We start from the raw sequence: 143,283 nt of genomic DNA on the forward strand, positions 1-143,283 counted from the left end.
TGATTTTCTTGAAGAGATCTCTAGTCTCTCCCATTCTATTTTTTTCCTCTATTTCTTTGCATTGATCACTAAGGAAGGCTTTCTTATCTCTCCTTTCTATTCTTTAGAACTCTGCATTCAAATTGGTATATCTTTCCTTTTCTCCTTTGCCTTTAGTTTCTCTTCTTTTCTAAGCTATTTGTAAGGCCTAAATGGTAATTTTGTTTAATTTTTTGAGGAACAACCATAACTGTTTTCCACAGCGGTTGTGTCAGTTTCCCATTTGGGAAAAGAATATGTCAAGGCTGTATATTGTTGCCCTGCTTATTTAACTTATATGCAGAGTACATCATGTGAAATACCAGGCTGGATGAAGCACAAGCTGGAATCAAGATTGCCAGCAGAAATATCAATAACCTCAGATATGCAGATGACACCACCCTTATGGCAGAAGATGAAGAAGAATAAAAGAGCCTCTTAATGAAGGTGAAAGAGGAGAGTGGAAAAGTTGGCATAAAACTCAACATTAAAAAAACTAAGATCATGGCACCCAGTCCCATCACTTCATGGCAAAGAGATAGGACAATGGAAACAGTGGCTGACTATTTTCTTGGGCTCCAAAACCACTGCAGATGGTGACTGCAGCCATGAAATTAAAAGACGTTTGCTCCTTGGAAGAAAACCTATGACAAACCTAGACAGCATGTTACAAAGCAGAGATGTTACTTTACTGACAAAGGTCTGTCTAGTCAAAGCTATGGTTTTTCCAGTAGTCATGTATGGTTGTGAGAGTCGGACTATAAAGAAAGCTGAGCGCCGAAGAACTGATGCTTTTGAGCTATTGTGTTGGAGAAGACTCCTGAGAGTCCCTTGGACTGCACAGAGATCAAACCAGTCAATCCTAAAGGAAATCAGTCCTGAATATTCATTGGAAGGACTAATGCTGAAGCTGAAACTCCAATACTTTGGCCACCTGATGCAAAGAACTGACTCCTCAAAGAAGACCCTGATGCTGGGAAAGATTGAAGGCAGGAAGAGAAGGGGACAAAAAGAAGATGAGATGGTTGGATGGCATCATCAACTCGATGCATATCGGTTTGAGCAAGCTCCAGGAGTTGGTGTTGGACAGGGAAGCCTGGCCTGCTGCAGTCCATGGGGTCGCAAAGAGTCAGACACGACTGAGCAACTGAACTGAACTGTGACATTTTGCATTCTTACCACCAGTGTACAATTCCCATTTTCCCTCCTCTGCACTGATACTTATTTACTGTTTCTTTTTATAGCAGTCATTCTAATGCATGTGAGGAGTTATCTCACTATAATTTCAGTTTATATTTGTTGAATAATTAGTGATGTTGAACAGTTTCATGTGCTTATCAGTGATTTTGCTTATCTTCCTTAGAGAAACACCTGTTCAAGTCCTTTACCCACTCTTTAAACATGTTGTTCTCTTGTTTAGTTTCAGGAGTTCTTTATATATTATATATATTAATCTCTGACTAATATTTTATTTTCAAACATTTTCCCCCATTTTGTGAGTTTCTTTTTACTTTCTTGGTGTCTTTTGATACATAAATATTTTAAATTTTCATGAAATCCATGTCTATATTTATTTTTTGTTGTTGTCTGTGATTTTTTGGTATCATATCCAATAAGCCAATGCCAGATCCAATATCATAAAGTTTATGTCCTTTATTTTCTTCTAAGAGTTACGGAGTTTTATGTCTTAAATTTATAAAGGTCATGGATCCATTTGGAATTGCTATAGTTTGAATTAATGAAAGTGTGAAGTGAAAGTCACTCAGTCCTGTCCGACTGTTTGCCACCCCATGGACTATACAGTCCATGGAATTCTCTAGGCCAGAATACTGGAGTGAGTAGCCTTTTCCTTCTCTAGGGGATCTTCCCAATGCAGGGATCGAACCCAGGTCTCCCACGTTGCAGGCAGCTTCTTTACCAGCTGAGCCACCTGGGAAGCCCTAGGTTGAATTATGTTCCCCCCAAATTCATGTTTAAGTCCTAACCCCCAGTGTATTTGCAGGTATGATCTTTAAGAAGTAATTAAGGATAAATGAGGTCAAATGGGTGGAGTCCTAATTCTACAGGTTTAATGACCTTAGAAGAAGTGGAAGAGAAATCAGAGTGCCCCCTTCACCCTCCCTCCATATACACTGATTAAAGGTCTGGTGAGCACAGAGTAAATTGCAGCCATCTGCAAGGCAGAGGAAGGCCCTCAGCAGAATCTTAATCTTGACCTTCCCAGGCTCCAGAACTGTGATGAAATTAAATTTACAATGTTTAGCTACCCAGACTATAGCATTTTGTTGTAGCAGTCCAAGCTCACACATGAGCTTATTTTTTTATCTGGTGTGAAGGTCTAATATCATTTTTTTTGCATGCAGATATTGTTTTCTTCAGCACCATTTTGTGAAAAGCCTGTCCTTTCCTTCATTGAATAGTCTTCATCCCTTTGTTGAAAGTCATTTGTCCATTTACTTGAGGTTTTACTTCCAAGCTGTATATTCTATTCAGGTAGTCTATATATGTAGGTATTTTGCCAGTACTATACCATTTTGACTACTATGGCTTAATTCTAAGTTTTGAATCATGATGGGCAAGTCCTCCAGCTTTGCTCTTTTTCAAGATGGTTTTGGATATTCAGTGTCCCTTGAGATTCTGTATGTATTTTAGAATTTTTTTTTCATTTCTGCAAAAACCATCATTGGGATTTTGATAAGGATTTCATTGAAATGGTAGGTTTCTTTGGTAATATAAATAATCTTAACAATATTAAGATTTGCAATGTGAACTTAGAATGTCTTTCCATTTGTTTATGCATCCTTTAATTTCTTTTAGCAATGTTTTGTAGTTTTCACTGTATATGTCTTTTACCTTGTTGCTTCCTAAATGTTACTATTTTCTCCTTTTTGATGCTAATATAAATAGAATAGTCTTCTTAATTTCCTTTTGGTTCACTGTTAGTAAATAGAAATGCAACTGACTTTTTGTGGTGATTTTGTATTCTGTGATTCTACTGAAATTGTTTATTCTAACAATTTCTGTATGTGTATGAGATCGTTAGTGTTTTCTACCTGCAAGATCATATCATTTGTGTAGAGAGATCATTTTACTTTTTCCTTTCTAATGTGGATGCCTTTCATTTCCATTTCTGGCCTAACTGCTCTGGTTAGAATTCCAAAGACTATGTTGAATAGAAATGGCGAGAGTGAACCTTCTTGTCTTGTTCCTGACCTTAGAGGAAAAGCTTTCAGTCTTTCACCATTGAGTATGATGTCCACTGTGGGGTTTTCATATATAGATTTTACTATGTTGAGGTGTTATCTCTAGTCATAGTTTGTTGCATGTATTTATCATAAAAAATGTGTTAAATCATGTAAAATGCTTTCTATGCAACAATTGAGATAACCGTTATGGTTTTTCCCCTTTTTACTGTCAATGTAACATATTACAATGATTCATTTTCCTATGTTGGACCATCACTAAATTCTGGGTATAAATCTGACTTGGTCAGAGTGGATAATCCCTTTTCTTTTGAGAAAACCTGTCACGGGGCAAACATTATTTTGCTTTTTCAAATTACAAAAATATAAGCATGTAAAGAATACAATCTATTTCATATAAGAACGGTTCTAGTCATTTAAAATTTATAAGTAATTTGGTATATACAATTTACCTACAAGCCTTAAAACATGCAACACCTACTGAATGGCATACACTATTCAATTCAGCTGTTACTAGTTAAATGAAGTTTTTTAAACTGTTTTTAAACATAGGAAAGGGGGGGGGTGTTTGGGCAGTCTGATGATTGCTAAGAAGTCAGTCAAAAATAAGAATGAGCTAATTTTGAGTAAGATACAATGAGTATATCTGATCAGTAGGAAGATGTGGTCTAAATTTCAATTCCACTCTTCTCTTATTTAATGTTCTTTCATTATTATACAATAAATAAAGTGTGTAGATTGGGGCAAAAGTAAATGAATTACTTGTTTTTAAATTAAATGATAAAACATTAGCTTTGAGTTGCAGTGTAGAAATAAAACAGGCACATCTAGCTTTAAAGCATTAAAAAATAAAGAAATGATGTTTAAAATTTAATTGACAACTAAAACTAACTAGGTTTATTTACCTTTAGATGTTGAGACACAAAATGAATCAACTAATCAACTTGTCCTTTTGAAGTTTATAGTTTTATAATGATCTGCTATTCTCTATTTTGTCTCTAAAAAGGCAAAGAGCTAGTTACCTAACAAATATGTTTTAAAACAGCTCTATTTGCTCAATGTCATGTGGAAGAACAAGGCATAAAATTAAATATTTTTAACATTAAGTGACTAAAATATAACAACAGTGCAAAATATAGAGGAAAATCACTTATTTGGAGGATGGCTAATACACAAGAGACTTCCGATCTAAAATTCACATTAAAGACTTTTAAGTTAATGGTGTCAGAAAGAAAGTAATAGCTTTGTTTACAAATTTTGTAGTAATCCTTATTGCTGACATTTTACCTCCATAATTTCTTGCATAAATTTACATATATTATATATATACACACACATATATAGGTGATAAACATGAAGGGAAGTGGGAAAACCTTTAAAAATCATTCTTGGAACAATGTGATACATGAGAGTATTCGGCAAGTATACACATTACCTTAGTGATTTAAAATATGCTATATTTTTTAATAAGGTAGAAAATAAGTACTAAAAATTTAACATTTGGCCACCTGTCCTTACTTTGGGCTCCAACCCCATATCTCTACACTTCTTATTCCGTACTCTTCCATTAATTTATTAGTCCTACCACCATTCACAGGAAAAAAATATTTTTAAGAAATTTTGCTTTTAAATCACCAAATGTATCAGATATTCAGGTATCAACCAGAATATTATGCATCTCTTTAGTAGATCTAGTCACTCTACAAGAAAATTGGCAAACATAAAAGACATTGCTTAACATGAAAAAGACATCTCTACATGTGATTGCAATGTCAAAGCAGTTATGCATACCTAAGTCAATATATTTTCATTGAACTGGTTTGAATAAGTCATATTAAAACAGCATTACTGGGGGTTAGTGAAAATAGGCAAGTATTTTATTACAAAATTAATGTACTAACAACAATTTTTTAACAATCTACTTCCTCTCAGAATTAAGTTATGCTAATATCTCATAGAAAGCATTATGGAAGGATTTAATTTCTCTGATATACTGGGCTCACATTGAGTATGTTAGTACAAAGATCATATGTTTAAGGATGCTACTAGTATAATATTTATATAAAGCATGCAAAAGCTAGCATTAAAGCTTTTAATGGCACAATCCAAAATGGCAGCACCTAAAAAAAGAGGCTGCTAGAAATTTTTTTTTTTAATAAAAAGTTTTATTGGAGAAAAATAGAACCACCACGTACACAGGGAAAAGAGTACAAAAATTCAACTGATACAGAACTGAAAGTCACAACTACCCAATGTTGTTTGTGACTACGTTTCAATTTCTTAAATGGCTTCCCTCAATTTTTTAAATAGCCTTGACAATTTTTTTCAGCTGACATAGCATCAAGTTTTCAAAAAATTAAGAGCCTCAGCGAAGGGACCAGCTTTTAAGATAACGAAGGTGACACCAAGAATCTCCTAATAGGACCAATTCTACCGAAAAATTCCTGAAGCACATAACTACTGAGTCTGCTAGAACAGTAGCTCAGAGACCATCAGGGATTATTTAGAACACTGACTCAGACGGTCCAATATGCAGAGAGGGCAAACAAAAAAGCCGCATTTCCCTGTCAGTTGAGTTCATGTAAGAAAACCAGGGAGGTGCTAAGAAAATACAGGCAACGGCTGCTCAAAATAATTTAGAAGGCATTCTAAATACCACATATTATTAGACAACAGTGTGTAAAGTGATGCAATTAGAAAACAGGCAACTTAAAAAAAATATGGTCACAGGTCTTTGAGAACTCAAGAAAACAATCAATAGCAAACACTTGAGCTGAAAATCTTCTCAGCTGAGGGTTGAAAGTGAAAGTGAAGTCGCTTAGTCGTATCTGACTCTTTGCGACCCCCTGGACTATATATAGCCCACCAGGCTCCTCTGTCCATGGGATTCTCCAGGCAAGAATACTGGAGTGGGCTGCCATTTCCTTCTCCTAGAAGTTTTTAAAATGAAAGAAATTTAGTTTCAGTACATACTAGTTCATAATGTTTCTACAATTAAAAGAATTAATTCACATAAATTCCTGTAGCTGGAATGGACCAAAAGGACAGTGACTTGCCCCCTTTAACAACTAGTCCAATCTTGAAAATAGAAGCAAATCCTTGCAATCTTTGACACAGATTTTTCAGGAGTGAACAGAGCAGTTGACAGGAGGTTCTGGTTGAAGCAGTGTTTTTGTTACTATCAAATTTCACAGTTCCACTGGTCACAAGAACTGTACTTTGGGCCTAGGTAACTTGCTCATGAACTGAGTGGCAATATAACATACTGACTTGGAACTCAGTAGAAGGCAACATCCCCCAAAATTAATATTGCCATTCCATAGTAAAGTGAAGTTGTCCATTTACAGTCTGATTAGTGCGTAGCTTTCGTCCATTATCCAATAGTAATTATTGACAAATCCCACAGCAGCTCTACATGTCTCATCTACATAAGTTTTAAAAGCAACAGATGTGATCGTCACCAAGTTCAGAGTAGACTGTTCCACCAAAAGCAGCATCACTACATCCTCACATCCAAACTCACTGGCATGCATGACTGGACAGTGGCTCTTCCTGAAAATGGTCATTCATTCCTTGGTGAATTCCCACTATTTCCCTAAGAGCAGTCTTTTTCAATTTCCCCATAGTTTTACTATAGTCTTTCTCTGGCTCTCCTCCTAATTCACTGCAGCTACTTCTCAGTATAATCACTTCACTTCTCTGTTCACCTCTTACTTGGAAAATAATCATCTTAATATGCTTCTGAATACATTTTGTTAGTATTTTGTTGAGGATTTTTACATCACTGAGACAATAGACAGTATTCTGTAATTTTCTTCTACAGTTTTTGCCCAGCTTTGGTATCAGGGCAATGCTGGTTTTATAGAATGAGTTAGGAAGTACTCCCTCCTCTTCAATATTTTTGTAAAAGTTTGACAAAAGTTGGTATTAGTTCTTTTTTAAATGCTTGGAAGAATTTACCAGGGAAGTTATCAAGACCAGGGCTCTTCTTCATTGGAAGGGTTATAATTATTGTTATTGTTACTGATTCAATCTCGTTACTATTCAAATTTTTTCTTTTTTAAAACATATATATTTTATTGAAGTATAGTTGACTTACAATGTTTCAGGTGCACAGTAAAGTGATTCAGTTATATAGACACACATATATTATGCTTGAAATCATTTTACATTACAGGTTATTACAAGATATTGACTGTGGTTCCCTATGCTATACAGTAAACCTTTGTTGCCTGTTGCATATCTATTTTCTAATTAGAAATCTAGCATTCTATTCATACTAAGTCAAACAAGTTAAGTCAAAATGTCATAATATTTTAGTTAGGCAAAAATTCATAAGCTTTCTAAAGTGTACATATCATACATATTTATATATATGTATATAAAAGCTTTTCTACTACACTTGATAAAGGCTTGAGAAAGAACATCAAATATAAAGAAGAAGAGATAGAGAAATTGGAGAATATAAACTAAGTGAAATGGGAGTACTGAATATGAAATAGAAAAAGTGAAACAAACTACCTAAAAGTAAAAGATCATCATATAGTCCAGTTGTTGTTTTTGTTTTTTTTTTTCATTTTTTATTAGTTGGAGGCTAATTACTTTACAATATTGTAGTGGTTTTGCCATACATTGACATGAATCAGCCATGGATGTACATGTGTTCCCCATCCCGATCCCCCCTTCCACCTCCCTCCCCATCTCATCCCTCTGGGTCATCCCAGTGCACCAGCCCTGAGCACTTGTCTCATGCATCCAACCTAGACTGGTGATCTGTTTCACACTTGATAATATACATGTTTCGATGCTGTTCTCTCAGATCCTACCCTCGCCTTCTCCCATAGAGTCCAAAAGTCTGTTCTAATGAGATGGATGAAACTGGAGCCCATTATACAGAGTGAAGTAAGCCAGAAAGATAAACACCAATACAGTATACTAAGGCATATATATATGGAATTTAGAAAGATGGTAACAATAACCTTATATGCAAGACAGAAAAAGAGACACAGATGTATAGTCCAGTTATTTTTAAACATGACTGTTCATTAAGAACATATCTAGAGCTCTGGAGAAAAAAAGCAACACCTGAGTATTTGTACTTTTCAAAAAATTTCAAGATAATTCTGATATGCATCTGGACTTTAAAAAATGATTACAAGTTTTTCTATTAGATCCTAGTTTTGGTGATATGGAGTTCTATTATTTTCCTGTTGACCAATCATGATACAATGATATTAAGTGAGTAACAGCTACATAATCACAATAGTAAAAGATGTTTATCAGTTTTCACAATCAATAGCCAGACCAAAAAAAAAAAGATAATTACAATCAAAGCCATAATGGGAACATGATTAACAACAATATAAAATAATTGCATACACTTTGGGGGGGTGTCAAGCAGAATGATGTGGTAAGTGGAAGTGCATATATGCACATGTTGTCACAACCCCAGCCAGTCTATATCTTTTGGTTGGTGCATTTAATCCATTTACACTTAAGGTAATTATAGATATATATGATCCTATTACCATTTAAGTAATTGTTTTGGATTTATTTTCTGTAGGTCTTTTTCTTCTCTTATTTCCTGCCTAGAGAAATTCCTTTAGCCTTTGTGTAAAACCAGTTTGGTGGTGCTGAATTCTCTTAACTTTCACTTGTCTGGAAAGCTTTTGATTTCTCCATCAAATCTGAAGGAGAGTCTTGCTGGGTATTCTTGCTTGCAGGTTCTTCCCTTTCATAACTTTAAATATATCATGACATTTCCTTCTAGCTCATAGAGTTTCTGTTGAGAAAACTGCTGATAACCTGATGGGAGTTCCCTTGTAGGTTATTGTTTTTTTCCTTGTTGCTTTTAATATTTTGTCTCTGTCTTTAATTTTTGTCAGTTTGAATAGTCTGTGTCTTGGTGCCTTCCTCCTTGGGTTTATCCTTCCTGGGACTCTCTGTGCTTCCTGGACTTTGTTGACTATTTCCTTTCCCATGTTCAGGAAGTTTTCAGCTATTATCTCTTCAAATATTTTCTCAGGTCCTTTCTCTCTTTCTTCTCCTTCTGGGACACCTATAATGTGAATATTGGTGCATTTAATGTTTTTCCAGAGGTCTCTTAGGCTGTCTTCATTTCTTTTCATTCTTTTTTCTATATTCTGTTCTGTGGCAGTGGTTTCCACCATTTTGTCCTCCAGGTCATTTATCTGTTCTTCTGCCTCAGTTTTTCTGCTATTGATTCCTTCTAGTGTATTATTCAACTTTGTTTGCTTGTTCTTTAGTTCTTCTAGGTCTTTGGTAAACATTTAGTGCATCTTCTCAATCTTTGCCTCCATTCTTTTCCTGAGCTCCTGGATCATCTTCACTGTGATTATTCTGAATTCTTTTTCTGGAAGGTTACCTATCTTCACTTCATTTAGTTGTTTTTCTGGGATTTTATCTTGTCCCTTCATCTGGGACATAACTTTCTGCTTTTTCCAGCATGATTAACTTCCTGTAATACTGTTTTTATTTTAGCTGTTGTGAGATTGTGCTTCTTCTTGCTTCTTCTGTCTTCCCTCTGATGGCTGAGGCTAAGAGGCTTGAGTTAGCTTCTTGAGGGAGGGACTGGTGATGGTAAAAATTGGGTCTTGCTCTGGTGGGCAGGGCCTTGTTCAGTACAGCTTTAATGCTGCTGATGGGTGGGGTTGCCCTCCCACCTCCCACCCCCATAGTTGTTTGGCCTGAGGTGACCCAGCCATGGGGTCTAGGTACTCTTGTTTTTCTGTTCAGTTGCCCAGTCGTATTCAACTCTTTGTGATGGCATGGACTGCAGCACGCCATGCCTCTCTGTCCTCACCATCTCCCAAAGTTTGCCAAAATTCATGTCCATTGCATGGGCTCTATAGTAGGGTTAATGGAGAACTCCAAGAGGGTTTACACCAAGGGGAATCTTCCTGTGCCCCCATCCCTGTGGTGAGCCTCTGCTGATCCATGCCTCCACAGGAGACCCTCCAACACTAGCAAGTAGTTTTCACTCAGTCTCCTGTGGGGTCACTGCTCCTCTCCTCTGGGTCTTGGTGCAAGAAAAAATTTGTTTATGTCCTCCAAGACTGGATCTCCCTTTCCACCAGTCTTCTGGAAGGTCTATAATCAAAACCCGCTGGTCAGGTTCCCTGGGTTTCCCAGTCCCTTTGTCAGATTCCCGGGCTGGGAAGCCTGATGTGGAGCTCAGAATCTTCACAAGAGTGTGAGAACTTCTTTGGTATTATTCTCCAGTCTGTGAGCCACCCACCCACAGGGCATGGGATTCAATATTATTGTGATTGCCCCCCTCCTACCATCTTGCTGTGGCTTTTTCTTTGTCTTTGGATGGGGGTGGTTGGTATCTTTTTTGGTGGGTTCCAGCATCCTCCTGTCAATGGTTGTTCAACAGATAGCAAAACACAGCACAGGTAAGATCTATTCAGATTTTCTACTTATTTGTAGATTTTATGTCTCTTCAAATTTGTCTGTTTTACCTAGAGCTATCCAATTTGGGGACATACAATCAATCGCAGTACTCGATTTTTTATTTCTGTTGAACCAACAGTAATATCCCCACTTTCATTTCTGATTTTAATAATTTGAGTCTTCTCTATTTTTTTCTTGTTATTGTTGTTCAGTCAGTATGTCGCATTTGACCCTTTGCGGCCCTTTGAACTGCAGGACACCAGGCTTCCCTGTCCTTCTCTAGCTCCCTGAGTTTGCTCAAAAGCATGTCTATTGAGTCAGTGATGCCATCCAAACATCTCACCCTTTGTTGCCCTCTTCTCCTGTTGCCTTCAATCTTTCCCAGAATCAGGGTCTTTTCCAATGAGTTGACTTTTTACATCAGGTGGCCAAAGTATTAGAGCTTCAGTTTCAGCACCAGTCCTACCAAAGAATATTCAGGGTTGATCTCCTTTAGGATTGACTGCTGATCTCCTTGCAGTCTAAGGGACTCTCAAGTCTTCTCCAACACCACAGTTCAAAAGCATCAATTTTCTTCAGCGCTCAGCCTTCTCTGTGGTCCAACTCTCACGTCTGTACACAACTACTGGAAAAACCATAGCTTTGACTATACAGACCTTTGTTGGCAAAGTGATGTCTCTGCTTTGTAATATGCTGTCTAGGTTGGTCATAACTTTTCTTCCAAGGAGTAACTGTCTTTTAATTTTGTGGCTGTAGTCACCATCCGTGGTTATTTTGGAGCAAAAAAAAAGATAAAATAAAATCTGCAACTCTTTCCATTTTTCCTACATCTATTTCCCATGAACTAATGGGACTGGATACCATAATTTAATTTTTTAAGTATTAAGATATAAACTAGCTGTTTCACTCTCCTCTTTCACCCTTATCAAGAGGCTCTTTATTTCTTCTTCACTTTCTGCCATTAGAGTGGTATCATCTGCATATCTCAGGTTGTTGATAATCCTCCAGGCAATCTTGATTCCAGCTTGTGATTCATCCAGCCCTGCATTGATTCCACATATAGTTTCTTAGAGACAGGTAAGGCGGTCTCGTATTCCCATAACTCTTTAAGAATTTTCCACAGGTTGTTGTGATCCACACAGTTAAAGACTTTAGTGCACAGAGTCAAAGGCTTTTGTGCAGTCCATGAAGCAGGAGATGTTTCTCTGGATTTCTCTTGCCTTTTCTATGATCCAACGGATGCTGGCAATTTGATCTCTTGTTCCTCTGCCTTTCCTAAATCCAGCTTGTACATCTGGAAATTCTCAGTTCACATACTGCTGAAGCCTAGCTTGAAGGATTTTGAGCATTACCTTGTTAGTATGTGAAATGAGCAAAATTGTATGGTAGCTTGAATATTCTTTGGTATTGCCACTCTTTGGGATTGGAATGAAAACCGACCTTTTCCACTCTTGTGGCCACTGCTCAGTTTTCCGAATTTGCTAGCATGCTGAGTGCAGCACTTACACAGCATCATCCTTGAGGATTTGAAATAGCCCTGCTGGAATTCCATCACCTCCACTAGCTTTGTCTGTAGTAATGCTAAGTCTCACTTGACTTCATACTCCAGGATGTTTGGCTCTAGGTGAGTGACCACACCATCATGGTTGTTGGGTCATGGAGACCTTTTTTATGGTATAGTTCTTCTGTGTATTCTTGCCACCTCTTCTTAGTCTCTTCTGCTTCTGTTAGGTCCTGGCCTTTTCTATCTTTTATTGTGCCAATCTTTCCCTGAAATGTTCCCTTGGTAACTCCGATTTTCTTGAAGTGATCTCTAGTCTTTCTTATTCTATTGTTTTCCTCTATTTCTTTGCATTGTTCACTTACAAAGTCTTTCTTATCTCTCCTTGGTATTATTTGGATCTCTGCATTCAGTTGGGTATATCTTTCTCTTTCTCCTTTGCCTTTTGCTTCTTTTCTTTTCTCAGTTATTTGTAAGGCCTCCTCAGATATCCATTTTGCCTTCTTGCATTTCTTTTTCTTTGGGTGGTTTTGATCACTGACTCCTATACAGTGTTGCAAACCTCCATCTATACTTCTTCAGGTACTCTATCTACCAGATCTAATTCCTTGAATCTATTCATCCACTCTATAATCATAAGGGATTTGATTTAGGTCATACCTTAATGGTCTAATGGTTTTCCCTATTTTCTTCAATTTAAGGCTGAATTTTTCAATTAGGAGTTCATGATGTGAGCCACAGTCACCTCCAGGTCTTGTTTTTGCTTACTGTACAGAGCTTCTCCATCTTTGTCTGCAAAGAATATAATCAATCTGATTTCGGTATTGACTATCTGGTGATGTCCATGTGCAGAGTCATCTCTTGTGTTGTTGGAAGAGAGTGTTTGCTATGACCAGTGTGTTCTCTTGGCAGAACTCTGTTAGCTTTTGCCCTATTTCATTTTATACTGCAAGGTCAAACTTGCCTGTTACTCCAGGTATCTCTTGACTTCCTACTTTCATTCCAATCTCCTGTGATGAAAAGGACATCTTTTTTTTTTTTTTTTTTTTTTTTTTTTTTTGGTGTTAGGTTCTATAAAGACCTACAAGACCTTCTAAAACTTTCAACTTAATCTTCTTGTGGCATTAGTGGCTGGGGAATAGACTTGGGTTACTGTGGTGTTGAATGATTTGCCTTGGAAATGAACCAAGATCATTCTGTCATTTTTGAGATTGCACCCAAGTACTGCATTTCAGATTCTTTTGTGGACCATTGGGCTACTCCATTTATTCTAAGAGATTCTTGCTCACAGTAATAGATATAATGGTCATATGAATTAAATTCAGCCATTCCCATCCATTTTAGTTCAATGATTCCTAAAATGTCAGTGTTCATTCTTGCTATCTCTTGCTCAACCACGTCAAATTTACCTTGATTCATGGACCTAGCATTCCACGTCCCTATGCAGTATTGTTCTTTACAGCATTGGCCTTTACTTTCAGCACCACACATATCCACCACTGAGCATAGTTTCCATTTTGGCACAGCCTCTTCATTCTTTCCAGAGTTATTTCTCTGCTCTTCTCCAGTATCATATTGGGCACCCACCAATCTGTGGGTCTCATCTTCTGGTGTCATGTCTTCTTGCATTTTCATACTGTTCATCAGGTTCTCAAGGCAAGAATACTGAAGTTATTTCTCATTCCTTTCTCAGCTGGTAAAGAATTCACCTGTGATACAAGAGATCTCGGTTTGATTTTTGGGTTGGGAAGATCCCCTGGAGGAGAGATAGGCTACCTACTCCAGTATTCTTGGTCTTCGCTGGTGGCTCAGACAGTAAAGAATCTGCTGCAGTGCAGGAGACTTGGGTTCCATCCCTGGGTTGGGAAGATCTCCTGAAGAAGAAAATGGCAACCCACTCCAGTATTCTTGCCTGGAAAGTTCCATGAACAGAAGAGCCTGGCAGTCTAGTCCATGGGGTCGCAAAGAGTTGGACATGACTGAGCAACTTTCACTTTCTTTCTCCAGTGGACCACCTTTTGTCAGAACTCTCCACCAAGCCCCGTTCATCTTGGGTGGCCCTGCATGGAATGGCTTATAGCTTCACTGAGTTACACAAGGCTGTAATTCGTGTGCTCATTTTGGCTAGCTTTCTGCGATTATTGTTTTTGTTCTGGAGGCTATGGGATTGTAGTTCTTCTGTCTGCCTTCTGATGGGAGGGACTGGCTGTGGGGAAAACATACTCTTTATGATAATCCAGTGCCTGATGATCTGAGGTGGAGCTGAGGCAGTGAAGCTAGTGCTGAGGAGTGGCTGCAAATACAGATTATTATTACCAGAGAGGTTTGACTGCACAGTCCATAATAAATCAATAGCTTGCAGATACATCAAAACCTGTCAGTGAGTGGCAAGTGAAAATTATGCTACATCTGGTGGCAGGCTTTACAATGGCAAGTGAATTGATATACTTCAATTGTATAGCTGCATCTGTGTCAGGCTTTAAGTCAGAACCCAACACTTATTTTAGTCTGCACATGGCCTGCCCATTATTTTGTTTACCACTTCTGCCCATGCCTCTTTTCTATGCTGCATGTGTGTCTCAGCCACAGTTTGGTGAGCCCACAAGCTAACACTAACCAAAATGAGTAAAAAACAAATGTCACTGGGGAGCTTCTTTGAAAAGGGAGGGAGATCCAATAAGAAGAAAACAGAAGATTCTAAGACTGCCAACAAAAAGAAAACTACATTTAAAAGAAAATAAGAGAGTCCTACTTAAATTACAGGTTTATTGCAACAGGTGATTCACATTCTCTAAGCCCACTTTGTATAATATGTGGCAACCAGCTGTCCAATGAAGCCATTAAACCTGCTTTGCCACATAGAGACCAAGCACCCTGTATCAAAAGACATGCCTTTGGAATTTTTCAAAAGAAAGTAATGTGAATGTAAAAAACAGAAGCAATCATTGAAGGCCACCACTTAGTCAAATGTGTCTACAGTGAGAGCATCATTCTTAGTGGCTAACTGCATTTCTAAAGCTAAGAAGCCCTTTACTATTGGGGAAGAGTTGATTCTACTTGCTCCTAAGGATATTTTTTGTGAGCTTTTAGGAGAGGCTGAAGTTCAAAAGCTATCACCATGACTAGATGAATTAATGAAATAGCAGAGGATATTGAGGTACAATTGTTAGCAAGGATTAATGAGTCACCATGGTAAGTAATCCAGGTTGGTAAGTCTACTAATATTGACAATGAGGCAAAATGCTTTGTGTGTGTGAGAGAGAGAGAGAGAGAAAGAGAGAGAGAGAGAGAGATATTTCAGAAGGATGTGCAAGAGGATATGTTATATGCACTTCTGTTGTCAGCTAGCACCACAGCTTCAGAACTATTCAAGTCTTTGAGTGATTACATGTCAGGAAAGCTGAACTGGTCGTTTTGTGTCGGTATATGCATGGATGGAGCAGCTGCCATTACTGGACAGCTTTCTGGTTTCACTACTCAGTTCAAAGAGGTCACTTCTGAATGTGAGCCTATGCATTGTGTCATTCACAGAGAAATGCTCGCTAGCCAAAAATGCCACCCAAACATTTTGCAGAATATGATTAAAATTAGTAACAACATCAAAATACATGCCCTTAACTCACATCTGTTCACAGCTCTGTGAGGAGGTGGACACAGAGCACACATATCTTCTCTTATAAACAGAAGTGAGATGGCTTTCTAAAGGTAGACCACCAGCCAGAGTTTTTAAGTTATGAGAGCCACACCAGATTTTTTTTTTTTTTAGAAAAACAGTCACCACTGGAAGCACATTTCAGTGGAACAGAATAGGTCACAAACATGCTTACTTGTGTGACATATTCATCTTGCTCGACAAACTCAATCTGTCACTTCACGGGAGAAGGACAATTGTGTTCTAGCCAGCAGATAAAGCATCTGCATTCAAAGCCAGTTTTAAATTATGGGGGGTACTGAGTGAACAATGAAATTTTTAACAAGATTCAACATTAGCAGAGATTTTGAGATAGACTGAGTCAGGGCCTTCTTTCTCCCAGCTCATGCATGATCATCAATCTCAATTTTCAAAAGAATTTGAGAATTAGTTCCCAATTACAAAAGATCCCCAAACTGGGAAGGAGTGAATCAGTGACCCATTTGTGAATAAGCCAGGTAAATCGACCTTGTACATGCTAGAAGAGGCAATTGCTTGAGACTGCAAATGATGGTAGCCTTAAAAGTATGTTTGAGACAATGTCAAATCTCCATTCTGGACTGAAGTCAAGGTGGAATATGCTGAGATTGCCACAAAAGCACTGAAAAGGCTGCTTCCATTTCCAACATCCTATCTTTGTGAAGGAAGGTTTTCTGCAGTGACAGCAATCAGAACAAGATTACAGAGTAGAATGGACATAAGTAACACACGTCGGGTGTCACTGTCTTCTATCACCCCCAGATGGGACCATATAGTTGCAGGAAAACAAGCCCAGGGCTCCCACTGATTAAGATTACTGTCTAATATCCTTTCTATTTGTAGCATTCCCTTGAACACTTCTTCCAGAGACAGTGTAGTGGTCACAGACTCCCTTGGCTTTTGTTGATCTGGGAATGACAGTTTTGCTGTATATATGAATCTTGGTTGACAGTTTTTTTTTTTTTTTAAAGCACCTTGAATACATCTTCCCACTATCTTCTGACTTCCAAAGTTCCTAATGAGAAACCAGCAAATGATCTCTTTGTGAGTCACTTGTGTGTAATGATTTCCTTCTCACTTGCTACTTTCAGGATTTCTTCTTTTTAACTATAATGTGTCTTGGTGTAAGTCTCTGATTTCATTTTAGAGTTTACTGAGCTTCTTGATGTTTACATGCATTCATTTCTTTAAATTCTAGAAGCTTCTAATATTATCTCTTCAATCTCTCTCTCTGCCTCTTTCTCATTTCTACTTAGGGGACTCCCACAATGCGTATTTTGGTCTTTTTGATGGTGTTCAATTGGTCTCTTATGCTCTGTGTGCTTTTCCTCAATCATTTCTCTTTCTGTTTCTCAGGCTAGATAAATTCTGTAGTATTTTGTCTTTACTCTTTCTGTTCCTCAGCTATGATCATTTACAGAGTCCTATATTCAAGTTTACTGATTTATTCTTCTGCCTGCCAAGTCTTCTTTGAATGCTGCTTATGAATTTTTCATTTTAGTTATTATCCTCTCCCATCCCAGAATTTTATTTTGGTTTCTTTCTAGGTTTTCTCTTTATTGATGTTTTTCTTTTGTTTACTCACAGTTTTCTTGAGTTTCTCCCCATATTCCTTTACTTCTTTTAGCATCCTTAGAACCGTTGTTTAAACGCCTTTGTCTAATACATCTGCCATAACTTTTTAAAATTTTACTTTATAATGGAGTAGAGTCGATTTACAATGTTGTGTTCATTTCAAATTTACAGCAAAATGATTCAGTTATACCTATACATGTACCTATTCTTTTTCAAATTCTTTTCCCGTTTAGGTTATTCCAGAGTGCTGAGCAGAGTTCCCTGTGTTATGTAGCAGGCCCTTGTTTGTCGTCATTTTTGTTTCTTTTAAATTGGGGTATAGTTGGTGTAAAACGTCATCCTCATTTCTGCTGCACAACAAAGTAAATCAGCTGTATGTATACGCACTCGCCCTCCTCCTTGGACCTCCGTCCCACTCCCCGTCCCATCCCTACAGGTCACCACCGAGCACCAAGCTGAGCTCCTTGTGCTATACAGCAGGCTCCTACTGCGTGTTTTACACACGGCAGTGCCCGCAGATCAATCTCAACCTCCCAGTTTATCTCACCCCACTCCTCTCCCTCATGTGCATAATCTGCTCGCTGTCTGTATCTCTATTCTTGCCCTGCAAATAGGTTAATCTGCACCATTTTTCTAGATTCCATATGCATGCAATATATGATGTTTGCTTCTCTCTTTCTGACTTATTTCACTCTGTATTACAGACTCTAGGTTCATCCACATCTCTACAAATGATCCGATTTTGTTCTTTTCTGTGTCTGAGTACTATTTCATTGTACGAGAGTCCCCCCGCCTCTCCGCCCCATTCACCTGTCAATGGACATTTAGGTTTCTTCAACATCCTGGATATTGCAAACAGTGCTACAAAGAACACTGGGGTGAAAATATCCTTTTGAACCATGTTTTTCTCTGGATATATGCTGAGGAGTGGGATTACTGGATCATATGGTAGCTCTGTTTTTAGTTTCTTAAGGAACCTCCATGCTGTTCTCCATGATGACTGCACCAATTTATATTCCCACCAACTCTGTAGGAGAGTTTGCTTTTTTCCTTACTCTCTGTGGCTTTGCTTGTAGACTTTTGAACAATGGCCATTCAAATTTGTGTGAAGTGATATCTCACTGAAGTTTTGATTTGCATTTCTCTAATAACTAGTATTTTGAGCATTTTTTCCTGTGCCTCATGGCCATCTGTATATCTTCTTTGGATAAATGTCTATTTAGATATCCTGCCACCTTTCAAATTAGGGTTTGTTTTTTTTTATATTGAGCTGCATAAGCTGTTTGTGTATTTTGGGTGTTAATTCGTTGTCAGTTACAGCACTTGCAAATATATTCTCCCATTCTGTGCGGTGTCTTTTTGGTTTGACTATGGTTTCCTTTGCTGTGCAAAAGCTTTTGAGATGGGTTAGGTCCCATTTGTTAATTTTTAAAATTTCCCTTACTCTAGGAGTTGGGTTGAAAAAGATATTGCTATAATTTCTGTCAGAGTGTTCTGTCAATATTTTCTTTAAGTGTTTTAGAGTATATCTGTTCTTATATTTCGTCCTTTTATCCATTTTGAGTTTCTGTGTATGGGGTTAAAGAATGTTCTAATTTCATTCTTTTCTACACAGCTGTCCAATTTTCTAAGCACCATTTATTGAAGAGACTGTCTTTTTCTCTTGAGTCTTGCCTCCTTTGTCATAGTTAGTTGACAACAGGTTTGTGGGTTTATTTCTGGGCTTTCTATCCTGTCCCTTTCATCTCGGTTTCTGTTTTTGTGCCAGTACAATACTGTTTTGATGACTGTAGCTTTGTAGTATAGTAAGAAGTCAGGGCCCCTGATTCTTCCAGCTCTGTCTTCCTTACTCAAGATTGCGTTGGCTATTCAGTGTCTTTTGGGTATCCAAAAATTTTAAAAATGTTTCTCTTCTAGTTCAGTGAAAAATGCCATTGACAATTTTATATGAATTCCATTGGATTTATAGATTATCTTGTGTAATATAGTCATTTTGAAAATATCCCAAAGCAAGAATAAGATACATCTTTAGTTTGTGTCATCTTCAATTTCTTTCATCAGCATCTTATGGTTTTTGGAGTACAGGTCTTTTCCCTCCTTAAGTAGTTCTATTTCTAGGTATTTTGTTATTTTTGATATGGTAAATGGAATTGTTTCCTTAATTTCTCTTTCTGATCTTTTGTTGTTGGTCTGTAGAAATGCAACAGAGTTCTGTATTAATTTTAAATCCTACCACCTTACTGAATTCACTGATGAGCTCTAATAGTTTTCTGGTAGCATCTTTAGAATTTTGTATGTATAGTACCATGTTATCTGCAAACAGTGACAGTTTTATTCTTCTTTTCTAATTTGGAGTCCCTTTATTTCTTTTTCTTCTCTGATTGCCATGGCTAAGCTTCCAAAACTATGTTGAATAAGAGTGGTTAAAATGAACATCCTTGTCATTCCTGATCTTAGAGAAAATGCTTTAAGCTTTTCACCATTGCATATGATGTTAGCTATAGGTTTGTCATATAGGCCCTTTATTATGTTGAGTATATTCCCTCTATGCCTACTGTCTGGAGAATTTTTATTATAAATATATATTGAATTTTGTCAAAAGTTTTTTCTCCATCTATTGATATGATCATATGATTTTTATTCTTCAACTTGCTAATGTGGTGACCACACTGACTGATTTGGGAATACTGAAAAATCTTGCACCTCTAGAGTAAATCCCACTTGATCAAGGTGTATGATCCTTTGAATGTATTGTTGACTCTCTTAGAATTTTGTTGAGGATTTTTGTCTGTATGGTCATCCACAATACTGTCCTGTATTTCTCTTTTTTGTGTATCTTGGTCTGGATTTGGTATCAGGGTGATGGTGGCCTCATAGAATGAGTTTGGCTATGTTACTTTCTCTGAGATGTTTTGGAATAGTTTTAGAACTCTTCTCTAAGTGTATGATATAACATACCTGTGAAGTCAGCTCTTCCTAGACTGTTTTTGGAAGTTTTTAAATCAGTTTCAATTTCAGCTTGTGATTGGTCTGTTCGTATTTTCTATTTCTTCCTGCTTCCGTCTATGGAGATTGAACATCCCTAAGACTTTATCCATTTCTTCCATGTTGTTCATTTTATTTGTATATAGGAGTTTGTGCCAGTCTCTTGTGATCCTATGAATTTCCTATTAATTTCTGTGCTGTCCATTGTAATGCCCCCTTTTCCTTTCTAATTTATTGATTTGAGCCCTCTCCCTCTTTTTCTTGATGAGTCTGGCTGAAGGTTTATCAATTTTGTTTATTTTTTCAAAGAACTAGCTTTTAGTTTCATTGATCTTTTCTGTCATTTTCTCTATCTCTACTTCATTTTCTTTTACACCCTTTGACACTGCAATTCTATTATTGGGTGTAAAACTCAACTCAATTCTCACACATTTTGTAAAAGGACATGTACAAAAAATGGTTTTCATGGCTTTATCTATGATGGTGCTGTGGGGAATTGAGACCTAAGACAATCTTTGAATCTACCATTCAGGGGCCAGAGAGGTAAAGCATGGTGGATAGCCTCCATGGGGCATTGCACAGCAGCTGAGAACAAAACTTTAGATATATACATAGCATAGCAAATAATTATTAGAAACAAAAAGCTTGAAAATGTTTAATAACAGAATTCTATATAACACTACTTAATATATATTTTTTGAAAACAGAAAAACTATTTTCATTAAACATAACTGTCTATAGAATAGAGTTAGAATGGGTCATGTTATGATGATGACGAGAATAAATCACTGTAAAGACCAATAAGAAGAAGTTATCATAAACTAAATAGTACAATTGACTCAGCGTCCTTAGCTGCAGTTTCCTCAAAAAGAAAAACAAAGAAACCTACTCTGTTTTATCCTTCCTATGTCACAAGAAAAATTGTAATTCTTCCACATGATTGTTTTAACAGTTTTTGCTCTTCTCTTCTGGTTACACAACTATGATTGCTTCCACTCCCATTGTTACTGCCATGACATAGTTTCTACTCTTTAATCTTCTGGAAATCTTTCCTCTGCTCACAAGATTTTTAAATATCTCACTTATGCTTTGGCATCCAAAACTGTATATTCGAAATGTGGTTTGATCAGTGGTAATCTTGTCTTGACATTTTACATCTATTAAAGCAATAGTTCTTCGTATTTTTCATGTTGTTTACTTAACCCTTCTATGTTTTTATTATGACATTTTATATTTTATATATTCTAGCTGTTTCAATGCAAGCTCCTTCAGCATTTGCTGCAAAGCTGGTCTGAAGGTGCAGAATTCTCCTAGCTTTCATTTTTGTGTTAAGGTTTTGCTTTCTCTGTCAAATCTGAATGATGACCTTGCTGGGTAGAGTATTCTTGGTTGCAGTTTCTTCCCTTTCATCAGTTTAAATGTATTGTGCCATTCCCTTCTGGCCTGCAATGTTTCTGCTGAGAAATCAGCTGATAACTTTATGGGTTTCCCTTATGTATTGTTTGTTGTTTTTCCCTTGTTGCTTTTAATATTTTTCTTTTTTAATTTTTTAAAATTAAATGAAACTTTTAAAATTAAAACAAAAAGTTTTTCATTTTTAATTTTTGTCAGTTTGATTACTATATGTCTCAGTGTGCTCCTCCTTCGGGTTATCCTGGCTGGGACTCTGTAATTCCTGGCCTGGGTGACTGTTTACTTTCCCACATTAGGGAATATTTCAGCTATTATCTCTTCAAATATTTTCTCAGGCCCTTTCTCTCTCTTCTTTTTCTGGGACCCCTATCATGTGATTGTTTGTGCATTTAATGTTTTCCCAGAGGTGTCTTAGACTGTTCTCTTTTTTTTTTTAATTCTGTTCTATAACAGTGATTTTCACCAAGTTGCCTTCCAAGTCACTTATCCACTCTTCTGTCTCAATTATTCTACTATTGTTTCCTTCTAGTGTAGTTTTCACTTATTTTGTTGTTCACCTTTGTTTGTTTGGTCTTTAGTTCTTCTAGGTCTTTGTTAAATATTTCTTGTGTCTTCTCAGTCTGTGCCTCCAATCTTTTTCTGAGATCTTGGATATCTTTAATATCATTACTCTGAATTCTTTTTTGGCTAGATCCACCTCAGTTATTCTTCTGGATAGATTGCCTATCTCCACTGCTCTTAGTCTGTTCTTAGTTGTTCTGTTCGTGGTTTATCAGTTTCCTTTATCAGGACATATTCCTCTGCTGTGTCATTTTGTCTAACTTTCTGTGATTGCAGTTTCACATTGCAGCTGCAGGGTTGTAGTTCTTCTTTCTTCTGTTGTCTGCCACCCATAGCTGGGGCTTCCTGGTGGGAGAGACTGGTACTTGCCCACTGGTGGGTGGCATTCAGTCTTATCCCTCTGGCAGGCAGGATCATGTCTGGGTGTGTGTTCATTATTGGGCAGCTATTTATCCTGGAAGACTTTAAGCAGCCTCTCTGCTGATGGGTGGGGTTATGTCCCCACTCTGTTGGTTCTTTGACCTTAGGCACCTCAGTTCTGGAGGCTTCAGGCTGTTGGGTGGGGCCAGGTCTTAGGGAAAAAGTGGCAGCCTCCTAGAGGGCCCATGCCAATCAGCACTTGACAGAGTCACTTCTACCAGTCTCCCTTTCCCCACAGTACATCACAGAGGCCCCCTGCCTCTGCAGGGGACCCTACAACACTTGCAGCTAAGTCTGGCCCAGTCTCTTATCAGGTCACTGCTATATTCCCTAGGTCCTGGTGCACACAACACCCTCCAAGAGTGGAGTTTCTCTTTCCCCCAGTTCTGTGGAAGTCCTATGGCCAAATCCAAATGGTCTTCAAAGCTAATCTCTCTGAGGGCTATTCCTCTCGTTCCCAGACTCCAAGGCTGAGAAGCCCAATGTAGAGCTCAGAAGTTTCACTCCTGTGGGAAAACTTCTGTGGTATAACTATTTTCCAGTTTGTGGGTTGCCCACCAGTGTGTTTGGGATTTGATTTTATTGTGATTGTGCCCCTCTTATCATCTCCTTATGGCTTCTTCTTTGCCTTTGGATGTGGGTTATCTTTTTTGGTAGGTTCCAGCATTTTTTGTCCATAGTTTTTCAACAGTTATTTGTGATTTGGGTGTTTCCATTAAAAGGGTGATCTCAAGACCTTCTCCTACCTATGCCATCTTGCCTCTCTTCTGCCATAAACTCTATTCAGGGTCAAATTTCATTGATATACACTATTTCCTTTGAATGGGTCACACTTTCCTGTTTCTTTGTATGTCTTGTGATGTTTTTGTTGAACACTGGGCATTTGAATGTAATAATGTTGTAGCTCTGGAAATCAGATTCTTCCCCCTTCCCCAAGAGTTTGCTGTTGTTGTTTTTGACTGCTGTTGACTGTCTCTGTCCTGAGAATCAGCCTAAGGTGCAAAGTCAAGGGCTTATGTATTTTCTCAGAATTTTCTTAGGCATTTACAATCACCTTCTAATTTTACCCATATATGCAGGGTTTTTTAAATAGTCTGGTCTTGAATTCCTGTCTCTCAAAAGAGAAAAATCTGAAAATGAAGCTGTGAGGAAGAGTTCTGGCTCTTTAAGTATCTTGGAAGACACTTGAGCCAGGAGGGGTAGGAGCTTGCAATAATGGGAAGAGGTGCAACCACAATGGCTCTCCTCTAGCTCTATTTATCTGCACCTCTCTGATCAGAAGTAGCAATCACCAATCATATCAGAGATCCCTGATACCTGAAAGAAAGGGTACTTGTTGCCCACCCTGACTCTCACAAGCTGGGTGCAAGCCGCTTCAGGAACACAGTTGCAGCTGCCTTCCATGTAACTATGTTGGGAATTGGTAGCTGCCACTGTGCCAAATGTTGATTATTGACATAAAATTTACCATCCAAGTGTTCCCATAAAAGTTACTTGTGTTCAACAGACTCCAGAGCACCACAATAGTTTCATAAGATAATTTAGCTGATCCAGTTGTTGTCGAGTCGGGTAGACAGATTTGTGGTGCTTCTGCCTTCACCATCTATCCTGAAGCCTCTTTTTTTTTTTTTCTTCAATCTATCTAGGTAAAAATTTATTTCACATGTTCTTTAAAAAATCCTTTGTTTTCTTTCATTTTCTCTATAATCTTTCTAATTTATATTTCATTCATCTCTGTTCTAATCTTTAATATTTATTCCTTGTGCTAGGTTTTGGTTTAATTTTTCCCTCCCTTCTGAAGGACAGCTTTTGACAGATATAGGATTGTTGATTGACACTTTTTAGAGTTTTTCTTCAGCACACACTTTGAATATACCAACCCTGGTATATACTGAATATATACCAGGTTGACTATATACCAGGGTTGACTATATCAACCCTGACCTCTGGTTTCCTAAGTATCAAGGGAGTAATCTGCTTATAACCTATTGAAGATCATTTTTATGTGACAAGTCACTTCTCTCTTGCTGTTTTCAAGATTTTCTTTTACTTTCAACAGTTTTTGTGTCTCCACATGACTTTCTTTGAATTATTCTGATTAGGCATTCATTAAGGTTCTTGAGTGTTTATGTTCAGGTGTTTCTTCAAATTTGGGAAGTTTTTAGGCATTATTTCTTTCCCTTTTGCTCCTGTTTCTCTCTTCTTCTGGAACTCCAATAATGCATGTTTGATCCTCTGGAAGACGTTCCACAGATTGGAACTTGAGCTTTTTTCACCTTCCTTCACTCTTTATTTTTTGTTCCCCAGACTTGACAATTTCAATTGTTTTATCTTCTAATTCACTGATTCTTCTCCTACTCAAATCTGTGTTGATTGCCATCTAATGAGTTTTCTATCCAAGCTATTGTACTTTTCAGTTTCAGAATTTCTTTTTGGTATGTTCTTATATTTTCTCTTTATTCATATTTCCATTTTCTTCATACATCACTATGGACCTCCTCCATGTCTTCCTTTAGTTATCTGAACATCTTTTTTTTTTTTTTTTAATCTGAACATCTTAAAGACACTTTTTTCCAATTTTTTGTCTATTGTGTCTGCTATCTGCCCTTTCTCACCAGTTTCTGTTGACTTTCTCCCTTGGAATAGAGATTTTTTTCCCCCTGTTTCTTTTCACATCTTATATTTTTTTCTAAAAATTTTTATAATTGAGTCCAGCAATGGAATAAGTCTGGAAATCAGATTGTTCGAGTTCTCAAGGGAATTCCTTTTGCTTTTGTTTATTTTATTGATATTTTTATTGTTCTATGATCTCTTTCCCAGGGATCTGCCTGGGGTATAAACTTAAGGTCTTATCAGATCTTTCTGAGCCTGTGTTATTTCCTTAGGCATGTATGGTAACATGCATATGTAGTTGCTTTTAAATGTCTTAGTCCTTTAATGTCTGACTCCCAAAATGAAGAAAAGAGATAAATAAAAATGGAGAGAAAATCGCCAGCCCTTTAAATCTCCTGGAAGTTGTGTAAGCTATAGAGCAAGGGGCTTGCAACAATGGGAGTGGTGGTGCAGCAATGACTGCCCACCTCTTTGTCTGTACTTCCATTATCAGAAGCAGCAATCAGCAATCAGAAAGCAGATCCCTGATATTCAGAGCACAGAGTCCTTACTGCCCACCCTGGGTCAGCAAGCTGCATATAAACTGCTCCTGGTAGAAATGAACTGTCTGTCTCAGAGATATAAGTGGAGGATGGGTAGCCATTGCTGAAATTGACCAAAATGAACTGCAATTTCCCATTCAAACCTTCTCCTTGAAGCTGCAAGTCTGAATAGACTCCAGAGTTACAACATAGCTACATCAAGCAGATTCTGCCAGTATAACTGTCTAGGAAAGACAGGTTCCTGACACTTCATATTCTGTCATCTCCCCAGAATCCCATAGCTCTTTTATATATTGCTGAGTTCCACTTATTAATGTTTCTTTGAGGATTTTTACACCTGTTTTCATGAGAGCTATTAATCTGTTTTCCTTTCTTGAGTGGTGGTCTTTGTAACATGAGTTGTGGAATTTCTCCTTTTCTATTTTCTGGTTGATAATGAGTAGAATTGCTTTTTCTTTAGATGTTTGGTATAATTCTCCACTGAAACATCTGATTCTTTCCTGGAAGTTTTTATTTTTATTTTTAAAATGTTTGAATAATTTATTATTTGTCCATGCCATGCAACATGTTTAAGATCTTGGTACCCTGACCAGGGATTGTACCCATGCCCCTGCATTGGAAGCTCAGAGTATTAACACTAGACCACCAGGAAAGTCCCTTCTTGGGCATTTTTAAATTAAAAATTCAATATATTTATAGAACTACACAATTATATATTTCATATTAGGTGATTTTTTAAGAACTAGCCTATTTGCTTTTGTCAAATTTGTAAAATTGTTATATTTCCTTATTATTCTTTTAACATCTACAAGATCTATAGTAACATACCATTTCATTTCTGATATCTGATAATTTGTGTTGTTTGGCAATATTATTGGTCTTTTCAAAGAACCATCTTTTGTTTACTTTATTGCTTTTCTATTTTCAATTTCATTATTTTCCTACTTCTGCACCTCTGGGTTTACCCTGCTCTTCTTTTTATATGATCCTAAGGTGAGAGCTTACATAATTTTCTTCAGACTTTCCTTAAAATTTTTTTTAAATTTATTTTTGGCTGCATTGGGTCTCTGTTGCAGCCACAGGCTTTCTCCAATTGAGGCATGCAGGTTTAGTCGCCCTGTAGCATATGGGATCTTTGTTCCTGACCAGTAATCAAACCTTCGCACCCTGCATTGGAAGGCAAATTCTTAACCACTGGAGCATAAGAGAAGTCCCAACTTTCCCTTTTTTCTAATGTAAGAATTTGGTGCTATAAATTTTTCACTCAACACTACTTTAGTTGTGGTCCACTCAACTGGGTGTGTTTTACTTTCATTTTCATTTAGTTCAATGTGTTGTTTTTAGTTTCTCTTGAGATTTCTTCTTTGATGCAAAGATTATTCAACAATTTGTTGTTTAGTTTCCAACTATTCAGAGATTTTCCTATTATCTTTCTGGTATTGTCTTTTAGTTTGGTTCCTTTGTGGCGAGAACACACACAGTATGATTTCAAGTATTTTAAATATCTTGAAGTCTGTTTTATGGTCCTATGATGGTAAGTGATCTGTCTTTGTAAACTATCCACAGAAGAAATGGAAAATGTGTGTGTGCACACATGCGTGCTGCATCCTGTTGATTATGGTGCTGTTCAGTTATTATATATCCTTGCAGATTTCCATGTAGCTAAATTATCAAAAGAGAGGCACTAAGGTCTCCAACTATAATCATGGACTTGTCTATTTCTCTTCTCAGCTCTATCCATTTTGCTTTAAGTGTTTTGCAGCTGTTGTTTGGTACATACAAATTTATGATTGTCCTGTCTTCTTGACAGCCTGGCCTTTTTATTCTTATGAGATGCCCCTCTCTGACCCTAGCAATTTTCTCTGCTCTAGAGTCTACTTTATCTGACATTAATATATCTGCTAATGCATTTTTCTGATTAATGTTTGTATTGCATATCTTTCGCCATCTTTTTCCTTTCAACCTATCCATATGAGAGGGTAAAAGGCAGGAAGCCCAGGTGTCTCCAAATGGAGGACACAGGCTGCAAGTGTCAGACATTTCTTATCTCTCTCTTAAGCAGCAGGAGGAAACAAAGTGCTAGATTTTATTCCCCTTCTCTATACAAACTTAAAAAGAGGTTTCTTTTAAAATTCTGTGTTGCCATAAAGACACCTGGTTCCACCTGAACTTAACTTTTCTCAAACCTTGAGCTAACCAATGCATTTTTCTTGTGGAAATGTTTGTCTTAAGCTATTTTAATGAACTATGTATTTACCCTAGACTCTGTCTTCAAGTTGATTCTGCTGAAGACTCAGAATAGTCATAAGATATTACAACAGGTGTATGGGCCAAATCAGTCTTTAGATAATCTGCTGCAACTGACTCAGACAGTCTATTACAGCAGGGAATATGGGGAAAAGAAAGATAGGCAGAAAAAGACAAACAGGCAGAAGCCCTTGTAATGGCTGTTAGAACCATTCTTAAACAGCCTGAGAAAAATGCCCAGAGGGACTCAGGTGAAAAGGGATGGGCTTGCTATTACTGTGGAAAGGAGGGGCACCTCAAGCGGGATTGCCCTCAGGCAGCTAAGCCACCCCCGGCTCCATTTCCTCTCTGGAAGGGACCACACTGGAGGAGAGACTGCCCCCAGAGGCATAGGTTTCAGGGGTCAGACTCTCAAGACAATCAGGACTGAAGGTGCCCAGGGGTCCCCACACAAGCTCCCATACTAATTACCCCTGAGTAATACCCCAGGTATTAATAACTGGGGGGGGGGGGGATCCATCTATTTCTTTTTAGACACTGGGGCAACTTACTCTGTGCTTACTGAAGTCCCTGGCCCACCCCAATCTGCTTCTGTAATGGGACTGTCTGGACAAGCCAAAGGTTATTATTTCAGTCGTCCTCTAAGCTGCAACTGGAACTTTATGCTATTGTCACACGAATTTCTGATCATGGCAGTCTCCCTCACCCCTTTTGGGGAGGGGTATACTGAGCAAGGTCTGTGCCTCTGTTTTCATGAATATGGAGCCCTCCCTTTCTAATTGAACACAATGTAAATCCTAGAGTGTGGGCTGGTGGAAAATCTGTGAGTCAAGCACAAAATGCTATTCCTATAGTGGTCAAGCTCAAAGGCCCACATTTATTTCCACATAAAAAGCACTATCTACTGATACCTGAGGTTAAGGAAGGGTTAAAACCCATCATTGAGAATTTAAAGGAGCAGGGGCTATTCACATATTGCTGAAATCATCACCTACCTATGACTTTTAAGACAACTGAGAGGACTTTTAGGAATCACAGGCTACTGCTGCATTTGGATTCTGGGTTAGGGGAACTTGCCCAGCCTTTATATAAATTTCTAACTGAAACTCAACAAGCCCAAACTGATGAACTGGTTTGGTCTCCAGATACTGAAAAGGCTTTTACAGCTCTTCAGACTGCTATCTTGCAAGCTTCCACTTGGAGCTTGCCCACAGGGTCAGAATTTAATTTGTCACTGAAAGAAAAGGTATGGCCTTGGGAGTTTTGACACAACCCCAGGGGCTTCACCAGCAACCTATAGCGTGTCTGAGCAGAGAATCAGATGTAGTGTCGCATGGGTGGCCGCACTAAGAGTAATTAGAGCAACTGATTTATTAACCTGAATCCCTCAAAATAATTAATGGGTGAAATCTTACCGTACTGACTTCTCATGAGGCGAGTGGACTATTAAACTGTAAGGTTAATACTTGGATGACAGACAGTAAGCTTCTTAAATATCAGTTCTTGTTGTTCCAAGGACCAAAAACTAAGCTTAAAGTTAGCGGAAATTTAAATACTGCCACTTTCCTTCCTGAAAAGGAAAATGAAACACGTGATCACAATTGTTCCCAATTTCTAACTTTAAACTATGCAGCTCGGAAAGATCGGATGGATACCCCACTGGACAATCCAGATATGGAAATATTTACAGATGGCAGTTCTTTTGCTCGGGATGGGAAGTGTTAAGCAGGTTACACCATGGTGGTGGCTGAACAGGTTTTAGAGGCAAAATCTCTCCCCCAGGGAATGAGTGCTCAGTTAGAGGAGCTTGTGGCTCTGACCTGAGCTCTAGAGTTAAGTAAGGGATAGCGAGTGAATATCTACCCTGACTCTAAGTATGCTTATTTGACTTTACATGCTCATGCTGCAATATGGAAAGACAGTTTAAAATGGCAACAGGAGAACCTAGTAAGCATTTCAGAGAGATTGACAGACTTTTAACTGCTATATATTGTCCTAAAGAATTAGCTGTTATGCACTGCAAAGGGCACAGCAGGGACGAGAGTAAAGCAGCTGAAGGTAATCAGCTGGCTGACTGTCAAGCCAGAAAAGTGGCACTTTGCGAAACCCCTTCACTGAAGACACCTTTGATCTGGACAGGTCCTGTGGAACAGGATAAACCACAATATACTGAGGAAGAATTAGAAAGATATGAAAAAAGAGGAGAAAGATTACTGATAAAGGATTTTTACAGTCAAAGGATGGGCAATTAATAATTCTTGAAAATGCTCAATGGAAAATTCTTAAGGGTTTACAGCAGAGTTTTCATTTAGGTGTAGAGAGTACTTAACAGAAGGCTTTTCATTTGTTTGAAGGTTAAAATGTAATGAAAACTTTAAAGAACATTATCAAAAGATGTGAGGTTTGTCAGAAAAATAACCCAAAGACTGAAAAGCTAACCAAATCCTGGGTTACAATGAACTGGAAAATATCCTGGAAAGGACTGGGAAATTGATTTTACTCATATGCCAAAAGCAAATGGATATTCTTGCTTACAAGTTTGGGTGGATACCTTTACTGGATGGATGAGGCTTTTCCCTGTCGTAGTGACAGGCTACAGAGGTTAAAGAATTTTAATCCATGAAATTATCCCCAGGTTTGGGCTGCCATGGAGCCTTCAGAGTGACAATGGCTCCACCTTTAACCTGCTGTAACTCAGGGGGTGTCTAAAGCTCTAGGAATAGAGTATCACTTACACTGTTCCAGGATACCCCAATCCTCAGGAAAGGTTGAAAAGGCTAACAACATTATTAAGTGACATCTGCGCAAATTAACTCAAGAGACGCAGGACAACTGGATAAAAGTTCTACCCATAGCTTTAATGAGGGCTCAAATTGCCCCCAAAAAGGAGGGGCTGTCCCCCTTTGAATGAATTTATGGAAGGCTTTTCTTACGCACAATCATTGTTATAGAACCTGAAGCCTTGGAATTAACTAATTATGTAACTCAGCTCTCAGCTTTTCAACGAGCATTAGCGGAAATCCTGGAGGTGACTCCTGACCCTGCCTCTGAGTCAAGCAAGCCTCTATTTGAACCAGGAATCGAGGTCTTGATAAAAACATTAGGATCTTGGAGCCAATCCCTTGAGTCCCTCTGGGAAGGCCCTTACCAGGTTATTCTTTCTTCTCCCATAGTTGTCAAAGTGCCAGGAATTGATTCCCAGGTGCATCACACTTGATTTAAGAGGTGGCGCCCTGACCAGAACTAAGTGATGTCATTTTATGTCTTTACTTTGTAGGTTCTGACTTTGTGTTTTTCAGATGAGCCTGATAATCTATGCGAGCTTGCTTCTGCTGACTCCAAAAATCCCGAGTCTGCCATTTGATCCCCAAGACAATGACTTCCTGTCCTGGGCTCCCCCCTATGCTGCATTCCACAATTGGTCTAACTGCTGGGTCTGTGGAGCACTCCCCTCTTCATCAGTGGAAGGTTTCCTGTAGTGGGCATCTCCATTTCAAGGAAAAGACTTTCTCCAAGTCTGTGAATACCTTTGACAACAACAATCATATGTGATGCCTCTTCTTAATGTGATGACATCTAACGATCCTAAAAAAAGTGCAACATTTTGTACTTTAGCGATGGACATGTGACTTTTAATTTTGATTGTACATTGTGTTGGTTTAATGACTATTCTGCTACACATAAGAAGGTAAATGGGTCTATATCTGGTGGCTTTTTACCTGACGTTTACCAAATATGGGATGAAGTTATATGGCTAACTCCTGAAAAGGGACATCTAATATCTAGTGCCCCCATATGCTTGGAACAAATACAGCCATCTCCAGAAGTTAGCCAACAACTTAATTATAATGACTGGAAACAATTGAGATTTTTGCCTCAGTAAATATGCAACGTAATCATTTCCGTGTTTTCCAATCCCAGTTCAGGCCCTCCCTTTGCCTGGCCAGGCACTAGTTGGGACTGGATACCTCAGTCATGCTGGCTTGCTCCAAACGGGACCTACTGGATATGTTGCTCTTACCTGTGGGCACGGCTTCTTCCTGGCTGGATAGGGAGATGCACCCTAGGTCTAGCTTTTACTCAGGGCTTCATATTTTCAGAGCTTCCAGAGAAGCCTGCTAATTTACCACACCTGAGAACTTGCAGGGCAAGGTGTATATTTCACTGGTATGATTATTTGGCTGCAGTATTTGTTCCCTCTCTGGGAACTACAGATGTTATGCTTCAAGTGGATGCTCCAACTTTACTCACCAGGCTTTACAAGATTCTCAAAAAGCTATTTCAGCTCTTAATGCTGAACAAATACAAATACAAATTAGAAACATGGTTTTACAAAATAGATTGGCCTTATTCTGACAGCTGCACAAGGAGGAACTTGTGCCATTATTCATACCCAGTGCTGTACATATATACCTGATATGAGCACTAATGTTACTCACTTTATTAAACATATGAACAAAATGATTCAGGCTATGGATACTCCTGAATCCTCAACTGCCTCACTTTGGGAGATTCTAACTAGTTCCCCATGGTGGAAAACTATCCTAATTGTAATGATTTCAATTGCTCTGTTTTTCCTGTTTTCTCCCTCCATCTGCAACTGTGTAGCTGGATTTGTTTCTAGTTGCATGACAGCTTTTAAGTTACAAATGGTGCTCAAACTCCTGAGACTGTGGCAGCTCCCTTCAACTGTTACTTGGGTCCCTGGATCAGAGACCTTCAATATGAGGGTAAGGAGAGCATCTTGCCTCACCAATTTAGGGAAGACACCTCTTATTAGCTTGGAATCAGTTACAGAATGAGAATGACACCCCTTTCCCTAGGCAACATAATTCTCCTAAAAGAAAAGGGGGGAATGAGAGGGTAAGGAAGGCAGGCCAAGTGTCTCCAAATGGGAAGAAATAGGCTCAGACATTTTTTTATCTCTTTCTTAAGTAGCAGGAGGAAACAAACAACAAGTGTTTGGTTTTTTTCTCCCTTCTCTATATGAATGTTTAAAAAGGTTTCTTTTAAAATTCTGTGTTGCCATAAAGACACCTGGTTCCACCTGAACTTAACTGTTCTCAAACCTTTAGCTAACCAATGCTATTTTCTTATGGAAACGTTTGTCTTAAGCTATGTTAATGAACTATGTATTCACCCTGTGAGGCTGTCATGGCTAACGCCATGGCAGGCAGCCTAGATTAGGAGTAGGCCTGGTTTCCCAGGGTAACATAATAATCAGGCCTCCTAGAGCCAGCCAATCAACATATGCCTAGCCAGAGAAAAGGGAACCTATCAGGGGAAAGCTGAAAGCCCCACGTTGGGCCAACAAAAATTACCTTGCAACTGTGTAACCTATCAGCTTGCGCCAACTACCCACTGTGTAACCAATCCGATTGCGCCAACTACCTGCTGCTTATTTTGACCTAATAAATACCCGAGAGAACTGGGGCTCGGGGCCTTTCGTCCTCACACACCTGGTGAGGGCGGGAGGCCCTGGCTCGAGTCAGTAATAAATTCCCCTATTGCGAGTTGCATTGTTTCGAGGAGTCTTCTTTCCCGACCGGGGACTCGGACTACGGGCAGAACATTTGGGGGCTCGTCCGGGATCCCTTGACCGGGGAAGAACGCTCTTTGGAACAAAGGGGAAAAAAAGATAGGGAATAGCACCGGTGCTCAGGCAGGTTTAGAAAAAGACCAGAGTAAATCCGAGGCCCTGCTGTGAAGCGGGAAGGTGTCTGGCGCAGAAAAAGACCAGAGTTAAGCCGAGGCCCTGCTGTGAAGCGGGAAGGTGTCTGGCGCAGAAAAAGACCAGAGTAAATCCGGGGCCCTGCTGTGAAGCAGGAAGGTGTCTGGCGTTAGGGAAAGCTTTCCATGAGGGAACGGACTGGCCGTTCCGGCTGGTGTGAGGCCACGGCCAGCGAGTGTGCTGGGAGGCAGCCAGCTCTGCGGGAAGGAGACCTCCTCTCCTAAGCCCGAATCTGGGGAACAGTGGACGCCATACGGTAAGGTGACCCTTGTTCCAGAGGATCTGTGTCGTCAGCCGATGTATGTGTGTTTTTCTGTGTAACTGCCAGCATTGTCTCCTGTCTCATTGTTCTCTGGTGTGTCGTTGTCTACTTCTTCCTATAAAGCCTTGGAGCCTCATTTCTGTTTCTGGGAGTTTCAGTGAACAGGCAGACAGTTGTCGGGGCAACTGACGAGTCCCGGCCAGGGCTACTCCCTGGCGGATTCTGAAGGCCTCCCAACAAGTCAGCCCCAGTAACGGGAGCCCGAGAGGGTGAAACTCCTTTCTTTTTTTCTCGTATTCTAAACCGAGAATCTGGCCAAATAAAAACCCGTCTGTGTGGGCACAGGACAGGCACTTAAGAGCCGATAGGGCGCCTGCCACTGGAAGACTCCTGTGAAAGGATAAGGGGGTCACGGAACGGGCTAGAAACCCTTAGGGTGCCCGCCCCCAGCAAGAAAACTTCCGTGCAACGACTAAGGCACTCAAATAGTTCCACGAAGCATACCACAAGCCCAACCTCCTGGCCGCCACCACTCCCGATAGGATTTATTGGTGGTAATTCTTGGTGACTTTCTTCTGACTCTCGCTATGGGGCAAGAAAATCTACCTCATTCTCTCTCATGACTGATCATTTCTCGGATGTCAGGGCTAGAGCATATGAACTGTCGCTACTGGTTACAAAGAGTAAATTAATAACCTTTTGCTCTGCAGAGTGGCCTGCCTTCCAGGTTGGATGGCCTTCAGAAGAAACTTTTCAACCTTCTATTATTCGGGCAGTGAAAAAGAAAAAGTTATGGCTCCTGATCCCTGGGGCCACCCGAGCCAAGTCCCATATGTTATGGTCTGGCAAGATCTAGTAAAAGATCTGCCCGAATGGTTAAAACCTTTTGTTCACAAACTCCCTGATTCTCCTAATGCACAGGCCCTAGTTATGAAAACTCCCACTGCCCCAGAGGAAGCCAAGAAGAATAAGGGCCCAAAACTGGTCTTGCAGGAATCCTCGGACTGGAACCTGATTGACTTGGAGACAGAAATTAGGCCCCCACCATATGCCCCTCCTCCGTTGCAGGTTCCCCCGGGGGGAAGAGCCCCCCCCCCCCAATGAATCAGAAGGGACAAGGGAATCCCGACCCCGGAGAAAGAATAGAGGAAATAGGGGTGAGCAGGATCATGGGGAACCTTCATCTACTGTACAGGCACTCCCCGTCCGGGTGGGACCAGCTAACCCGGACGGAGAGCGAACCTAGCAATACTGGCCCTTTTCCCATTTTGTTCACTCATAACCCCACCTGGGATGATTGCCAGCAGCTGTTGCAGGTGCTCTTCAACACGGAAGAACGGGAGCGAATCCTGGCAGAGGCGCGGAAACGGGTCCCGGGGGTCGACGGGAGACCAACCACCCAGCCTCATCTCGTGGACGAGAGGTTTCCTCTGTTGCGGCCTAACTGGGATTTTGAGCGAGTGGAAGGTAGGGAGTGTCTCCGAGTGTACCACCAGACTCTAACGGCTGGCCTGCGGGCCGCAGCTAGGAAGCCGACAAATTTGGCAAAGGTAAATTTAGTAAGGCAAGAGCCCACTGAGAGCCCGTCAGCCTTCCTAGAGAGGCTAATGGAAGCCTTTAGGCAATATACACCCATGGACCCCCAGGCTGAGGAATCATGCGCTGCAGTTCTACTAGTGTTTGTGAATCAGGCAGCCCCAGATATTAAGAGGAAATTACAAAAGATAGAGGGGTTAGGAGAGCAGACAATACAAGACTTACTGAAAGCAGCTGAAAAGATAGTTAATAATAGGGAGACCCCAGAAGAAAGGGAGGAACGACTTCGTCGGGAGGAAAGGGAACTAGCTGAGAAGATCAGGAAAGAAGATAGGGAACATAGGGCAAAAGAAAACTGGAAGAACCAGAGAGAGCTAACCAAGATTCTTTTTGCGGGGATGAAGGCCGGAACAGAATTGAGGGAGCCTCGAGACCCCCAGACGGGAGAAACAGAGAGACCAAAAAGGCAGGCCCTAAAGAAAGATCAGTGCGCTTACTGCAAAGAATGGGGGCGCTGGAAAAATGAGTGCCCTAAGAGGGACCCGAAGAAAAGAACAACCCAGAGAGAGAATTTCCCCTGGAACTCGAGTTCTATATGCGGGGGAAGACAGTGACTAGGGGAGTCAAGACTTGACACCCCTCCCCGAGTCCTGGGTAACCATACATGTAGAGGGGAAACCCGTTGGCTTCATGGTGGACACTGGCGCCCAACACTTTGTTTTAAATAAAAAACTGGGACCAATGTCTAAGAAAACCAGCTTGGTGCAGGGAGCCACGGGGACAAAAAAAATATTGTTGGACCACAGAACGGAAAGTAAATTTGGGGACCCATCAGGTGTCCCATTTGTTTTTGGTGATACCAGAATGCCCAGCCCCTCTACTTGGACGGGACTTGTTGACTAAAGTTAATGCTCAGATCCATTTTGACCCTGGGGGAATGTCAGTCACGGATGGACTTGGACAGCCGATACATGTCTTGTCTCTAGCTTTAAGAGATGAATACAGACTTTTTGTGCCTAAGCCCTCAGAGGTTATAGCACTGGATGTACAACTGTGGGTCCACAAATATCCGTTGGCATGGGCAGAAACAGCAGGAATGGGACTGGCTAAACAGAGACATCCGGTCGTCATCGAATTAAAAGCCGAAGCGACTCCTGTGAGGGTGAAGCAATATCCTATGAGCCAGGAGGCTCGGCGGGGGATCACTCCCCACATTCGACGGCTCATGGATGCCGGAATTCTCAAGCGGTGCCAATCCCCTTGGAACACCCCCTTACTACTGGTGAAGAAGCCAGGGAGTACGGATTACAGACTTGTCCAGGACCTACGAGAAGTCAACAAGCAGGTGAGTGACATACACCCTACTGTCCCCAACCCGTATACCCTCCTGAGCAGTCTGCTGCCTGAGTACACTTGGTACACTGTGTTGGACTTGAAAGATGCTTTTTTTCAGCCTACCCCTGGTGGCCCAGAGCCAGGAAATATTTGCTTTTGAGGGGACTGAGGGGGAAGGCCAACCGGTAGTACAACTAACTTGGACCCGCCTCCCACAAGGGTTCAAAAACTCCCCTACCTTGTTTAACGAGGCTTTGAGTAAAGACCTCTATGAATATCGGACTCGCCACCCAGAGGTCATCCTGCTGCAATATGTGGATGACCTTATGTTGGCTGGAACCACAGAAGAGGCATGCAGCCGTGCCACTGGTGACCTCTTACAGACTCTAGGCACCTTGGGATATCATGCTAGCACAAAGAAGGTGCAAATATCCCAGCAAGAGGTCACCTATTTGGGGTATAAGATCAGGCAGGGGCAAAGGTGGCTAACTCAGGCCATGAAGGAAACAATATTGCAGGTACCAGAGCCCAAGACCCCTCGCCAGGTGAGAGAGTTTTTAGAGACTGTTGGATATTGTAGACTATGGATCATGGGGTTTGCTGAGAAGGCCCGGCCCTTATATGAGGGAAGTAAAGAGACCCCAAACTGGACTTGGACTGAGCCAATGAAACAGGCTTTCCAGACACTCAGACGGGCCCTACTAAAAGCGGCCAGCCGGGACTATGCCGCCCCCATATTAGCCATGGGACTTCCACCTCCTGGTATGGGGACTCTGCCACCAGTCCCCGACTATTCCCTCCCTGACCTCATTTGGATCAACGAGGATACCACCCTCCAGAAGAATAACAAAGATGGATGGTACTGAGATCAAAACAACAACCTGATATTGCCTGCCATCCTGGGTCGTCACCTATGTGAACACCTGCACACAACTACACACTTGGGAGAGAAAAAGGCCTTGACTCTTCTCCAGACAGCCTGCCTCAGGTTCCCTTGACAAAATGCAACTGTACGAGAAATAATCCAGGCTTGCAAAGCATGCCAGCTGATGAGGACAGGGAAGAGGCAGCACACTGGAACGAGGTACCGAGGGGAAGAGCCAGGGCAACACTGGGAGATAGATTTCACTGAGGTAAGACCAGGCAAGTATGGGTATTGCTATCTGTTGGTTCTGGTAGATACCTTCTCGGGGTGGGTAAAAGCCTTCCCCACTAAGGGAGAGACAGCAACAGTGGTTGCTAAAAAGATCTTAGAGGAGATAGTGCCTAGGTATGGGCTGCCAGTGACTATGGGCTCAGATAACAGACCTGCCTTTGTGAGCCAGATTGTACAAGGGCTGGCCCAAGCCCTGGGGACAAAATGGAAGTTACATTGTGAATATAATCCCCAGAGCTCAGGACAGGTTGAGAGAATGAATCGGACCCTAAAAGAAACTCTGACAAAGTTGGCAATAGAGACTGGCTGGGACTGGGTGACCCTCCTTCCCTTCGCGCTCTTTCGAGCGCGTAACACCCCTTATAAGCTGAATCTTACCCCTTTTGAGATTCTGTATGGAAGACCCCCTCCTGTGTGTCCTATATTTGAGGGAAAATGCCTACCACCCCCTACCTTGGGACAATTCCAGCAATCACTGATGGCATTAAGCAAGGTGCATAGCCATGTTTGGAAATTAATTTGAGAGATACACGAGGGAACAAGCAAGGGGACCATCCCCTCACATAATATTGGCCCGGGTGATTGGGTTTGGGTAAAACGACACCAATCTAAAGCATTAGAACCTAGATGGAAAGGCCCTTATGTTGTTCTCCTTACCACTCCTACTGCTGTTAAGGTCGACGGGATCGGGCCCTAGGTTCACTGCAATCACGTGCAGCAAGCCACCCCAGAAGAACAGGAGAAGATGCAAGCAGAATGGGAGGCAAGACCTCACCCGTCAAATCTTTTGAAACTGAAACTCGTACGACGGGAGCCCTCTTAACTCTCCTGCTGATAACAGTTTTCATTGGCCCAGGAGGAACCAGCCACAACCCCCATCAGCCAGCTAACCTGACTTGGGTGATCTACAATCCTGAGACTGGAGAAGTGCATAATTCGAGGTCCAGCGTGGCCCCAAAGGGACATGGTGGCCAGTACTGACCTTTGATTTGTGCGTGCTGGTGGCTGACGGTAATGGGTTTCGTCCCCACCAACTGACCAAGTTCTTTGCCCACGGCTCTTTCGGTCTGTTCACCCGTAACTGTGAGAGAAAAGGCCCACAGTACTACGAACAGGTGCCTGTCTATGTCTGCCCGGGGGGGAAGAGGGATCAGAACCAAAATGAAAAATGTGGGGAAATTGACTCTTTTTATTGCACCGCTTGGGGTTGCAAAACCAAGGGAACAGTCCATTTCGCACCTCCAAGAATCCTTGAGCTCCTTGGCTGAAGTAATGTTACAGAATAGGAGAGGTTTAGATTTGCTGTTTCTGCAACAAGGAAGAGTATGTGCAGCACTGAGAAAAGAATGCTGTTTCTATATCGACCATTCAGGGGTGGTACAAAAATCTCTCTAAAAAGTAAGAGAGGGACTAGCCCAGCAGAAGAGAGAACGAAAAGCCCAACAAGGCTAGTTTAAATCTTGGTTTCAGCACTCCCCCTGGTTGACCACTTTGATTTCCACCCTCCTGGGTCCACTCATAGTATTAATATTGTTACTGACCTTTGGTCCATGCATTTTAAACCGTCTGGTCTCATTTATTAGGGAGCGCCTAAATACCATCCAAATTATGGTATTGAGACAACAATATCAGTCAATTTCACAGAGTAAAGAGGAAGATTCCTCTACTTGAACAACAGACAGGGGGGAAATGTGAGGCTGTCATGGCTAACGCCATGGCAGGCAGCCTAGATTAGGAGTAGGCCTGGTTTCCCAGGGTAACATAATAATCAGGCCTCCTAGAGCCAGCCAATCAACATATGCCTAGCCAGAGAAAAGGGAACCTATCAGGGGAAAGCTGAAAGCCTCACGTTGGGCCAACAAAAATTACCTTGCAACTGTGTAACCTATCAGCTTGCGCCAACTACCCACTGTGTAACCAATCCGATTGCGCCAACTACCTGCTGCTTATTTTGACCTAATAAATACCCGAGAGAACTGGGGCTCGGGGCCTTTCTTTCTCACACACCTGGTGAGGGCGGGAGGCCCTGGCTCGAGTCAGTAATAAATTCCCCTATTGCGAGTTGCATTGTTTCGAGGAGTCTTCTTTCCTGACCGGGGACTCGGACTACGGACAGAACACACCCTACACTCTGTCTTCACGTTGTTCCCCTAAGACTCAGAACCCACTTGACAAACCAGCATGCAAGTGTTCTCTTAAGCTATGTTAATGAGACTGTATTTGCTTGGAAACTTGCCTTTCTTCAAGATTCTTACCCATCATTGTATGGCCCGGGACAACTCTCCTTGTGCCAATGTTATCTCAAAACGCATGTTGTGGGTGAGGGGCCTGGTGCCAATCTCTGAGTTTCGAGACATTTCATTTCTCTAATTAGCAGACTGCTAGTAGCTATATAACATCTGGCTAAAGAATAGCAGCGGGGCACTCTTTCTGCCCCCTTCTGTCAGAAGTTTTCTCTATCTCTTTCATACTTTAATAAAACTTTATTACACAAAAAATCTGAGTGACCAAGCCTGGTCATTGGCCCCAGATTGAATTCCTCTCCTCCAGAGGCCAAGAATCCTGGCGTCTTTCATGGCTCAACAACAACCTTTAACATACTATTCATTTTGAACTCAGTTTCTGCTGGGGAGCATAGAGTAGGGTATTGTTTTTACCTACTCTGTCCCTCTTTTAGTTGGTATATTCAAGCATTTACATTTCATGTAATTATTGCTGGGCTAGAGAAGCAAAAAGCAAAGGAGAAAAGGAAAGATAGTCCTACTTGAATGCAGAGTTCCAAAGAATAGCAAGGAGAGATAAGAAAGCCTTCCTCAGCAATCAAGGCAAAGAAATAGAGAAAAACAATAGAATGGGAAAGACTAGAGATCTCTTCAAGAAAATTAGAGATACCAAGGGAACATTTCATGCAAAGATGGGCTCAATAAAGGGTAGAAATGGTATGGACCAACAGAAGCAGAAGATATTAAGAAGAGGTGGCAAGAATACACAGAAGAACTGTACAAAAAAGATCTTCATGACCCAGATAATCACAGTGGTGTGATCACTGACCTACAGCCAGACATCCTGGAATGTGAAGTCAGGTGGGCTTTAGAAAGCATCACTATGAACAAAGCTAGTGGAGGTGATGGAATTCCAGTTGAGCTATTTCAAATCCTGAAAGATGATGTTGTGAAAGTGCTTCACTCAACATGCCAGTAAATTTGGAAAACTCAGCAGTGACCACAGGACTGGAAAAGGTCAGTTTTCATTCCAATTCCAAAGAAAGGCAATCCCAAAGAATGCTCGAACACAACTGCACTCATCTCACACACTAGTGAAGTAATGCTCAAAATTCTCCAAGCCAGGCTTCAGCAATACGTGAACCGAGAACTTCCAGATGTTCAAGCTGGTTTTAGAAAAGGCAGAGGAACCAGAGATCAAACTGCCAACATCCGCTGGATCATCGAAAAAGAAAGAGAGTTCCAGAAAAACATCTATTTCTGCTTTATTGACTATGCCAAAGTCTTTGACTGTGTGGATCACAATAAACCTGTGGAAAATTCTGAAGGAGATGGGAATACCAGACCACCTGACCTGCCTCTTGAGAAACCTATGTGCAGGTCAGGAAGCAACAGTTAGAACTGGACATGGACCAAGGGACTGGTTCCAAATAGGAAAAGGAGTATGTCAAGGCTGTATATTGTCACCCTGTTTATTTAACTTATATGCAGGGTACATCATGAGAAATGCTGGGCTGGAAGCAGCACAAGCTGGAATCAAGATTGCTGGGAGAAATATCAATAACCTCAGATATGCAGATAACACCACCCTTATGGCAGAAAGTGAAGAGGAACTGAAAAGCCTCTTGATGAAAGTGAAAGAGGAGAGTGAAAAAGTTGGCTTAAAGCTCAACACTCAGAAAACTAAGATCATGGCATCTGGCCCCATCACTTCATGGGAAATAGATGGGGAAACAGTGGGAGCAGTGTCAGACTTTATTTTTTTGGACTCCAAAACCACTGCAGATGGTGACTGCAGCCATGAAATTAAAAGACGCTTACTCCTTGGAAGGAAAGTTAGGACCAACCTAGACAGCATATTAAAAAGCAGAGACATTACTTTGCCAACAAAGGTCCATCTAGTCAAGGCTATGGTTTTTTCAGTGGTCATGTATGGATGTGAGAGTTGGACTGTGAAGAAAGCTGAGCGCCAAAGGATTGATGCTTTTGCACTGTGGTGTTGGAGAAGACTCTTGAGAGTCCCTTGGACTGCAAGGAGATCCAACCAGTCCATCCTAAAGGAGATCCGTCCTGGGTGTTCATTGGAAGGACTGATGCTGAAGCTGAAACTCCAATACTTTGGCCACCTCATGCGAAGAGTTGACTCATTGGAAAAGACCCTGATGCTGGGAGGGATTGGGGGCAGGAGGAGAAGGGGATGACAGAGGATGAGATGGCTGGATGGCATCACCAACTCGATGGATATGAGTTTGAGTAAGCTCCAGGAGTTGGTGATGGACAGGGAGGCCTGGTGTGCTGTGATTCATGGGGTCGCAGAGTCGGACACGCCTGAGCGACTGAACTGAACTGAATTGAGAACTTCAGTGGGATTTGTTTTTTCTATTGTATTCCTTTGGGTTACTTGTACCATTTTTAGAATTCCATTTTATCAATAGTGGTTTTGTATCTCTTTCTGTAGCTATTTAGTTCTTGTATTATATTATGTATACGTAAGCTTTCATAGTCCTCTGGTGTCAAGATTTCACCAGTTCCAGTGAAGTGCAAAAAACTTTACTCCTTTAAGATCCTGTATTATTAGTTGTTCAGTTGCTAAGTCATGTCCGAATATTTGCAACCCCTAAACTGCAGCAAAGCAGGCTTCCCTGTCCTTCACTATCTCCTGGCGTTTGCTCAAACTCATGTCCATTGAATCAGTGATGCTATCTAACCATCTCATCCCCTTCTGTCCCTTTCTCCTCTTGTCCTCAATCTTTCCCAGCATCAGGATCTTTTCCAATGAGTTGGTTCTACCCATAAGGTGGCCAAATTATTGGAGCTTCAGCTTCAGCCTCAGTCCTTCCAGTGAATGTTCAGCACTGATTCTCTTTAGGATGGACTGGTTGGATCTTCTTGCTGTCCAAGGGAATCTCAGGAGTCTTCTCCAGCACAGTTCAAAAGCATCAGTTCTTCAGCACTCAGCCTTCTTTATGGCCCAATTCTCACAACCATATGTTACTGGAAAAACTATAGCTTTGACCATACAGACTTCTGTCAGCAGAAGTCTTTTTAATACACTTTTAAATACACTTTTTCACAGCTTTTTCTTCCAAGGAGCAAGGGTCTTTTAATTTCATGGCTGCAGTCACCGTCCACAGTGACTTTGGAGCCCAAGAAAATAAAATCTGTCACTGCTTCCATTTTCACCCCTTCTATTTGCCATGAAGTGATGGGGTCAGATGCCATAATATTTTTGAATGTTGAGTTTTAAGACAGCTCTTTCACTCTCTTCTTTCACCTTCAAGAGACTCTTTAGTTTCTCACTTTCTGCCATTAGGGTGGTGTCACCTGCATATCTGAGATTGCTGGTATTTTTACCAGCAATCTTGACTCCAGCTTGTGAATCATCCAGCCCAGCATTTTGCATGATGTACTCTGCATATAAGTTAAATAAGCAGGGTGACAATATACAGCCTTGATGTATTCCTTTCCCAATTTGGAACCAGGCCATTTTTCCATGTCTGATTCTAACTGTTGCTGCTTGTTCTGCAAACAGATTTCCCAGGAGACAGGTAAGGTGGTCTGGTATCTGGATCTTTCTAAGAATTTTCCACAGTTTATTGTGATCCATATAGTCAAAAGACCATATAGTCAAAAGTTCATTAGTGTAGTCAATGAAGCAGATGTTTTTTTGGAATTCCCTTGCTTTTTCTATGATCCAACGGATGCTGGCAATTTGATCTCTGGTTCCTATGCCTTTTCTTAATACAGCTTGTACATTTGTAAGTTCTTGGTTCATATACTATTGAAGCCTAACTTGAAAAATTTTGAGCATTATCTTGCTAGAATGTGAAATGAGTGCAATTGTATGGTAGTTACTATCAGACAATGTTATAATTTTGCCTCAGTGAAATACAATTTAGAAAACTTAAGAAAAAATTCCACTGTATTAACTAATATATTCAGTCTTTGTATTGTTCAATCTCCTTTCCTAATGTTTCAAGTTTCCTCTTTTCATCATTTCCTTTCCAATTCAAGAAGCTCCTTCAGGTCTTTTACTTTTTTTTAAATAAGGCAGATCTACTAGAGACAAATCCTTCTAGTTTTCCTTTGTCTGAGAATGTCTTGATATCCAACCCCTTTATTCCTGAAGAGTATTTTCACTGCATATCAAATTGTGAATTACAGTTCTTTGTTTTCAGCACTTGGAAATGTGATGCCCCTTCTTTCTGGCCTCTTTGGTTTCTGATAAGAAACTTGCTATGATTCAAATTGCTTTTCAGTTATAGGTAAAGTATTATTTTTTTCTTTTCACTTTCAAGATTTTTCACCATTAGTTTTCAGAAATTTAATTATGATGTATCTTGGCAAGATATTTTTGGGGGTGTATCCTATTTGGGGTTAGCTCAGCTTCTTGAATTTGTAGGTTTATGTCTTTCACCAAATTTGTTTTGTTTTGACCATTATTTATTCAAATAACTTTTCAACCCCACACTCTTTCTTCTCGCCCTCTAGGACACAGATGAAATAAATATTAGATCATCTGTTATACTACCACAGATCCGTGGGGCTCTATTTACTTTTTTTCCAACCTATTATTCTCTGCTGGTTAATTTCTATTGCTTTATCTTTACTTTCACTGATCCTTTCAGTATTGTTTCCACTCTGCTGTTGAGTCCATCTAGTGAGCTTACTATTTCCTTTATTGTATTGTTCAGTTTTAAAATTTCCATTTGATTTTTTATATTTTGTACTTCTTTGCTGAGACTTTACAGCTTTGTTTCAAGCATTTTCATAAACTTTCATTAAAGTATTTTTATCATGCCTGCTTTAATCCTTTGTCAGATAATTCCCATCTCTGTATCAAGACAACTGTCTTGTCTTACTCAAGTTAAGATAGTCCTGATTTTTGGTATCAGTGGTTTTCATTTGTACCCTGGACATTTTTGTGTTTTGGTTTTTTTTTGGGGGGGGGGGACATTTTTGATTACTACATTATGTGACTGGGATCCTACTTAAATCTGTTTTACAGGTGCCTCTGACATCAGCACAGAAAGGCAGACCTCACCCCATTTCTGCCAAGTCGGGGTGAAAGTCCACCACCCTGGCTGGGAGAGTATGATAATTAATTTTATGTTTCAACTTGAATAGGCTACAGAATGCCTAGAGAGCTTAAGACTATTTTTGGATGTCTGTGTTTCCAGAAGCAATTACTAGCACTTGAATTGGTGGGCTGAATAAAGCTAACAGTCCTCCCCAAAGTGGGTGGATATCATCCAATCTATCAAGAGCCTGAACAGAACAAAAGTTCAAGCCTGAATGCTTGAGTTTAAGATACCAATCTTCTCCTGCCCTTAGTGTTTCTGGTCAATCTCTTCTTTACACCTCCCTCTAGTTTCTCAGGAGAACCCTAATACCAAGTGCCAGTTTGGGGGTGGGGGAGAATGCCTTGCAATTGTTCCCTACATTACTTTCAAAAACACTAAAGAGGAAAGGTCTCCTTACCACTGGGTGATCATGACAATCCCAGCTCCTCTTAGCCTTTTCTGAAATCATATCAGCAAGACTATCATGGACGTCTAGGGTCCCCACTTAACCTATGCTGAGGGGGATAAGGGCCCACTTTCTTCCACCATGTTTGGCTGCAGTCAAGCAGTTATTGTCTGTAAGTTTTCTGTCTTGCTAAGTTGCTTCTTTCTTGGTCCTTATTTATTTTCCCCCAAAGTCCTTATGTTGAAGCCCCCAGTGTGGCTATACTGGGAGATGGGGTTTCTAAATAATAATTAAAGTTAATGAAGTCATAATATTGGGCTTTGATTCAACAGGACTAATATCCTTATATAAAGCACACCAGAGAACTAGCACTTTCCCCACCCAGACCCCTCCCTAAGTACACACACCAAAAAATGACCATGTAAATATATAGTGAGAAGGAGGCCATCTACATACCAGGAAGGGAGCCATCACTGGAAACCACAAATCAGCTAGACCCTTGATCTTGTACTTCTAACCTCCAGAACTGTAAGAAAACAAATTCCTGCTGTTTAAGTCACCCAGTCTGTGGTACTTATGACAGTCCTAGCAAACTAATACAGATTGCCTTGGCTCAAAGTTTCCCATGGGGTTGCAATCAAACTGTCAGCCAGGATCATCCCAAGGATCAACTCCACGCTCACTAACATGGTATTGGCAGGATTCAGTTTCTTGTGGGATGCTGGACCAAGGACCTGTATTTCACTGGCTATTGCTAGGAGGCCTCTCTCAGTTCCATGGCACAGGGGTCTCTCCACAGGGCAGCTAACAATATGGTAGCTGGTTTCCATCACAGCAAGGAACTGAAGGAGCAAGGGAATAAGAGAATGCGAGAGCAAGTGTCTGCTCAAGATGGAAGCCAGGCTTTTACTTAAACCCTAATCTCAGCAGTGACATCCCATCACCTTTTCTTTTCGTTAGAAATGTCACTAAATCTAGCCCACACCCAAGGAGAGATTTTAAAAGGGCCTGAATACTAGGAGGTAGGTATTATCGGAGGCCATCTTAGAGGCTCCCTACAAGGTCTCAATGGCCAAATTTGGGACAAATTGAGCAGCATAATAAATGATGACACTAATGGATTAAAATTGATAGAATAAAAATCCATGAATCCATACTGCTATATAAAACAATTGAATAAATAAACACAAATCTTCAACACATGGTGAGATTATGTCCTCATAAACCCATCATAAGTTGAATATACATTTAATACACCTAATTTACTGGACACCACAGTTCAGCCAAGCCTATCTTAAATGTGCTCAGAACACAGTAATCTAAAGTTGGAAAAAGTCATCTAACACAAAACCTATAATAAACTACTGAATATCTCATGTATTTTATTGAATACTATAAAAATCCAGGATGGATGTATGGAATGGTTGCAAGTGTATTGGTTGTTTACCTTTCCGACTGAGTGGCTGACAGCTTCATTGTCACTCCCCAGCATCACAAGAGTATCATACTACTTATCGCCAGCTCAGGAAATGATCAAAGTTCAAAATTCCATGTACAGTTTGTCCTCAACTTTTGCTTTTGCAAAGCACAAAATTATAAATTGAATCACTGTAAGTCAGGGACTGTCTGTAAATAAATAGAGGGGAAAGGACACAGCTATTCCTTACAGTAGAATTACATTTAACAACGGTAGAAAGAAAATTACCATTAGGTATATACCACATTAATAAATGCCATGAGCAAGAATAGAATCTAAAATTACAGGATGAAATTCTGATTTTTAAAAATAAGGTAAATGCAAAGTCTTAAATTTTCTCCCCACAGGCTACTTATTAATTTATAAAGAAAAATTTTAAGTTTATAGTACAGAAATCTGATAAATAACCAGGCTTAACCAGTAATGACATCAATTTCATATACCTGTAATATGCTGCACCAAGAAAGATACAACATCACTTCTGTAATATGTCTTGCCAAAAATGCATAACCTAAATTTCATCAACCAGAAAACCCAAACTGAGGGACATCTTACAAAATAGTTTTCCAATACTCTTCAAGTGTCAAGGACATCAAAGACAAACTAAAGAATTGTCTAAGATTGCAGGTGGCTAAGATGACAGGAAAAACAAACACATGGGATCCTAAATCGGATCTTGACCAGAAAAAGGACAGTTTGGGTAGTGAAATTTAAATGAAGTCTGTAAATTAGAAAATAGTATTGTATAGGTGTTAATTTTCTCAATTAATTAGTTATGTAATATGCAAACATTAAAAGCTGGATGAAAGGTATACAAGAACCCTGTGTATTTGTTATTATATTTCAGTATTGCCTGCCTGCTAAGATGCTTCAGTTGTGTCCGACTTTTTGCGACCCTAAGGACCACAGACTGACAGGCTCCTGCCCATGGGATTCTCCAGGCAAGGATACTGGAGTGGGATGCCATTTCCTTCTCCAGGGGAATCTTCCTGACCTAGGGATTGAATTCATGTGTCTTACATCTCCTGAAATGGGAGGCAGGTTCTTTACTACTAGTGCCACCTGGAAAGCCCATGTGTAATTTAACCACTAGCAATAACTCCTCTAGTCCTCTTCAGCACTAGGCAACTACCAATATATTTTGTCTCAAAACAGTTGCCTATTCTGAACACTTTATATAAATGGAATCATATGGAAATATAAGATTTTTGTAACCAGCTTCTTTCATTTAGCATGTTTTCAAGGTTCATCCCGTTATATGCTGAATTGTGTCCCCCCAAAAGGTGCTGATGTTCTAATAAGGCCAGTACCTATGAAAAGTGCCTTTATTTGAAATTTGGATCTTTGCAGATGTCAAGTAAAGATGAGGTCATTAGGTGTGGTGAGTCCTAATCCAATGATTGAGTCCTTATAAAAAGGGGAAATTTGGACACAGAGGTAAGACACACACAAGAGGAAAAGATGTTGAACTTTTTTATGTGCTTTATTGACCATTTCTCTTCTTCGAAGAAATTTCTACTTGAATCGTTTCCCTAGTTTTTAATCAGTTTATATTTTTTATTGAGTTGCAAGAGTGTATATATACTGAATGCATGCACGCACACTTGTATCCAACTCTTTGCGATCCCATTGACTGTACCCTGCCAGGTTCCTCTGTTCATGGGATTCCCCAGACAAGAATGCTGGTGTAAGTCGCCATTTCCCCCTCTAGGGGATCTTCCCGATCCAGGGATTGAACCTGCATCTCCTGCATTGCAGGTGATTCTTTACTGCTTGAGCCATCTGGGCAAGAATTCTGGATACTGAATCTTTATCAAATACATGATTTGCAAGTATTTTCTCCCATTCTGTGGGTTGTCTTCTTGCTTTCTTGATGGTGCTATTTAAAGCACAAGAGTTTTACAGTGTTATATCTGGTTTCCAATACTTCTGTACATCTAAAATTACTTCAACATTAAAAAAAAACTAAAAATCTATGTAAGAAGTTTGGAAGACTGTGCTCTAGACTACCAAAAGGAAGGAGAAGTGGAATTTTTCCTTTGCTGTTAAATACAATTCTGTTTCTTTTCCTCTTTTTTTTCCCCAGATTATACAAGTGATGCAAATTCTCTGGAAATTAACATTAGTAAACTCACCATCCAGAGATAATTATCACTGTCACTGAGGGTTATATTCTCACACAAATATATAAATATTCATAAAAATTGAGGAGCACTTGTTCTTTGCAGGCAGAACTATTGTGATGCCATGTGACACCAAGGAGAGGTAGTGGTGGCTTGAATTGACTCTGTAGGTGAGTGATGACTGTACTTTAGGAGAAAAAGAAAGTTTTATAGAGGGCAACCAGAAGTAAAGGAATGTCAAGGGAGTAGTGAGTAAACTCTTGATACTAAGCCAGACTGATGACGTTGGATTTTGAAGGGCTTTACACTGCAATGGATGTGATCCATGCAGGCCGCGGGGCATCCTTAAGGACTTCCGGACAAAGACGGCTGCAGACAATGTAAATGTCTGTGATACACTTCATATTCTGAGTACTCACAGACCTGTGACCTGGTTGGTCACAGCCTCAGTTACACCTTTGATCTTCTAGTTGTACCCCCTTTCACTCTCAAAATGCCTAAGTTTGGGGGATAAATATCATCATCTACATACACACACATAAAATATTCTATTTTAATTCACTAAAAAAAAATGTACATTGGCTGTGAGGCAGGAGGTAGATAGACCCAGGCAATTGGAGATTCATTCCCTATAGACTGAAAAACTCCAAGATGAGAACAATTAGGGGGTGGAAGTTGGGCCTTTACAGTGTAATCCATCTTGGCTAAGAGATGCATGTGCACACATGGGTGGATCCTGAGATATACCAAATATGGGCTGTGAAACAGGAGAATCAAAATGATTGGCCAAAGGAAACCCGGAAGAAATGCCCCATAAAAGTAATTTTAACTACCTTGAGGGTGTGACTCTGCCACTCACTCTCAGTCTGCCTGTCTGTCTATCCACAGTCCTGTATTCTTTTCCCTCCTAGTAAACCCTTTATTTGCGTCACTACTTTCCTTCTTTGGGGCAATTCTTCTCTGCAAAGCCAAAGACCCAGGGCCTTTGTCACTGATCACATGTCTAGTGGTTAGGATTTGGTGCTGTCACTGCCAGGACCCTGCCTCAGTCCAGGGAACACACGCCCCGCTCTAAGCCCTATTGCTGGCACCCTAGATGAGCTGCAACCATTAAACTGACTTTACGACACACGTTAACTGTTCCTAATCCCAAAACTCTGACCAAGATGCCTGTCAGGTTTTAAGAAGGAAAAAGACAGTTTAAGTTTAGATATGCACACTTTTGAGGCCGTGGTTCTCAACCTTGGCTATCCATCAAAATAGACTGAAACATTACTGAAAACGCACAACTCCAAGCCCACTGCGTATAAAGCTCTATTACATGTATTTCTATGGAAAAAACTGTAACATATTTGACAAATAACAAAGGAAAGGGTATGAATACTTACAGACTTAAGTTAAAAGCAGAACAACCAAGAACCACTATCTACAGGAATATGTGACAGCCTGGAACACAGGCGGAAGCTAAAAGGGCACGACCCGGGCACGTCCTGTGTTAAACCAACCAGCGCCCCTCTCCGCAGGCCTCCCCAGGCCCTCGCCGACCCGGAGATAGGGTGGCGGGGCGACATAAAGCAGAGGAAAGGTAACAACCGACATGGCAGCGTCTGCAGGCCAGGCCCGCTCTGCTCGCCCGCGCCGGTACCGGCCACAGGCGGAACGCCTACCCACAGTGCCCCGCGGCGCGCACGCGCGCAAGCAGCCGTTCCCAGCTTGCAGCGCTGCGCGGCGGCCGAGCCGGCAGCGGGCCGCCTCTGGCAGCCCCGGGCCAGGCGCCCCCGTCCCCAGCAGCCGGGGTAAGATGGCGCTGAAGAGGATCCAGAAGGTAAGAAGTCCTTCCGCCTGAGGGCTCCTTGCGAGGCCGAAGCGTCGACTCCCAGGCGGAGGCGCCACGGCCGCCAAATGAACGGCGGCTGAGACCGAGCAGAGAACGGTAACACCTGCCAGGGAGGGAGGCGGAACCGCCGCCCGCGCGGCCTTAAAAGGGTACCGCGCAGCGCGCGGGGGCGGGGCGGCGTCACGTGGGGTTAGCGTCGCGCGGGACGGGGCGGGGCACCGGGCGGGGCCACGGAGGGTTAGCGTTCCACACTCCTTCCCCGCCTCCCAGCGCCGTATCTGTGGCAAGGGGCGGGCTCCCTGCACCTTGGATGCTGTGTTCCGGGCGCCTTGGGCGGAGAGGTAGCGCCTGGCCTCAGAGGAAGGAGGGCATGCCCCTGTGGGGTGTCTGGAGGGCTGGTTAGAGGAGTCGAGGCTGGAGCTGGATTCTAAGGGATGAGTACGAACTCTGCAAGTGCAGAAGAGGAACAAGGGCGTTCGCGGTCTTGGAGAGATGCTGTGGCTGGGCTTGGGTTGGGGAGAGCATGACTGGGCTTTAAGTGCCGCTGGAACAGGGGAAGGGAGTGGGTGGGCAGGACTAGGGTGGGGGTATTAGGGGCAGTGCTAGGAGAACTTTTTTATCCTGTAGGTAATTGGGAGTCATTGTGGGCATTTAATATATTAAATAGAATTTGGAGACTGCATAATAGGAGGAAGAAAAAGTATTTTCAGTTATGCTATATTATTATTTGTTTACATCGTAGTATATCTACTGTCAATCTTTGCCCTATTCTTAAATTATACTTTGCATCCTGCTTCTTCACACAGCATTAAACGTAGGCATTTTTCATGTTAAATAGTATTCATAACTGTTGTTTTTAACATCAGAGTTCCAAAAGTATATGACCATTAATTTATTTACTCGTTACCTGTAGTGAATAAACATATGGAAATGGATGTCAGAAGGCGAGGAACTTAATCATTCCCAGCCTCTGTGTCCACATGTTTTTATAGGTTTTTTTTTTTTTAGACTTAGATGATACATGTTTAGTACATGCATGGAATATATCAAGCGCTCAGTATGAATTAACGGCCACTGATATTCTAAATTTTATAGGAAGTAAATAATACTGTGATAAGCATCATTGTGTGGTGAGTTTGGTCCATCATTGGTAAAGAATTCGCCTGCCAATGCAGGAGACTTTGGTTCGATCCCTGGGTTAGGAAGATCCCCTGGAGAAGGAAATGGCAACCCACTCCAGTATTCTTGCCTGGAAAATCCCATGAACAGAGAAGCCTGGCGGGATATAGTCCATGGGGTCCTGAGAGTCGGGTGTGACTTAGTGACTAAAAGCAACATGGTGAGCTTAGGTTTGATTGTCTGAGGTGGGATTGCAGGATCTCTTTAAGAGTATGATGTTGTTGTTCAGTTGCTAAGTACTGTCTGACTTTGCATCCCAAGGACTGCAGCACACCAGGCTCCTCTGTCCTCCACTATCTCCCAGAGTTTGCTCGAATTCATGTCCATTGAGTCAGTGATGCTGTCTAATTATCTCATTCTCTGCTGCCTTCTTCTCCTGCCGTCAATCTTTCCCAACAGTGGGGTCTTTTCCAGTGAGTTGGCTCTTCACATCAAGTGGCTAAAGTATTGGAGCTTCAGCTTCAGCATAAGTACTATCAATGAATATTCAGGGTTGATTTCCTTTAGAATTGACTTGTTTGGTTTGATCTCCTTGCAGTCCAAGGGACTCTCAAGAGTCTTCTCTAGCACCACGATTCAAAAGCATCAAGGGTACGCTAAGGGTGAGGCTCATTTTTAATAAACAGCTCTCCTAAAAGTAATGTGTTTAGCAAATTATTCTCTGAAAGAGGTCATCTGTTATCCTAGGACTTTGAGACAGGTGAATGATATGCTCAGATCTGTGTCGCAGGAAGAGGCGCTCCTGTAACCTGGAGTGGGCCAGAGAGGGACTGAGGGCGCCGAGAACGTCCAGCGAAGCTGCGTCCAAGTGACCGACCGTGGAGCAGGTGCCGAGGCGGAAACTGTGCTTGGATGACGTGCAAAGGGTAGAATTGACAGAACTTGAAAACGAGTATGTGGTGAAAGTGAGGGAGGGGGACACACAACCTGGATAACTGATTGGATGGCAGTGTTATTGCCTGTCTTGGAAATCAAACATCTTGAGGGCAGGGAGTAGGGTGAGGGAGATAAGGGTGTAGGTTTGAACTTATATGTCTGAACATGTAGACTGATAAGATTTGTAAAAAGGAGAACTAGGAGAAAGTGAAGAGAAACTAAAGAGCCTTTTGATGAAGGTGAAAGAGGAGAGAGAAAAAGTTGGCTTAAAACTCAACTTTCAGAAAACAAAGATCATGGCATGCGGTCCCGTAACTTCATGGCAAATAGATGCGGAAACAATGGAAACAGTGACAGACTTTATTTTCTTGGGCTCCAAAATCACTGCAGATGATGACTGCAGCTGTGAAATTAAAAGACACTTGCTCCTTGGAAGAAAAGCTATGACAAACCTAGATAGCATATTAAAAAGCAGAGACAGTACTTTGCCAACAAAGGTCCATGTAGTCAGAGCTATGGTTTTTCCAGTAGTCATGTATGGATGTGAGAGTTGAACCATAAAGAAGGCTGAGCACTGAAGAATTGATGCTTTTGAACTGTGGTGTTGGAGAAGACTCTTGAGAGTCCCTTGGACTGCAAAGAGATCCAACCAGTCCATCCCAAAGGAGATCAGTCCTGAATATTCACTGGAAGGACTGATGCTGACGCTGAAGCTCCAATACTTTGGACACCTAATGTGAAAAACTGACTCCTCAGAAAAGACCTTGATGCTGGGAAAGATTGGAGGCAGGAGGAAAAGGGGACCACAGAGGATGAGATGGCTGGATGGCATCACCGACTTGATGGACATGAGTTTGAGCAAGCTCCAGGAGTTGGTGAAGGACCATTGCTGGCATGCTGCAGTCCATGGCGTGGCAGAGTCAGACACAACTGAGCGACTGAACTGAAAGATTTTTTGAAAAGTTAAATCAATTATGCAATCAATAAAAAGTATAGTTTCTGAAGAGACTACAGGGTAACAGGAGTAAAAGTCATGAAACTACAATAAGGAAAAAAGAGGGGGAAAAGGCAGAATATAAAATTTGATGTACCATGTGACTATAATCTACAGGAACACACATTCACAGAGAGGAGAGTGGAATGAAATCTTATCAAAATGTTAACCAGAATTATATCATGGGGCTACAGATGACTTTTTATAAAACTGGATTTGGGAGTATTTTTCAGATTTTTTCTAAAGGATATATATTGCTTTAAAAAGCAAAAAGTAAGTATTAATATAAACAGAAATGTAATTCTATCCCTGTCCCTTTTGGAGGCATTTAGAAATGTCACACATACTCAGATTTTAAAAATGTGAATTCTTGTTTAATTGAAGGAAATACTTTTAACAATAAAGCGAGACTTCACGTACAAATACTCAACTCTGGAAAAAAACTTTGTTAAAGGTATGAAGTTGGTTGGCAAGGGCTGTGGATTGAGAGCTAAGGAGATAGTTAGTGCAAGGCCAGTTCCTAATCAGGCCTCATGCTGCTGGCAGCCACTCCCCTTCCTCTGTCCAGAAGAGCTCTTGTTCAGATCCAGTCCTTAGGAAAGGCAGACTCACCCTCAGCTCCACTTACCAACCACTCCCCTTACTAACCGCTGGTTCAATAAGCATGTGAAATGATTCGCAACAAGGGCAAGGAAAAAATGATTTGCTGTGCTTTCTGAGAACTTCTGAAAGCCAATGCCTCTCTGCCTCCCAGGGTATGTCCAGTGGGCTATGGGACCCAGAGCTGCTCAGTCCAGAGAATTTTACAAAAATAGAGCAGGAGCTCCAAAATCACTTCTGAAGTCCTATGGACCTCCAATTCTGAGAGAGTGTGGCTGGGTCTCTGTTACTAGCAGTCAGGGCTTCCTCTGTGGAGCTGACACACTTTTAAGTTGTGTTATTTCCTCCAGGTTTTGAAACATAATTTGCAGGGTCCTTGCACAATGTGAAAATGCAGGGTTTCTTGTTCAAAATTACTGAAAATTTCAAGACAGAGACTGCAGAGCATTAAGCCAAGGCTAGGGCCCTTCACAGCAAAAGTCCCTGAGAGAGAGTATGAGTCACATATTGGTGAAGCCAGCTCTGGTTACTTCCTTTATTGGTTCCCACCAAGGAAAGTTCTTTGCCTTGTAACCTCAATTACCTTATATCAGTGGTATCCAAGTCATCCCCAAGGTCCATTCTTGTTGAGGACCTTTCTCCTCAGTTCTGTTCAGTTGCTCAGTCATGTCCAACTCTATGCCACCCTGTGGACTGCAGCATGCCAGGCTTCCCTGTCCATCACTAACTCCTGGAGCTTGCTCAAACTCATGTCTATCAAGTCAGTGATGCCATCCAGCCATCTCATCCTCTGTGGTCCCCTTTTCCTCCTGCCTCCAGTCTTTCCCAGGGTCTTTTCTGAGGAGTCAGTTTTTCACATCAGGTGTCCAAAGTACTGGAGCTTCAGCGTCAGCATCAGTCCTTCCAGTGAATATTCAAGACTGATCTCCTTTAGGATGAACTGCTTTGATCTCCTTGCAGTCCAAGGGACTCTCAAGAGTCTTCTCTAACACCACAGTTCAAAAGCATCAATTCTTCAGTGCTCAGCCTTCTTTATGGTTCAACTCTCACATCCATACATGACTACTGGAAAAACCATAGCTCTGACTATATGGACCTTTGTTGGCAAAGTAATGTCTGCTTTTTAATATGCTGTCTAGGTTTGTCATAGCTTTTCTTCCAAGGAGCAAGAGTCTTTTAATTTCTTGGCTGCAGTCACCATCTGCAGTGATTTTGGAGCCCAAGAAAGTAAAGTCTGTCACTGTTTCCATTGTTTCCGCATCTATTTGCCATGAAGTTATGGGACCGGATGCCATGATGTTTGTTTTTTGAATGTTGAGCTTTAAGCCAACTTTTTCACTCTCCTCTTTCCCCTTAATCAAGAAACTCTTTAGTCTTCTTCACTTTCTGCCATAAAGGTTGTGTTATCTGCATATCTGAGGTTATTGATATTTCTCCCGGCAATTTTTTTTTCCTCCTGGCAATCATGATTCCAGCTTATGCTTTATCCAGCCCAGTATTTTGCATGATGTACTCTTCATGTAAGTTAAATAAGCAGGGTGACAATATGCAGCCTTGTTGTCCTCCTTTCCCAATTTGGAACCAGTCCGTTGTTCCATGTTTGGTTCTAACTGTTGCTTCTTAACCTGCATACAGATTTCTCAGGAGGCAGGTAAGGTGATCTGGTATTCCCATCTTTTTAAGAATTTCCAGTTTGTTGTGATCTATACAGTCAAAGGCTTTGGCATAGTCAATAAAGCGGAAATAGATGTTTTGCTGGAACTCTTTTGCTTTTTCAATGATTGAACGGATGTTGGCAATTTGATCTCTGGTTCCTCTGTCTTTTTAAAATGCAGCTTAAACATCTAGAAGTTCTTAGTTCATGTACTGTTGAAGCCTGGCTTGGAGAACTTTGAGCATTAATTTGCTGGCATTTGACATGAGTGCAATTGTGTGGTAGTTTGAACATTCTTTGGCATTGCCTTTCTTAGGGATTGGAATGAAAACGGACCTTTTCCAGTCCTGTGGCCACTGCTGAGTTTTCCAAATTTGCTGGCTTATTGAGTGTAGCACTTTCACAGCATCATCTTTTAGGATTTGAAATCGCTCAGCTGGAATTACATCACCTCCACTAGCTTTGTTCATAGTGATGCTTCCTAAGGTCCACTTGACTTCGAATTCCAGGATGTCTGGCTCTTGGTGAGTGATCACACCATTGTGGTTATCTGGCTCTAACATCTTTTGTGTATAGTTCTCTATGTATTTCTGCCACCTCTTCTCAATCTCTTCTGCTTCTGTTAGGTCCATACCATTTCTGTCCTTTATTGAGCCCATCTTTGCATGAAATGTTCCCTTGATATCTCTGATTTTCTTGAAGAGATCTCTAGTCTTTCCCATTCTATTGTTTTCCTCTATTTCTTTGCAGTGATCACTGAGGAAGGCTTTCTTATCTCTCCTTTCTATTCTTTGGAACTCTTCATTTAGATAAATATATCTTTCCTTTTCCTTTCACTACTCTTTTCTCAGCTATTTGTAAGGCCTCCTCAGACAACCATTTTGCCTTTTTTCATTTTTCTTGGGGATGATTTTGACCACTGCCTCCTGTACAGTGTCACAAACCTCCGCCCGTAGTTCTTCAGGCACTCCCATCAGATCCAATCCCTTGCATCTGTCGCTTGCACTGTATAATCATAAGGGATTTGATTTAGGTCAGACTTCAATGGTCTGGTGGTTTTCCCTACTTTCTTCAATTTAAGTATGAATTTTGCAATAAGGAGTTCATGATCTGAGCCACAGTCAGCTCCCAGTCTTGTTTCTGGTGACTATATAGAGCTTCTCCATCTTCAGCTGCGAAGAATATAATCAGTCTGATTTTGGTATTGACCATCTGGTGATGTCCATGTGTAGAGTTGTCTCGTGTTGTTGGATGAGGGTGTTTGCTATGATTGGTGCGTTCTCTTCGCAGAACTCTGTTAGGCTTTGCCCTGTTTCATTTTGTACTCCAAGGCCAAACTTGCCTGTTACTCTTGACTTCTTGCTTTTGCATTCCAGTCCTCTATGATGGAAAGGACATCTTTTTTTTTTTTTTTTTTTTTTTTCAGCTGTTAGCTCTAGAAAGCCTTGTAGGTCTTTATAGAACTGTTCAGCTTCATCTTCTTCGGCATTAGTGATTGGGGCATAGATTTGGAGTGGTTTGCCTTGGAAACAAACAGAGATCATTCTGTCATTTTTGAGATTGCACCCAGGTACTGCATTTTGGACTCTTGTTGACTATGAGGGCTACTCCGTTTCTTCTAAGGGATTCTTGTCCACAGTGGTAGATGTAATGGTCTGACTATAAATGTTAATTTTTCTTTAGAGATAACTTGCAAAGTCAGGAAAGTATAGATAATACCGTATTTTCATCTACTCTAAGATGAACACTTTTTTACATTTTCACATCTCTGAAATTGGGATGCTGCTTAAAATCACTGGCAGTAACTTGATTGTCACTGTGTGAAAGCCGTGTCACAGCAGTGTATATTGAGGTTAAGTGCATTGTCGATGTGTTGAGTTTAATTGCTTTAAAAATGTCTCCAAAAAGATATTTTGATTTAATGCTGAAGAGTAAAGCTTTTGTGAACACAGGCACAGAAACGGAACAGTGGGGAGTAAATTTTATATTAATGGAATAAATGTTGCTGGAAAATGGACTGCAGTTCTTTATTTCCATGCCATGCTAACCAAATGCTTCATAGACCACAGAAAGGAAGATACCATGTACCTGTAGTCAGTGAGGCTGGCTCACCTATATTTGCTGAGGTTTGTGCAAAATGTTGTATACTGTGGACCTTTCTGGAAGAAAACTCCAGAAACATTCATGGGGGACTGTTTAAAAATTGCCACATCACCATTGCCTGGCAGGCACAGGGGATGACTGTGAGGATACTCATGACCCAGGGTTAGTATAGACCCTAAACGAGGAGAGCCCATTTATTTATTTCACTTGTCTTCCACTCCTTTTTTGGTATGCATGAGAATGATTTAAAGATAAAACATATGCCCAAGTAGTAAGCTTTTTGTTGTTGTTTTTTAGTCACTAAGTTATGTCTGCCTCTTTGCAACTCCATGAACTGTAGCATGCCAGGCTTCCCTGTCCTTCACCATCTCCTGGAGTTGCTCAAACTCATGAGCATGGAGTCAGTGATTCTGTTCAACCATCTCTCATCCTCTGTTGCCTTTTTCTCCTGCTCTCAGTCTTTCCCAGCATCAAGATTTTTTCCAGTGAGTCAGCTCTTCTCAGCAGGTAGCCAAAGTATTGGAGATTCAGCGTTAGTCCTTCCAATGCATGTTCAGGGTTGATTTCCTTTAGGATTGACTGGTTTGATCTCCTTGCGTTTCAAGGGACTCTCAAGAATCTTCTCCAGCACCACAGTTCAAAAGCATGAATTCTTCCATGCTCAGCTCTCACATCCACACATGACTACTGGAAAAACCATAGCTTTGACTTAAAGCTTAGTTTCAAATTAAAATTAAAAGTTTTAAGTGTAAGGAATCTCATAGGATATCACTTGTATGTGGAGGTTTTTTTTTTTAATTATACAAAAATGAACTGATTTACAAATTAGAAATCAGAAATTAGAAATTAGAAAACAAACTTCTGAAAAAAAAAGAAAGCAAACTTATGGTTACCAAAGGGGAAGAGGGGGTGATAAATTAGGAGTTTGGGTTTAACAGATACAGAGTATAAAATACACAGGGACCTACTGTATAATCCGGGGAACTATATTCAATATCTTGCAATAACCTATAATGGAAAGGCATCTGAAAAAGAAAAAAAATGATATAACTGAATCACTTTGCCATACACCTGAAACGAACACAGCATTGTAAACCAACTGTACTTAAAAAAAATTAGAGATGGCAAGAATACAACCCACAGAATGGATGGAAGTATTTCTCAAATATTAATATCTGAAAAGGGATATATATCCAGAATATGTAAAAACTCTTACAATGCAAGACTCAAAGACTATCCAATTTAAGATGGAAAGAAAAGAATGCATTTGGTCTGAGTTTAACTGCCAGTGTGTTTTCTTTCTTAGTTGTCTATAAGACTGTGTCTGGCATTGAGTGAGATCTTGAATTGAGTACAGCACAGTTAAAGAAAAGAGTGTGTACTATGTTTGCTTCACAAACAGAAAAAACTACTGTTTTCCTCTGGTAATCCACTCTAACCTTTTTCCTTTTCAAGACTCACTTATCATCAGTGTTATTTATAACAATAAGGATTATACAGTGTTAACCTGCTTTGTCCTTTACAATTTATGAAATATTTCTGCATTTGTTGTCTAGGTAATAAATTCCCATGGTTCAGAATTCAAAAAATGCAAGAGAGTCTACAGGGAAAACTCTCCCATCCACTCCTGCCCCCAGCCACCCAGTTCCTCTCCCAGGGTGTGGTTAGTCTTACTAGTTTCTTCTGTACTCTTCCAGTAATAGGTATCTCTGTACATTCCTCATTCTTCTTATTGTAATGCTAATAATTGAAGCCTCTATACACTGTCATCCTTGATTTTTTACTGGGTACATTTGTGTACGTTATAAACATTACAAAATTATAGCCAAATATTAGTGCTGGCTAGGTGGCAGGCAGATGTAATTACATCTCAACAGATAATTTATATGGAGGCCCAGAGAGGTCAAAGTTGTTTTCCTAGTGACAGAGCTGGAACTCAGACCTGGGTCTTCTGGCCTCTATTGGGAAAGCACAGGAATGCAATATATTGGTAGACTAGTTTCTTTCAAATCACGCTGTTCTTCCTTGAAATGCCAGTTAACATTGGAAACTCCTTGGTGCTAGTTGGAGTCTCTGTCAGTTGAGACCCACTTCTGGGCCTTCAGAAATCATCAATTCTTAGTAGCCATTCACCACGCCCTTTACGAGGTATTTGCCTTCTATGGACAGGGAACAGCCCATGTGGATGCCTGGAGGTATGGAGAAACCTGGTGAGTTGGGGGGAATTGGCCAGTTCTGCTAGCTTTCCTGCCCCCAGTTGCTCATGTGATCTCTCCAGGATTTCCTTTAGCCTCATCACAGAGCTCATTCATTCATACAGCATTGCAGAGTCTAAACAGTCTCCTACAGAGTGGTTGTAGAGGTGTGGAAGCCCAAAGCAGAGGTAGACAGGCGAGGAGCTGTTCTGTGGAGCTTCCTACAGGCATGCTGCATTTCTGAGCATGTCCTCTGGTCCCATCACCTGACATTAGTTGTTCCCCAAGCTCATTTCTGTTGTGACAACTAGTAACGCTGGGTACTTAGTGCTTATCAAGAGTAACCTATTTAGATATATTAGATCCTAGCCAAGATGGAGAAGGCAATGGCACCCCACTCCAGTACTCTTGCCTGGAAAATCCCATGGATGGAAGAGCCTGGTAGGCTGCAGTCCATGGGGTCACTAAGAGTCAGACACGACTGAGTGACTTCACTTTCAGTTTTCATTTTCATGCATTGGAGAAGGAAATGGCAACCCACTCCAGTGTTCTTGCCTGGAGAATCCCAGGGACGGGGGAGTCTGGTGGGCTGCCATCTATGGGATCGCACAGAGTCGGACACGACTGAAGAGACTTAGCAGCAGCAGCAGCTAAGAACTGACCAGTGGTATACTAGTAGATGTTTAGAAACCAACCCTCTGGGATAAAACTTGGCCCTGACTTGCGGTACTTGCTGGCTTCTGTAATATAAATATTCCCACTGTGGCCAATTGTGTTTGTGTGTAGGTGGGATAAGTACGGAATGGCCAGAGAGGCAGGCATTATTAGAATGATCAGCATGCCCAGAGATTACAAGGTGGGGTCTCGAGGTTCTTTGTGGATGAGCTCAGTTTCAAGCGTTGTTCAGGTAAGGAAGAATGTGATCAGCCAGGCTTAAACTTCATACATACTGCCCTAGACCCTGGGATTTGCCATCCTCTGAGAAGTTTCCCTGCAACCTGGTGGACCATTCCTTATGCCTCATTCCTTCTCTTTGGAACCCCTCTGGAGACCACAAGAAGTTTACCCAGGTCTGCAACCTAGGGAGAGTGAGGAGTATTAGGAAACATCCTAGTACATGTAAACTAGTTTTTAAGTCACTGCCCAAACTCTTAGACCTTGAGGCTCATGCTGGGCTAGGATAACTTTTGGGGATTGTGCCCACAAGTTGTATTCCATTTAGGGAATCTAGTTATGATGTAATTCCTGTTTTCCCCCATTGGTATATAGTATAGCTGTGTACTCACTGGCTCAGATGTCCTTCATCTCCCACTTGGAGCCTTAGGACTCCCATACAACCATGGTGGGTAGGGCAGTAGTGGGGCAGAGAGATTGAAATCCAGGAGCCCTGTCCTTAATTGGGCACTTCCTCTGGGCTAAGTGCTTGCATTGGGGAGCTCAGAGCTAAAGCCTAGCCCCTGCCCTTCTCCACCTGAGTGGTGTTGGGGCCCTGCCCCCTTTCAGCTCTGTGACCTTGGGTAAGTAACTTAACCTCTTTACCTCTAAATTTTCTAGCTTATTAATTGGAAATGGTAATACATTTTTCACATGTATCTTCACAGCCATGAGCAGACCCTTGTTTTCAAGGGTATTGCAGATCATTTGTTTTCATTAGCCAGGATCACCCCCTCTTGGAGTCTGGAAGCCCCCTCCCACTAGGAGAATGCGCTTCTGGCCAAAATGTGTGGGGTGTGGAGCAGTATCCTCAGTTCACACCCCGGCTCTGAGCTCACTATCTTGTGTTCCAGGAATTAACTGACTTGCAGAGGGACCCCCCTGCCCAGTGCTCTGCAGGACCTGTGGGAGATGATTGTAAGTACCCTTCAGGGCTCCAGATCCCATGAGCCTTGCAATTAAGACCCCCAAATTTATCTGCCCCTCAGTTCTTTTGTTTTTTGTTTTAAGAAAACCTATCGTTACTGTTGCTTTCTCTTCCTTTACTTGTGAGTAGCTTTTTCATAAGATGCATTGACTTCATAGCCCGGCTGGTCAAGATGTTGCTGGAAGTCACCGTCTCCCTCCACTGGGGCACAAGAAAGCCATCTGGAAAGCCAAATAAAACTTGGGGCGTTGCTGGAAAAATGGTCATGAAGCTAATCATGGAGGACCTGTTGCTGTTGCACTTGGGGGTGGAACTGGAGGGTTGGTGAAGGGTGGGGAATGGGGCTAGCTCCTTGCCTCTGCGAAGGGAAGGGACAGTTCTTTTCTCCCACTTCTGCTCCCAGGGGGAGACGGAAGGAGCTGCAGTGGGCAGCCCTCTGTCGCCTTCTGTAGCCGACTGGCCGTGGGCCATGCTGTGCAGCACTTGGATAGCCCAAATCTACTCCGCTATCCCACTTCACCTCTACTTTCTGAGCATCTCAGGCTCTGGGATGCTCATCCTTTACTGTGAGGCTCTAATAGCTGCATATGAAGGAAAAGTAGGTGGGTGAGGGAGAGACTGTGTAAAAAGAGGGGTGGTGCCCTCCAAGGACACCAAAGAATTAAAAACAGGTACTCAAAGAGAACTCATATATCAGTGTTCATTGCACCGCTGTTTATAACCCCCCAGAGGTACCCACATGCCCATTAACAAATAAGTGATTAAGCAAAGTGGTATATATGTGTATGTGTATACATATATATATACAATAGCATATTAGTTAGCAATAAAAATGGATAAAGTTCTGACACATGCAATAACATGGGTGAATCTTGAAAATATGCCATATAAAATAAGCCAGAAATGAAAGGACAGATATTATATGATTCCATTTATATGAACTGTCTAGCTAGAGAAGGCAGATAATAGAGACAGAGAGTAGAGTAGAGAGGTTTATAGAAGCTGAGAGGAGGCAGAAATGGGAAAATATTCCATGGTACAGAATTTCCGTTTGGAGTGATGGAAAAGTTTCAGAAATGGATAATGTTGGTAGTTGCACTGCATCGTGAACATGCTTAATGCCACTGACTTGACACTTAAAAATGACTTAAATGACATATTTTTGCTACATTTTCATGTCAAACTCTTTGCAACCCCATGGAATTCTCTAGACAAGAATACTGGAGTGGGTAGCCATTCCCTTCTCCAGGGGATCTTTCCGACCCAGGGGTCAAACCTGGGTCTGTCATATTGCAGGCAGATTCTTTACTGTCTGAGCCACCAGGGAAGCCATACGCTACATTTTTTAAAACTTTTATTGTGTTAAAATGCAAGAAAGAAAAATTTCACAGAGATGGGAAAAAAAAAGAAAAAGAGGGAAGTAGTCATATGTGAGGAAGAAGTCATATGTGTGTGTTCCTGCATGTTCTATGGGCTGATGCTTAGAGGAAGTGAAAGTGGGCAGACAGCTGCTGAAAATGGAGGATTCCAAAAGCTTTATGTGAGAGTTTAAAGAATTCTTTAGAGCAGAACAGAAATGATTCCCATTGCACATGCAGAATTAGTGAACAAGTGTGGCTTCCCTGGTTTGTTACTTGATCTGTGTTGTCCTTCCAAGCATCACAGGTCTCAGTAGCATATTTTCCCCCTCTTACCTGTTGCTTGAAACAATGTGTACTGGGGTTACTGATAAGATTGAACTGGTAATGATTCAGCCTCTGCTTTCTAAAGGTACCCCTAGGTGTTCTGCACCACACAGTCTCACCCTTCCCTGAAGCCCTGTGCTGGGAAGCAGCCGTCTTTATCTGAGAGTCTAGCTGCCCTCCATGCTCAGTACCTGAGTTCTGATGAGGTTTGCACAGTCTTGGAAACTAGCTAACCTTTTGGGGCCATTTCATGCCTGCCTTGTGAGTTAACAGCCCCTTTCCGGCATCCCTCTGCAATTTCCTTTCTCTTCCTCTCTCTTTTGGAGCCTTCTGTTCTGACTGTGCCTTTGGGTTCTGCTCAGCCCCTCAGCAGACCTCAGGGGTTAAAGTGAATGGGACCAAAGGGTCACCTCTTTGCCAGAAGGAGCCACTCATATTATCTACTCCTCCCCTTCTCTGTATATTAATTATCAAAAAACATTTATTTAATAAGGAATTCCATTCTCTACTGTGATTAGGAAAATGTATACCTACCAGCTAATGATTAGCATGAGTTGGAATAAAAGCAGTCAAAAGAAAAAGAAGTGATGCTTTATTAGCTTAGGCAGCCTCATTGTAGATAAAAGTGTTCCCATCAGTAGCATTTCTTGAAACATTTGAAAAAGGGCAAGGGCTTCTGTGACTATCTTTGGATACCTGTAGGGGCTTGGGAAACCTCTTCTCTTGTCCCTTCAATTCCTTCCCCTCCTCATGCTTTGGAAATTTCCTGTCTGCTGGCAAGGGCAGAGTCTGTGAGGTATTTGAATAAATGGCAGGAAACCCAATACAGGACCAGGTCTGAAAATTGGGGCTGATTTCACATCCGTGATGGACCCATGAGACAGAATTCCCTAGAGAATAACAGATCCCTCAAATGCTCTCAGCAGCCCCCCAAGGTGGGTATATAGGCACTTTCCACAAAGACTGGAGTACAGTGTCCTGGGAGCTTTGGAACTGAGTCATCTGCCTGCTTGAGGCCAGTCTTGCTGAGTGCACAGGAGCTTTGCTAGGGGTGTGAACAGCAGTAAAAGCAGTGTGACTCCAGAGAGGGCCGCAGGTGTGATGTGCAGCTGGAGAAAGCTCTGACCCTCTAAGGAGGGACCTGGCCTGACCACCAGGTTGGTGGGAACCTGGGAGGGAAGAACACGAGGGCTGCTCTTGGAGGTGTGAGAGGACACAGGCGGGAAGTAGCCACATTGAAGCCCCAGGGCCACAGGCATTGACTGACTCTTGAAAGAGACCCTTTGGAGAAGGCTTCAGAGTAAATAGTGAAGAACTGAGGATTTAAAGTGATGTGAAAAGTGGCTAAAGTGTACGTAAGGCTTAATTCTGTGCAGAGAGAAGATTGAATTATAGTTTACTGGCACCTGGATAGTGAAGAATTTAATTTTGTCCTTAAAAGATCTGGCCTTTGTCCCTAGCCTCAGGAATGCGATGTCTAAACTACCCTGCCTGATAGGACTGTCTGTTTTAGCTGAAGGCCTTGACCCAAACCAGCAATGTGAGTTGGGTGGGGCAGGCCACACGAGACAGACCAGCCAGCTGGTTTAAGGTGGAGGTTTTGGGTCATTGCCAGAGGAACTGGAGACGTAGATCAGCATGTGAATAGTCCATTAATCCATCCCGCTAACATGATGGAGTTCCAGTAGAAACTGTACGCTGAGCCGGGGTGAGCGTCCCTGTGGCAGTATTCCATGTGTTCTCACACATCGGTGCCGGGGCTCCAGGGAAGAGGACAGTGGAAGGTCTATGCTTGGACTCTGCCTGGAACTTTCCCCATGAGCTCTTCCCTCAGCTGACATTGACCTCAGCCTTTCACTGTGATAAATCAGAGCTGTGAGCACAACAGTCTTTGGTGAGTCTGGAGTCCAGTTAAATTACAGAAACGCCTACAGCGGTGGTTGGTGTCAGAAGTGAGGGCAGGCCTGTGTGATCAGCGCCCTCTGAACAGAGCAGCTCCTGTTTGGTGGAGAGACGTGTTTGCTGGAGAGGCTCACGTTCCTGTCTCTTTTTTGTCTTGCAGTGTTCCACTGGCAAGCCACCATCATGGGCCCGGTAGGTAGCAGCTGCTGAACGCAGCCCTTGCTTTGCCTGCTGGGCCTCTTGCACATGTACTCATCTGCTTTTGGTGTCTCATCCTCCAGAATGACAGTCCTTACCAAGGAGGCGTTTTCTTCCTGACCATCCACTTCCCTACCGATTATCCTTTCAAGCCCCCAAAGGTGAGGACAGGGGACAGGGACAGTGTGTGATGAAGTCACTGGTACAGAAAGCTGCACCTGGGGCTTTTCCCAGGGGCCCCTATCCACCACCGGGAGTACAGCTTGCCCGGAATTAAACTCTGGACTTTCAGGACTCACTCCTCATGTGAGCAAGGGCTGGTGTGGTGAGGGCTTCCTACTGAAGCCATGTTTTCAGGGGTGTTCCTTGTGGGGTGGCTGACTTAGGATGTGTCTCAGGCTCCAGCTCCCTTCTGTGCAGTCCCTTTCAGTCTCAGACAGGACTTCTCAGCCCCTGCCCCAGGGACACTGGGGTTTAGTGGTAATAAAGCCTGAGATGGGAGGTGGGGAGAGGACTGCTTCTAGTATCCAGTGGAGGCCAGGAATGCTGCTCAGCACCCTGAACTGCACAGGATGGCCCTGAGTGTCCACGGGTGGAGAGAAGCTGGCCTCGGACCCTGGCAAGTCACCTCTTTCCTGCACCTGGAGGAGCCCTGCCTTCATGTGGGAGAAGTTTAGTGTGAGAGCTAGGCCCTGCTGAGGAGAAGCACAGAGCAGCAAAGTGGGATGGGACTGTGAGGGCAGGTGGTGGTGGGCTCACCCAAAGCATGGGAAGCGTCACAGGGAACTGGAGGGCAAGCCTTGGTTTGGGGGTGGGATGAGCCCGAGGGGACCCACGGTGTGCATGTTCCAAGGTGGAGCCAGCAGCACGGGCAGATGTGGTCACACAGCAGTGCTTGTATGTTATTCATATCATTTTTAACATATTTTTATCTTTCTGATGGAAAAATTGATAAAAGTGGGTTATTTTAGAATTAGAGCATATGGAGAACTAACTAATATACAGATGGAAATCAGTCTATTTATAAACCTATCCCCAGAGATCACAGCTAATAGCCTTGTGTACATTCCTCCAGGGTTTTTCTTCATATACCAATATATATTTTAATTCTTATTTTTAAAATAAAATTGTCAGTCCTGGTTGTGAATGAGGAAGCCGAGGCTTTGAATGGGCCCTCCATTTCCTGAAAATGGTGTGGCTTATAGTGGAGGGTGGGACTTGAGCCCAGATGTGTCAGCCTATTTTTTGGTAACTTGTTGTTTTAAATTACTTTTAGATTTAGAAAAATGTTGCAAGAATAGTACAGACTTTCCACATATGCCTTGTCTAGCTTTCCCTGAAGTCAACATCTTACTTTACTGAAGTCCAAGTATCAAATCCAGGAAGTCAGTGTTGGCCACATGCTCAGAGCTAAACTGATGGCCTTGCTTTTTTACCCGTTTTCTTCGTGTTCTAGGACCCTGCACTGTATTTATTGTCTTGTCTCCTCCATCTCCACAGTCTGTAACAGAGCCTCCATTTCCTCTGGTCTTTCATGACCCTGATGCTCTTGAGAAGTATTGATCATTGTCAGAGACCACCCCCCTGCCCCCCATTTGGGGTTTGTGTGCTGTTTTCTCAGGATTGACCTAAGGTTTTGCATTTTAGCAAGACTTACACAGAAGTCTTGAATCTGTGCCAGGGCCCCCTGTCTCAGGGTTTGTGGTGTGTTTTACTGCCCTGAGGTTGACCTTGATGGCTCAGTTAAAGTCAGACCCTTCACCCCTGTGTGCACATTCTATCTAAGCTATGAGAAGAAGCCCCTCTGGGCTCCCCAGCCCACAACTCTCCCTGGTCATTGCCACCAGAGGCCATTGGTGCCTCTGTATTTTAAATCAGAGTTAAATGTGGTTAAGATTCTGGAGACTTTGCCAGCTTTTAGCGAAGAAGACTGGGTTGTGCTGGGCACAGGGGGACAGATAGTAAAATACCTCTCTTAAGTATAACTGTTATTTCAGGGGTTTGGTTGAAAACGCACGTTTCATGGTCTTGAATCTACCCCCACTCTCCCCTTTCCCTATTGAGACTTGCTGCAGTGTCTTGTAAAGTAGCATCTTATTCCCTTCATTAGTGTATAACTTGCTGCTGATCTTTTTTAAAATAAACAGATAGGATATAATCCTGTATGTCTCTTGGGCATTTTCAGGATTCCTGATTGCCCAAGGACAAAGCAAAAGCAGTGCCTATTATTAGAGACTGAAGTCAGCCCTGTGGGTTGGGTTTACTGTAACAAGGAGAGTTGTGTGCCAAAATGTTGTGTCTTCTACAATAGAAGAAAGTGTTTCTGTCTTTTTAAAAATCTCCTTTCCATAGAAGAACAAGATAAAATAAGATTGCTGTTTTGGCAAGAATTTTTTGGGTCTCTGGGGGGAATCTGGCAAGGTTGCATGATCTTCTCTACAGGAGATAATAAAGAATAAGGCAAATATTTATTGCCTGAGACGCTTTGGAAGTTTGATGCTTCCTGGAAAAAAGTGAAAACTGAAAGTGTTAGTCGCTCAGTCATGTCCAACTGTGTACAGTCCATGGACTGTAGCCTGCCAGACTCCTTTGTCCCTGGGATTCTCCAGGCAAGAATCCTGCAGTGGGTATAGTGGATCTTCCCGACCTAGGGATGGTCAGGAAGTCTCCTGCATTCCAGGCAGATTCTTTACCATTTGAGCCACCAGGGAAGCCCCTCCTGGAAAAAGTCGTTTGGTAACAGATGAGGAGCCTCACATACACAGCCTTCCCCTCCTCATATTCTGAGTTGTTTTAAAATGAAACCAACAAAAATAATCCTGTTTTATTATAAACTATTTCAGGCATGTAAAGTATTGTAGATAATCATATAATGGATACCCACATATTCATCATCTGGCTTAAGAACTCCATTATTCAAGAAGACTTCTGAGTCCTGGCCATTGCTCTTCTTGTTAGCCCTCAGAACACACTCCTCTGGGGGAGATGGTGTCAGTCCCCACGTCTAGTTCAAGAGCCCAGCAGGGAATGGGTTAGGGGGCTTCTCCTCCAGGTGCACCCTCCTAGATCCCATTCTGGTTTGAAATAATGCCCAGCTCACCCAGGATTGTGCAGGGCCAGGTATGTCCCAGTAGTGGTCGTTTCCACCTTACTTGGTTCATTTTCCAGACAGATACGATCTAGAATGTCCCTGTGGCCTGTCTGACGTGAGGTCTCTCATCTCTGCAGGTTGTTTTCACAACCAAAATTTACCATCCCAACATCAACAGCAACGGCAGCATCTGCCTTGACATCCTGCGGTCCCAGTGGTCTCCGGCCCTGACTGTGTCAAAAGGTAAAAGGTAGATGTGTGCACCAGCTTCTCATGCTGTGAATGCCTGTCTCGTGCCCATCTCTGTCACAGCAGCGTTTCTACCCCCGCACTCCTGAGGGCAGATTCAGGCTCCGGGGAAGCAGCCTCGGCCCTAGCCCGTGGTCACAGCCCAGACGGGAGGAGTCCGAGGTGGTGCTTTCCCCACCCCCACTGTGTCCACCTGGATCTGTTGCTGCAGGGTGCTCCAGCCAGACTGTTGCATGGGTGCAAAAGAAAACATTGATCCTATTTATACTTTTGATCTAAAAGTAAGAAAGGCAAATATTACATTGCCTCCTCCATTCTCTCATTTATTCATTTATGCAACATGGATTGTGAACCAGCCCTGAGTGAAGAAGACACAGCGCCTGTGCTTTGCATGAGGGTGAAGAAACCAGGCTAAACTGGGCTTAAGGAATGCAGATATTCCTTCCCAACTAGGATAGACTGAACATGGTTGTATGAACCCTGAGACTTGAACACAGAGGGTGTGAGTTACCTGTCAGTGGAATGAGTGAGGTGGTAAAAAAAAGCAACCTGAGAGAATCAGGGTACCAGAGGCCAACAAACACAGTGGAGTGTGAGGCAATGCAAGTGGCAGAGCTTTAGGCAGCAGGGGGAGGAGGGGCCAAGGCACCAGGACAGCTGACCGGAGCAGGCTCTTTGAGACTCTGCATGGTAAATCTAGAGGGAAAGCTGCCCGCTCCCATATGGTGGTGCAGATGCCGTGGAGGCAGAGCTGACTCCAGTCCTCAGGCCTCCAGGAGACAACTCCACACTGGGGGCCTGCTCCTCTCTGAGCTGAATCTTCACCCCCACTGCCTAGCATGCCTTTGGGTGTGGGGGTCAGGACACTCTCTAAGAAAGAAGGGAGAAGAAATCAGAATGGTCAGGAGTAGGCACTTGAATGTGGAAGGAAGGAAGGAACTAGCCCTCTCATGACACGTCCTCTGAGCTCAGAACAGCAGGAGAGTTGAACAGCTTTAAAAAGACAAATCATCCCTCAATCACAGTGTACCTGGTTTACCATAGTTTAACTGTGGTCGGGACTTGGATGGATTCACTGAGGCAAGGATGATACTTGTTTGTACAGAGGGTTCCAGAACAAATGTAGGGTTGACAGTGCTTTTAGCCTGGACCCTGACAACCCCAGCAGCACCTCTTCCCCAGCCTCCAGCCACAGCCCCGGTGGGAGTGTCCTCACAAGTGCAGAGCAGAACTGAGAGTGCAGGGCAGTGCGCGTTTGCTTGGCAGTCACACAGACCTGGTTCCGAGTCTTGTTTTTACCCATTTGGTGGGTGTGCCAAGTCTGTAACCTTGGACAGGTCACCAGAATCTTCTGCGTTCTGGTTTCTTTAAGAGTGAACAGGGCCCCTGGGACCAAACAACAAAGGTACATGGCACGGAGCCAAAGAACTTTTGAGATCAGGAAAGGAAGGCCAGAAGTGCCCTAGAGCAGATATAACTGGGACACCACAGGGTAAAATTGCTGTTCAGCTGATAGATGGACAAAGTAAATACATTCATGACTCTTGGGACATCAGAATAATTTTGATGGGATGTTGAAGACAAAATAATTGCTCTGTCAACAGAGAGTTCAAGTTGAGGGGCTCACTGGACCTGGGGTGACCTGGGAGCCTTGTGACTGCAGTTGACTCATGGTTTCTTTTCCTTCCAGTTCTCTTATCCATCTGTTCTCTGCTCTGCGACCCCAACCCTGATGACCCTCTGGTGCCAGAGATAGCCCATACCTACAAGGCTGATAGAGAGAAGTACGTGTCCTCCTTGGATTGCCTTTGGGCCCCAGCTGCTCCGGGCAGCTCCCAGCAATACCCTGAGTTGGTGCTTCCAGGCCAACGAGGTTTTCCCATGGACAGCATCCTGCCCATTCTGAGCTGGGCTGAGACTCCTGCCTCTCTCACTAACATATCCTTTGACTCTGAGGAGGGAAAAAGAGATAAAAGCCCTCCCAGATAGCACATCAGCTGCTGCTACTGAATCCTAAAATATTATTGCCAAACCTGCCCTTGAGGCCAATAATGTCAGTGGTCAGCCAGGAATGGACGCAGAAGAATCTGACAGCAAGAAAATTCTGGGTTAAAGTACAAGGATTTCATCACAAGAAAATGGGGTATCTGCTCAGATATGCCCAGGGTGAGGCCGAGGCTGACTGAAGTGGGAAACACTGCCGTGCCCCGTTTGCTAGTTGAGGCTGAGAAGTAGGCGGTGTGCTCCTGGTTTGCTGACAGACCCTCGCTGCCGACTGCGTTTAAGTACTGATCGCCAGACTCATGACTGTAGCATTCTGACTCATGTGGCCAGACACAACCATGTGCCCTGTATCCTGAGCAGATGTCTGTGGCTGCTGAGGCAGGCACATTGTGTGAAGACCTCTGAGCGTTGACAGCACTGTGAGAAAGCGCTGGGCATGGCAGGGCCCCAGGCGTCAGCAGTGGCGGCAGGCCCAGGGTGCGGAGGGTGGCATTGCTGGCTTTTAAAAGAACTCTCCAGTGGGTCTTCTAGTTCATTACTTCTCTTCTGTCTAAAGAGATTAGAATGGAATGTGGTCTTTCCAGCATATATTTCTTGAAACCTTTACAGAGCTCATTATTTCCCTCATTTCAGTTCTCCTGTATGACAAAGTGATTCTTAATTGATGAGATCTTAATTTGTATTTATTTCAACACTTATGATATATTTTAGATACACCAGAAGTGATTTTCTTCATTGCCCCCTCTGATGACATAGCTCTCTTACAGTGTCATGGCACCAGGTTTCATTACAGTAATGTGGATAAATGCACATATTCTCAACGGGCACCAGACCTGCTCTGTGGCTGCTACCAGTGGCGCTGACTCACTCGGGTGGCCAGATTCATGGAGCCCATGTGCTGGATACCAGGGACTCCCAAGCTGACCTCTGTGTATCTCTTCCTGATCTGAATGCATCCATGTTGAAAGACAGGAGAGACAGAGGGAGGAAGTCTACATTAAATCTTCCACAACAGATAGTTGTGAAGAACTACTAGGACTCACCAAGCTCGGGATTTATGGCCGTGAATGGCATGTTCCTGGTCTAGGCGGTCTCTTTCATTCATTCATCCGTCTTAGGTATTTGATGAGAAGCAACAGCATTTTCCCTATATCAGTTATTTTCTCTTCTGCACATTGAAAGGAAGTGACCATTATGAATGAGGGTGTCACTTCCTCCGCTTTTTTCTTCCAGGTACAACAGACTAGCAAGAGAGTGGACACAGAAATATGCTATGTAAGTGCCTCAGAGGTTTTACAGGAGACATTGTCCAAGAGAAGCTGAGCTGAGCTGTTGGCTGAGCCACTCACAGAGCGTCATCTCTTCTGCAAACAAATGCTGATTACCCACTTTCTCCAACCACAGCATGTTGGTACCACTCTCAGCCATCGTGGTTTTGACAACGTCCTGTCTCTGATGCCAGATCAGTAGTCACTGTTGGGATCCACAGCCTTCCTGGCTACGGTGGAATCGGTCCCTCCACCCCAACTCACTGCTCACCTCTTGGGGGGACCTGGGTGCCTCCCCTGCCTGGCCTCACTCAGGCGGCATCGCTTGCCATGGCGCCACACAGGGGCCTCAGTCTGGCCCCTTACCACGTGCTCTTTGCCTTTTAGAACTCGGTGCCCAGGAAGGAGCGGGCAGGCTCTCCTCACGTCGTGTCTGCCACAAGCCACATCCTGAGGACTCTCAGCTCATCCCAGGAGTTCTGGGAGTTGGAAACAGCGTCACTGGGAAGTGGAGGCCTTGCCCCACAGCTCCCGCCAGTCTTCCTCAGCAGTGCCACGGGCTGGCACTCTCGCCCCGCACCAAGGAGCTGTAAATAGAAAGTCAGGGTATAAAGCACATAACACGCCATGAGAGGTGACTGTCCTTTTAGAAGCAAGAACAAAATTATGAAGCCTGAAAAGATTTGGGTTATGCTTTTCTATCTGATGCGATTTCACCACCCCTACCTCCTCCCAGCCCAAGCCTACATGAAGTCAGAGTGTGAGCCATTCCCTGAACAGAACACAGGGAGAGAGGGGGACTGTGAAATGTAAATAAAAATGTAAAGCACTCATAACCCTGAATGATAACTGACATTTAAGTCTCTTTTTTTTTCCAGGCAGAACAGAAGATACGGAAACTTTTAACAGGTAGCCCATCAGGTAACTGGCCTCCTCTCTTAAGTTTCTGCTGTAATCATTTCAAGAGCTGCCTTTAGAGTTCAGAGGTTTGAGATTAGGTTAGTGAGGAGAAGGGTAGTAAAGGGATTATTCTAATTGAACCTCCGAAGAGAGGAGGAAAATTGAGGGACTTCACATCTCTAAAGTCCAATTTGGCCTAGTCTTTTCTAAGTGGTTTTCAAAGCTAGTCCACTCCCAGAGCAGCCATATGAGAATAATGTTTGGGTGAGTAGGACCAGGAAGTGGACAAACACTAAAATTCTCCAACCAGATGGCCAGGTCTGTGGCGTTTGGAAGGAGGCCTATAGACCTTGCACCTGGGGATCACGTGAGCCTGACCTGCTCCGGAAACTCTTACATTGTAGCACAACTTCACTGTTCTTGCTTTCCAGCAGGAGTGCTGGGATTAGTCACCACCACTTCCTTAGCAAAGCAGGCAGCAGTCTGAGCCTGGTCTGTATTTACTTTACGGGGGTCCCCATTTGGGATCCTCAGTTACAAGGCTGCTTTCTGTGTCCCATGGGCCCCATTCCCTGCTTTGTACCATGGTGAGGATTGCCCTGTTAATTTTTTCTCTCTTTGCTACCCCTTTGGTCTTTACTTAAACAAAATGATAAACTTCAGATGTCCGCTGGGAACACTGCCATCACACAACTCTGCCATTTCAGACAGTGGTCATAATACTCCTTGAACCAAATGTAACAAAGCCTAGGAAGGTGGGACAGATTCAAATTTCAGAGACAAGTCAGAGGTTCAGAGAAGGAATATCCAGGCCCAAGTTGGTGTTGAGTTGGAGGGTGCCATTTTCAGCCTTTCAAGCATAATAGCTTATGACTCCCCAGAAGCTCATGAATTTTCTCTGTCTAGTTAAAATTTTCCCAAGCCTGCTATCTCTGTTGGAGATAATGCAGTAGAAAAAGTAAAATTATCCTTTGGGATCCTGATTATGAATTACCATTCACCGTTTGCTTGATTTGCACTGTGTACTTGGACAGGCCTGTACTTGTGCCAGGCCAAGTGATGGACAGGCCACCACAGTGATGTTCCTGTCCCTGGCAAGTTCCCTGGACTCTCTACCCCTGGGAAACTTGCTTTTCAAGCCTTCCAGGGCTCAGATCAGTCTGAAGGACAGGCATGTTAAGTTGAAACCCTTATTTTAAAATGCACTGTGTGCAGGCAGCTCCCAGGTATCACACAGGTATAGATATCATGTTTCCAAGGCGAGTCTCAGGTCACTAACTTAATAGCACATCTAAAAAGCTAACTGTGCAGTGATACTTTGTTTTCTCCATGGACCAGAGATACCAGGGAATTGCATGATCTTAAGCAATTAATCCAACATGAACAAATGACTTAACTGTGGCCAAAAGTGTCTCAGTTTGCTGGATGGAGCTGTGATCTTGATCCTTTGGCAGACTACAGGAAGACCCAAGAGTTCCAAGGATGTGGCAAAGGGTCAAAATCTCCCAACAAGGGATTAAAACACCAGAGCACCCATGTCCAATGGGCCTGGCAACTCACAGCTGACCCATGTGTCAGCACCATGGGATCCCACACCAGCTGACCACAGAGGCTCAAGGACAGGCAGGTTTCTGTCTCAGATTCAGGACAAAGTCTCCTAAAGTGATAAAGAGGTGCTTGTGAAACTGGTCAGCAGAGCTCCTGGCCTGAAGGCCTGTTCTGGTAGAGGCAGAGAAAGCCTTGGGAGCAGCACGGGCCACTTGCCCCTCTTGCCCTCACCTGCCCCCCATTCAGTGCCTCTGTTCCTCCAGCTCGTCTCTCTGTGACACATGCTTCCTCCCTGGCAGCACTGGGTGGGGGTTGAATGAGGATTAGATCTAGCCATGAAAGCTGTCTGAGAAACAGGATGGCTTACCAGTGTTACCAACCTGAGTCCTTGGACTCTTTAATCAATAGAAATTGATAAGAGATCAGACAAGGAATTTAGGCAAGGCTTTACTGGAACTCACGCTGCAGCAGTGGGGAGTAAGAGCAAGTGAACCAGTGCCCTTGCTTGACCCCTGCAGGTGGCAGGGCAAGCTGGTCCCTTAAATGAGGTGAGGGTGGGGCGGACCAGTGGGTCAGGTTGGAAGGGTGGCTTGGGTGGTCTGCCAGCCCACGTGGTGCTGTGTGCAAGGATCATGTGCAGAACCCTGCTTTTGCTCCCCGTACCCCAGAAGTGACAGTTGGGTTTTGGTCTTTTTGCATTAGTCAGAATTGACCCCAACTGTGCATTCATCAAGTTATTTTCAGTCCCGTACAGTTTCTTTGTGTTCTGTTGCTCATGTTTATTCAGCTGCGAGCACTCCAGTAAAGGGACCCAGGCCCCAGCCTATCTCACCAGCACGCTCACAACAGCAGCCTGGGGCCATGCAGGCAGGCACACTGGCTCCCTCAGGCCTGGTGGTCATCCCAGCCAGTCTGCTGGCCTCATCATGACCACCGTTGGGGTTTCTCTTCTGTTGGCAGAGGGATTTTATTAAAACTAAAAAGCTACAGAAAATCTGCAAACCCGCTCTCAAACCAAATAGTGGTTTCTTGACTTTCCTAAAAAATGTCATGTCCCCATCTTACGCCGTCTCTACCCCACTTCTCCCAGGCGCCTAATCCTTACTTTCAGATAGGCCCACTTGAGCTGTTCCAGCTCCCTGCAACAGAGCTTACCTCTGGGTGCACGGGCTTGGCCGGGCTCCACTTTAGGGGGCAATGACAGAATTGCCCTCTCAGAGCCTGCCTCTCACCCGTGCTGCCCACCCCACCACAACCACAGTAGCTCAAGGGGCCAGTCATGGGAATGTCCATCACTGCTGGCTGTCATCACTTTCTCATGACTTTAGGTAGCTTTATCAAGGCAATGACTGAGCACTTGCCAAGTACAAGGTGTGAAGGGGAGGGGAAAGGAAGAGAATTATGCAAAAAAAGGAACTACACAGGCCTCAGGAAGGAGCTAAACCTAGGGTAGGGCCTGGTGGATGGACAGGGAGGAGGGTTCTACAGGCAGAGGACTGTGTTCCCCAGCAAGCACAGCACATTCTGGGGGCTCACCCAGCACCTGGCCCTTCCAGAATTGGGGCCCTGTTACCTTCCGGGTGTCACAGGGCTCACCTTTCTGGAGAATCATTACAGGCAGAGGCATGCAGGATGAATGGCAATTTTCATATTAAGTGGATGGCATAGTTCATATAAGCTGGTGTGTAAAACCATTTCGCACCCTAGACTCCCAGGTAAACAAGCAGCGTCACTGGGCCGGGGACTTCTTAGGGGCCAGGACAGAGGCACAGAACTGCATCTATCCCTTGATCCACATGAAGAAAGGAATGGAATGACATTAGGCCTGGGCCCAGCCTCATGTCAAAGCTTGTTCCCAGGAGCAGTAATGACCTGGCCAGGACACTAGAAGGCCAGGCGTGCTTAATGGGCAAAATGATCTACCAGCTCCAGAAACAAGGATGCAGATGGAGGTATGGGCGGTAAAGTTGGGGGTGGCAGAGGCAAGGGGTGAAAGGCTAACTACCCTTCTGAGGGAACTTGGCTGTTTCTTCCTTCTGTGTCAAATATCCAGCAGTAGGAATAATCTGGTGGTCCAGTGGTTAGCAGTATGTGCTTCCACTGTAAGGGTCACAGGTTCAATCCCTAGTCAGGGAACTATGATCCCACATGCCATGTGACCCGAAGCAAGCTCAGGACACCATCCTGAAACAGGAGGAACTAACAATAAGCTGTCAACATCTTTGGGTTTAAAATGTTGGCAGAGTTGTAGTTAAACTGCAAAATCCCCATCACCTGTACCTTCTGTTCCCTTTGAACCTTCTAGAATTTCTGCCGACTCCTTGCTGTGGGCTCATCTGTCTACAACAGGGAGCTTGGCTGATGCACGCATGTCTCCAGGTCTTTGAGGCTGAGGCTTCAGCAAGGCTTGAGAAGCTAGAGGCCCTCACAGCAAGAGCTATGTGAGCAGCAAGTATGCCCTCTCTGTAAAGGGTTAGGATGGCAGGAAAGAGCACTGCTTCTCCTGAAGGAGGCGGCTTTGCCCTTTCTGTGAGACACCACATACTGACTTGTCGCAGCCCCTCATAGCCAAGCCTTAAATGACAAGCAGACCACGTTGGCCATTCCCTACCCGCGGGCCTGAGTCACAGATCAAGCTCAAGACTGCAGCCTTCCCACCTTTCCACCCTTGACTGCTTACCCTCTGTATAAATCATAACAGGGATTCAACTAGGAAGGTTTGGGGGTTTTTGTTTTGTTTTTAATCTCTCAAGATGTGAAGTATTTGTTTACTGGGTTCCACTTACTATGCAGCATAAATAAGTTTTCTTTTTAGGGCAGGAAAACCAATGATTTCATTTCTCCCATTCTGTCATAATGTGGTCATGTGTGGCTGGAGCATAGAGATGTAATCCTGGTGGTTTTTAAGAAAATTATTTTCTTGCTAACTGACACTTCTGTGGATGAAGACTTTGAATAAAAACCTATTATTTTCTACCGATTATTGTGGTGTCAATGATTATGTACCCTCAAAATTCCTGTGTTGAAATCTTAACCCTCAAGGTAATGATATTGGGAGGTGGGGCCTTTGGGAGGTGATTAGGTCACAGCAGTGGAGCCCTCATGAATGGCATTAGTGTGCTTATAAAAGAGGTGCCCCAGAGAGCTTCTTGGTCCCTTTTGCCATGTGAGAACACATAATGGCCATCTGTGAACTGTCAGCAGGAGAGTCTGGAGACCCTTCCTCCTATGGGCCTCAGATCTTGGTAAGGATGCAAAGAAGAATCTAAGGTCTTGCCTGTTGCAAGAAAGTTTATTAACAATCAGGAAAGAAGAGATCACAAAGAGTTGGACAAGACTGAGTATACTGCAGATGGTGACCGCAGCCGTGAGATTAAAAGACGCTTACTCCTTTGATAAAAGCTTTGACAACTTAGCATATTAAAAAGCAGAAACATTACTTTGCCAACAAAGGTCCATATAGTCAAAGCTATGGTTTTTCCAGTAGTCATGTATGGATGTGAGAGTCGGACCATCAAGAAAGCTGAGGGCCGAAGAACTGATGCTTTTGCACTGTGGTGTTGGAGAAGACTCTTAAGAGTCCCTTGTGCTGCAAGGAGATCAAACCAGTCCATCCTAAAGGAAATCAGTCCTGAGTATTCATTGGAAGGACTGATGCTGAAGCTGACACTTCAATATTTTGGCCACCTGATGTGAAGAACTGACTCCTTAGAAAAGGATCCTGATGCTGGGAAAAATTGAAGGCAGGAGGAGAAGGGGATGATAGAGGATGAGATGGTTGGATGGCATCACCAACTCAATGGACATGAGTTTGAGCAAGTTCCGGGAGCTGATGGACAGGGAAGCCTGGTGTGCTGCAGTCTATAGGGTTGCAAAGAGTTGGACACGACTGAGCGACTGAACTGAGTATACACAAAAAAAGTACAGAAAGAACACTTGGAAGCATGCAAGGGAGGCAAATGGCCCTGGATGGCTGAAGTACAGGTTTTAAGGCAGGGTCATTTGCATAATTGGGGGGTATCATTGATTGATAGCTGCAGGTTATATTAACAAGATGCTCTACTGTGCATGTTCTTCCTATAATTTAGTCTGTTATAATTAGATGTATATATTCATGGAATGGGCTTCCCTGGTCGCTCAACTGGTAAAGAATCTGCCTGCAATGTGGGAGACCTGGGTTCCATCCCTGGGTTGGGAAGATCCCCTGGAGGAAGGTCATAGCAACCCATTCCAGTATTCTTGCCTGGAGAATCCCTATGGACAGAGGAGCCTGGCAGGCTACAGTCCCTGGGGTCACAAAGAGTCAGACATGACCGAGCAACTAAGCACAGTACATTCATGGAATATTTATGAGCAGTTAATGAGTCCAGTGGCTGACAAAGATTACCTTAGTACAGGATACTGTGAGGTGAGTACATGTGCTGACATGGGGAAAGTCCCACCAGTCAGCAGGTGGGGGCTTTTTCAGCCCCATGACTATTTTTGCAGTGCTAGTGGGTGTATTAGGGGCAGGGCTGGTAAATTGCTTGGTGGGATTAGGCGGCTATTGGACAGTTAGCTGAATGGTCCACCTCTCTGTTGCTCTCAGATAACTTCCTGCCTATCAGAACCAGGAAATGGGCTCTCACTAGACACCAAATCTACCAGTGCCCTGATCTAGGACTTCCAGGCTCTAGAAACTATGTTGTTCATAAGCCACCCAGTATGTGGTATTTTGTTGTATCAGCTTGAATGGATGTAAACACTGGGGGACACTGCTGTTGTTGATTCCTTCTAGACAGTGGACTCCAGAGGGAGTTTGCCAGCATGTTCCCTCTACATTTGGGCTCACATGCCTTCAGGACACAGTCAACTGCCCTCAGAGTTCGAAGGACACTGACTGACTGGAGCTCTGCTTTCATGCCTTGGATCTGTTACCTAAACCCACTAGGAGAGCTTCAAGAAGCAAAGCAGATCTGAGTTTGTCTACATGCAAGAAAAGTATAGAGGCTTGTGTGAAAGATGGGGCCAATTTGCTAAGAAAAGAGAAGAGTTCTAGGAATGACCTTTGGAGATATCTCACATTCTCAAACCAAGGGACAATCAACCGACAAGAGAGAGATGGCCAAAAGGAAACAGAAACTCCAGAAAAGCTGGAGTAGGAGGGAGAGGAACATGGAGAGGATCTACACACAGCAAGTAGAGGAACATTTAAAAAATATCCTATTTCCCTGCAATGAATCTACCTGCAATGAGGGAGACCTGGGTTCGGTCCTGGGTTGGGAAGATCTCCTGGAGGAGGGCATGGCAACTCACTCCAGTATTTTTGCCTGGAGAATCCCCATGGACAGCGGTGCCTGGCGGGGTACAGTCCATGGGGTCACCGAGTTGGACACCACTGAGCGCCTAAGCACAGCACACAAGGATTCCATCACACCTAAGAATAAAACCTGAAGTGCTTCCCCTAACTCACAGGGTCCTACAGGATCCAACCTGCACCCATGCCTCCTTCCTTCTCTTTCTCTCTGTGCTCTCACCTCAGAGCTCTTATTCCCTCTGCTAGGAACACTTCCACCAAGATCTTCCATAGCCACATCTGCCACCCTCCAGCCCTCATATCTAGTCTGCTCCAGTGTTACCTCTGAGAGGCCTTCCCTGATCTGTCAAGTTGAAATAGGCTACCAAACACTAAAGCAGAAAACAGAATCCTAATGCCCCCACATTCCCACACCAGGGACCTCTCTTCACAGTCATAGTCTTATTTCAGTGGAGCCTGGGCCCCCCTACTTTCCCCTCCTCAGTATGGATAAACCTGGTCACCACACTGAGCTGATCTATTTCCAGAACAAAGAGACCTACCCGCCTCTTTGGTTTGAACAACCTGATTCAAGCAAGGTGGGGCCTCCCCAAGTTGACTAAAGTGTTGAAAAGTGCTCCCTAGTAGGCCCTAGGGATTCGGGAAACTGGTAACTAGGATGTGTTTAAATAGCAGTATTACCAGAGAAAGAAGAGAAAACAAAGAGACGTGGGGCCAAAGAGAATAAGGAAGAAAAACAATAAGACTGTGGGTTGAACTCCTCTGAACTATGGAGACTCTAAAAGGACTGTGGTGGAAGCACAATATTGCACTATAAAGAGCAATATTGCATAGAAACATGGAATGTCAGGTCCATGAATCAAGACAAATTTGAAGTGGTCAAACAGGAGATGGCAAGACTGAATGTTGACCTTTCAGGAATCAGCAAACTAAAATGGACTGGAATGGGTGAATTTAACTCAGATGACCATTATGTCTACTACTGTGGGCAAGAATCCCTCAGAAGAAATGGACTAGCCACCATAGTCAACAAAAGAGTCCAAAATGCAGTACTTGGATGCAATCTCAAAAATGACAGAATGATCTCTGTTTGTTTCCAAAGCAAACCATTAAACATCATGGTAATCCAAGTCTATGCTCCGACAAGTAATGCTGAGGAAGCTGAAGTTCAATGGTTCTATGAAGACCTATAAGACCTTCTAGAACTAACACCCAAAAAAGATGTCCTTTTCATTATAGGGGACTGGAATGCAAAAGTAGGAAGTCAAGAAACACCTGGAGTAACAGGCAAATTTGGCCTTGGAGTACAGAATGAAGCAGGACCAAGGATAATGAGTTTTGCCAAGAGAACGCACTGATCTAGGCAAACACCCTCATTCAACAACACAAGAGAAGACTCTACACATGGACATCACCAGATGGTCAACACAGAAATCAGACTATTATATTCTTTGCAGCTGAAGATGGAGAAGCTCTATACAGTCAGCAAAAACAAGACTGGGAGCTGACTGTGGCTCAGATCATGATCTCTTTATTGCCAAACTCAGACTTAAATTGAAGAAGGTAGGGAAAACAACTAGACCATTCAGGTCTGACCTAAATCAAATTCCTTATGATTATACAGTGGAAGTGACAAACAAATTCAAGGCATTAGATCTGTAGACAGAGTGCCTGATGAACTATGGATGGAGGTTCATGACATTGTACAGGAGATGAGATGAAGACCATCCCCAAGAAAAAGAAATGCAAAAAAGCAAAATGGTTGTCTGAGGAGGCCTTACAAATAGCTGTGAAAAGAAGAGAAGTGAAAAGCAAAATAGAAAATGAAAGGTATACCTTTGAATGCAGAGTTCCAAAAGAGACATAAGAAAGCCTTCCTCAGTGATCAGTGCAAAGAAATAGAGGAAAGCAATAGAATTGGAAAGACTTAGAGATCTCTTCAAGAAAATTAGAGATACCAAGGGAACATTTCAGGCAAAGATGGGCTCAATAAAGGACAGAAATGGTATGGACCTAACAAAAGCAGGAGATATTAAGAGGTGGCAAGAATACACAGAAGAACTATACAAAATAGATCTTCATGACTCAGATAACCATGATGGTGTGATCACTCACCTAGAGCCAGACATCCTGGAATGTGAAGTCAAGTGGGTCTTAAGAAGCATCACTCTGAACAAAGCTAGCAGGGGTGATGGAATTCCAGTTGAGCTATTTCAAATCCTAAAAGATGATGCTGTGAAAGTGCTGCACTCAATATGCCAGCAAATTTGGAAAACTCAGCAGTGGCCACAGGACTGGAAAAGGTCAGTCTTCATTCCAATTCCAAAGAAAGGCAATGCCAAAGAATGCTCAAACTACCACACAATTGCACTCATCTCATACACTGGTAATGTTCAAAATTCTCCAAGCCAGGCTTCAGCAATACATGAACTGTGAACTTCCAGATGTTCAAGCTGGTTTTAAAAAAGGCAGAGGAACCAGAGATCAAATTGCCAACATCCTCTGGATCATCAAAAAAGCAAGAGAGTTCCAGAAAAACATCTATTTCTTCTTTATTGACTATGCCAAAGCCTTTGACTGTGTGGATCACAGCAAACTATGGAAAATTCTTCAAGAGATGGGAATACCAGACCACCTGATCTGCCTCTTGTGAAATCTGTATGCAGGTCAAGAAGCAACAGTTAGAACTGGACATAGAACAACAGACTGGTTCCAAATAGAAAAAGGAGTACATCAAGGCTGTAAATTGTCACTGTGCTTATTTAACTTATATGCAGAGTACATCATGAGAAACACTGGGCTAGATGAAACACAAGCTGGAATCAAGACTGCCGACGGAAATATCAATAACCTCAGATATGCAGACGACACCACGCTTATGGCAGAAAGCAAAGAAGAACTAAAGAGTCTCTTGATGAAAGTGAAAGAGAAGAGTGAAAAAGTTGGCTTAAAGCTGGATATTCAGAAAACTAAGATCATGTCACCTGGTCCCATTACTTCATGGCAAATAGATGGGGAAACTGTGGAAACAATGGCAGACTTTATTTTGGAGGGCTCCAAAATCACTGCAGATGGTGACTGCAGCCATGAAATTAAAAGACGCTTACTCCTTGGAAGAAAAGTTATGACCAACCTAGACAGCATATTAAAAAGGAGAGACATTACTTTGCCAGCAAAGGTCCATCTAGTCAAGGCTATGATTTTTCCAGTAGTCATGTATGGATGTGAGAGTTGGGCTATAAAGAAAGCTGAGTGCCAAAGGACTGATGCTTTTGCACTGTTGGAAAAGACTCTTGAGAGTCCCTTGGACTGCAAGGAGATCAAACCAGTCCATCCTAAAGGAAATTAGTCCTGAGTATTCATTGGAAGGACTAATGCTGAAGCTGAAACTCCAGTACTTTGGCCCCCTCATGCGAAGAGTTGACTCATTGGAAAAGACCCTGATGCTGGGAGGGATTGGGGGCAGGAGGAGAAGGGGGTGACAGAGGATGAGATGGCTGGATGGCATCTCCGACCCAACAGACATGAGTTTGAGTAAACTTCAGGAGTTGGTGATGGACACGGAGGCCTAGTGTGCCGCATTCCACGGGGTCACAAAGAGTCATGACAAAGACACGACTGAGCGACTGAACTGAACTGAACTGTGGTGGATCAGGAAGTCACCTGAAGGCTGCCTCTGAGGAAAAAATGACAGCATAGATGTTACTGAGGGGAAAAAAAAAGACTAGAGATTGGGAGATCTGGGAGTCCTCTATTTACAAGAGTTTGGTTTTCCGATGCAAACACATTTGTGAAGTCAGAGTGGAGAAATGAGACCTGTACACTGTAGAAGAAAAGATCCAGGGTGAACTGGGGGAGGGAGGAGGGCTGCAGATGGAGTTGCTGAAGGGAGGGAGTATTTGGCTAGGACCCAGGTTTTCCCCGGGGTGGGACCAGGTAACTGCTCTGCCCATCAGAGAGATGTCAGAGTTTTTGCCTGTAAGACAAGCAGTGATGTGAACAGAAATGAAAATAGATGTAACAAATGAACAGTACTTGTGCCCAAATAAGGCTTACAAGTCCTTAAATGTGCAGCCCAGACCCCAACACCTTAAGATTTTGGTAAGTGATTTAGCAGCAAAATCTGACCTGAACTGTCATGAGGCTGTTAGTCTTTCTATAAGCCACTTAACTGATTTCTCAGTCATTGTTGTAGAAAAATGAACATATTTGACTACCAGATTCTGCTCAGGATCCTGTGGTAGGGTTTACATAGTATAAAGGATATACTTGATATTTTCTGAAAACTGAAAGACTGAATTTCAAACATGGAATTCTAATGGGTTATGGGACTGTGGATATGAATTTCAGGGAAATGAGAGTTTTCTAAGGTGAGAAGGAAGCTGTGGACTGCTATAGGCCAGGCATGGGTCTCTGTTTCTCTCCAGATAGGTCAGTCACAGTCAGGTGCAGATTGAAGCATGGGGAGCTCCTTCCATCAGTCAGCTAGGGCCTGGAAAGAATCAGAACCACAATAGCAGGACCCTAGGAGGCCTCCCTGGGACAGACACCCCACCACCACCAACACCAGGTCCTCTGCCTGCCTCTTGTCTGTAGAAAAACTTTAGCCTCATAGGCCTTCCCTGAGTTTCAAAGAATAAATTTAAGCAGAGAAGTGAGACAACGCAGAAATAAAGGAAAAGTCAAACAAGGTGAAATAATAAGTTTCATCACTAAATAAAGTCAAGGACCATTAGTTCCTTTTAAGGGCTATAGATAATACTCTGAGGTACATCCTTGAGCAATTTTTTTTTTTTTTTTTACAGATAATGAAACCCCTACCAGGTGGAAGTTGACTGCATGCTGCTCATTGGCAGGTAGACCTCAGACTGGTCAGAACCAGAAGGTTGATGCTGCTGATTGCTGATTACCTCACCTCCAACCAATCAGAAGAATGTCCACAAGCTGATCTTGAACCCCACACCGCCCCCCCCTCACTCACCCTATCTTTAAGAACCTTCTGAAAGCCAGTGGGTGGTTTGGGCATTAGTTGCCTGGACTCCTTGCTTGGCACATACAGTAGCTGCTGCACTTTTTCCCCCACAACCTCATGTTGGTAGACTGGCTTTACTGCACTGGGACCAATGGACAAGTGGACCCAAGTTTGGTTGGGTAACAGGACCAGCACTGGGCAGGTTCTCATCTTCCCTTCGCTACCCCATCCTTGACCTCTCTAGAAAATGCAGGTGAGGTCTGAGAAATACAACTGCACTTTGAGGTAGGTTTGTAGACTTCCCTGGTGACTCAGATGGTAAAGCGTCTGCCTGCAATGCAGGAGACCTGGGTTCGATGCCTGGGTCAGGAAGATCTCCTGGAGAAGGAAAAGGCAACCCACTCCAGTATTCTTGCCTGGAAAATCCCATCGACAGAGGAGCCTGGTAGGCTACAGCCCATGGGGTCGCAAAGAGTCGAACACGACTGAGCGACTTCACTTTCTTTCTTTGTGGCAGTGTGGCCATCACTTAGTGTTCCTTTTTATTCTTCTGCTGATTAATTATCACGCATGCTTCATTCTTAGATAAAACTATTCGGAATTCACACAGATGATAAGGGACCCCCGTGCCCGTCACGGGATCCTCAAACAAGTGCTTTTAACCGTGATAAGAGTAAGAAAGTGCTCCACGAAAGTAACTAATGAGTGACTGGGTGGCATCCTTCGGCCAGACTCAGAGAGCGTGCCTTGGCTCGGCAGCACAGAGCACGGGGACACGCAGAAGGCCACATTTTCCCTCCATCGCCACGTACAGCTGTCTACATACCTCGACCCCCCAAGGGCTTCCAGCCTGCCCGCAACCCAACAAACGCCCAGCCCGCACTCGGCCGCTCACCCTGGGTCCCGCCTGCCCCATTTCCGCTTCCGGCCGTCGGGGCGGAGCTTCCGGCCGCCGGGCGGGGCCTTGGGCTGCCTTGCGCGGCAGGTCTGGGAAGCGGCTGCGGCGGCGGCGGCGGTAGTGTCGCGGAGAGCGAGGTGTGGGCTATGGCTGTGAACCTAAGCCGCAATGGGCCGGCGCTGCTGGAGGCCTACGAGAGAGTGGTCAACGAGAAGTCCTCAACCGACTGGTGGGCGACGGGGCGGGCCGGGAGCGGGCCGGGAGCGGGCCGGGGCCGGGGAGCCAGGGCGCGCGGAACGCTGAGCGCCGCGCACCTGCGCCACACCCCGCGAGGTTAGGTCCCCACCTCCGTCACCCCGTGCCCCTCTGTGCAGCTTAAACCCGGGTGGGGGCCCGGTAAGTCCCCAGCCCTTCCACTCCGCTAGCAACCGGTCTCGGCCCCCGGGCCTCGTTGGATCCTGGGCCTTGGCTGTGCTTGATGGCTTCGCCAGGTTCTCGTTTCCTGCTCGGGGACTTCCGTGGACAATGGGGCACTTTGAGAAAGCCCTCTCAGCCCTCCTTGAGAAAGCGGAAGCTACATCTGCCTTCATTCCGAATGCTTTGTTCAGCAGTGGGACTCCGAGGGTGGTCTAACAGCCAGACTGGAAATGGGAGCCTTGCTTTGGGAGCGTCAGACAGAGAGGTCGAGGGATTTAGGTCCTTGGTTCTCCAGGGATTTTTAAGAACCTCCCTTTCATCACGAAGAATACTACTTCGTATGCGTGAACTATGGGGAGATGAATGAAAGGAGGATGCTGGTTATCTGTTTGGAAAAGGTCCCACCTTCCCTCCACCTCCGGTGACATCCTTTGCTGGAGTGTCGGTAATAGGGCCTTTATAGTACAGAAGGCCTGAATCTGAAACCTCTGACAGAGCCCAGGGTAGCCCACACATAGACCCTTGTTCTGTCCTGCAACAAGGGTCGTTGTAGGCATAGTCATTCTGTTACTTTCCATATGTCTTAAATTACATTCACAGATCAGTTTTGAGCGTTTATAGTTCTAAGAAATATGCTGAGTATAATGAAGTAAGGTGACCAACTTTGAGGAGCCTTATTCCTTTGCCTGGGAAAGGGCTCTGCCGGCGAGGCTGAACAACTATGGCTTTCTCCGCTTGTCAAGTGCTACTGTTTTCTCATCTCTGCTTTCCCTGGTGCCCAGCCCAATGGCTTTTGTCCAGTGTACTACTGGGATATCGAGAACACTAGTGCCTATCCTTTCCTTCACTCCAAGGCATTTTAGGGAAGAGCTTCAGAATACCAGCTTCCTAGGTCTGCAGAATTTCTGGGGCCATGTCAATGTGGGCAGGTCTGCATGTACAGACCTGCTGAAAAAATATCTGACCATGTCACTTCCCTGCTTAAACTCCGCAGTGGCTTCCTGTTGCATAAATAAAGCCTGGACTCTTCGCCATGGCTGACAAGCCCTGCATGACCTGGCTCTTAACTGCTCCACCTGTTTACCATCCCTCTAGCCTTCTTTCGAAAAGGCAATGGCACCCCACTCCGGTACTCTTGCCTGGAAAATCCTACGGGCGGAGGAGCCTGGTAGCAGCCCATGGGGTCTCTAAGAGTCGGACATGGCTGAGTGACTTCACTTTCACTTTTCACTTTCATGCACTGGAGAAGGAAATGGCAGCCCACACCAGTGTTCTTGCCTGTAGAATCCCAGGGACAGGGGAGCCTGGTGGGCTGCCGTCTATGGGGTAGCACAGAGTCGGACATGACTGAAGCGACTTAGCAGCAGCAGCCTTCTTTTTCTTCTTTAAACTTGCAAGCTGGTGTTCCTCACAACCCTTGTTCTTTATGCTTCCTCTGCCTGGAGTGCCTTTCCACATCATCCTAGGGGGCTCCCCAAACGATTTCTCAAGCTCTGGTATTGCCTTTTTGGAGAGGCCTTTCTAGATTCTTGTTCGTTTGGTTGCAGTCAAATATTCCCATCTCCCTGGTTGGCTTCCTCAGACACACACTATGCATCCTCGTTGATTCTGTCACCTTTTCTCTTCACCAGAAAGGATGGAGTGGGCCTCATCTCTGTCCCAGTTGTAGGGGTACTGAGAGGAGTACAGAAAAAGTGGCAGAGAAGCAAGAATTGGTCTCCAGTTTGGTGGGTCATGAAGTGTCACATTCAGAGTGGGTGCATTGGAACAGGCTCCAAAGCGAGGTGGGATAGGGAGCAGCCATAACATCAGCTCTCTGTACTGGGACTTTCTCCTGGGGAAACCAGGTTCTTCCCCTGGGTTGTGGCATATTTGCTCACTTCCTGTACCCACTTCACTATCTGACTATACATTAGTGTGATGTGTTTGCGTGTGTGTGTGTTTTGTCTCCGTTAGAAAGTAAGTTCTGTGGTCAGGTCCTATTAAGGTTTATTCATAGCTGCATTCCATCACTCGCAAGTAACAGGTTTTCAGACTGTTTTTGAAAGTGACTGAGTTATAAGGTACTTAGTGCCCGCATGCTCCTTGTGCCATGGGCCTGCACAAACCAACAGCCATCACATCATTTTTTTTTTTTAATTTAATGTTGATTTGCAAGAAGGGTTGTTTGATTGAATGTTGGATGAACTTCTGAACTGGGAACATTCAAGAAGGTGGCTTAGGCTGGAGCCTAGGATAAAGTGGAATGAAGTCAGAGGGGTGGATGGTAGACACAAGGCGTGCTAGCATGCCTTCTTAGCTGCTGGATCTCTTCTTGGAAAAGTGAAGCCTGAGCAGCAGTCTCTGTTTCGTGGTGCTTGTCCAGTGTGCCTGTCTTCTGCAGCCACGGTTTGTGGCCTTCAAGAGGAATGGGTTTCTTTCCTCCAGGAGGAAGGCTGGTCAGGACCCTGACCCCCAGATTCTGGATGTCTCCCAGATCTTTGGACCTGGGTATAACTTCTTCTCACTTTCTTAGGTTTAGGCAGCTCTGCCCAGTGCTGTTTTCTAGGCCCGTGGAAAGCTGAGTGGAACTTGATTTGGTTCCTGTCAGACTTTTGACTCTGCAGTTTCTGTCTGGCACACCTCAGCAGCCTGTGCTCTGGAGCATGGGGAGATGACACGCCAGACTGGGTTTTGACTGGGTTAAGCCTTTGACTTACTGTCCCATGGATTACCAACTTCACCTTGGCGTCTGCCAGCACTCTCTGGAACTCAGCTTCTGCAGAGTTCATGCTGATGGCTCGGCTTTATGTGGCCTGCGTGGATGCTATCTCTTCTAGAATGTTCTCTCTGAGTAATGTTTGTCCTGGTCAAAGGACCTTCCATGGCCCTTTCCTAGATTTAATACAATTTACCATACTTCTCAACACTTACAGGGCACAGATTTATAAGCCCAAATCTTTGCCAGTGTTCTTATGAATAGTCTTATAGAAGGAAGGATTGACCCAGGGTCACCTGTGAAGACCCGAGGCTCTGCTAGGTTATAGAACTTGCTCATAGGAGCCTGTCCTGTGAGGAAACTGACTTCATGTTGCGTCATGGCCTCTATGGTTTCTGATGCCATATGCAACCTATAAAAGTCTGCGTTTGCTGGAAGAGTCTCAAGCCGAGGCAGACCTGCTCCACCAACCTTTCAGACTTTCCAGAAGACTGCAGACATGCACACGGGCATTGATTATTAAAAATGCATGTATTTCTCTTTCCTTGGTGTGCTCTGGTTTCAGGAATATGCAAGTATCTTTTGCTTGTTCATATGGACATACGTGGGCTTCCCTCATAGCTCAGTAGGTAAAGAATCTGTCTGCAATGCAGGAGACCCAATTTTGATTCCTGGGTCGAGACGATCCCTGGAGAAGGAAATGGCAGCCCACTCCAGTATTCTTGCCTGCAGAATCCCATGGACAGAGGAACCTGGCAGGCTACAGTCCATGGGGTCACGACAGTCAGAAACAACTTAATGAGTAAACCACCACCACCATTGACATACATGGTAGCAAGGTAAATGTTTCACACATAAATGTGTAGAACGTTGCTGTAAAATTTCACAGCCTAGTTTTCTGCAAAGTAGACGCATGCTTCCCATCTCCATAGATTTGGTCCTCACGACAAGCCGCTCTGGTAGGTTGGGCCAGTTCCAGATGAGAAGGCTGAGCTCTGGGAGCCCCAGCAGCCTAGTGAGATCCTGCCTCATAGTGGGGCTTGTGTCAGCCCACTTGTTGCTGTCAGGCTGAGCTCTTGGGGTGCAGTGTGAAGCTTTGGTGGGTTCAGTGAGGGCACAAGGTTACCAGGGCACTGGTTATGAGCCTATTTGTGTTTTGTTTCAGGGCCCTCTTTACTTATGAAGGAAACAGCAATGACATCCGCGTGGCTGGCACTGGGGGTGAGTATGGTCAAATGAGGAGGTAGATGGGCTACAGGAGCATCAGGAGATGGGGGGCAGCAGGGAGAGTTGGGACATCAGTGCTCTATCTCTGCTGGATTGACACCGTCACAGCAGGGGGAAGGACACTCAGGGTGCAGAGGTATTCCCTGCACGTGGCATGACCAGTGACACCTTCCCTGGCTGTCAGTGAGCCTGCCCCACATCAGTGTCAATGTTGAGGAATTCCCTGCTCCCCTGATCTGAGTGACTGCAGCCAGCCAGGCAGGACAGAGGCTTTCCCCCAGCAGTGTGGGGCCCACAGCTCCTTCTGGCTTGCTTTGGGTTTCAGATGTTTCTAAGTGAAAATACCTGCTCCTTGGCTGTCTCTGCCTGGAGGTGCAAGGCAGCAGTGTTCTCTGTGTCATAGGTGGGAAGAGCTGAGATGGGGAATAGGCCTGCCCTCTCTAGCTTGCAGACAGCCCAAAGCCTGGCCTGTGCTCTGTCCTTAGCCCCCGGCTGTAGCTGAGACAGGATGACAGTCCCACAGAGCTGAGTGTTGGTGGAGGAAGAGAAGGTACAGACACATCCTTCCTTCTGCCCTCTTTCTGGTGGATTGAATATCTGCTGGGCACACCCCCACCTGGGAGAGGTCATATCAATGTATATGGTCAGCTGGGACAGGGTGACCTGGAAAAGTGCTGCCCAAATACAGGGTGATAGGAAGGCTCTTGGGAAGAACAGGCTCTTGGCCAGTGCTGGGCAGCGGGGTATAAACTGTAGATCCCCCACCTGATACCCTTGACTCCTCAATTCTCAAGGCCAGCTCACCTGACCTGAGTGACATAGCCTCATTATTCAGTGCATGCTCACTGGCATGTCCTCTGCTTGCTGCATGAACGGTTCTAGTAACTTGTTGGTAGAAAACCTCTTCCATGAGCGGTTCTTCTTGGTGGTCGTCTTTCTAGAAGGACTGCCACTGACGGTGGAATCAGGTGCGCTGTGATGTCATAGGGAACTGAGAGTTGCAGAGTTCAGTTTTCATGCCACCATTCGCAGTGATATTCACAGGCTCTGCTGTCCCCAGGTTTTGTGGAGCCCAATAGGTAAAATACCTGATCCAGCACTTTCTCACAACCTGGGAATGTCTGGGGTACCTGAGAGGAATCCAGAACTCTAGTGCATGCTGGGGCTTACAGCCTAAGTGTCAGGGGAGAGTGGCATAGGGTCGACCACTCCTATTTCCCCATCACTCCCTTGTCCCTACTCAGGGAGTCTAAGAGCTGAGGTCCTATATGACTGTGGGCAGTTAACATCTGCTCAGGAGCCTCTGGGTGGCCCTGGAGTCTGAGCAGACATGTAAGGACAGGGTGACTCACAGCAGGCCCTGCTATCCCAGGGCGGTTAGTGGAGTTCAGGCCTTGGTAAAACTATTGCAGAGCTCCTCCATTGGAGGTCTGGTGCCTGCCTGGTTTGCAGCAGAAATGACATTTTTTATTTCCAGAATTACCTGTGAGTTTGCAGGAGGAGTGATTTTTAGACTAGTGTGGCTTAAAAATCACTTGAGGTGCTTTTCACAAGTGCAGACCCTGGGGTCCGTCCAGTTCTCATAAGTCAGCTTGGTGGGGGTAGGCCTAGGAATCTGATTCTATTTCAGATAGGACTGAGAACCCTGGCTTAGAAGCAGCTGGGGTTTCCTTTCCTGGTGGACTAGGTGCCAGGGCGGGCGTGGGGTGCCTGGGCCACCTCTGACTCTCCTTGTGACTGCTGCAGAGGGGGGCCTGGAGGAGATGGTGGAGGAGCTCAACAGTGGGAAGGTGATGTACGCCTTCTGCAGGGTCAAGGACCCCAACTCCGGCCTGCCCAAGTTTGTCCTCATCAACTGGGTATGTGGAACTTGAGGGCTTCTGAGTTCTCATCTAGATGTGATCCAGAAAAACTTCCTTTTCTTATTTCCTTCTTTGCCTTTTGTGACTGGAGCAGGGGAGAACTTGAATCTGGTGACTGGACAGAATAGTGGGTTCATTCAGTGTGGCCCAAAGGGCACCTGGGGCCTTACTTGTGCAGACTTCACTGTCCTGGCCCAGAAGTACTCCTGTAAAATGGATTACAGGCAACCACAGGACACTCTTCTCCTTGTCCTTGTCCCTCTCAATGTAGTCATCCTCAGGGAGCAGAGGGCCTGGATGAGGGCTAGGAGGGCTCTGGGAGTATAGGACAGTGACTCTAATGAAATGGCTCCCCTGGGTGGGGACTGTGGAATTCTAAGGAAACTTACCACAGTGGAAGCGGGTGACGTCCTTCTCCAAGACTCCGCCTGACTCGGAGGTTTGGGGTCTCACCATGTCCTCTGCTTTAGGGATTGCGGTTTTCTCTTTCCTGGAACACAGGGAAACTGCCGAGTCCCTGGGGTGGGCGGTGACTTTGCAGGGAGACCTGGGTGACACCGAGGAATGTGCTGTGTTGCAGACCGGTGAGGGTGTGAATGACGTGCGGAAGGGAGCATGCGCCAACCACGTCAGCACCATGGCCGGCTTCTTGAAGGTGAGGGCTGCTCTGTACGGGGCCTCCCAGCATTCACCAGATCTCCAGGTTCCAGGGTGTGAGGTGGCAGGAATCACATCCAGAGTTGGAAGTGTGCCTTGCATCTGAGGCTGCTCTGCTCTTGCCCAGGATGTAGCCAGAGCCCCTGCAAGCTGGCATCAGTGGGGGGGCGGGGGGGGCGGGGAAGAGGACCACAAAGAGGCCATGCTGGAGCTGGTCTTGAGGCAGGGCTAAGCCTTGGGTTCCACTTGTTTTATGAGGACAAATTTTCAGCTGTACTTTAAGGATCTGGAGGAGAAGGATAGTTGCTTATGTCCACAACCTCAATGTGCATGTTCCCTTTAATGCTTTTTTTTTTTCCAGTCCATTTCTGCATATATTTATTTTAGTCATCATAGAATGGAACTTTGTTTAATTTCAAAAGCATTGTGATCAAAAATTATTTGTTGTTCACTTGTCAGCTTACTCTTTGCATTTCTTTGGTTACTGGCAAGGAGATCCAAGACTTTGTTTTCTGGTTCTGCCAACATTTCTTCATATGCACCTCAGTTTCTCCATCTAGGAGGTAAAAGAGAGGGTCCCAAGCTTATTGGTGTTTAGTGCCAACAAGGTCATAGTTCTCATTTTCCATGGAGAAATAGTAGCTTGGTTTTTGCAGAAAATGTGCTTGTTTCCAGGTGCCTTTTAAGGTTCGTTTTCATTCACTGGAAAGAAGCTCTTTAATGCCAGGGCTGTCTTGTAGCAGCGCTGAACAGGCCACACTGTGGAGGGCACGGGCCTTCCACGAAAGCTGGGACAAGAACAGTAGGCTTCCCTCAGTTGGTTTTCCTGAGGCCCTGGTGAGAGCAGGCCTCCTGACCCCGAGCCCTGTGCAGCCTGTCCTCTCCTGGGGCCACAGTGCTTTTTTCTCATCAAGTCCTGCTCCTGCTGCAGGGGGCCCATGTGACCATCAATGCCAGGGCCGAGGAGGACGTGGAGCCCGAGTGCATCATGCAGAAGGTGGCCAGGGCCTCAGGTGCTAACTACGCCTTCCACAAGGAGAGTAGCCGCTTCCAGGACACGGGCCCCCAGGCCCCAGTGGTGAGTGCTGTGTGGGCCTGAGGGCAACCCCTAACTTCAGACTGATTGGACCCACGTTCAGTGCTTTATTCCCAGAGGGACTGGGCCGCCACCTGCCTGGCTTCTGGTCCCGGAGCCTGATTGAGGTGCCTATGGTGACCCTGCGCCTGACAGGAGCAGGAGTTGCCTTCTTGAGGCAGGCGCCAGTGTGCATGAGGAGTGGCCTTCACCCTGTGCGGTGGTGCTGGAGCCTCTCACACTGCATCTGTGTGGTCAGGGGTGCTCTGCAGAGAGATTCCATCCACTCTGCAGGCCACGGCACCAGAGTATCCTGTGTGGCCCTGGACAGTGGTTGCTTTGGAGCAGCTCCTGGTGGTGTACAGGGCAAGCCTCTCTTAGGTTGTGGCCACACACCTTTGGGCTTGTGGCCTGGTGCTTGCTGCGGAGCTGAGTCTCCCAACACACAGCTGAGGTTCTCGGGTATTCTGTGGGTGCTGCACTGCAGTTAGCTGTCTGAGGGAACCCCTGTCCAGAGTCTTCCTCAGCACGGCCCAGCTCCCAGGATTCTCAGGCAGGCCCAGGGGCCTTTCCTGCCTTGGCTTCCGTGCACAAGGGCCTGGTTGCAACCAGAGACGATTCCAGTTTTCTCTGGGGTTGAGCATCCCCACTTGGAGTTTCCAGGGCCTTTCAGGCTGTTTTTGTTTCAGGCCTCCTTAAGAGTCGCTGTTCCAAGCGCCTCTCCTGCCAGGTGCCATCACAGCAGTTCTTAGCCATTCTGTGCTCCTGTCAGTGACCCTGTAGTGAATTCTCTGTTCCTCTCAGGGCTCAGTGTACCAGAAGACCAATGCTGTGTCTGAGATCAAAAGGATTGGCAAAGACAGCTTCTGGGCCAAAGCAGAGGTAAGTGCTGCCCAGGGCATGATGACGAGAGCTACATTTATGGAGCATTGTCTGTGCACCAAACATGAGCTGCTGCATCTCAGTTTTTCTTACAATAAGTTCACTGATACTTGTTCAGTAAGGGATTTGAATAAATAAGCCTTTTGGCACCCATTTGCAGGTGGTTGAGCTAAGGGTTAGAGGTGTTAAGTAACATAGCTAGTGAGCGTTGCTTTAGAGCCCACGCTTGACCACAGCCTGTGCAGCCTGCCTGAATAGGTCACGGGTGAGAGGGGAGGTCCATGTTGCCGGCAGTGCAGAGGCTGAGTGGGGCAGGCGGGTGCGACTCTCCCTGCAGAAGGAGGAGGAGAACCGCAGGCTAGAGGAGAAGCGGCGAGCGGAGGAGGAGCGGCAGCAGCTGGAACAGGAGCGCCGGGAGCGGGAGCTGCGTGAGGCTGCCCTCCGGGAGCAGCGCTATCAGGAGCAGGGAGGCGAGGCTGGCCTCCAGAGGTGAGGTGGGGGCTGGCACCTACTGGGAGGGGCTGTCTCTCCTTCTCCCTAGGAGTGTCCCCCAGAAGCAGGTAAGGAGTATGCTGAGGCCAGGCTGCAGCTCTTCCTTCTGTCCCTCCCAGCAGGAAGTATGAACAGCATGAGGTGGTTTCAAGGAACAGAGAGGAGCAGGTGAGTCTTGGATGCTCCCACCTTGAGAGGCCAAAGTAATACGTGGAGGCTCATCCAGGACAGGTGTGCAAGCTGCCTGCTGGGAGCGGTGATGGCCACATGGATTCCTCCAGATGCACGCATCTTGCGTCACAGGCCCAAGAGAGGGGCTTCCTCTAAGGGGCCTGCAGGGGGCTGGGCAGATCTGAACATGGGACATGTGGTGTCTCAGAGCTGGCAGTGGAGAGGAGGCTGAGGGCAGAAGCTTAGCCCGATGTGGGTCTCCTGTGGTCCTGGAAAAGACCTGTGAGCCCCTCAGCTTTGGGGTGTTGCTTCCCGACCCCCCTGCACAGCTGCAGGGAGCCAGGCAGGCCGATGGGCTCCTGGGCCTCATTCACTATTGGGTCCATGTGCACTCCTCTATGAGCTTGTTTGTCCACAGCCAGCACACCCACGGGAGATTTTCAAGCAGAAGGAGAGGGCCATGTCTACCACATCCATCTCCAGCCCCCAGCCAGGTGAGACTTCCCTTGGTCCAGCTGTGAGGCAGGGGATGGCTGAAGGGGTCTGGGGGTCCCAGTACAGGCCACCCTGAATTAGTGACAGATGTATCAGAACGTGAAAGGGATGAGTAAGGAGAGCCTGTGCTCGTGTGGGTAGCTTCTGGGATGCGAGCCTGGGACCCAGGTGCCACCTTCTGCTCTTGACCTCCTCCTCCAGAGACCTGGTGGGACAGGAGGGACCATGTGTGGCTCTGGAAAGAATACTCTCCAGTCCTGGCCCTGTACCCCTGGCACACCTCCCGTGCTGGGCTGTTATCCAGGCCCCAGGGGCCTGGATCTGTCATCTCTCTGGCCTTCAAAGGCTGTATCAGACTGCACTGCTGGCCAGCTCTGGAGCACTGCACAAGGCCCACGATACACACATGTGATTGTGCATGCTCGGTAGTATTCCTGTAGCTGTTCCACGTCCCCATTCACTCCCTGTGTGATGCTCACTGTCCCAGAACAGGTCCCCCTTCTGAGCAATACAGAGCACAGAAAAGACGGCAGGTACTTGCTTCTTCCTCCTTTCCAACTGTGTGATGTCTTACATGTTTACCATTGGTTTGTAGGCAAGCTGAGGAGCCCCTTCCTGCAGAAGCAACTCACTCAACCAGATACCCCCCTCAGCAGAGAGTCAGCTCATGCCACCCCTAGGCCCAGGGCAGGTAAGGCTGTTGGCTGCCCCGTGGAGGGTTGAGGGTGGGAGGGAGACGTGGGTGGTCCTGTCCCCTCCCCTGGGTCAGAGTGAGTTGTGTCCCCCATGCAGATCTCCGCGAGGAGCCGGTGCCCAGCGTCCCTCCGTGTTCGGTGCAGGTGGAAGAGGAGGCTGTGTACGAGGAACCTCCAGAGCAGGAGACTGTCTATGAGGAGCCTCCAGGGGTGGGTTCTCTGCAGCAGGGCAGATCTGTGAAGGGGCCGCATACCCAGACATGCACGCCTTGGCTCTCCCATCATGGGACACCTAACTTCTGTGACTCACTGCCTGACTCGTCTCGCTTAGTCCTGGAGGAGGCCCTGTCCCTCATGCCCTCCCCACAAGCCTGTGGTGAGCCCTGGTCACAAGCAGGGTTGAGTCTGGGGTAATCAAGACCTGAGACTTCGCTTCTTCTTTCCCGTCTGTGTTCAGGTGCAGCAGCAAGATGCCAGCTCTGAGCCCGTTGACCACTACCCCGGGCTGAGTGGGAAAGGGCTCTGTGCCCGGGCCCTGTATGACTACCAGGCAGGTAATGTGCTGTCCCACCACCTCAGACCACAGGGCCCAAGACCAGGAGGCGGGATTTGGGGGTCCCCTCAGGAAATAGCCTCAGGAGGTGTCAGAAATGGAAACAGGCTGAGAAGGAAGAATGGATGGGGGTGCTGCACAACTTAGGCCTCCCCACGTGCTCTGAGCAGCTGCTTGCTGTCCACTGGTGTGAATCCCGGTTGCCCACCTTGTTCTGGAACTAGAAATATGACCAGAGGGATGGGTCAGACTTGGATGCTGGTACCCCTCCCGCTGACCCTGGGTGGAGGCTTCAGGGAGCAGGCTGACATGTGGAAGTGCTATATTCTAGTCTTTCACTGGGACAGTGGTCCCAGAGCCAGACTGTGTAGAAAGGTGTGTCCTGGGGGACTGGCCACAGGAGCAGCATCAGGACAGGCTGGTGGCCAGGGTCCCCGAGCCCTCAGCACAGCATCTGGGCTCACCTTCTTTGCAGCCGACGAGACCGAGATCTCCTTTGACCCTGAGAACCTCATCACCGGCATTGAGGTGATTGACGAAGGCTGGTGGCGTGGCTATGGGCCAGATGGCCACTTTGGCATGTTTCCCGCCAACTATGTGGAGCTCATTGAGTAAGGACCCTCGACTGCTGGCTGAAACCAAGGGCTGTCCTTCCCTTCCCCACCCAGATGTGATTTCCTTCTTGCTGGAAGAGGTTGGGTGAGGGTTGTGTACGGCACTTTCAAGGAATGGTATCTGCTGATGAGGACAAGCCCTCTGGCTCCCTCTGGCTTGGGTGGCTTGGCCTCTGTTACCCCAGATGCAGCAATAACCTGGTGATCTCCAAACGTGCTACCAGAGCTTCCCAAACTCCTCCCAACCAGCCTGGCCCTAGACCCCCAGCAGAAGACTGCGCCGAGGCCTGCCCAGAGCCAGCCCTCAGTAACCTCTGCCCCAGGAGTGTGGCACTGCCAGGGGCGGGGGATCTGAGCAGGGGCACCTCGAGGCCTCCTGCATTCGCCTTTCTTTCCATTTCCTCTTGGCTCCATGGGATGGTGTCTATAAGTAGAATGTCCATGATCCTTGGGAACAGTGAACTTAGTTTATGACCAAAGTTGGAGTGGGTCATGACTTTGACGACAGTATTTCTGGATCCTAGTCTGTCCTGCCCATTTCTCTGTCCCTCTGCCTGGGCTATGGGCAGTGGAGACAGGGACGACCAAGCCCCCATCTGAATATGTGAAGGAGGAGGTGAAAACATCAACAGACACTGCATTTCCTTCCATGTGGCTCACTCTTGTCTCCTGGCCCCAGTGTGCCTGAGAGGTTCAGGAGAAGTAACCATGGTGGCCTGTTCTGCTGTCTTTCCTTATTTCTGCCCCAGCCCACCCGTGTCTGCTTTTGGAATAACAACTGCCCCACACAGGCGCTAGCTCTGATCCATCCTATTGTAGCCCACACCTGTATACCTTCTGACCTCTGACCAACCATTAGCCACCTAGAAGAGGCATAAAGATCTACATGTGACTGAAGTCAGCCTTCTGCATCTCAGTTCTCTGGGAGGGGCCGAGGACCACTCTGACCCCTGCCGCAGGGAACTTCCCCTCACCCAGGACAGCCCGTGTGCCTGTGTGCATGCAGCGAGGCACCCGCACCACCGTGTCTGGGGAATTACAGCTTCTCTTCTAGTGCCGGGCAGAAGCAGCGTGGGGCAAAGGATGTGCTGAGGAGGCTGCCAGCCCCAGGCAGTGGGGCTGGTGGCCAATCGCAGTGCCCCCCTCCCCCCACTGCCTGGCTGCAGATGGCACTTCCTGTCGACTTAGGCTGAGCTGCAGGCAGGTCCCACCATGTCCAGATATCTCAGGACAAACTCCAAGGCTCACCCAGCCATGGGAGCTCCATGAATCACGTATTGCCAGCTTTAAGGCCTCCTGTGCGCTTGTCTGTCCCTGGACAAGGGGACACTCGCAGGGCAGGGCCCAGGGTAGCATCTTGCCCTTCCCACCCTGGGGCTGCAGAGATGGTAGAGGACACCAGTGTGAAGGAAGTGGTGTCCTGGCTGCAGTCCTGGCTCAGCACAGCGTGGGCGGCATTGCTTGGACACCCCTTAGGTGACCTTGGGCACTCTTAATTTAGAGCACGGCTACCAAGTGGCTCCAGCTTTGGGGGTTACATGGTGAGTTGTCAGGAGCCACTTGCTAGCCAGGGATAGGGAGTCTCTTGGCCACCACCGATGGGGATGGGGTAGGCAGGCAGCACGGGCCTGGGGCTGTGCTTGTGGCATCCCAGGCTGCAGACCTGTGGAACTAGCCCTGAGGGAGTGCTGGGGTAGCGGGTGAGCTGCCAACCCACCTGCCGGATGTCGGGCTGCGCTGAACTCGAGGCTGTGGAAGGAGGTGCCTTTATTGCCAGAGCCCGCCCTTCACTTGGCCTTTCCCTGGGCGGCCACAGCTTCCATGGCCTTCCGCACGGTCTCCTCGTCCCCCAGGAAACGCATGGGCTTGGTGGGCTTCAGCGCCTGGTCCAGCTCGTACACGATGGGGATCCCCGTGGGCAGGTTCAGCTCCATGATGGCCTGGTCCGACATCCCTAGACCAGGGGAATAGGGTCCTTAGCCCCTCCCAGCCTGTCGACCAGCCAGCCACCTGCTCGTGCATTTAGCAGGTTTCGTGACCTTTATGGGCCATAGTACTGTGAGCCAGGCAGCAGTCTTCCCACCCCTGATAGCACAGCCACAGGACTGTGCCCGGAGAAGGTCAAGGCAGCTCTGAGACAGCAGCCTACAGAAATAGCTGTGGCGAACCAGGGACCTCACTCCACCCCAAGCTGTCTTGATCTGGGGCGATGCCATCAGCCCCCTTGGCCCAGCGTGAACTCTGGATGTTTGGGATCAGGGGAGACATTAACCATTTGGTTTCTAGAGAGTTATAGTTTCTGGACATTCTAAGCAAAGGAGCATCGGTGCCTTGAGAAGGGGGAGGGGGCAGGGAGGGACAGCAAGAAGGGCTGCTCATGGCCACGGTGGATGGGAGGCCCTGCCAGGTGCAAAGGAGAGGTTTCCGAGGAAACCCAAGCCTGCTGGCCTCCAGTCCATGGCCTGGAATAGCAGCTCGACCTTTGGCATTCCTGTCACCCCACTCTGTTGATGGAAGGAGAGCTTAAGAGAACATGCTCTGGTCAGTGCGAGACCCCAATCAGCTTTCATTTCTCCTAGTGCATTCATTTCTCCTAGTGCATTCTCAGTGCATTCATTTCTCCTAGACCAGGCTGCAGGAAGTCCCCAGGAGGGAGGGCAGGTGGTCTTTCCGTCTGCCAGGCTCAACGCCAAATGTGAGGCATCTGTGTGGACTCAGCATCAGAAAGGCAGCTGGGGCTTCCATGAAGGAGCCTGTCATACTGCGAGGTATTGCTGTTTTAATGAAAGCCAAGTTATGAACCTACGGTCTCTAGTGTTCTCCACACCCTGTTCCCTGCTTTTGACTAATCTTTGCTTGGAGTGGGTGTGGGCAGGACCTTGCCCTCGGTCACCAGTGACATGACTTGACCAAGTTCACTCAGCAAGCTGGGATTTAGAACGAGATGGGCTCTTTTCAGGAGTGGGTGTCCTTTGGCGGGGTGCCAGCCCCAGGGCCTTCCCCCTTCTCACCTGGGGCTTGAGTTTGGGAACCTGGGCCAGCAGTGGACCCCTGTATGGGGCCTGGGCCCTGAGTCAGTGGTGGCAGACATTTTCACCCAGAATCTTCAGAAGGAGACTCATGTCACATGGTGTCCCACTACACAGAGACTTAAAAAAAATTTAATATATTTTTTTTTAACAGAGGTTTCTCAACCCTCCTGGTTGTGAACTGGAGTTCACAATTAAAAAACCCTACCCTGATGCTGATGTCTGCAAAGCTGCCTCAATGAAGTGACTGTCCCTTCTATGAAAAGAGCAGTTGGGGGCTGATTGGTTCATGGGAACGTTTCATCCCACCCGCCTCTGCCCATTCCGTATGTGAGGATGGGCCTCACCTTCCAGGTGCTTGACGATTCCCCGTAGGCTGTTCCCGTGGGCTGCAATGAGCACTCTCTTGCCAGCCTTGATCTGAGGGGCGATCTCATCATTCCAGAAGGGCAGGGCCCGTGCAATGGTGTCCTTGAGGCTCTCACACGTGGGCAGCTCCCCAGCTTTCAGGCCTGCATACCGACGCTCCTGGGGGCATCCAGGCTGCTGTTCACTCCCCAGGCGGGGCACCCCCGCCTCGACCCGGCTTCCATCCCTGAAGGCCTGGGCCCCAGGCCTTCCCTTTGCCCTCCCATGTCCCCGCACCTCACCTTGCTGATGGAGTGGTAGTAGGGGTGCTTCTCATCCATGGGGGGTGGTGGGATGTCAAAGGAGCGCCTCCAGATCTTCACCTGCTCCTCCCCGTGCTTAGCGGCCGTCTCTGCCTTGTTGAGGCCAGTGAGACCCCCGTAGTGCCGCTCGTTGAGGCGCCAGGTACGCACCACGGGCAGCCACATCTGGTCCGTCCCGTCCAGGATGGTCCAGAGGGTGCGTATGGCCCGCTTCAGCACTGACGTGTAGCAGATGTCAAATTCCATCTTGGCGTCCTTGATGGCCTGGGCCCCCCTCTTGGCCTCCTCAGCCCCCTTCTCGCTCAGCTCTGCGTCGAACCAACCACAGAAGCGGTTCTCCTGGTTCCAGGTGCTCTCACCGTGCCGAACCATCACAAGGCGGTGGGTGGACATGGTGGTAGAGGTGGGGACTGGCGGGCTGTGGACAGGGGCGGGTGACTCCCGGGTGCCCCAGCTTTATAACGGTCTGTCCCCAGCCCCCGCCCCAGCCAACTGCCAATCAGCATTCCAGGCCTGACAGGCGGCGGCAGGTGCCCAGTAGCAGAGTTGGTGTAAGGCAGGCCAAGAGCTCGACTTAAAATAGCCTCACCAGACCCCACTGCCCAGAGCCCAGGCTGGGTGGGGCTGCTGAGCAGGGCTGGCTGTGAAGAACAGAAGCCAGGGCCTCTGACAAGTCTGAAATTTGAGGGCTAGCAGAAACAGAAGGACTCTTTGGGGAAAGACCCCCAGATGTTGGGGCTCCCAGCCCTGTCAATCTGCTTGCTCTCTGCTCCCAGGGAACTTGTCACTCTTAGGCAGAGGCACAGTAAAATCCTAACTGCTTTCTTTGAATCACTCGACACAACTGGGGCACAAGGCTGCATTTCAGTAAGGATACTGGTATGCTGTCAGAGGAACCAGAGTGAGTATGCACACGTGTTTGCCCACCCACGTGTGCGTGCCTGTGAGCACGTGTGTGTGTGCATGCACACACTACATAGACATATGTGTGCCCTGTACTCACATGTATGCTGCCTGTGTGCTCACACATGTGCGTACATGTGAGCTGCCAGAAGGCTCCCCCCGTGGCTCTGCTCTGCTCACCTGAATGGGGTCTGTATGTTGGCAGGGGACCTTCCGCAGGACTCCTGACCTCCCTCCTCGGGTCCCTCTTGCCCTGGCAGACTCTGCCTTGCCTGCTCACGGGATGGGTCCTGCGGAAGCCTCTGGCTGACAGCCAGGCTGGGAGGGACTGTGATATCTCCACTAATCCCCTCAAAGGACAGGGGAGAAGGAAAGGGTGCTGTGGGCAGAGTGAGGGAGTGGGTGAGGGCCGCAGCCCTGCAGGGAGAGGTCTGGCCCTGTGGGAAGTGGCAGCAGTGTGGGGCAAGGGCTGCGGTGGGTCTCCAGGACAAATGAGGGCTGCAGGCCTGGCTGCTCGGGCCAGAGAGGCGCAGAGGGTTTTCTGTTCTCACATCCTTTTGTCAAGTTCTTTCCCACATCTGCCACACTCTCCCACCCTACCTGCCTTCATGCAAGTCAGGCTTATTCTTCTTAGTTGAAAGTACCTTTAAAAAGAAAAAGAAATCCAGGACTCATAAGGGGTCCCAGAATCAGAGGTACCGTGTGTTAGGTCTGTGCCCAGCTTATCAGAAGCATGCAGAGGTCAGCCAAGGTTGGGACTTGGCAGTAGAGTTGGTTACAGGCCCAGGACTTCTGCATTCAGTTTTGGGGGGTCGAGGGCCGCGGGGGTCTTGGCAGTGAAGAAATCAAGCAGAGGGGCAGGGTTAAGATGCCACGTTGCAGCTGCACCAGCAAAGAACCAAGCTTTATAGGACAGCAAACAAGTGTGTGGTAAAGAGGCATGGAGGGCCTGGGTCATGTGTCCTAATGAGTGAGCATCACTGGAGAGTTTGAAGCATGATTGTAAACTCAGTTGCGGCTGTGGAGGCAGGACTGGGAGCCAAAGGCCCTGGTAGAGGTGGTGGCTTTGGGTTAGGTGTGAACGAGGCTGCTTAGCCTAGGCTGGGTGCAGATGGCCTGGTGAGGAGATGCTAGACTGGGGAGCCACTGGGCTTACTGCAAATCAAAGGAAGAGATAGGACATGCCTTTCTGTCTGTCTGAGGGATGTTGAAAAAACATGGGACCTCAAAGGAAGTTTTAAGATCGAGAAGACACACAGCTTCTCAGTTGTGGCTCACTTCAACCTGCCTCATTCATTCAAAAAGTGTTTGCTAGGCATGTCTGGTGTGCCAGGGCTGTTCAAGCACTGGGATGGGTCTCCATCCCAATGATGGGACATGGACAATAACATGTGATGTGTGTAGCATGGTGGACAGTTAAGAGGTCCATGGAGAAGCAAGCAAGGGGGCAGCAGGACTGCTCTTTAATGGGACTGTGCTGGGAGGATGGAGTGAGCACCCTTCACTGGTCTCCCCATGACCACAGCTGTAAATCCTGGACAGGCAGAATGCAGATCTCAGAAAACAGAAAAGTTTCAGGCAGATAAAGCAGGTCAGATTCAAAGTTGCATGTTTCTTCTTCTAGAATTTCCCAACTTGAAACCTAGACATATGCCCAATGTGGACAGAAAGGGCTCCAGAAACTATCTCTGGTCCAAGGAGTAGAAATAAAGTTCCTACAAGTCCCTTCCTTTTCTCCGCTTCTTAGCACCACAGCTCCTGGGCAGTAACGTGGAGGTGGCACTGTCAGCCAGGCAGGTAGCTAAAACCGTGAGAGAAGAGCTACCCTCTAGCCAGAGGAGGTGAGGCTACAAGAGTGCATGGCAACTACCCACTGCTTTCTCTGTCTGCCCTCCTGCAGCTGAGGACTGGATGCGGCTGCAGGAGATGTGCAGCAAGCTGGGGGATGGAGGGGGAATAAGACCCCGAATTTCTGGCCAGTGGCCTTGAAAAGCAGGGACCAGGTAACTGTCAAGTATCAGGGTAAGCATGGAGAAGACAGAGATTAGGTGAGGGATTCAGTCCAGTTACAAGTGAATTCCTGGGCTCCCTGCACTTGTGGTCTTTGACCTAGGCTGACCCACTGGTGACCTGATTATCTGCCAAAATGATAAGATCAACATTCTTAGAATTTAAACAGACTCTCAATATCCAGAATACCTAGGACAATTTTGCATGTGGCATTTCAGTTTTCCCCAAACCATTTATTGCATGTCCTTTCCCTATTGTATATTCTTGGTTCTTTTGTTGTGAATGTGACCACTCATGGGTGGGGATTTATTTCTGAGTTCTCTATTCTGTCCTTTGGCCTATGTGTGTGTTTTATGCCAATATCATACTTTTTTGATCACTGTAGCTTTGTAATATAGTTACAAAGAACTGTGTATCTCCAGCTTTGTTCTTCTTTTTCAAAATTCCTTTAACTATTCATGGTCTTTTGAGGTTCCATACAAAGTTTTAGCTTTTTGTTTTGTTTTGTTTTCTCTTTTGAGAAAAATGCCATTGGAATTTTGATAGGGACTACACTGAATCTATAAATTGCTTTTTGTAGCATGGACATTTTAACAATATTAATTCTTCCAGTCTATGAGCACAGAATAGTTTTATACTTGTTTGTATTATCTTCAAATTTTTCATCCGTGTCTCAGGTTTCAGTGTATAGATCTTCCACCACCTTGGCTAAATTTATTTCTAGTTATTTTATTTATTTATTTTTTTTGATGCAATTGTAAGTAGGATTGTTCTTAATTTCTTTTTCTGCTATTTTTTAGTGTATAGAAATGTAACTGATATTTGTATAGTTTGTATTTCAAAACTTCATTGAGTTGATTAGTTCTGACAGTTCTAGATTTCATCTAGATTGTTGAATTTGTTGGTATATAATTGTTCATAGTGGTTTCTTATGGCCCTTTATGTGTTCAGTTGTAATGTATCTCTTCCTCTTTCATTTATAATTTTGTTTGACTCCTCTCATTGATGAGTAGCTAAAGCTTTGTCTGCTTCGTTTGTTTTTTCGAAGAACCAGCTCTTTGTTTCACTGATATTTACTGTTATCTGTTCATTCATTTCTGCTCTGATTTTTGTTACTTCTGTCCTTCTACTAACTTTGGACTTTTCTAGTTCCTTGAGGTATAAGGTTAAATTGCTTATTTAAGCTCTTTCTTTTTCTTAATGTAGGTGTATATTGCTATGAACTTCCCTCTTTGAACTGCTTTTGCTTCATTCCATATGCTTTGGTATGTTGTATTTCCATTTTCATTTGTTTCAAGATATATTTTGGTTTCTCTTTTGACTTCTTTTTTGATTCATTGATTATTCAGGAATATATTATGTCATCTCCAATATTTGTGAATTTTCCAGGTTTCTTCTTGCAGTTGATTTCTAGTTTTAAACCATTGTGTTCAGAAAAGATGCTTGGGATGGTTTTGGTATTCTTAAATTTATTAAGAACTTGCTCTGTGGATATGATCTGTCTTGGAGCATATTCCATGTGTGCTTGAGAGGAGTGTGTATTCTGTTGATAGATGAAATGTTCTGTATATGTCTGTTAAGTCCATTTGGTATAATACATAGTTTTAAGTCTAATTTTTCCTTATTTTCTGTCTATATGATCTATCCATTGTTGAAAGTGGGATACTAAAGTCCCCCATTATTACTGTGTATATCTGTCTATTTTCCCTTCATGTCTGTTAATACAGACATAAATATATAATATTTAATAAAGATATGTAAATTATACAAATATATAATAATATACATATATAATAAATATATATTTGCTTTCCCTAATGCAGGTGCAAAATATTTTTGGGGGGTATTCACCTTTTTTAATTTTAATTGGAGGCTAATTATTTTACAGTATTGTGGTGGTTTTTGCCATACATTCACATGAATCAGCCATGGGTGTACATGTGTTCCCCATTCTGAACCCCCCTCCCACCTCCCTCCCAATCCCATCCCTCTGGGTCATCCCAGTGCACCAGCCCTGAGAACCCTGCCTCATGCGATCAACCTGGACTGGTGATCTATTTCACATATGGTAATATACATGTTTCAGTGTTGTTCAAAAATCATCCCATCCTTGCCTTCTCCCACGGTGTCCAACTGTCTGTTCTTTACATCTTTGTCTCTTTTGCTGTCTCACATATAGGGTCATTGTTACCATCTTTCTAAATTCCATATATATGTGTTAATATACTGTATTGGTGTTTTTCTTTCTGACTTACTTCTCTGTATAATAGGCCCCAGTTTCATCCACCTCATTAGAACTGATTCAAATGCATTCTTTTTAATAGCTGAGTAAATATTTAAAATTACCCTTGTTGTATTGACCCTTTTATCTTTATACAATAACCTCTACATCTCTTTGTATATGTGTGTTTATATATATATAGAGAGAGCAAAGTAAATCAGCTATATATATATATATGTATATCCACTCTTCTTTAGATTCTTTTCCCAGATAGGCCATTAGAGAGTGTTGTGTAGAGTTCCCTGTGAAAGACATTAGGTCCTTATTTGTTATCTATTTTAGTTTTGTTATTGAAGTATAGATGACTTACAATGTTGTGCCAATTTCTGCTGTGAATCAAAATAACTCAGTTATACACATATATACATTATTTTAAAATATTCTTTATCATTGTGGCTTACCACAGGATATTGACCATAGCTCCCTGTACATTAAGACCTTTTTGTTTATCCAGTGCAAATGTAATAGTCTGCATCTACCAACTCCAAACTCCTGGCCCCTCTGTCTCCCTCCCCCCTACCTTGCCAACCATAATCTGTTCTCTATTTCTATGAGTCTGTTTTGCAGATAGGTTCATTCCACACATGGAAAATGAAGTCTTTCAGTTGTGTCTGACTATTTGCAACTCCCTGGACTGTAGCCTGCCAGGCTCCTCTGTCCACGGGATTTTCTAGGCAAGAGTACTGGAGTGAGTTGCCATTGCCTTCTCCAGGGGATCTTCCCGACCCAGGGATTGAACCCAGGTTTTCTGCATGGCAGGCAGGCACTTTACCATCTGAGCCACCAGGGAAGTCATTCCACATATAAGTGATATCATATGTTATTTGTCTTTCTTTTTCTGACTTATGATAATAATCTAGCTGCATCTGTATTAATGCAAATGGCATTATTCATTAATTTTTATAGCTGAGTATCAGTCCATCATATGTATGTATGCATCTTCTTTATCTGTCCCTCTGTTGATGGACATTTTGGTTCTTTCTATGTTTTGGCTACTGTGAACAGTGCTGCTATGAATATAGGGGTGTATATATCTTTTTAAATTACAGTTTAAAAATTTTTTTTCTTTTTTAAAAAAGTATTTATTTAATTGGAGGCTAATTACTTTACAATATTGTGCTGGCTCTTGCCATACACTGACATGAATCAGCCATGGGTGCACATGTGTCCCACCATCCTGAAGCCCCCTCCCGCCTCCCTCTCCACCCATCCCTCTGGGTTGTCCCAGAGCACCAGCTTTGAGTGTCCAGCTTCACGCGTTGGATTTGCATGGGTCATCTGTTTTACATATGGTAATGTACATGTTTCAATGCTATTCTCTCATGTCGTCCCACCCTCGCCTTCTCCCACAGGGTCCAAAAGTCTGTTCTTTACATCTGCATTTCTTTTGCTGTCTTGCATATAGGGTTATCATTACCATCTTTCTAAATTCCATATATATGTGTTAATATACTGTATTGGTGTTTCTCTTTCTGGCTTACTTCACTCTGTATAATAGGCTCCAGTTTCATCCATCTCATTGGAACTGACTCAAATGTCTTCTTTTGTATAGCTGAGTAATATTCCATGGTGTATATGTACCACAGCTTTCTTATCCATTTGTCTGCTGATCGACATCTAGGTTGCTTCCATGTCCTGGCTGTTGTAAACAGTGCTGTGATGAACATTGGGGTACACATGTCTCTTTCAATTCTGGTTTCCTCGGTGTGTATGCCCAACAGTGGGATTGCTGGGTCATATGGCAGTTCTATTTCCAGTTTTTAAAGGAATCTCCACACTGTTCTCCATAGTGGCTGTACTAGTTTGCATTTCCACCAACAGTGTAAGAGGGTTCCCTTTTCTCCACACCCTCTCCAGCATTTATTGTTTGTAGACTTTGGATAGCAGCCATTCTGACCGGTGTGAGATGATAATTCATTGTGGTTTTGGTTTGCATTTCTCTGATAATGAGTGATGTTGAGCATCTTTTCATGTGTGTGTTAGCCATCTGTATGTCTTCTTTGGAGAAATGTCTGTTTAGTTCTTTGGCCCATTTTTTGATGGTTGTTTATTTTTCTGGTATTGAACTTCATGAGCTGCTTGTATATTTTGGGATTAATTCTTTGTCAGTTGCTTTGTTTGCTATTATATTCTCCCATTCTGAAGGCTGTGTTTTCACCTTGCTTATAGTTTTGTTTGTTGTGCAAAAGCTTTTAAGTTTAATTAGGTCCCATTTGTTTATTTTTGTTTTTATTTCCATCACTCTGGGAGGTGGGTCATAGAAGATCTTGCTGTGATTTATGTCAGAGAGTGTTCTGCCTATGTTTTCTGTTTTCCTGTAGGAGTTCTATAGTTTCTGGTCTTAAATTTAGATCTTTAATCCATTTTGAGTTTATTTTTGTGTATGGTGTTAGAAAGTATTCTAGTTTCTTGAATTATAGTTTTGTCTGGGTAAAAATGTATAGTATTTTCCAGGAGTAGGATTTCTGGATCATATGGTAATTCTATTTTTAGGTTTCTGATGAACCTCAATACTGTTTCCATAGTAGCTGCATCAATTTTCATTTCCACCAGCAGTGTAAGAGAGTTCCCTTTTCTCCACATCTTCTCCAGCATTTGTTATTTGTAGATTTTTAAATGATGTTCATTCTGACTGGTGTGAGGTGTTACCTCATTGTAGTTTCAGCTTGCATTTCTCTAATAATCACTGATGTTGAGCATCTTTTTATGTGTCTACTGGCCATCTGTATGTCTTCTTTGGAGAAATATCTAAAGTTCTTCTGCCCATTTTTTGACTGGATTGTTTGGGGAGTTTTTTTGTTATTGTTGACTTATATGAAAAGACCCTGATGCTGAGAAAGATTGAAGGTGAGAGGAGAAGGGGACGACAGAGGATGAGATGGCTAGATGGCATCACCGACTCAATGGACATGACTTTGAGTAAACTCTGGGAGTTGGTGATGGACAGGGAGGCCTGGTGTGCTGCAGTACATGGGGTCTCAAAGAGTGGGACACAACTGAGCCGCTGAACTGAACTGAACTGATAAGCTATTTTGGAGATCAAGCCCTTGTCTGTCGTATCATTTGCAGATATTTTCTCCCATTCTGTGGGTGATCTTTTCAGTTTTTCTGGTTTCCTTTGCTGTTCAAAAGCTTATAAGTTTGATAAGGTTCCATTTGTTTGTTTTTGTTTTTATTTCTGTTGAATTGGGAGAGTGACCTAAGAAAACATGATTTATGTCAGAGAATGTTTTGCCTATGCTGTCTTCTAGGAGTTTTATAGTGTCATATATTGTGTTTAAATCTTTAAGCCATTATGAGTTTATTATTGTGCATGGTATGAAGGTGTATTCTAACTTCTTTGATTTACATGCAGCTGTCCAGCTTTCCCAGTGCTCTTGCTGAAGAGACTGTCATTTCCCCCTGTTATTTTCTTGCATCCTTTGTTAAAGATTAATTAACCATAGGCGTGTGAGTTTATTTCAGGGCTCTCTATTCTGTTTCATTGACCTGCATGCCTGTTTTTGTACCCACAGCACACTTTTTTGATACTCTGGCTTTGTAGTGTTGTCTGATGTCTGGGAGAGTTGTGCCTTTTGCTTTGTTTATTTTCCTCAGGATTGCTTTAGCAATTCTGGGTCTTTTATTTTTCCATATACATTTTTGGGTTATTTGTTCCAATTCTGTGAAAAATGTCATGGGTAATTTGATCAGACTCATATTAAATCTGTAGACTGCTTTGAGTAGTATTGCTGTTTGACAGTATTAATTCTTCCAGTCAAAGAGCATGGGATATCTTTTGGTTTCTTTGAATCATCTTTTTATTTGAATCATCTTTTATTTCTTTTTTAAATGTTTTATAGTTCTTAGTGTATAAGTTGTTCACCTCCTTGATCAGCTTTATTCCTAGGTTGAGTGGGGGTTGGTACAATTTTAAAAGGTATTGGTTTTTTTACATTCCCTTTCTAATACATTGTTAGTGTAAAGTTCGGTTCAGTTCAGTTGCTGTCATGTCTGACCCTTTGCAACCTCATGGACAGAAGCATGTCAGGCTCCCCTGTCCATCAACAACTCCCAGAGTTTGCTCAAATTCAGGTCCATCAAGGCAGTGATGCCATCCGCCATTTCATCCTCTGTCATCCCCTTCTCCTGCCTTCAATCTTTCCCAGCATCAGGGTTAAATGAGTCAGCTCTTCGCATCAGGTGTCCAAAGTACTGGAGCTTCAGCTTCAGCATCAGTCCTTCCAATGAATATTCAGGACTGATTTCCTTTGACTGGTTGGATCTCCTTGCAGTCCAAGGGACTCTCAAGAGTCTTCTCCAACACCACATTTCAAAAGCATCAATTCTTCAGTGTCAACTTTCTATATAGTCCAACTCTCATATCCGTATATGACCACTGGAAAAACCATAGCTTTGACTAGATGGACTTTTGTCAGCAAAGTAATGTTTTCTATGTACACTATCATGTCTTCTACATATACTGATAGTTTTACCTCTTCCTTTCCATTTTGGATACACTTAATTTCTTGTCTGATTGTTGTGGCTAAGACTTCCAATACTATGTTGAAGAAAAGTGGTGAGAGTGAGAATCCTTGTCTTGCTCCAGACTTTAGTGGGAAGTCTTTCAGTTTTTCACCAGTGAATATTATGTTGGCTGTGGGTTTGTCATAAATGGCTTTTACTATGTTGTGATATGTTCCCCCTATTCCCACTTTGGTAAGAAATTTTTGTTATGAAAAGATGTTGAATTTTGTCAGATGCCTTTTCTGCATCTATTGAAATAATTGTGTGTATTTTTTTTAATTTTTCTTTTGTTAATGTGGTGTATTGTATCAGTCAGTTCAGTTCAGTTGCTCGGTTGTGTCTGACTCTGCGACCCCATGGACTGCAGCACGCCAGCCCTCCCTGTTCATCACCAACTCCCAGAGTTTACTCATGCGCATGTCCATTGAGTCGGTGATGCCATCTAGCCATCTCATCCTCTGTCGTCCCCTTCTCCTCCTGCCTTCAATCTTTCCCAGCATCAGGGTCTTTTCAAATGAGTCAGTTCTTTGCATCAGGTAGCCAAAGAATATTCAAGACTAATTTCCTTTAGGATGGACTGGTGTATTGCATTGATGGATGTATTTGCATATGTTGAAGCATCCCCTTGTGAACCTGGGATGAATTCCACTTGGTCAGGGTGTATGATTTTTTTTTTTTCTTTAAAGTGGACCATATTTTAAAGTCTTTACTGAATTTGTTACAATATTGCTCCTTTTTTTTTTTTTGCTCTGAGGCATGTGGGGTCTTACCTGCACACCCGGCATTGGAAAGTTAAGTATTAACCACTGGACCACCAGGATAATCCCCTGTATGGTCTTTCTTATATCTTGTTGGCTTCAGTTTGCTAATATTTTGTTGAATTTTTACAGCTATGTTCATCAAGGATACTGGCCTGTAATTTTCTTTTTTGGTGGTGTCTTTGTTTGGTTTTGGTATCAGGGTGATGGTAGCTTCATAGAATGACTTTGGGAGTGTTCCTTCTTCTTCAGTCTTCTGGAAGAATTTGAGAATAGTCAGTATACTTTCTTTTTATGTTTGGTAGAATGTGCCTGTGAAAAGTCCTGGACTTTTGTTTGTAGGAAATTTATTATTATTATTATTACAGATTCTATTTCATTTCTAGTGATTGGTTTGTTCAAATTATCTGTTTCTTCTTGACTCAGTTTTGGTAGGCTGTGTGTTTCTAAAAAGTTGTCCATTTCTTCGGTTGTCAAATTTGTTGGCGTATAATTGTTCATAGTATTCTTTTAATGGTTGTATTTCAGTGGTATCAGTTGAGATTTCTCCTTTTTCATTTCTTATTTTGTTTATTTGGGTTTCCTCTCTTTTCTTCTTGGTAAGCCTGGCCAGAAGTTTGTCAATCTTGTTTACTCTTTCAAAACCAGCTCTTGATTTTGTTGATTTTTTCTATTATTTTTTAATCTCTATTTTATTTATTTCCTCCCTGATTATTATTATTTCCTTCCTTCTGATGACTTTAGGTTTTGTTTGTTCTTATTTTCCTAATTTTCTTAGGTGGTAGGTTAGACTTACTTGAGATTTTTCTTGTTTTGTTTGTTTTAATGAAGGCGTATATCGCTATGAACTTCCCTCTAAGCATTGCTTTTGCTGTGGACCATAGGTTTTATATGGTTATGTTTTCATTGTCATTTGTTTCAAGGTATTTTTAAATTTCCTCTGTGATTCCCTTTTTGATCCATTTGCTTTTTAATAGAAAGCTATTTAGTGTCCATGTAATCTTTTTTTCTAATTTATTTTCCTGTGGTTGATTTCTAGTTTCATGCATTGGCATCAGAGAAGATGCCTGAAATAATTTCTGTACTCTCAAATTTGTTGGGGTTAGTTTTGTGCCCTAGGATGTGGTCAGTCCCAAAGATTGTTCTGCATACACTTGAAAAGGATGTGTATTCTGTTTTTTTGGGGTTTAGTGTCCTGAAAATATTAATTGTTTAATTGTTCTATTGTATCATTTAGGACCTTTTGCTTTATCACTTCTGTCTGGAAGATCCGTCCATTGGTGTAAGTGGGATATTAAAGTCTCCTACTACTATTGTATTGTTATTAATTTCTCGCTTTATGTTAGTATTTGTTTTATTGTTTGGGTTTTTCTATGTTAAGTACATATATGTTAATGGATGTAAAATCCTCTTTTTGTATTGATCCTTTTATCTTTATATCTTCTTATATTGATCCTTTTATCATTACATATGTCCTTCTTTATCTTTCTTTATAGCCTTTGCTTTAAAGTCTATTTTGTCTGATATAAGTGTTATAACTCTTGCTTTCCTGCCATTTCCATTTGCATGAAATATCTTTTTCCATCCCTTCACTGTCAGTGTGTGTGTCTTTTGTCCTAAGGTGGATCTCTTGTAAGCAGCGTATTATAGGCTCTTGTGTTTTTTTTTAAACCAGTATGTCACTCTTTGTCTTTTGATTGGAAAGAAAGTGAAAGTGAACATTGCTCAGTCATGTCCAACTCTTTGTGACCCCATGAACTATACAGTCCATGGAATTCTCCAGGCCAGAATACTGAAGTGGGTAGCCTTTCCCTTCTCTAGGGGATCTTCCCAATCCTGGGATCAAACCCAGGTCTCCCACATTGCAGGTGGATTCTTTACCAGCTGAGTCAAATATCTGGTCAATTGACATTTAAGTTAATTGTTGATACATATGTATTTTTCTTACAATTGAATAGATTTTTATTTTTTAATTAATTAATTTATTTTAATTGGAGCCTAATTACTTTACAATATTGTGGTGGTTTTTGCCATACATTGACATGAATCATATGTATTTATTGCCATTTCAAACCTTGTTTTCTGGTTGATTCTTTGTTTCTTTGTTCCTTTTTTTTTGTGGTTTGATAAATTTCCTTTTTAATGCTTGTATTCTCTTCTTTTAGGTCTCTGTGAATCTGTTCTATGTTTTTGATTTGTGGTTGCCATTTTTAAATTATGTTAACCTCTTCCTCTGTCTGCTTGCTTTAGACTAATAGTCCTGTAGACTCAAACACATTCTAAAAAAAGAAAAAGAATCTTCATTTTCTTATTTTCCTTTCCTGAATTATATGATTTTGATGTCCCTTTTTACATATTTGTGTTTATCATTTTGCTGTTCCTTGTGTTTATCATTGTTTTCACAAATAGGTTGTTTGTCTCTTACGTCTCCTGTATTGACAGGCAGGTTCTTTACCGCTAGTGCCACCTGGGAAGCCCAGTTTAAGTGATTTACTTGTGATTTCTTCCCTCCTGTTTTCTTCTTGCTGCTTTTCTAGGTAGAGACAACCTTTCAATATTTCTTTTAGGATAGGCTTAGTATTAATGTATTCTTTTATCTTCTGCTTATTTGAGAAATTCTTTATTTCTCCTCCTATTCTAAATGATAATCTTGATTGGAAGGTTGCAGATTTTTCTCTTTCAAGACTTTAAATGTATTTTGCCATTCCCTTCTGGCCTGCAGGGTTTCTATAGAGAAATCAGCTGATAACCTTATGAGGGTTTCTTTGTAAGGAACTCTTTTATCTCTTGCTGCCTTTAGAATTCTCTCTTTAATCTTTGTCATTTTTATTATAATATATTTTGGTGTAGGTCTGTTTGGGTTTATTTTGTTTGGAACCCTCTGTGCTTCCTGTTCTGGATATATTCTTTAGATTTTGGAAATTTTCAGCCATAATTTCTTCAAATACATATTTAATCCCCTTTCTCTTTCTTCTTTTTCTGGAATCCCTATTATGTATAGACTGTCCTGTTTTATATTATCCAATAGGTCTCTTATATTGCTTTCTTTCTTTCTTTTTTTTGGGGGGTGGCTTTCTATATGCTGTTTTGATTGGGTAATTTCCATTAGTCTATCACCCAGGTCACTTATTCTTTCTTCTGCATTATTCATTCTGCTGTTCATTCCTTTGAGCTCAGATTTCATCTTGGCAAATGGATTTTATAAATTTTCTTGTTTCCTCATTATAGTTTCTAGTCCCTTTTTACAGTAATCTTCATTTCTGTCACTATCTTAATTCCTTCAGCACTTTTATTACCTCCTTTTTGAACTGAGTGTCTGTTAGGCTGGAGAGGTTTATTTCACTGTTCCTTAGAGGAATTTTCTTAGTTTTAACTGAGAGTGGTTCCTCCGCTTCTTCATTTTTGCTTATATTTCTCTTAGTCTGTGAGTTTAGGAAGAACAGTATCAGTTGTAGTCTTGGAGGGTTATTTATAAGTCGCAGCATCCCTGCATAGCTTGTATGGGTTTGATACTTTTGGTATGAGGGCTGTTTTGGGTCTGGACGCCTGCTGTGCTTTCCGCACCATGTTCGGGGTATTACCACCTTGACAAGGGGATGTGCAGATGCTCAGATGCACAGCTCACACAGGCTCACTGAAGGTGGGGCCAGGGGTCCCTCCTCAGCAGAAATGGCGGCAGGTCACACCCCCTCCCAGGGAAGCTGGCCCTAGATTGCAGAGCCCTCAATGGTGTAGCTGTGTCAGCTCCCAGGAAGGTGGAGGCAGTGACCTGAGCAGGTGGCCTGCGCCGGCTCACAGGCAGCAGCAACGGCAGTCTGGGCTGCCTCTGGAGTCCAGGATAACAGCCGTCATTGGCGTCGGCCCCCGGAGCTCATGCAGGTGCTGCCTGCCGCCTGTGAGCTTGGAGGAAGAAGCTCCTATTGTGGGCCCACCCGTGTCCTCGCATGCTTCCCAGCAGTGATCCCTTGCCTGTCTGGCAGGCCCAGGCTGCTTCCTGGACTCAGGTGTGGCGCACTGCACCCTATCCCCCTCAGGCTCCCTTCACACAACCCCAGTCCTCTCTGCAGGGTGTGACCCCTGAAGCCTGAGCCTCGGTTCCCAGCCCTCACCTACCCCATGGGGGAGTGGACAGCTGCCTCAGCTGGGGAGAGCCAGTTGGCACTGACCCTGTTGGAAGGTCTGCCTCTGCTTTGCGCTCAGTACACCTGCTGCTGCCCTGGCCTCCAAGGCTCTGAAGCTGTCTCTGTCCCTGCTAGTGAGGGGACTTCCCAGCGTGCAGAAACCTTTCCTCTTCCACAGCTCCCTCCCAGAGGCACAGGCCACCCAGATTCCGTTCTCTTTCTGTGGTTCTTCTTTCTTTTGCCATGCCCAGTTACATGGAGGTTTTCTTGCCCTTTTGGAAGTCTGAGGTCTGCCAGTGTTCAGTACAAGTTCTATGAGAGTTGTTCCACATGTGGTTGTATTTTTGATGTATCTGTGGGGAGAAGGTGAGCTCCACATCTTATTCCTCCACCATCTTGATCTGATCTCCCTAGTTATCTATTTTATATATATATTAGTTTGTACATATAAGTCCCAATCTCCCAATTTTTCTCTCTCCCTTCTTCCCCACTCCACCAGTAATCATGTTTGTTTTCTACATCTGTAGCTCTATTTCTGTTTTATACAGAAGTTCATTTGTACCTCGTCTTCATATTCCACATATACTAGATATCATATATTTGTCTTTCTCTCTCTGACTGACTTCACTCAGTATGACAACCTCTGGATCCATCTATGCTGCTGCAGATGGCATTATTTTGTTCCTTTTAATGACTGAGTAATCCTGGAATGTGAAGTCAGGTGGGCCTTAGGAACCATCACTATGAACAAAGCTAGTGGAGGTGATGGAATTCCAGTTGAGTTATTTCAGATCCTGAAAGATGATGCTGTGAAAGTGCTGCACTCAATATGCCAGCAAATTTGGAAAATTCAGCAGTGGCCATAGGACTGGAAAAGGTCAGTTTTCATTCCAATTTCAAAGAAAAGCAATGCCAAAGAAGGCTCAAACTACCACACACTTGCACTCATCTCACACACTAGTAAAGTAATGCTCAAAATTCTCCAAGCCAGGCTTCAGCAATATGTGAACTGTGAACTTCCAGATGTTCCAGCTGGTTTTAGAAAAGGCAGAGGAACCAGAGATCAAATTGCTAACATCCGCTGGATCATCAAAAAAGCAAGGGAGTTCAGGAAAACATCTATTTCTGCTTTATTGACTACGCCAAAGCCTTTGACTGTGTGGATCACAATAAACTGTGGAAAATTCTGAAAGAGATGGGAATACCAGACCACCTGACCTGCCTCTTGAGAAACCTATATGCAGGTCAGGAAGCAACAGTTAGAACTGGACATGGAACAACAGACTGGTTCCAAATAGGAAAAGGAGTATGTCAAGGCTGTATATTGTCACCCTGCTTATTTAACTTATATGCAGAGTACATCATGAGAAATGCTGGTCTGGAAGAAGCACAAGCTGGAATCAAGATGGCTGGGAGAAATACCAATAACCTCAGATATGCAGATGACACCACCCCTATGGCAGAAAGCAAAGAAGAACTAAAGAGCCTCTTGATGAAAGTGAAAGAGAAGAGTGAGAAAGTTGGCTTAAAGCACAACATTCAGAAAGCTAACGTCATGTCATCTGGTCCCATCACTTCATGGCAAATAGATGGAGAAACAGTGGAAACAGTGGCTGACTTTATTTTTCTGGGCTCCAAAATCACTGCAGAAGGTGATTGCAGCCATGAAATTAAAAGACGCTTACTCCTTGGAAGGAAAGTTATGACCAACCTAGACAGCATATTAAAAAACAGAGACATTACTTTGCCAACAAAGGTCCAACTAGTCAAGACTACAGTTCTTCCAGTAGTCATGTATGGATGCGAGAGTTGGACTATAAAGAAAGCTGAGCACCAAAGAATTGATGCTTTTGAACTGTGGTGTTGGAGAAGACTCTTGAGAGTCCCTTGGACTGCAAGGAGATCCAACCAGTCCATCCTAAAGGAGATCAGTCCTGGGTGTTCATTGGAAGGACTGATATTGAAGCTGAAACTCCAATACTTTGGCCACCTGATGCGGAGAGCTGACTCATTTGAAAAGACCCTGATGCTGGGAAAGATTGAGGGCAGGAGGAGAAGGGGACGACAGAGGATGAGATGGTTGGATGGCATCACCGGCACAATGGACATGGGTTTGGGTGGACTCTGGCAGTTGGTGATGGACAGGGAGGCCTAGCGTGCTGCGGTTCATGGGGTCACAAAGAGTCAGACACGACTGAGTGACTGAAGTGAACTGAACTGAACTGAATATGCCATTGTTTGTGTACCACATCTTTATCCATTCCTCTGTTGCTGGATATTAGGTTCTTCCATGTCCTGACTATTGTAAATAGTGCTGCAATGAAGACTGGGGTGTATGTATCTTTTTGAATTATTGTTTTCTTTGGAAATATGCCCAGGAGTGGTATTGCTGCTGCATCATAGGTTAGCTTTATTTTTAGTTTCTTAAGGAACCTCCATAGTGTTCTCCATAGTGATGGTACCAATTTACATTCCCACCAACAGTATAGGAGGGATCCCTTTTCTCTACACCCTCTCCAGCACTTACTGTTTATAGATTTTTTGATGATGGCCATTCTATCCAATGTGAGGTGATACCTCACTGTAGTTTTGATTTGCTTTTCTCTAATAATTAGTAACATTGGGCATCTTTTCATATGCATTTTGGTCATCTGTATGTCTTTGGAGAAATACCTATTTAGATCTACCTATTTTTGATTGGGTATTTTTTTTTTTTTTTGAGCTGCATGAGCTTTTTGTATGTTTTGGAGATTGATCCCTTGTTCATCACTTTGATTGCAAACATTTTCTCCTATTCTGAGGGTTGTCTTTTTATCTTATTGGTTTTTCTTTGCTGTGCAAAAGTTTTGAAGTTTAATCAAGTCCCATTTGTTTATTTTTGTTTCTGCTTTCATTACTGTAGGTGGTTGATCAAAAAAGATCTTGCTGTAATTAATGTGAGAGTGTTCTGCCTATATTTTCCTCTAAGAGTTTTATAGTATCTAGTCTTGCTTTTAATTCTTTAATCCATTTTGAGTTTATTTTTGTGCATGATATTAGGGAGTATTCTAATTTCATTCTTTTTTTACTTATGACTCTCCAGTTTTCCCAGCACCACTTACTGAAGAGCCTATCTTTCCTCCATTGTATATTCTTGCCTCCTTTGCCATAAATTAGGTGACAACAGCTGTGTGGGTTTATCTCTGGACTTTCTATCCTGTTGGGTGGTATATGTTTTCTATTGAAGTGTAGTTTATTACAATACTGTGTTAGTTTTAGATGAACAGAAAGTTCAGTTATATATACATAATATATTTTTCAGATTATTTTCCGTGATAGGTTATCATGCTTATTGAATATAGTTCTGGTTCCCTGGGCTCTACAGTAACACTTGCTGCTCATCTCTTTTATGTAGAGTAGTTTGTATCTGTTAATCCCATGCTCCCAATCTATCCCTTTAGTAACCATCAGTTTGTTTTTTATGTCAGTGAGTCTGTTTCTGCTTTGTGTAAAGATTAGTTTGTGTTACTTTTTAGAGTCAACATATAAATGATATTACATAATATTTGTCTTTGTATGATATTCTGTAGGTCATCCAGGTTTCAGCCAATGACAATACTTCATTATTTTTTATGGTTGAGTAATATTCCATATGGGCTTCCCAGGTGGCACAGTGGTAGAGAATCCCTCTGCCAATTCAGGAGACACAGGAGACATGGGTTTGATCCCTGGGTTGGGAAGATCCCCTGGAGTAGGAAATGGCAACCCACTCCAGCACTCCTGCCTGGAAAATTCCATGGACAGCGGAGCCTGACAGGCTACAGTTCATGGGGTTGCAAAGAGTCAGACAAGACTGATCATCACCACTGTCCACCCAATATTCACATTTTATTAAGCTAATCATCACTTGATGGGCAATTGGGTTGTTCCCATGTCTTTACTATTGTAAATAGTGCTGCTGTAAGCTTTGAGTGTGTGTATCTTTTAAGATTAAATTTTCATTGTTTTTGGTTATATGCTCAGGAGTGGCATTGCTGGATTTTATGGTAGCTCTATTTTTAGTTTTTTAAGGAACTTCCATACTGTTTTCCACAGTGGCTGCACCAGTTTACATTCCCAGCAACGATGTAGGTGGATTCTCTTTTCTCTGCACCCTCTCCACCATTTATTATTTGTAGATTTTTAAATATAGTCATTCTGATAGGTATGAAATGATACCTCACTGTTGCTTCAATTTGCTTTTCTCTAATAATTAGTGATGTGCCTTTTGAGCATCTGTATGTCTTCTTTGAAGAAATGTCTATTTGGATCTTCTGCCCATTTCTTGATGTGTTGTTTTTTATATTGAGTCATATTAGCTGTTTGTGTGTTTTGGATATTAACCCCTTGTCAGTCATATCATTTGTGAATATTTTCTCCTTTTCTGTAGCTTGTCTCTTCATTTATGGTTTCCTTTGCTGTGCAAAAGCTTTTAAGTTTGATGTAGTCCCATGTACTTTATTTTTCCTTTTATTTATTTTGACTTGGAAGACTCATCTGAGAAAATATTGCCACAATTTATGTCAGAGAAAGTTTTGCCCGTGTTCTTTTCTAGAAATTTGATGGCGTCATGTCTTATATGTAGGTCCTTAAACCATTTTGAGTGTATATGATGCAAGGGAGTGTTCTAATTTCATTGATTTACATGTCCAGCTTTCCCAACACCATTTGTTGGTGTCTTTTTGTTGTTGTTGTTGTGTATTCTTGCCTCCTTTGTTATAGATTAGTTGACCAAAGGTGTTTGACTTTATTTCTGGGCTATTTATTTCTTTCCATTTGTGTGTCTTTTTTGTTGCAGTAACAGTATTTTAGAGCTTTGTAGTATAGTCTGAAGTCCAGAAGGGTTATGCCTCCAGCTTTATTCTTTTTCCTCGGGATTGCCTTGGCAATTCTGAGTGTTTTGTTGTTCCATATAAATTTTAGAATGATTTGTTCTATTTCTGTGAGAAATGTCATGGGTATTTTAGGTAGTATGGCTATTTTGCCAATATTAATTCTTCACATCCAAGAGCATGGGATACCTTTTCACTTCTTTGAATGATCTTGATTTTCTTTATCAATATTTAAACATCTTTGGTGTATAGTTCTTTCACATCTGTCAAATTTATTCCTAAGTATTTTTTTGGACACAATTTTTAATGGGCTTTTTATGCTTTCTCTTTCTGATATTTCATTGTTAGTATAAAGAAATGCAACAGATTTTTATACATTAATCTTGTACCCTTCTACCTTGCTAAATTTATTTTTCTGATAGTTTTTGAGTGGAGACTTTAGGGTTCTCTATATAGAGTATCATGAAATCTGCAAATAGTGACAGTTTTACCTCTTCCCTTCCAATTTGGATACATTTTATTCCTTTTTCTTATCTGATTGATGTGGTCAGGACTTCCAATACTATGTTTAATAGAAGTGGTGAGAGTGGGCATACTTCTCTTACTTCAGATTTAAGTGGAAAGACTTTCTTCAGTTTTTCACCCTTGAGTATTACATTGACTGTGGTTTTGTCATAGTTAGCTTTTGTTATGTTGAGATGTTCCCTCTATAACCACTTTATCTGTTTCTCTGGAGGCTCAGATGGTAAAGAATCTGCCAGCAATGCAGAAGACCCAGGTTTGACCCATGGGCCCCTGGAGAAGAGCGTAGCAACCCACTCCAGCATTCTTGCCTAGAGAATTCCATGGACAGAGATACCTGTGAGCTACAGTCCATCGGGTCACAGAGTCAGACACAACTGAGCAACTAACACTGACTTACTTAGTTATACCCACTTTGATGAGAACATTTATCATGAATGGACATTTAATTTTGTCAAGAGCTTTTTCTTCACCTGTGGAGATAATTATGTGGGCTTTGCCTTTTCTTTTGTTACTGTGTATCATGTTAATTTCTTATGTTTAACCATCTTTGTAACTCTGGAATGAATCCCACTTGAACATGGTGTATGATTCTTTTTCTGTATTTTAGGATTTGGTTTGCTAATATTTTGCTTGAGGATTTGCATCTATATTAGCCGATAAGTTTCTTTTCTTTCTTTCTCCTTTTTTTTTTCTTTTCTTTTCTTTTTCTTTTTTTTTTTTTTTTTTTGGTAATGTCATTGTCTGCTTTTGGTATCAGAGTGAAGATGGCTTTCTAGAATGAATTTGAGAGTGTTCCCTCCTCTTCACTCTTTTGAAATAGTTTTGGCAGGATAGGTATAAGCTTTTCTTTTCTTTTGTAGAATTGCCCAGTAAAACCATTTCATCCTGGACTTTTTTGTTTGCAGGGAGTGTTCATTTGTTTAATTAGAGATTCCATTTCAATGCTTGTCATCAGGTTGTTCAAATTATGTTTCTTCTTGACTCAAATTTTGGCAGCTGTATGTTTCTAGAAACTAGTCTGTTTTTTCCTAGGTTCTGCAATTTGTTGTCAGATAAATTTTCATAGTATTCTCTTATGATTTTTTGCATATTTCTGTGGTATCAGTTCCTACTTATCCTTGTTCATTTCTTATTTTGCTTATTTAGTGCCCTCTCTCTTATTCTCCGTGAACCTGGCTAGGGATTTGTCAACTTTATTTGTCTTTTCAAAAAACCAGGTCTTGGTTTTATTCATCTTTTCTGGTGTTTTTATCTCTATTTTATTTATTTCCTAGATGATCTTTATTATTTCCTCTCATTTGGCTTTGGGTTTTGTTTTTTTTTTGTTGTTGTTCTTTTTTAAGTTCTTTTAGGTGGTAGGTTGGGTTATTTATTTGAGATTTTTCTTGTTTCTTAAGGGAGGCCTGGCCTGTATTAACTACCCTCCAAACTGCTTTTGCTGCATCCCATAGATTTTGTAAGGTTGTATTTTCTTCGTGTTTTGTCTTGAGGTATTTTATTTTTTTGAGTTGTTTTCTTCCTTCTTAGAAAATTAGTTAATTTGAAGATGGCAGAGAAATAGGATGGGGAGACCACTTTCTCTCCCACAAAGTCATCAAAAAGATCGTTTGAATGTTGAGCAACTTCCACAAAACAACTTGTGAACGCTGGCAGAGGACACCAGGCACCCATAAAGGCAGCCTATTCTCTTTGAAAGGAGGTAGGACAAAATATAAAAGAAAAAAAACAGAGACAAAAGATTTAGGGATGGAGACCCATGCTGGGGAGGGAGTCGTGAAGGAGAAGTTTCCACACAGTAGGAAAGCCTCTCACGGGCAGGTCTGTGGGGCGGGGGGGGGGGGGTTGGGGGGGGGGGAGGGCAACAAAATTGGGAGAAAAAAAAAACAACAAAACCTACAGAATACGTGCCTAACCACAACTGCCAGGGGAGAAGTTGCCCAGACACTTGCATCTGCCACCAGCGAGTCGGGGCTGGGCAGGGAGGCGCAGGCTGCATCCTGCATCTTGCCAATAAGGTAAGAACCCGGCCTGAATGCCCTGAGGACAATCCGAGGGAGCTAACGTGAGATAGCAAGGTAGCAACCCAAACCGTGGGATCGCCAGAGAGCCAAAAAACAGAAAGACCTGTCCCAGGAAAGGCTCTAATGCAGCCCAGTGACCCTGGGGCACTCAGAACAAAGGATTGAGCGAATACCAAAGGAGATCAAGCTGGCTGCCGTACAGGCCCTCCCCCTCTGGAGGCAGAGAGGCGGGTGTGACGCCAGAGCTGGAAGGCAAGGGGCTGCTGCCGTCGCGGCCCCAGAGATGACGTCTCCCACCAAACTGTGAGCAGGCTCCCAGTTGCTGACCACGTCTTCCTGGGATTCTGGACGGTTGACATCTGCCAGGAGTGTCGCAGCCTGAGATCAGCTCCCCAGAGGAGACACGGCGCACCTGAGACAGAGCTCTCGCAGTGCCCCCGGAAAGCTGAGCGGCCAGGACCAGGAGGTGATGAAGATGTACAGCTCCCCTGGGCAGTGCGCTCCCCAAGCACCCAGCCACCTGGGCTGCTCAGACCTGGGACGGGCACAAAAGGCACAGCCCATCCAGGCCTGTGTGCTTGCAGGGTACCAGCGAACTGAGTGGCTCAGACTTGGGAAGTACCCGAAACACTGGGCCCACCCGGGACAGTGCCCTTTCAGAGCACCTGGAGTCTAAGCAGTGTAGAGCTGGGAAGCACGCGCTGCCTTGGGCGGTGACAAACCCCGTGTGGTCCGTACACTGCAAGCGCTCCCCACACGTGCTGGCGGTATTTGTTTGCAGTCTCCCTCCCTCCCCACAAGACAGCTAATGTGATCCTAAATAAATGGCCACCTTCACCTCCTGTGTCAGGGCAGAAGTTAGACACTGAAGAGACCTGCAAACAAGTAAGCCAAACTAAAGAAGAGGGAACTTCCCTGGAAGTGACAGATGCAACAGATTAAAAGCCTGCAGTTAATACTGACAGTGCATTGGAGGGGGGCTTATAGACCTTGAGAACAAGTACAAGCTGGAGCAAGGAACTATCTGGCACTGAACTGACCCCACACTGCCCACAACAGCTCCAGAGAAATTCCTAGATATATTTTTATTATTATCACTTTTTAATTTTTAAAAAAAATTTAAGTTCTTTATTCTTTAATTTCCATTTTTATAACCTAGTATTACCTTGCAAAAAAGGACCATATTTTTCAAAGCAAATTTCATACATACATATATATTTTAATTTTTTGGATTGATTTTGTTTTATAATTTTTATATTGTACATATGAGAGTCTAACCTCTATTCTAGATTTTTAATCATTGCTTTTTGTTATTTGTTGTCAATTTTGTACCTTTAAAAATCTAATCTTCAGTATCCATTTTCATTTAGGGAACTGATTACTGGCTAGCTTGCTCTCCCCTTTTCTCCAGGTCGCCTCTCTCTCTCTCCTTCCCCTCCTCTTCTCTGCTTTACTCTGAGACTGACTCTGGGTGTTCTGGGCTGTGAGAGCACATAGGGAAGTGATTATTGGCTAGCTTGCTCTCTCCCCTTTTGCTCCCCCTCTTCTCCTTCTGGCCACCTCTATCTCCCTCCTGCCTCTTCTCTTCTCTGTGTAACTCTGTGAATCTCTCTGGGCGTTCCTTGCTGTGGAGAGTTGTTTCATCATTAACCTAGATGTTTTATCATCTGTGCCATATGGATGGGGAAATCTTGAGTCTACAGTAAGAGATGGACTGAAAGCCAGAAGCAGGAGGCTTAACTGCAAAACTTGAGAACATCAGAGAACTCCTGACTCCAGGGAACATTAATAGACAAGAGCTCACCCGAAAGTTTCCATACCTACACTGAAACCAAAATCCACCAAAGAGCCAACAAGTTCCAGCACAAGATATAACATGTTAGTTCTCCAGCAAAATAGGAACACAACTCTGAGCATTAAAATGCTGCCCAAAGCCATACCAAACCCATAGACACCCCAAAACTCACAACTGGACAATTCATTGCACTCCAGAGAGAAGAGATCCAGCTGCACCCACCAGCACACATGTAAGCTCCCCCAAGCAGGAAACCTTGACAACCCACTAGTCCAACCCCACCCACAGGGAGCAGAGTCCACAATAAAGAGGAGCCACAAACTTCCAGCCTACAGAAAGGGTACCCCAAACACAGCAATCTAAGGACAATGTAAAGCAGAGAAATATTCAGCAGGAAAAGGAACATGATAAATACCCACCAAACCAAACCAAAGAGGAGGAGATGGGGAGTCTACCTGAAAAAATTTCAGAATAATGATAGTAAAGATGATCCAAAATCTTGAACACAAAATGGAATTACAGATAAATAGACTATAGAGACTATTTATTTATAGATAAATAGTCTAGAGACTAGACTAGAGACACTTGAGAGGATGCAAGAAATGTTGAACAAGGGTCTAGAATAAATAATGAAGAAGCAATCAATAATGAATAATGCAATAACTGAGATCAAAAGCACTCTGGAGGGAACCAACAGTAGAATAACTGAGGCAGAAGAGAGGATAGTGAAGTGGAAGACACTTCATTTATTATAAATAAATGAAGCAGAGAGGAAAAAAGAAAATTAAATGAGGACAATCTCAGAGACCTTTGGGACAATGTTAAAATGCCCCCAACATTTGAATCATAGGTGTCCCAGAAGAAGAAGACAAAAAACAGGGCATGAGAAAATACTTGGGATAATAGTTGAAAACTTCTCTAAAATGGGGAAGGAAATAGCCACCCAAGTCCAAGAAACCCAGAGCGTCCCAAACAGGATAAAGCAAAGGAGAAATACCCCAAGACACATACTAATCAAACTAACGAAGATCAAACACAAAGAGCAAATATTAAAAGCAGCAAGGGAAAAGCAACAAATAACACACAAGGGAATCCCCATAAGGATAACAGCTGATGTTTCAATAGAAACTCTTCAGGCCAAAAGGGAATGGAAGGACATACTTAAAGTGATGAAAGAGAAAAACCTACAACCGAGATTACTCTACCCAGCAAGGATATCATTCAAATATGAAGGAGAAATCAAAAGCTTTACAGACAACCAAAAGCTGAGAGAATTCACCACCATCAAACCAACACGTCAACAAATGCTAAAGGATCTTCTCTAGACAGGAAACACAGAAAAGGTTTATAAAATTGAACCCAAAACAAAGTAAATGGTAATGGGAACATACTTATCAATAATTACCTTAAATGTAAATGTGTTAAAGGCCCCAACCAAAAGACAAAGACAGGCCAAATGGATACAAAAACAAGATTTCTATATATGCTATCTATAAGAGGCTCACCTCAAACCAAGGGACACATACAGATGGAAGGTGAAGGGTTGGAAAAAGATATTTCATGCAAATGGAGACCAAAAGAAAGCAGGAATAGCAATACTCATATCAAATAAAGTAGATTTTGAAATAAAGATGGAGAAAAGAGACAAAGAAGGACACTAAATAATGATCAAAGGATCAATCCAAGAAGAAAATATAACAATTATATATGCACCCAAAATAGGAGCACCACAATATGTAGGGCAATTGCTAACAAGTATGAAAGGGGAAATTAACAGTAACACAATAATAGTGGGAGACTTTAATACTCCACTCACACCTAGGAATAGATCAACCAGACAGAAATTTAGCAAGGAAACACAAGCTTTAAATGATACAATGGACCAGTTAGACCTAATTGATCTCTATAGGGCATTTCACCCCAAAACAAATAATTTCACCTTTTTCTCAAGTGCACACAGAACCTTCTTCAGGATAGATCACATCCTGGACCATAAATCTAGCCTTGGTAAATTAAACAAACAAACAAACAAAAAAACATTTCAAGCATCTTTTCTGATCACAATGCGGTAAGATTAGATGTCGACTATAGGAAAACTATTAAAAATTCAAACATGGAGGCTAAACAACAGGCTTCTGAATAACCAACAGATCATGGAAGAGGTCAAAAAGGAAATCAAAATATGCATAGAAACAAGTGAAAATGAAAACATGACAACCCAAAACCTATGGGATTCAGTAAAAGCAGTGCTAAGAGGAAGGTTCATAGCAATACAAGCTTACTTCAAGAAACAAGAGAAACAGCAAATAAATAACCTAACTTTACACCTGAAGCAACTAGAAAAAGACAGAAAGAAGAACCCCAATGTTAGTAGAAGGAAAGAAGTCAGAGGAGAAATAAAAAGAAATGAAGGAAATGATAACAAAAATCAATAAAAACTAAAAACTTATTCTTTGAGAAGGTAAATAAAGTAGACAAACTATTAGTCAGACTCATCAAGAATAAAAGGGATAAGAATCAAATCAATAAAATTAGAAATGAAAATGGAGAAATCACAACAAACAACACAGAAATACAAAGGATCATAAGAGACTACTATCAGCAAATATATGCCAATAAAATGGACAACTTGGAAGAAATGGACAAATTCTTAGAAAAGTGTAACCTTCCAAAACTGAACCAGGAAGAAATAGAAAATCTTAATAGATCCATTACAAGCACGGAATTGGAAACTGGAATAAAAAATCTTCCAACAAACAAAAGCCTGGGACCAGATGGCTTCACAGGTGAATTCTATCAGTTTAGAGAAGAGCTAACACCTATCCTGCTCAAACTCTTCCAGAAAATTGCAGAGGAAGGTAAACTCCCAAACTCATTCTATGAGGCCACCATAACCCTAATACCAAAACCAGACGAAGATGCCACCAAAAAAAGAAAACCACAGGTCAATATCACTGATGAACATAGATGCAAAAATCCTCAACAAAATTCTAGCAAACAGAATCCAACAACATATTAAAAAAGATCATACATCATGACCAAGTGGGCTTTATTCCAGGGATTCAAGGATTCTTCAATATTTGCAAATCGATCAATGTAATACACTATGTTAACTAATTGAAAGATAAAAACCATATAAGTATCTTAATTATTTCAAAATTTTTTGATTGAGATTCAATCAAATAGTATCTCAATTACTCAAACATTTAAAGTAATTACTGATAGTACTTATTGTAATTTTAAGTCTCATTTCTCAGTTGATTTTGTTCATTACTTCTTTTTTTTTGTCCTTTCTGGTTTGATGGTTTCTTTTTGTATTATGCTTGAATTCCTTGACTTTTGGCTTCTATAAATCTATTATGTTTTTGGTTTTTAGTTACCATGGTTTTCTAGTATGTCGACCAATAGCCACACCTACTTATTTTAAACTGATAGTCATGTAAGTTCAAACACATTCTAAAAGATCAATTTTTTTTTTTTTACTTTCCTCCTGCACATTTTGTGATTTTGATGCCCTATTTTACATCTTCATGTTTATCCTTTTGCTGTTAATAGCTATAATCACTTTTACAAAATTTTTTGGTTGTTTTTTAATCTATGTGCTGGTTTATTTAAGTGATCTTCAATCCTTTTCGATATTTGCTTTTTCTATTGTGATTTTTCCCTTTCCATAGACTCTTGTTTCTTTTCTGTTTAGAGAAGATCCTTTAAGTTTTCTTTTAGGGTAGGTTTTATATTGCTAAATTCTTTTCATTTTTGCTTGTCTGAGGAATTGTTTATTTCTCCTTCTATTAGAATATACTAGGTTTCAGGTTGTTCTCTTTCAAATTTTGAATATATGCCACTCCCTCTGCCCTGCAGAGCTTCTGCAGAGAAATCAGCTGATAGCCTTATGGGGGTTCCTTTGTAATTAAGATCTTTTTGTTGCTTCCTTTAAAATCCCTTTTCTGTAAGATTCGCCACTTCTGATATACGTTGGTGTGGGTCTGTTTGGGTTCGTCTTGTTTGGGACCTCTTGTGCTTCCTGTGCCTGAGTATTTGTGTTCTTTTTTTAAGTTTGGGATATTTTCAGCCATCATTTCATTAAATACATTTTTGATCCCCTTCTCTCTTCTCATCGTCCTGGAACCTTGATTATATGTAGTTTCAGTTCAGTTCAGTTTATTCACTTAGTCATGTTCATCTCTTTGCGACCCCATGAACTACAGCACACCAGGCCTCCCCGTCCATCACCAACTCCTGGAGTTCACCCAAACTCACGTCCATTGAGTCGGTGATGCCATCCAGCCATCTCATCCTCTGTTGTCCCCTTCTCCTCCTGCCCTCAATCTTTGGCATGCTTTTAATTATCCCATGGACCTCATGTTGCTTTCACTTTTTAAGTTTGTCTTTCCCTCCACTGTTCTGTTTGGATGACTTCCAATATTCTATCTTCCAGATTACTTATTTCTTACTTAAGTCTGCTGTTGGTTGCTTCAAGGTTGGTTTTTACCTTGGCAGTTGACTTGTCTAATTTTGATTGGTGTATCTTTATAATGTCTAGTTCCTTGTTCCCTGTTATACATTTCTATTTATAATTTCTGGTTCCTTGCTATGTGTTCTGCATTTCTATGGGTAACCTTTGTTAATTCCTTTAACATTTCTAATACCTTTTTTAATATTTGGGGTTTCATAGACTAGTGAGGTCTGTTTTATTGTTTGTTCTTTCAGAGGATTTATCCTGTTCTTTTCATTGGGAGTAGTTCTTTTTCTTTTTTATTTTACTTAACTTTCTCAGTCTCTACGAATTCAGGAGAAACAGTTATCTACTTGGTCTTAAAGGGCTTTGCTTATGTGGGAGCATCACTGTGTAGATTGTGTGAGCCAGTGTTTTTGGTGTAAGGACTGTTTTTGGCATGCTGCGAGCCTTGTCTTTCCTTAGAGTGTGCTGGCTGTTATCCCCTTGATAAGAGTGTGGTTGCTGTTGTGAAGTCCAGACCTGTGCTGGATGTGGGCAGGGCCTCTTCTTTGCTCAGTGGCTGCCACAGCCCTGCTGGGGGGCAGGTTCTACTCTGCGGTTGTTGCAGTAGAAGCCCTGAAGGTTGGGTTTGGTAAGGCTTTGTTGCCCTTGAGTACATGCCCTGTCCCAAAGGAGGTGACTGCTAAAGCACGTGAAGCCCATATGGCCACAAGTGAGCTTATGTGCAACCTGTGTGAGCGTCTGCAGTTCTGCCCAAAGCAGCTCAAGGTAAATATCCTTTCTCTGTTGCGTTCATCCTGGATCTAGTGTTAGTCTGTGGTGTGGAATGGGCTGGTGCTGAGTACTGAGGAGGTAAGAATTGAGATTTTGCATCCACCTGGGACCAACCTGGGCTGACTCTGTGGCAGACCTTCCCCAGGACTTCTCTGCCCCATATCCGGCTCCAGGCTGCAGTGCAGGGTTGGTGGAGCTGGAGTGCTTCCACAAGGAAGCAAACTACTGTGTACTCCTCTCCAGGGCCTGTCCATGGAGATTTGCATTTCTGTGTTACCACCAGGTATGTGCTGCAGCAGACCCACCACAACTGGACCCATTATCACAGTGTAGGTGCTGTCACTGGGCTCAAAGCCAGACCCACCCCAGCCATACCCCTGCTAGTGAACTCCTCAATTCCGCTTGGACCACCTCAGACACTCTGGGCTCTCTCGACACAACTATACCGAGTTCTGTCCTGGGGATCAACTGCCCAGGACTTAATGTCTAGACACTGTAGCATCCTCTCTTGACATGTTTCAGACAGAATTGCAGTGAGGTGGCAGCTGCTATCACCTGTTTCTCTCCATGCAAGCAAGTCAGCATGAGTACTTTGCAAGCAGAATCCAGGCTCCTCCAGCCTCTCTATCTGTCCCAGCAGCCCTCTGAACAGGCAAAGGGAGAGTCTCCAGGTGAGAGTCTGCTAGCATGGACCTTCCCTTCTTCACAGATTCCTCCCAGGGTACCAGTGCCATTCTGATGCCTTTTCTTCTCCCACTTCTGCCCACGAACATGGACATTTTCTTTGCAAGTTTGGTAGTATGAGATCTACCAGTTTCTAGTAAATGTCTGTGAGAGTTGTTCACTCTGTTGATGTATTTTTTTTTCATTTATTTTTATTAGTTGGAGGCTAATTACTTCACAACATTGCAGTGGGTTTTGTCATACATTGATATGAATCAGCCATAGATTTACACGTATTTCCCATCCCGATCCCCCCTCCCACCTCCCTCTCCATCCCATCCCTCTGGGTCTTCCCAGTGCACCAGGCCCGAGCACTTGTCTCATGCATCCAGCCTGGGCTGGTGATCTGTTTCACTATAGATAATATACATGCTGTTCTCTCGAAACATCCCACCCTCGCCTTCTCCCACAGAGTCCAAAAGTCTGTTCTGTACATCTGTGTCTCTTTTTCTGTTTTGTATGTAGGGTTATCATTACCATCTTTCTAAATTCCATATATATGTGTTAGTATGCTGTAATGTTCTTTATCTTTCTGGCTTACTTCACTCCGTATAATGGGCTCCAGTTTCATCCATCTCATTAGAACTGATTCAAATGAATTCTTTTTAACGGCTGAGTAATATTCCATGGTGTATATGTACCACAGCTTCCTTATCCATTCATCTGCTGATGGGCATCTAGGTTGCTTCCATGTCCTGGCTATTATAAACAGTGCTTCGATGAACATTGGGGTGCACGTGTCTCTTTCAGATTTGGTTTCCTCAGTGTGTATGCCCAGAAGTGGTATTGCTGCTGGAGAGGGTGTGGAGAAAAGGGAACCCTCTTACACTGTTGGTGGGAATGCAAACTAGTACAGCCGCTATGGAGAACAGTGTTGATGTATTTTTGATGTGTTTGTGGGGGGGGGGGCGGAGGTGAGCTGTACATCCTACTCAGCAATACTGATCCTCTGGACCAAGCTGTACATTTTCATATACCCCCCCCCTCAATGTTTTATGTCTTTAATGTTACAATTTTTTGGCATTTAGTATCAGTTAACAAATTGCTGTGTTTGCTTATTTTAAATACTTTTGCCTTCTAACTTTTATTAGACTTAAAAGTGATTTGTAGATTTTTAACTGTTTATTCATAACCATTACAACATTATTCTGAATTTAACTGTATATTTAACTTTACCAGTGAGATTTATATTTTTAGATTTTTGTTGCTAATTAATGTCCTTTTGTTTCAGCTTGAAGTTCCTTTAATAGTTTTTGTAAGGCTGGTATAATGGTAATGAACTCTTTCTGCTTTTGCGTATCTAGAAAATTCTGTATCTCTCCTTCAATTCTGAAGGATAGCTTTGCCAAGTATTCTTGACTGGCAGGTTTTATTTTTCCCAGCAATAGTTTCTGATAAAAACTCTGCTGGGGGATTTCCCTGTATCACAAGTCTTTTTTTTTTTTTTTTCCCTTTTGCTGCTCTTAACATTTTCTCCTTATCTTTAATTTTTGACAATTTAATTATAATGTGTCTTGGTGTGAGTCATTTTGGATTCATCTTATTTGGAATTTTATGTGCTTCCTGGATCTGGATGTCTGTCTGTTTCCCCAGCTTAAGGAAGTTTTCTGCCATTATTTCTTTGAATAAGCTTTTTGTCACTTTCTTTCTTCACTTTCTGGGACTCATGATGCATATGTTGACCCACTTGATTCTGTCTCCTAAGTCCCTTAAACTATCTTCACTTGTTTTCATTGTTTTTCTTCTTTCTTTTTTGATTGGACAAATTCCACTTCCCTGTATTTGAGTTAGCTAATCTTTTTTTTTTTTTTTCCTGTTTAGTCTGATGTTGAATCTCTCTATTTAACTTTTCAGTTCAGTTATTATATTCTTCAGGTTTGTGATTTCTGTTCCATACTTACTTATGTTTTCTGTCTCTTTGTTGAAATTATTTCTTAATTTATGCATTGTTCTGAGCTCACTGAGCATCTTTATGACTATTATTTTGAACTGTTTATCAGGTAAATCACTTATGACCATTTCATTTAGATCTGTTTCTAGAGTTATATCTTATTTTTAGGAGAGTGGGCATATTCTTCTGCTGACTTAAAAAAAAAATTGCACAAAGTGAGAGTTGTGAGTTAAGTTTTATTTGGGGAAAATGAGGACTGCAGCCTGGCAGAGAGCATTTCAGATAGCTCTGAGAAACTGCTCCGAAGAGTTAAGGGGGAAGGTCAATATATACGTGATTTTGGTGAAAGGGAGTTCTTACAGTCAAGCACATATTTTTGTGGAATATTTATGTAAGTCACAAGGAGCAGATGTCACCATGAAGGAATTTAGTGCTTTTCTAGATATGAGGAGGTGCAAGAATTGGGCTTGTAAAATCTGCTCCTGAAAACATCTATCTAAAGACCTGTCCTGCCAGTTTTTCCAGAGCACAGAGTGCCTCCTTCCTGATCGCCACCCTAAATTCTCTTCAGGGCGGTTAAGGTTAGCAGCTGCAGCAGCACCTGTAATTTAATCCTTGCAGAGGTAAATGGCAAAGGCCCATGGCAAGTACCAGTTTGTAGTTCACACCTGTACGTCTTCATTTTTCTTCATTATTTATGTTGGTTTCTGTGCATTAGATGAAATAGTCACCTCTCTCAGTCAATAGAGTAGTCTCATGAAGATGAACCTTATCACGTAGCCTGCGCTGAGCTCTTGGTTGTCTTTCAAACCTTTGTGATAGTCCAAGATATCTTCTTTGTTTTTAGTAGCTCCCAGTAGTGGGGGGTGTGCCAAGACTTGTCAGTGTTTCAGAGGTAAGGATCGCCCCGGGTGTATCCTAAATTAGAAGCCTGACCCTCAAGCAGAAGATTTTAAAATAGGTAAATAAGCCTCTTGCAAGGAAGGACAGCAAGATAGAATTTTTGTCTGTGTCCTCTGTAAACCTTGGGAGGATAGTGGGTTAAAGTTTGTTTGTTTTTTTAACAGACCTGTGGGGCCTGGCAAACAGACCTGGGGCCCCTCACTGGCCACCAGAGACAGGTGATCAAAGAGTGTGTCCTTTGGATGGCAACTGCCAAAACTAGGGAGCTAGATGTATTCACAGACTCCTTAGGGAGACAGGTGAGCAGTTTCACTGTGAGTATTTTCTTATTCAGCTGAGATGTGGGCATTGCTCAGCTACATTCAAGATTTCTTTTAGAGGGAACGGCTTCTTGTGTAGCTATAGATTTAGTGTACCCAGAGGAGGAATTGAGTTTAGGAGCCTCCTATGTTGCTGTCTTGGACCTGAAGTCAGAACTAATTGACTTTGGTCAAGAAGATGTCAAGGATATTACAGTTAAGGGTCTAGAAGTAGTGAGATGTTGTAGTCAAGTTTATCTGGAAGCCATTCCTCAGTCCTAACTGTTGAGAAGGAAGTGGTAGATGCTTCAGTTTCTCCAGTTTTCTGGGGAAATGTTTACAAAAATAAATTCAGGATAGATTAGACTCGAACATAAGACCTGAAACCATAAAACTCCTAGAAGAAAGCACAGAGGGAAAGCTCCTTGATATTGGTCTTAGCAATAATTTTTTGAATATCAAAAGCAAAGGAAAAAAATAAAAAACAAGTGAGGCTACCTCAAACTAAGAAACTTCTACACAGTCAAGAAAACATTCAACAAAAGAAAAGTTAGTCTATGAAATGAGAGAAAATATTTGAAAATCATGTGTCTCATAAAGGATTAAACTCCAAAATATGTAAAGAATTCATACACTCAATAGCAAAACCCAATCTGATTAAAAACAGAGGAAGTGAATTAACATTTTTCTAGAGAAGACATACAAATGCCCAATCGGTACATGAAAAGATGCTTAACAGCACTAATCATCACGGAAATGCATGTCAAAATTACTGTTATCACCTCACACATGTTAGAATGGTTGTCACCACAAAGAGAAGGGATAACAAGTGTCACTGAGGATGTATAGATTCTCCACACCTTAGAATCCAGCAAGCATACTTCTGGGTGTATAACCAAAGGAAATGTGTTCAATGGATGAATGAATAAAGAAGGTGTATGATGTGTGAGTGTGTGTGTAAAATTCAGCCATGAGAAAGAAAAAAAAATCTTGCCACTTGCAACAGTGTGGATGGACATTGAGCATATTATGCTAAACAAAATAAGTAAGAGAAAGACCAGTGCTGAATGGTATCACTTATATGGGGAACTTCAACAACAATATCAAACTTACACAGAAACAGAGAGAAAAGTGGCTGCTAGAGTGTGAGGAATTAGGGAGAGGTTGGTAAAATAGTATACACTTTGAGCTATAAACTGAGTACGGTCTGAGGATCTAATGTAAAAACCTGATGATTATAGTTGATAACACCATATTGTACAATTAAAGTTTGCTTAGAAAGTAGAACTTAAATGTTTTCATAGAATAAGCAAACTTCAGTCCCAAGAATCACTCCACTTTCTAACTTGCATATTAGCCTTTCTTTCCCTTCTTGTCCTCTCCTGGCTATTCCCTGCTCAGCTGAAAGAACACTCTATTGAACACCTGTTGCAAATAGCTTTTCAGTTCAGTTCAGTCGCTCAGTCATGTCTGACTATTTGCGACCCCATGAATTGCAGCATGCCAGGCCTCCCTGTCCATCACCAACTCCTGGAGTCTACTCAAACCCATGTCCATCGAGTCGGTGATGCCATCCAGCCATCTCATCCTCTGTTGTCCCCTTCTCCTCCTGCCCCCAGTCCTTTCCAGCATTAGGGTCTTTTCTAATGAGTCAACTCTTTGCATGAGGTGGCCAAAGTCAGTATTGGAGTTTCAGCTTCAACATCAGTCCTTCCAATGAACACCCAGTACTGATCTCCTTTAAATAGCTTTTAAGAAACAATTTTATAACAAGTCTTGTTAAACACTTCAGTAAATACATTCTGGAATAGTGTCACTCCCATTTGCTTAGATAACACAGTGTTGAAAATATGTTCCAACTAGCCAATAATTTTTTTTTTTTTTTTAATAGTCAGAGGAGTCTAAGATGATGGCATAGGAATACTTTGAGTCCACCTCCTAATACAGACACACTAATCTACACCTACATACAAAGCAGTTTCTTCTGAAGACTACCCGAGGGCAGAATGAACAACTACTACACATAAGGACCACACAGAACCAGAGTTGAAAGATGGAGATAGGAATCCCGTGCTCAGTGCAATGATCTGTAGTAAAGAGGCATATTGCTGAGGCACCAGGCTGCACATACCCCTGCTTTTGGATATTTGAAAAAACAGTGGTTTAAAAGGTACCTACACTATCTGACAAGAAATCCATGTGCTAACACTAGAGGTTCTGCCAAATGGGCAGGAACCTGATGGAGCTATCTCTGTTTGTTGGCATTGGTGAGTGCCATTTTGAGGCCCTTGAGAGTCTCATTGTCCCGGACCTACCCCAGCTCTATCCATACCCTCGGGGGTTATGCTGCCTTAGGGCTGCCCACAGCTCTTGCCCACTTCAGCCCACACCAACTCAGCCTCAGGAGCAGTTCACCCTGTGGACTGAGCTGGTCTTTTACCCCTCCAGCTCCATCTCTCTCAGCCTGCACCCACTCCAGCCCCAGCCAAACCTTGTCAAAGCCCCCAGGTGAAAGCAGTCTACACAAGGATGATCTCACACAAGACCAGGAAAAGTGGCTGTTTTGCCTAACTCAAATAAAAACCAAATGTCAAAGAAGAGAGATGAACATGTTTCAGATGAAAGAACAACAAAAATGCAGGAAAAACCCCTAATGAAACAGAGATAAGTAATTTGCCTGAAAAAGTGTTCAGAGAAATAGCTATTGAACTTGGGAGAAGAATGGAGGAACTCAGAACTTCAACAAAATCTTAAAAATATAAGAAGGAACTAACCAAGTTAAAGAACAGCTGAAATTTAAAAATCCTAGAGTCATTCAACAGTCAATTAGATGGTACAGAAGAATGGATAAGAAATATGAAAGATAGAATAGGAAATTGCCCAATCAGAACAGCAAAAAGAAGAAATAATTTTCTAAAATGAGAAGAGTTTAAGGTACTTCTAGGACAACATCAAGTGTGCTAACATTTGGATCATCGTAGTCTCAGACGAACAGAGAAAGAGAAAGAAAATTTTTGCCACTTTATTTAATTGAAGGATTGTGGTTTTCTGTCATACATTAACAAGAATCATACATAGGTACACCCATGTCCCCTCCCTCCTGAACCTCCCTCCCATCTCCCTCCCCATCCCACACTTCAAGATCGTCAGAGTCCCTGTTTGAATTCCCTGAGTCATATGGCAAATTCCCATTGCCTATCGATTTTACATATGGTATTGTAAGTTTCCATGTTACTCTCTCCATACAACTGCCTCCTCCCCTCCCCCCATGTTCATAGGTCTGTTCTCTATGTCTGTTTCTCCAGAGAGAATTTATTTGAAGGGATAATCACTAAAATTCTTCCTAACCTGGGGAATGAAACAGACATCCAGGTGCAGGAAGCACAGAGGGTTCCAAACAAGATGTGCACAGAGAGATCCACACCAAGATGTATTATGATTTGAATGGCATATGTCATAAACAGTCTTAAAAGCATCAAGAAAAAAACAGCTAAGACAAAGGAACTCCCATAAGACTATCAACTGATTTTTCAGCAGAAAGGGGAAGAATAAAGGGAGAATCATAGGCCAGGGGGAGTGGTAAGATATTTAAAAGGCTGAATATTCTATCTAGCAAAATTATTCAGATTTGAAAGAGAGACAGTTTCCCAGAGAAGAAAAACTAAAGGAGTTCAGCATTAATAATGTGACCTTACAAGAAGTATTAGTCTTCTTTATGCAGATGAGAAAAGGCCACAACTAGGAATTACAAAGCATATGAAAAAAAAAAAAAAAAGACCTCACTGGTAAAGGCGAGTACATGGTAAAGGCAGTAGACCAGCCACTTAAAAAGCCAGCACAGAGCTTAAAAGACAAAAGTAGTGAAATCAACTATAACTGCAATAAGTAATTAAGGGATACACAAAATAAAAAGGTGTGAAATGTGATATCAAAAATAGATTCCACTCTTAAAGGGCACACAAATTCTCACATGCTCCAGGACCCAGGACAGAAACGGTAATTTGAAAAGATCTCAGCTCAGGCTCACTTGCTGACATTTAAAAGCCTCCCACAGAGGCAGGAAGCAACTGGAACTCACCTTGGGTACACAGATGATGGTGAGAGTCATTATTGGGAATTCATCCTACCGTAAGAACACTGGCAAGTATCATTTTTCTATCCTCCCTCTAGTTTATTCAAAACAGGACCCAGCCCAGCTCACCAACCTGTCAGTGCTAGTCGTGGGATGCCTCAGCCCAAGCAACTAGTCAGATAGTGACACAGTTTCACCCATCAGCAGACTGGCTGCCATAGAAAGTGCTAAGTCCCCTGCAGCACTGAGACCCTCGCCCACCCACCACAGGGCTCAGGACCCACCCCCACTCACAGTCGGGCTGACACTAGTTCCAGGACCCACGGGGCCACACAAACAGCTACTCCTGGATCTGGACCTACCTAGCCGCAAGCCAACACCAGTTCTGTGGCCCCTTAGGCCGTGATCCCACATAGCAGCAGGCTGACACTAGCCCCAGGCCTCCCAGCCCCACAGAAAGCTACCCTCAGACACAGCCCCATCCACCAGCATTCTGACACTATCTGAGGACTCCCCCCACCCGGGCTGTGGTGCCACCCACCGACAGGTGGGTGCCAGAACTGGGACTCCTCAGACCATGCAACCAGCTGTGACAGGACCCGCCCCCACCCACCAGCAGCCAACAAACTCCATACTAAGCCGGGCCCGGCAGCCAACAGGGCTGGAGACTCGCCACATCAACCAGCATGTCCACAGTAGCCAGCCGGCCACAGCAGAAGGGCCCACGGGGCACACAGAGGGCACGCCTGGAGAAGACAGCTCTGGTGACTAGAGGGTGCGGCTGGACCTCACAGGATGTCTCCCACACAAGGCCACTTCTCCAAGATCAGGAAACATAGCCACCCTACCAAATGCATAGAAATAAAAACAGAATTGGCAAAATGAGGTGACAAGGGAATATGCTTCAAACAAAAGAACAAACTAAAATCCAAGAAAAAGAGATAAATGAGTAGAGATAAGCAATCTACTGTATATATAATTAAGTGTAATGATCATAAAGATGCTCAAAGAATGTGGGAGAAAAAGGAATAACATAGTGAGAAGTTAGAAGTTTCTAACAGAACCAGACATGATGAATACAATAACTGAAATTAAAAATTCACAAGAAGGAATCAACAATAGAATAGATGATACAAAGGAACGAATCAGTGAACTGAAGATGGAGTTAGTGGATGTCACCCCACTAACCTGAACAGAAAATAACTTTTTAGAAATGAGAACAGTTTAAGAGATTGGTGGGACAATAGCAAGTATACTAACATTCACATTATGGGGTCCCAAAAGGAGAATAAGAGAGAAAGGAACAGAGAACACATTTGAAGATGTAACAGGTGAAAACTTTTCTAACCTGAAAAAGAAAACACACACTCTCGGTCCAGGAATCATATAGAATCTCAACAAGATCAACTCAAAGAGGATCACACCAACAAGCATTGTAATTTAAATGGCAAAAATAAAGATAAAGAATATTAAAAGAAGTGAGGGCAAAGTAATGAGTTACATACAAAGAAACTCCCATAAGATCATCAGTTGATTTTTCAGCAAAAACTGGACAGTAGAAGGGAGTGGCACAATAAATTTTAAGTCATGAAAGCATCTGAAATCAAGAATATTCTATTCAGCAAGTCTCTCATTCAGATTTGATTAAGAGATCAAAAGTTTTACAAAACAGCAAAGCTAAAAGAATTTGTCACCATGAAACCAGCCTTACAAGATATGTTAAAGAGATCTCCCTAAGCAGAAAAGCTTACAATAAGAAATAGGAAAATTAAAAAAGGAATAATCTCATCTGTAAAGCCAAACATCTAGTAAAGATCAGCCATATATAAAACGTGTGTGTGTGTTTGCTCTGTCGTGTCTAACTCTGCGACCCTATGGACTGTAGCCCGCCATACTCTTCTGTCCATGGAATTTTCCAGGCAAGAATATTGGAATGGGTTCCCATTTCCTACTCCAAGGGATCTTCCCAACCTAGGAATCGAACATGCATCTCCTTCATTGGCAGGTGGATTCTTTACCACTGTGTCACATGAGAAGCCCATAAAACTAGTAGGAAAGCTAAAAGAAAGAATTGGTCAAGTTACCTATATCCACAATAAGTAGTTTAGGAATACACAAAACAAAAACGTAAAATATGATGTCAGTAGCAGTAAGTGTGAGGTGAGAACAGAGTAAAAATTGAGGCTGCTAAACTTAAAAATAGATATAATGCATTATATACATATACATATATACATCTTTTTCTGCATATATAAATATTATGGTAACCACAGACCAAAAAACCTATAATACAGACAAAAAAGAGAAAGAAATTGAAACATAACATGAAAGATGGCCATCAAATCACAAATGAAAGAAAAGGAAAAACAAAGAGAAAAATAACCTCAAAACAATGAACAAAATGTCAGTAAGCACAACCTTTCTAATAATTGCTTTAAGTGTAAATGAACTAAATTCTCCATTAAAAGACATAGACTGAATTGTTGTTGTTCTTTAGTTGCTAAGTTGTGTCTGACTCTTGTGACCCCATGGACTGTGGCGCAAGCTTCTCTGTCCATGGGATTTCCCAGGCAAGCATACTGGAGGGTTGCCATTTCCTTCTCCAGGGGATCTTCCTGACCTAGGGATTGTACCTGCATCTCCTGCATGGGCAGGTGGATTCTTTTTCTTTTTTGTAATTATCTGTAGTATTTTTAATAAGAAGGTTTTAAGTGAACAGTCAGTGTGTTTAACAATATTGGATAATTCATATAGGGTTATCGTTACCATCTTTCTAAATTCCATATATATGTGTTAGTATGCTGTAATGTTCTTTATCTTTCTGGCTTACTTCACTCTGTATAAGGGGCTCCAGTTTCATCCATCTCATTAGGACTGAAACAGACTTTTGAACTCTGTGGGAGAAGGTGAGGGTGGGATGTTTCAAAAGAACAGCATGTATACTATCTATGGTGAAACAGATCACCAGCCCAGGTGGGAAGCATGAGACAAGTGCTCGGGCCTGGTACACTGGGAAGACCCAGAGGAATCGGGTGGAGAGGGAGGTGGGAGGGGGGATCGGGATGGGGAATAAGTGTAAATCTATGGCTGATTCATATCAATGTATGACAAAACCCACTGGAAAAAAAAATAAAATACTTTCTTGGAAAATAAAAAAAACAAAAAAAACAAAAACAATATTGGATAATTCAGATTTCTTACTGATCATTTGATTACTTAGGGGCACTTTGTGTCTTATAGGAATTTGCCCATTTGAATTAAATTTCTTTTTATTTATTTATTTCATTTATTTTTATTAGTTGGAGGCTAATCACTTTACAATATTGTAGTGGTTTTTGCCATACATTGACATGAATCAGCCATGGATTTACATGTGTTCCCCCTTCTGATCCCCCCTCCCACCTCCCTTCCCATCCCATCCCTCTGGGTCTTCCCAGTGCACCAGCCTGGGCAGGTGGATTCTTAACTGCTGAGTTACCAGGGAAGCCCATAGACTGGATACAAAAATAAGACCCTTACAAACAGCCTGCCCCCAAGAGACTCACTTCACATCTAAAGACACATACAGATTGAAAAGGAATGGAAAAAGATATTCCATGCAAACAGAAATTAAAAGAAACCTGGGTCCAAGGAAGAGTAAGAATCACGTCACATTTGGTAGTAACTTTGATCCTGGTCTAGATAGAGTCAACACTTGGGCTGCCCTGTTTATGAGATTGGAGCCGTTTGGCATGTTCATATACATTTTGAATGTAGGTATAACAAACCCAGTTAGAAGTAGTTGAAAGAGTGACAACATCAATCTTAACAGACAAAATAAATCTTACAATTTCTTTTTAGAAGAAGGAGTCTAAACCACAATGTAGACAGCTGTTTTAGGGAGACTTATAGCCAGGTAGCCAGTTGTCTAAGTTTGTCCAAGTAGGTTTTAGCCTCTTATTGTGGTATTAACATATAAGCATAAGTAGTTGTCACCATTAACAATTTTAGCATTTTTCTAAGTGTGAGAAGATGCAAGAATATGGGCTCAAGAAAATATTTACCTGAAAACATCTAACTATCTGAAGGC

At 43.3% G+C, this 143,283-nt stretch overlaps 3 protein-coding genes, 1 long non-coding RNA gene and 1 pseudogene across 9 annotated transcripts; 2 read left to right on the forward strand and 3 right to left on the reverse strand.

Moving 5' to 3' along the window:
• Nucleotides 1–6,282: 6,282 nt before the first annotated feature.
• On the reverse strand, nt 6,283–6,667 carry LOC122424398 (annotated as a pseudogene).
• Nucleotides 6,668–14,293: 7,626 nt separating this feature from the next.
• On the reverse strand, nt 14,294–50,994 carry LOC122425144. Its single transcript, XR_006264719.1, has 4 exons — nt 50,864–50,994; nt 47,323–47,501; nt 46,332–46,401; nt 14,294–14,431 (listed from the first exon to the last, which is right to left on the reverse strand). It is a non-coding gene; the product is annotated as an uncharacterized LOC122425144 (long non-coding RNA).
• Nucleotides 50,917–78,599, forward strand: UBE2D4 (ubiquitin conjugating enzyme E2 D4 (putative)). Of its 4 annotated transcripts, none has more exons than XM_043443531.1 (9): nt 50,917–51,300; nt 62,701–62,764; nt 66,522–66,553; nt 66,643–66,720; nt 69,788–69,893; nt 71,590–71,683; nt 73,137–73,178; nt 74,050–74,092; nt 77,925–78,599. In XM_043443531.1, the coding sequence occupies exons 1-8, from the start codon at nt 51,073–51,075 to the stop codon at nt 74,075–74,077; spliced, it is 672 nt and encodes a 223-aa protein (XP_043299466.1). In that variant the 5' UTR covers nt 50,917–51,072; the 3' UTR covers nt 74,078–74,092; nt 77,925–78,599. The 4 variants fall into 4 exon arrangements, with proteins under 4 accessions (XP_043299466.1, XP_043299465.1, XP_043299464.1 ...); XM_043443532.1 differs by lacking the exons at nt 50,917–51,300; nt 74,050–74,092; nt 77,925–78,599 and adding exons at nt 51,502–51,653; nt 60,888–60,928; nt 73,559–74,026; XM_043443530.1 differs by having other exon boundaries at nt 74,050–78,599.
• Nucleotides 78,600–86,824: 8,225 nt separating this feature from the next.
• Nucleotides 86,825–99,520, forward strand: DBNL (drebrin like). Of its 3 annotated transcripts, none has more exons than XM_043442371.1 (13): nt 86,826–87,014; nt 91,066–91,121; nt 92,874–92,986; nt 93,570–93,644; nt 94,578–94,724; nt 95,526–95,603; nt 95,941–96,092; nt 96,215–96,263; nt 96,685–96,760; nt 97,357–97,452; nt 97,554–97,666; nt 97,914–98,010; nt 98,485–99,520. In XM_043442371.1, the coding sequence occupies exons 1-13, from the start codon at nt 86,932–86,934 to the stop codon at nt 98,622–98,624; spliced, it is 1,275 nt and encodes a 424-aa protein (XP_043298306.1). In that variant the 5' UTR covers nt 86,826–86,931; the 3' UTR covers nt 98,625–99,520. The 3 variants fall into 3 exon arrangements, with proteins under 3 accessions (XP_043298308.1, XP_043298306.1, XP_043298307.1); XM_043442372.1 differs by having other exon boundaries at nt 96,218–96,263; XM_043442373.1 differs by lacking the exon at nt 92,874–92,986 and having other exon boundaries at nt 86,825–87,014.
• An 853-nt stretch (nt 99,521–100,373) lies between these two features.
• On the reverse strand, nt 100,374–102,778 carry PGAM2 (phosphoglycerate mutase 2). Its single transcript, XM_043442374.1, has 3 exons — nt 102,303–102,778; nt 102,000–102,180; nt 100,374–100,577 (listed from the first exon to the last, which is right to left on the reverse strand). The coding sequence occupies exons 1-3, from the start codon at nt 102,714–102,716 to the stop codon at nt 100,411–100,413; spliced, it is 762 nt and encodes a 253-aa protein (XP_043298309.1). The 5' UTR covers nt 102,717–102,778; the 3' UTR covers nt 100,374–100,410.
• Nucleotides 102,779–143,283: the final 40,505 nt, after the last annotated feature.

This window comes from Cervus canadensis, chromosome 22, assembly GCF_019320065.1.
Source record: "Cervus canadensis isolate Bull #8, Minnesota chromosome 22, ASM1932006v1, whole genome shotgun sequence".
Taxonomy (NCBI): domain Eukaryota; kingdom Metazoa; phylum Chordata; class Mammalia; order Artiodactyla; family Cervidae; genus Cervus; species Cervus canadensis.

What these genes read in the sequence shown, in the direction of transcription:
- DBNL (XM_043442371.1), top strand. Translation starts at nt 86,932, where the DNA reads ATGGCTGTGAACCTAAGCCGCAATGGGCCGGCGCTGCTGGAGGCCTAC. An exon ending in CCATGGCCGGCTTCTTGAAG is followed by an intron (nt 93,645 to 94,577) that starts GTGAGGGCTGCT and finishes CTCCTGCTGCAG; the next exon opens with GGGGCCCATGTGACCATCAA. An exon ending in CAAGGAACAGAGAGGAGCAG is followed by an intron (nt 96,264 to 96,684) that starts GTGAGTCTTGGA and finishes GTTTGTCCACAG; the next exon opens with CCAGCACACCCACGGGAGAT.
- UBE2D4 (XM_043443529.1), top strand. Translation starts at nt 51,073, where the DNA reads ATGGCAGCGTCTGCAGGCCAGGCCCGCTCTGCTCGCCCGCGCCGGTAC. An exon ending in AGGACCTGTGGGAGATGATT is followed by an intron (nt 62,765 to 66,521) that starts GTAAGTACCCTT and finishes TTTGTCTTGCAG; the next exon opens with TGTTCCACTGGCAAGCCACC. An exon ending in GGCCCTGACTGTGTCAAAAG is followed by an intron (nt 69,894 to 71,589) that starts GTAAAAGGTAGA and finishes TTTTCCTTCCAG; the next exon opens with TTCTCTTATCCATCTGTTCT.
- PGAM2 (XM_043442374.1), bottom strand. Translation starts at nt 102,716, where the DNA reads ATGTCCACCCACCGCCTTGTGATGGTTCGGCACGGTGAGAGCACCTGG. An exon ending in ACTACCACTCCATCAGCAAG is followed by an intron (nt 102,181 to 102,302) that starts GTGAGGTGCGGG and finishes GGATGCCCCCAG; the next exon opens with GAGCGTCGGTATGCAGGCCT. An exon ending in AATCGTCAAGCACCTGGAAG is followed by an intron (nt 100,578 to 101,999) that starts GTGAGGCCCATC and finishes CCCCTGGTCTAG; the next exon opens with GGATGTCGGACCAGGCCATC.